Here is a 144,179-nt window from a genome sequence, read left to right on the forward strand (position 1 = left end):
AACCCACTTTGAAGAAGGCTGATCTGTGTAATAATAGGAAATTGGATACTGCAATAGGATGTTGCAGAGATGATGGGAGTATGACTTCCCAGGCTAGATCTTAAAAGATATTGCGATTTCTGCATGTTTTTCCTTGAATCACTAGCTTTGGGAGAAGCCAGCTGTCATGTTGTAAGGACACTAAAGCAACCCAGTAAAGAGGCCCATCCATGTTGTGGGAGCCGAGGCCTTCTGCCAAAACGTAGTACCAGCTCGCCAGTCATGTGAATAAGCCATCTTGGAAATGGATCCTCCAGTCCATATGCCCTCAAATGACGGCAACTTCATAAAAGACCCCGAGCCAGAACCACCCAGCTAAATCACTCCCAAATTCTTGACCCACAGAAACTGAGACAATAAATATTTATTACTCAGCCACTAAGTTTTGCGGTTATTTCTGACCTAGCAAAAGGCAACTAATATGGTAGATGTGTATTCTTTGTGATGTTTGGTCACTGAAATGGCTCTAGATTTGCAAATTATTACTTTAGAATTTGATTAGTTCCTCCAAAACATTATGCTTACCATGACCTCTGTGCTTCTTATTCTGGTGTGTATACCAGAAAACTGGTTTTTCCCTAAGGGTAAATAACTGAGAGAAGTGATTAAAAAAAAAACACAAAACTTAATGATACTCTCCCTATAAACTGTTATAATAACCAGAGAGAAAGGAAACCTCTTAATTGCTACTTTCATTTGAATTTTTGAAAAAACAAAAAACAAAAAAACCTCACTCCAGGACAAATCTTCAGTTTCTTTTTGTTTTAAATAAATGCTTTATTTAAGTAAAACACACATACAGAAAAGGGCACAAAACAAGTGAACATCTTTTTTTTTTTAAGATTTTATTTATTTGACAGAGACACAGCGAGAGAGGGAACACAGGCAGGGGGAGAGGGAGAAGCAGGCTTCCCGCGGAGCAGGGAGCCCGATGTAGGGCTCGATCCCAGGACCCTGGGATCATGCCCTGAGCCAAAGGCAGATGCTCAACGACTAAGCCACCCAGGTGCCCCAAAACAAGTGAACATCTTGATGACATATTGTAAAGTGAACACACCCATGTAGCCACCACCCAGACCATAGAAACTGAACACTCCCATCCCTACAGAAGTCTATCTGTTGCCCTGCCATCCCGACTCTCTTCCCCTTCCCTCACAAAACACTATCATCCTGACTTCTAAAAACATTTATTAATATTGACCTTCAGGTGCACCCAGGTGGCTCAGTCGTTAAGCGTCTGCCTTCTGCTCAGGTCATGATCCCGGCATCCTGGGATTGAGCCCCGCATCAGGCTCCCTGCTCAGCGGGAAGCCTGTTTCTCCCTCTCCCACTACCCCTGCTTGTGTTCCCTCTCTCGCTCTCTGTCAAATAAATAAAATCTTAAAAAAAAAAAAAGTTGACCTTCATATAAATCATACGGTATGGATTTTTTCATGTCTGGTTTCTTTTGCTCAGTTTATTTGCATTTTTCATTTAGGATTATAAAGATCTTGCCTAATTGCCATTAGTGTATGCTTCATCTGTTATTTTTGGATAACCTTTAAAGATAGCCACAAACTGTCAGTAAGTTCACACAAGAGAGTGAAGACACATATATTTATTTAAGAGGACAAAAAGCCTTCTAGTAACTTATTGGAATTTTGCTGAATCTGTGCCTTTTGGTTACTATAAGGCAGAGAGTGGCTGAACTTCTCAGGAATCCAGGCTCTGTCATTTTTTTAAGCTGTGAGCCTCTGGTTAAGTTGCCTCAACATCCCAATGCTGAGAGGATTAAAAGACATGTAAAGACACTCTGTACACTGTAAACAAACAAACAAACAAACTACACACATATTTCAGGTGTTGTTTTGCTATTGGGGTTCAGCTTGGCAGACTTGGATGATTAGGATGATTATTTTTGATTCTTCTGGATGATCTAGCAGAACTCACAGACTTGGATGAAAGCTCCCTCAGGTCAAGGAAGACCAGACTGGTGGGGGGTAGAAAGAAAGATGGGCCACATTGGGTGCTGAGATTTAGAAGACTAGCTACAGATGTTCTTGGTTCTTGTAGGATCCATCTGGGTGGCTTCTTGCAGGAGCTGGAATTTCCAGAATTTGGATACAGGGTTTCCAGAGTTATTCCGGAGCTAGTTTGGAGTGAGCATAGTTAATTTTGTTCAACAAGCAAGAGAGAAGCTCATCTTTCTTGTTCAGGACTAGCAGTCTTTACGGGAAAGGTGAAGAAAATGAGGGCTATCACCCAAGGGGCATTACAGTGTCCTGGGGAGGCACTTATGAGTAATTAGCAAGCAACTTGGGGTTAAACTTGATGGAGTGAGGGAGTGCTTTGAGGGTACAGAAAAAGGCAGGATCATTTCAGGCTGGGGTAACCTTTGGAGAAGGGTGGTTGGAAGGGCCTTCGGTAGGTGTGAGTGGTCAGTACCTCAGGGCTGGAGGTGACTATGTTCTCTGCACCCCCCCACGCCCAAAGGGAAGAAGATGGTTAACGCGCGCACACGCGCACGCACACACCCCTAACAACACAGGCTCCAAGGCAGCCACCAAATCCTTCTATGTCCCCCAGTGCGCCGCACAGAAAAGGAGTCCAGACTGTCCTTCAAAAAGCCAACCCTACTCCCCGGCTCCCACACCCCCTCCTTCAGCACAGGAGGGTGGCGAAGGATTTATAACCCACCTCTTTCTTCCAGTTGCCATGGAGACCAGCCCCAGTCCTTTCATTCCTTCTGGTACCGGGTACATTTCTCCAACGCAGGCGGAATGGAGGGGGCTTAGCCCCAACACGCCCGTGGCAGTGCTGGGGGACTGAGTGGTGGTAAAAAATATAGCGCGGAGGGGCTGGCGGCCTCGACGGCAGCGGCGGAACGAGGCCAAGGGACAAAGGCTAAGGTCAGCCGCAGTTCAAGCCCTTCTCTTTGCTAAAGACTGGCGGCCAGACGCTGGGAGGCACACTGCTGGGCTGGAGGAGGATGCGGGCCGGGAAAGGCCGGACGCAGCAGCGTGGCGGGACGCTGGGCCTGGGGAGCGGACCTGTCCACCTGTGCGGACGGGTGCTCCGGCCCCTCCACCCACACGTCCATTGGGCGGTGCCGCCATCACTCTCCCCTCAGCAACACCGCCTTCTCCGCGGCTAAGCCTGGATCCCCTCCCCCGCCACTCTCCGCCCCGCTCCGTCCTGGGAGCCTTTCATTGGACGGAGGCGCGGTCGATCCGCCTCGAGTGAGGGAGACGATTGGACACGAGGCCTTCGGGCCGCCCCCAGCCTATTTGGATTGGCTTGCTGCGCGTTGGCGCAACGGAAGAGGCGGCCGGCGGAGGGTGCGCTTCTGCTTGGGCTGGACTGCCGCGGAGGAGGCGACAAGCGGTCCGGCGCTGGGGGGCTGGCTCGGGCGGCAGCGGTGGCTGCTGCGGATGGGAACGGGCCGGCTCGGCGTTCCCATGGAACGCCCCGGCAGAGCGTCCGACACCTCCGCCTCGTCGGCGGGGGAGCCGGCGCCCGAAGGGCCTGATGGGCGGCGGCGGGAGCTGCTGCGGTGCCGGGCGAGCAGCGAGTCGGAGCCCCCAGGCGGGGCCTCGGCTTCGGCGGAGTGCGTCAGACGAAGCCGGCCCGGCTCCTGCAGCTGCGCCCCCTCGGTCTCCCGCCAGCGCGTCGAAAGCCTTAGGAAGAAGCGGCAGCGTAAGTGCCCGGCGGGTCGTCCTCGCGGCTCGCCCTGCCCCCATCCGGCCCGGCCGCCGTTTTTCCCGCGCGGGGACAGTGCCCCCGCACGGTGGTCCCAGGTTGGTGCATGGGCTGACAGCCGACTGGAGGCCTCGGGTCCAAGCTCGGGGGATCGGGGTTCGGCCCCCGCGTAGCCCTCGCGCGCAGTGGTCCGCGCTTTCCGGTTGTGGGAGCGGAGGGTCTTTACCCAGAACCCTTTCTCCCTCTTTTCAGCTCCTTGGGTATTCTTTGCCCACGAGTCAGTTGATTTTTTCCTCGAGGAGGCTTCTTTTGACTCTTTTCCACCGCCTCCCCTCCCCCTAAATCCTTGGAATCACCAATGTCTGTCTTCCGTGGGTTTCCAAAGAGCTGTCCAAGACGTTAAATCTGGAGATTTCGGGCTTCCTGGAAAATGGTTGACTGGCCCTTGAGTTGCTGCAGGCCTAAAACTGGATTCTGCCTTTCTTCCCGTGAGAATTCGGGTCATCTCTACCGAGATACCCTCTCTGTTTTCTTTGCATCTGTTTGGTGATACGATTGAGAACTAGCATTCTGGGCATGGAGGCTTTTTCTTTTGAGAGAATCTCGCCTTAGCAGTTGCACATGCTCTTTTCGGAGAATCGGTTTCTCCATTTTATTATCAGGCTTCTTTTTCTGCGTTGTGACCTAGTACAAATATTTACCCCCCTTTAAAGGTCTTCAGTTCAGGTTCTCTGTCTGGCAGCCATTGCTACTGTTGAAAGTATCCACTGTCTTAATACTCTAATACGAGCTTTATCATATAGTGACATTTTACATATGGTTAGATATTTTTTTCCCTTGTCGTTGCCAGATTTCTTTTTCAGGAAGTCAGCTTGTTCTAAATGCAGATAATGAGAGTAAGGGAAAGTGGCAGGATGAGTGTGAGGTCTTTATTGGATAGTCTTGACCTTAGCCCACCCACCTGGTTGCTTTATCTCTCTTTTCTGTGATTTGGATGATTAAATGTTAAATGTAGCCCTCTTTCCACTATGAAAAGTTTGGGAGTCTCAGTTATTTTGTCTTTTTCTATCTTCTTGAAAGAAATTTGAAAAACAGATTAACTGCTCTCAACTTATACCATTTCTAGAGCCAGCTGTCTGGTTTGTGTTTTATTTGAGAAGCATCTAATTTTTAAGCAGTGCACAATATTCGTTCCTTAATGGTTTTGTACTACATCGTTAGAGATGGATGTAAATTCCAGGGATTCAGCAAATAAGAACCCCAGCCATATAGCCAACCATTTTTGGCCATTGGCCATAAGGATTCTAAATATTGTATTTTGGGTGTTTGCAGGGGTCAGGCACTCTTCTTAAAATTTTTAGGCATTCTTCTGAGAGCTTTAATAACTCGTTAGTACTCCTAACTCTGAGGTAGGTGGTAGTGTTCCGTTTTACACGTGAGAAAACTGGGGCACATTTGCCTTGTGTAAAATGGCTTGGGAGTGGTGGAATAGAAATGTAAATTCAGCAAGTCCAGCTTCATACATCCCCCCCCTTTTTTTTTTAAAGATTTTATTTATTTATTTGAGAGAGAGAGAATGAGAGATAGCACGAGAGGGAAGAGGGTCAGAGGGAGAAGCAGACTCCCCGCCGAGCAGGGAGCCCGATGTGGGACTCAATCCCGGGACTCCAGGATCATGACCTGAGCCGAAGGCAGTCGCTCAACCAGCTGAGCCACCCAGGCGCCCCAGCTTCATACATCCTCTTAACCACTGTGCTTTATTGAATTGTGTATATTCGGTTAGTTTGTCTTCATTGCTCTAAGTCCAAGCATAATTTCCGTCTTTTGTGTTTAAGGCTTACTTGAGGTGAAATTTTCTAGCAACTGTGGTAGTACTTAAAAATTTTGAGCATAAAAATGACCTTGGGAGTTAAAAATGCAGATTCCTGGGGTCCAACTCTTTTCTTGAATCAGAATCTGGAGAGGGTTCTAAGAAGTTGCATTTTAAAGCTGCTCATATCATTTAGGTACAGGTGGCTCAGAGACAGCTCTGGAAAACTCTGGTTTAAACTATAATGGGGGGTAGGGGTGGTATGTAAGGTGGTTTTGAGATGTCTTTTAAGGAACGAAGACAAATATTCATGTTGTAGGGCTTATTTTTTGTTTTTATGTTTGATGCTTGTCATGGTCCCCTTTACTGCTTTCTCTGATAAATCATGAAAAGCCATCTCAGGTAATGAGACCTGCCAGAGAAATAAACAAGGTATTGTTCTTTCTTCCATTTATTTTTTCTTTTACTATCCAGGGGTGCAGCGGTTCGATGGAGAGACAGCCTGTTGATTGCTGAACCCTTCAAGAATGGCTTTAACTTTGAGAGAATTCAATGAAGACTAAATCTCTGTATTTATCTTTGGGGAAGTTGGGTATAGGGTGGTGCCACCTTTCTTTTGAGGTTAGCAAGCCTCATTCTGATGTCCTTATACTACTTGTCTAAAGGGAGGAGTCTAGTCATCATTTGAAACAAGGAGCTACTCAGTTTATTTTAGGAATTCTTATGGCCCATATAGTCCTGTTCTGCTACACATGTTCCCTAGAGCAGTGTGATTCTCAAGCCTGTTCTCATCCCAGACTTACACAGGCATTAGGGATGAGGCTAGGCATCTCTGTGTTTAAGGAAGTTCTTCAGAAGTTTTAGATTAGGTGGAGTGTATCTCACAGGACTGAGAGAAATACCAAGTAAAGATTGATTTAAATTGATGGAAACAAAGATACTAATGATGGTTATATAGTGCTTACTTGTGTTGGACATTGTGCCACATATTTTATAAACATATCACTTAAGTCTCACAACTATCCTGTATGGTAGGATTTTTTTTTAAATCCCCAGTTTCCAGATGGGGAAACAATGTCAGTGAAATTTGTCCTTTGTCCAAGGGTGAATAGCGAGTTAATAACGGAGCTGTCTTTTGATTCTAAATGTCTGACTTCAGACTCAGTGTTCTTGACTTTCCCCATTTTTGAGTGAGGGAAGGTATGTGCAGTGTAACCCAGAGCAGTGGTTCTCACATGGAATCACTCGGAAGCTTAAAAAAAAACCCTTCAGGTCAGCAGAAGGGTCTAAGAAATGCATATATTTAATTTTTAAAATTTCATTGAGGCATAGTTACATACAGCAAAATGTACAGTTTTGACAAATGTATACGGGCATGTGATAAGAGAACATGTATTTTAATCAAGGGTCCCAGAGGTACAGCAGATGTGTAGGAGGTGTGGGAACCTGGGATGACAGTGCCCTATGGGTGGGGATACGAGCTGGAGCTTTGAAGGTGACTCTCAAGCATGATGTAACACACCAGGGAAGTCCTTGGGACATGCTGCTTTTGGACTCATACCAGTCATGGAGTATCCTTAACCGCCATTGATGTAGAAAATAAAGCTTTTGTTTATAGCTTGACAATACTAGCCTGGCAAACGGATTGCTTTTCCTTGGCTTTTGGGGAGTATCAGTATTGGCAGGATGGAATTGGTGCTGGGGCCCTGGGAGACTGTCCTTTATTATGTGCAGTGTTTCATCTTCAGCTGGGGAATTAGGGAAGGCTGCCTATTCGGAGCTCAGGAAAAAAGATTTCTGTTGCTTTGTAGCCTAGTTTTGAGAGAATGGGAAAGGATGCTTTTTAACCTCTTTATCAGCTTTAAATCTAAATGAAATCAAAGTAAATATGGCCCTTCATTTTGGTTGTATAACAAATGTGAAGCATTAAGCAGGGCCTAAAAATAGTCCAGTTATGTAGCTGTGTAAAATGGTACAGTCTGTTATTTTAGGGGCTATATATGTGAATCATGCATTTAGGTAACATGATTGTTCACTGTTGGCATCCCTGCCCTCTTTTTATTTAGGGGGTACCCTAAGCAAGAAGTGATGCATGCTATTAAAAATCTTTTGCTTAAACACGTTAAAAGGAGAGAAAAGGAATACAATAGACTTGTAGGCTGTTAAGAGAGGACCTTTATCAGGCAGAAAAGAGTAGTTATTTTGAATGGTCATTTAAAAGACCAGTGATGTTTGTTGGGCTTAAATTTATAACCTAGTGAGCATTTTTCAAGTTCATATCTTTGGGGTATCTTTAACTTCAGGCACTGTTCTTTCTCAGTTTATTGTGTTGTTTCTCAGTTTATGTCAGCAAGATTGACTAGCATGTGAAAACCCCTTTTCTAAATAATGGCTTAAAGTTTGCTTTCTAAAAGTGGGAGCCATCTTTAGTTTTTAGTAGTTCACTAGATTTCATGTGTATATTTCCTGAATATAGAATTTATTATTGAGTCTGCTGGTTTGATAATATATGATATTTTGTAGGAATTAGGGAAGGATGCCTGTTAGGCAGCCTTTAACTTAGTCCCCAAGTTAAAACTATTTTAAATAAGAATAATTATTATTAAAGTACCTCTTTTAAGGTGAGGCCAAGGATTGCTGCCTAGACCAGCCTAGAGGTTTGGGTTTGTAATTCTTAACCACATGTGGTCTGGTAAAGACATAGTTCGTAATGTTGGAAAATTGAGCACACTTTTATAAACCATTTATTTCCTATTGGAAAGCATTTCAGTTGTTGAGACTCATTATGAGACAGACATGGTGCTGCAGATGGTTTTACATAAATAACCTGTGAGGGAGAGCTTGAGTTCTTTCTAGAAATGTGTCCTAAGTCAAGTATGAATTATCTAGACTGAGTACCTTGAGGCCTCAATATCAGGAAATAGGCTAAGGGTTGTAAACTGACTAAAATATTTGTGAAAATTAATGGAATAGGGGGACTCACAAATTAGAAGTGATAAATAACTGTTCTGTTGGTGAGCTATGAAGACTGATGGTATAGCAAAAGTTCGTTTTTCCATGACTTTTCCAAGCAGTACAGTGTTTTGAACAAGGATTGAAAGCTTATTCCAGTATTCGTTATATTATGGTATCTGGGGCAGTCTTGCAGTCAGTGATAGGAATCTAAACCCCTTTGGACAGGCTGAATGTTTAGAAATAAAGAATTCTATGGCCCGACAATTCTCACAGCCATTATCAGAGAATATGTGTCTAATGGACCTCCCATGCTTCTCAGTGTTTCTCAGTTCTTGGATATGTAAATGATTTGATGAGTAGTACAGAGAAGAATCCTGAAGCCATTAAAGGCTATAATAAGCATATGAACTGAGCTTTGCTTAAGACTCCTTATTTTTCTTTATTGTTGATCTTCCTGATTATTTTTTATTTTTATTGATGTGAGACAGAGAGAGCATGAGCAGGGGAGAGAGGCAGAGGGAGAGGGAGAAGCAGACTCCCTGCTGAACAGGGAGCCAGAAGCAGGGCTCGATCCCAGGACCCGAGATCATGACCCGAGCCGAAGGACGTCCAACCATCTGAGCCACCCAGGTGCCCCCTTCCTGATTATTTAAAGTATGATTTTTATTAAACTGCTTTTTAATTTTATTTTCATGTTAACTAAAGAATGTGTGTTTTGTGCTCTAAGGTTTGTATAGATACTTGTGGAAAGAGGCTTGTTGAAGGTTTTAGGAAGTCTGGATTTGAGTCCCACCTCTGCCTTTTCTTGACTGGGCCCTTGGGCCCTTTTGCATTTATGTTTTCTTCTCCTTATTGTTGTTTTGTTTTTTTGAGGGGGTGGGTGAGGGGGGCAGAGGGAGAGAGAGAATCTTAAGCAGGCTCCACACCCTCTGCAGAGCTGGATGTGGGGCTCAGTCCCAGGACCCTGAGATCATGACCTGAGCCAAAATCAAGAGTTGGTCGCTTAACTTACTGAGCCACCCAGGTGCCCCTACACTTCCATTTCTTAATCTGAGAAGTGGGATGATTATAGTAGTTGCCTTATATGGTTATTGCAAGCATTAAATAAGCTTATACAGTCAAGTGCCTAATATAGTGCTTGGCTGTTAAGAGATGATCATTTAAAATATAATAGCCGTATATTAATGTTTTGGTTTTTTAATCTAAGGAAATGGGAGACAAGCTTAATTTAAAGCTTAATTTAAGGACCAATCTTCTGTTGGTCTTAGATATGTCCACATCTTCAGATTCCAGTACTGTTGATGTGATATGTTTGTTGGTGGAGTGCTGTGTGTCTGCTAAACTCGAGGTTGGTGGCGATGGTTAAAAGGTAGGAAAATAGGAATCAAATCTCCTTGCTTTCATCATATCCAGTGCTGTTGCGTTGTTTGCGTGCTTGAGTGAAGAAACTTTTCCTGTAGATGCCAGGGACAGACTTTTCATGACTTGTGCCAGGTTGGGTTAGGCCAGCCACTGACAATGGAACTATTGTAGGTGTAAAAAAAAGTTCAGGACTATCCCTGGGACCGGGGTGGAATGGCTTTTCTCTTTAGAATTGCATTGACACTGTTAGATTAACTTGGGCGCCCCTGTGTAGGGAACATTTTAAACATTAAAATTGTGTATTGTCCATTTGTACAAAATTGTATTACTTGCACAGTCTCTGGTTATATGCTTAAAGATTTACTTATTTGAGAGAAAGAGGCTCTAGTGAGCACTGTGACATGGGGGGCTGAAGGAGGAAGGGGCAGAGGGAGAGGGGAAGAGACAGGGAGAGAAGCAGACTCCCCGCTGAGTGGGGAGCCTGACGGGGGGCTCAGTCTCATGACCCTGAAATCATGACCTGAGCTGAAATCAAGAGTCTCTTAACTGACTGAGCCACCCAGGTGCCCCATGGCTATATCTTTGTTCTTTTCTTTTCTTTTTCTTCTCTTCCCTCCCCTCCCCTCCTCTCATAAGGAAAAGTTGCATCTTTTTATTGGATATACTTAACAGAGATTTGTCTGTTTTAATGACTTTTTCAAAGCTTGATTTTATTCATCAGCTCTACTGTGGCTTTGCTCATGATGATGATGGTTTTCTAATTTCATTTACATTTTTTATTTTTAATAATGCCCTTCTGCTTGGGGCGCTTGTGTGGTGCAGTTGGTTGAGTGTCTGACTCTTGCTTTCAGCTCGGGTCGTGATCTCAGGGTCATGAGATCAAGCCCTGCGTCTGGCTCTGTGCTCAGCGTGGAGTCTGCTTGAGATTCTCTCTCCCTTTCCCTTTGTCCCTCCCACTCATGCTTGCGCTCTCTCTCCCTCGCTCTCTCAAATAAATGAATAACTCCTTAAAAAATAATTCCCTTCTGCTTATTTTGGGTCTATTTTGTTCTTTTTGTAGTATTTCACTCTATGTGAGATTCCCTTTTATTCAGGTTTCTTTTTTTAATCCATTTGATAAACATTTAAGGCTAGAAGTTTACCTTTGGATACCACCTTGGGTATATTCTATTGATTTTGATACATACTGTTCTTATTGTCATTCATTTAAAAATTTTGTTTTGATTTCCTCTTTAATTTCAGAGTTAAAAGAAGTGGGTTTAGAAGTTCCCAGGTGGAGAGATTTACTTTGTTTGTTGGGTTGATTTATAACGTTGAAGTATTGTGGAAAGTGAATGTTCTTTGGAAGCTGAGGTCCTTTGAGCTTGTGCAGTTAATTTTTTGTATGGTTTATGGGTATTTGAAAGGAAAGTATATTTGTTTTTTGATACAAAGTTATTTATGTTTCACAGATCCACCTTATTATTTTGATAGTCAAATCCTCCGTATACCTTTATTGTGTGTTGTGTGTGTGTGTGTGTGTGTGTTTACAAATTTCTGTGTCATTCTCAAGTTATTGTGTAGATTTATGAATTTCTCTTTGTTAATATTTTTGAAGCATTTGTTAGGATCCTGTCAATTCTACTTCTTTTATGCACATGATATTTTTGTTCTCTTTTAATGCTTTTTGTTAGCTTGAATTCTATTTAGTGTGCTTGTATTGTATTTACTTTCTATTAACATTGGCTTAATACAGTGGAGTAGCATCGTTCAGGCATTCATTTTGCTTACCCAAATTCAAATAAGTCAATAAATGGTGCCAGCGATTTACCAACAAATTGGTCAGTGAATATATAATTTCAAGTGAGTATACGATGGGAGTTGTGAATCCTATTTCCTTGGTAGATTGCTGTTTGGACGGGCACATCTCATGTGAGCGTAAATGCAGTGCTGGTCTTGAAACATGAGGTTTGACTTTAACTATACCATGGTTCCTAAATGTAAGTCACCTGGTATATCAGTCTTCAGTGAGGTGCTTAAGATTTTGATGTGAGCACTTTTGACTGAATGCTGTTTTCATCTTAAAGCATGATGGGACTCTGTTGTGGGTGTTCTGCCATTTATTTACCATCAGTCTACTTGTTATCTTAAATGTATCTTTTTTTTTTTTTAAGATTTTATTTATTTATTTGAGAGAGAGAGAATGAGAGACAGAGAGCATGAGAGGGAGGAGGGTCAGAGGGAGAAGCAGACTCCCTGCAGGGAGCCCGATGTGGGACTCGATCCCGGGACTCCAGGATCTTGACCTGAGCCGAAGGCAGTCGCTTATCCAACTGAGCCACCCAGGCGCCCCTAAATGTATCTTTTTATATAAGCATATAATTGAATTTTCTCTTTAGAAGGGAAATGTGACCAGTTTGTGATTACTGATACGTTTGTGTTCATTTTTTTAAAGATTTTATTTATTTGAAGAGCGAGCATGGGGGGTGCGGCAGAAGGAGAAGCAGACTCCCGGCTGAGCTGGGAGGATGCTGAACTGGGAACCCAGTGCGGGGCCCAATCCCAGGACTCAGAGATCATGACGGAGCGGAAGGCAGATGCTTAACTGGCCCCATTCCTATCATTTTTTTTGTTTTGTACTTCCCATATTTTTTTTTGTTTTTGTTTTTGAACTGATTTTTTTTTTCCATAGTTGTTTGAAGGTCATATGTTCATTTTTTTTCTTCTGGAGTTACCTGTGAATTTTGATGAGTTTAAATTGTCACTTCATTCTTATTTAGAATTAATCAGAATCTGTATCTTCTTTCCCCCATCAAGACAGAACTGCAGTTTGCTTCACTTCCCTCTCCTTTCTCTTCCCTCTTCAACTTCCTGTGTTGAAATCATGTATTTTAGTTCCAGATTGCTGAGTTTTTGAAAGTCACATGTATTGCTGCTTCCTTTGCTTATCATTGTTTCTTAACACTCGTACCTTCTTGGATGCTTTTTAAATTATATTGGAACGCATTTACTGATTATTTCAGAGAAGGTTTTTGAGTAGTAAACATCGAGTTCTTTCATGTGTGAAAATTTCTTTTGCATTCCTCTTTGAAAGCTGATTTGGCTGGATATGTTTCAAAATCGTTTTCCTTATAACTTGGAAGCCAGTGCTCCATTGTCTTATATAGCATCTATGTCGCTGATGAAAAATCTAATTCCACCTTTGTGTGATTTATGTATCTTTGTAGGAATTCAGTTTTTTTCTTTGAAAAGTTTTTTTTTTAATGTTCAGTTAGCATATAGTACATCATTAGTTTTTGATGTAGTGTTCAACGATTCATTAGTTGTGTATAACACCCAGTGCTCATCACCACATGTGCCCTCCTTAATACCTATCACCCATTTACCCCCTCCCCCCCCTTCTGTAACCCTCACTTTGGTTCCTGGGGTCCAGAGTCTTTCATGGTTTGTCTCCCTCTCTGATTTCTTCCCATTCAGTTTTCCCTCCCTTCCGTTGTGGTCCTCCGCACTATTCCTTGTGTTCCACATATGAGTGAAACCATCTGATGATTGTCTTTCTCTGCTTGACTTATTTCACTTAGCATAATTCCCTCCAGTTCCATCCATGTCCGTGCAGCATAATTCCCTCCAGTTCCATCCATGTCCATGCAATCTTTGGAAGTCTTTAGGATTTCTTGACATTTATTAAAAAAATTTTCTTAAAAGATTTTACTGAATTGTTTTTAAAAGATTTTATTTATTTGATAGAGAGTGAAAAATACAAGTAGGGGGAGTGTGAGAGGGAGAAGCAGGCTTCCCGCGGAGCGGGGAGCCCGACGCGGGGCTCGATCCCAGGACCCTGGTATCATGACCCGAGCTGAAGGCAGATGCTTAAGGACTGAGCCACCCAGGTGCCCCTTACCTAATTGAGAGAGAGAGCAAGAGAACAAGCAGGGGAGGAGCAGGAGGAGAGGGGTAAGTAGACTCCCTGCTGAGTGGTGAGCCTGACATGGGGCTTGATCATGACCTGAGCAGAAGTCAGCCACTTAGCCAACTGAGCCATCCAGGTGCCTTGGATTTCTTGACATTTCAATAGCATGTGTCTAAGTCTGCCCTTTCTCCACTAATTGGTTCTGCTTAACACTAGTGAACCTGATGATTTATGTCTTTCCTCCCCTTTCTCCCCCAGGAAATTTCTGGGACTCAGAGAAGGTAGATATTGGACTTCCTAGTTGTGTATTTCTATGTATATATATAGAAATCTACCTTTTCTTCATACTTGAGAGGCATTTTGGGAGAATTTCTTTTGTTTTCCATTTATTTTTTCTGTGCCCATTAAATATATTGGTTGAGCTTTATTTTGGAAATAGATTTGTTCCTTTTTTTCTTTCATAAAACTCTTTATTGAGGTATAATTTACACACAAGCAACTGCACCCATTTAAAGTGTACAATTCCATGCATTTTGACAGATACATACACCCGTGAAGCTTTCCCCTCACCTCCAGCAGTCAAGATTTGGGTTACTACAGAAAGTTTTCTCCTGCGCCTGTCCAGTCTTTCCCTCCCTTCCTCCCCCAGCCAACAATATAATTCCAGTCAGATGCAGAAATGATTGCTTTGTATCTCCTAGGGTTTCTTATAAATGGAATCCTATAGTATGTAGCCTGTTGTGCAGGCTTCTTTTACTCAGCCTATTTTTGAATTTATCTGTGTTAAGTATAGAGTAGTTTGTCCCTTTCCCCCCTTTTTTGGTTTTGAAAGCTTCACCCCCCCCACTAAGAAATTAACATTGATACAATTCACAGACTTGACTTAGAGTTCACCAGTTTTATATAAACTCTTGGTGTATGCATATTTAGTTCTGTATAATTTTATCACATGTAGATTCTTGCAGTCACAACCACAGGTGGCAATCATTTCTTAATTTCTGATTTTTGCTTGTGGTAGCTTTTTTTTTTTTATGGATGAGATCTTACTTTACCTCTGAGGGTATTTATGATTATTTTTTTTTTTAAGATTTTATTTATTTATTTATTTGAGAGAGAGAGCACATGAGAAGGGGGAGGGTCAGAGGGAGAAGCAGACTCCCTGCTGAGCAGGGAGACCGATGTGGGACTTGATCCCGGGGCTCCAGGATCATGACCTGAGCTGAAGGCAGTCGCTTAACCAACTGAGCCACCCAGGTGCCCCTATGATTATTTTTAAGTCTCCTGTTTGTTCCTGCAATTCTTTCTTCAGATGTTTAGTTTCTCATTTTTGTGGTATAGATCTCCCTTTTGGTGATTCTAATTTGTAAAGTGATCATCTCTGTTTTGAGGATTGCTGTTCTGTCCGTGGATGCATTGTCTCTTTACCAGTCTCCTAGAATGGACTGTAGGTATATATGGCCAGGTGTGGGGGCTCCTCATTTCTTCTGAGTGATAGTAGCTACTTGGGTGCCATCCTGACTCTTTGGCTTAAGTGCTTGGTTTAGTGAAGACTTTGCTTCTGGTAGTGGGGGGGCCGGGGTAGGCGGGGGGGGGAGGGAAGTGGTTGGTCTGTCCAGTTGCGCCAGATGCATTCCCCACCAGATCACCCATGGCCACCAGAGCCTGCTCCTGTTTCCCCATGCAGCTACCCCTGTGTACGGCTTGATGGAGCACCTCTATGCTCCCAGTGTTCATAGCTACTCCCGGTTTTTATACAGTTCTTCTCTTGAGGGTTCTGGACAGTTACTGCCTTTGTCAACCTAGTTCTGCTGATCATATAATTTCTTGTTTCCCAGAACTGTTTTGGAAAATAATACATCAGTAAACCTCTATCTTTAGTCATTTCTGTGATCTAAGCTGGGAGGGCAAAGTCATGCATGTCTGTGCAGTCCATCTTCATCTGATCTCCCGAAGCCATTTTTTTGGAACAGATATAACTCTGAAATGTCTGTTCCATTAAAGTCCTTTGAAACCTTTTATTTTGGGGACATCAGGTTTTGAGGGACAAATTGACTACTGGAGTTTACATCTTACATGGATTGGGAATTTCCTGTACCCCTAATTTGCGTACTAAACTGGAGCTCTGAAAAGTTTCAGCATTTTTTTTCCTTTTTTTTAAAGATTTTCTTTTTTTTTTTTTTTTTTTATTTTTTTTTTTTTTTTTTTGAAAGAAAGATACACAGCGAGAGAGGGAACACAGGCAGGGGGAGTGGGAGAGGGAGAAGCAGGCTTCCCGTGGAGCAGGGAGCCTGATGTGGGGCTTGATCCCAGGGCTCTGGGATCATGACCTGAGCCGAAGGCAGGCTCTTAATGACTGAGCCACCCAGGTGCCCTTTTCTTTTTTCTTTTAAAGATTTTATTTATTTGAGAGAGTGAGGGAGAGAGAGAGAGAGAGAGTGAGAGCGTGTGCACACACAAGCTGGGGGGAAGGGCAGAGGAAGTGGGAGAAGCAGACTCCCTGCTGACCTGGGGCTCCATCCCAGCACCCTGGGATCAGGACCTGAGCTGAAGACAGATGCTTAACTGACTGAACCACCCAGGCACCCCCTCAACATTTCTTTCTTTTTTTTTTTTTTTTTAAAGATTTTATTTACTTGACAGAGAGAGAGAGTGGCAGAGGGAGAGGGAGAAGCAGGCTCCCGGTTGAGCAGGGAGCCCAATGTGGGACTCGATCCCAGGACCTTGAGATCATGACTTGGGCCAAAGGCAGATGCTTAACTGACTGAGCCACCCAGGTGCCCCTCAACATTTCTTATTTAAGCCAAGGGGAAGGATATAGATTTTCATTCTCAATCTTTCTTTTTTTTTACCCCAGAGTTGAGGTTCATGGGTAGTCACTTCGTTGTTTTTTAATATTTCATAGTATATTTTGGGCTTATCTGTTCAATAGGGTTAGGTTGGGTTGGCCCAGTATTCTGATTTTTTTTTTAATATGTGTTTCCAAATCAGAATCCTATTTCTTTATCCAAACCCCTTTTTGTATTTATAGTCCTTGGAAACCTCAAGGTATGAATAAGTTGCTCATCTAGTATATATATGTTTAGTTTTCAGAAAAAAGTTGTTCTGACTTTTTTTTTCCTTCTCCATTTAGTTTTTCCGTGGTTTGGCTTGGATATTGGTGGAACCCTGGTCAAGCTGGTTTATTTTGAACCCAAAGACATCACTGCTGAAGAAGAAGAGGAAGAGGTGGAAAGTCTTAAAAGCATTCGGAAGTACCTGACCTCCAATGTGGCTTATGGGTCCACAGGTATTCGGGACGTGCACCTGGAGTTAAAGGACCTGACTCTGTGTGGACGCAAGGGCAATCTGCACTTTATACGCTTTCCCACTCATGACATGCCTGCTTTCATTCAGATGGGCAGAGATAAAAACTTCTCGAGTCTCCACACTGTCTTTTGTGCCACTGGAGGTGGAGCGTACAAATTTGAGCAGGATTTTCTCACAGTATGTATTTTTTAGCTTATATACAATTTATGGTAATCTGATTTTTTTAAATGATTTATTTATTTGAGAGAGAGCAAGTGGGGTGTGTGAGCGTGTGTGAGGAGGGGCAGAGGGAGAGGGAGAGAGAATCTTCAGGCAGACTCCCCGCTGAGCACAAAGCCTGGCAATGGGGCTGGATCCCATGACCCATGACCCATGAGATCATGACCTGAGCAGGAACCAAGAGTCGGACGCTCAACCAACTGAGCCACCCGGGTGTCTTGGTAATCTGATTGTTAAAAATAATACCAAGAGCAAGTGGTGGAATCATTTCTGTTTCTAATAGAACTTGAATTTTCTTGAGTCTGATTAAGATTAGATAGATGTAAATGAGTGGTAGTCAGGAGTTAGCCATCTAGAGATTGTTGTGGAGTTTACTTTTTGCCCAGTTCAGATAAGTTGATGAGGATCAACCACCAGAGCATTTTGTTGTTCTTCTAGTGTTGAAAAAATAGCAAAGCTGTGATAAGCAGACTGAAGAATTATCTATGAGGAACAGGTCATTAAGTCTTGAACAGTGAGGGGCATCTGGCTGGCTCAGTTGGAAGAGCATGCAACTTCTAATCTTGGGGATGTGAGTTTGAGCACCATTTTGGGTAGAGATTACTAAAAAAAAAAAAAAAACTCTTGAACAATGAGATTGGGAAATAATTTTGGGGAGTTTGGCTGGCTCAGTTGGTGGAACATGTGACTCTTGCTCTCAGGGTTGTGAGTTCAAGCCCCATGCTGGGCATGGAGCCTACTTAAAAAAAATAATAGGGCACCTGGGTGGCTCAGTTGGTTAAGCTTCTGCCTTCGGCTCAGGTCATGATCTGGGGTCCTGGGATCGAGCCCTGAGTCGGGCTCCCTGCTCACTGGGGAGTCTGCTTCTCCCTCTTCCTGCCCCCTGCTCTTGTTCTCTCTCTCTCTCAAATAAATAAATAAATAAATCTTTTAAAAAATAATTAAGTAAAATAATTTTTGAAAATGTCATTTCATGTCATAAAATTGTTTCTCATCTCATCTACCACATAATTTCTCCTGTTCCCCTCTGTTTTCTTGGCAAGTTTACTATTTAAAAAAAACAAGGAACTCTGGTCCAAAGCAGTGGCTTTTTGGTCTCAGGGCTGGTTGGAAATGGTTAACAGCGGAGCCTCCTCTCCCCAAATGCCTTCTGATGCCTTCTGTGCTGTGTTCTTGTAATAGGAGTCTCTGAATCGTGGGGACACTGGTGGGGTGCCAGTGGGTACCTGCTTTTGTTTTCATTTAGTCAACACTCTGCAGAGTCTTGAGGCTAGGTCCTTTAAGGTGGATGTGGGGATGGGGTAGGTGGGAGAGTGGACAAGTGAGTTGGCCAAGACTGGGACCTTCAGGGGGCAGTATAGATTGAAAATACCTTCAGTGACCATGTTTTTAATGTCACTAATGAGAATGTTATTCTAGAGATTCTGCCTTTGCCTTTGTCAGTTTACCTTTTTTTTCTCCATGTGTCATTGTATGGTTTGTGACCTTAGCCTCTTTCTTTGTTTTCTGTCTCCTGACTTTGTCTTATCACTGACCATAATTGACATGATTTTTTTAAACAAGTTTCTGTATTCTTTGCTTGGATTTCTTTTGGTTGTTGGTTTTCAGTGGTTTCTCTTCCACGCATGAGTAAAGGGGAAGTGTAACTGGAGGAGAGATGATCCCCTCCTTTGCGGAAGCTTCATAGTGGACTCTGGATCATAATTGATACGTAACAGAGAAAAGCTTTCTCTGGGACCCTGTAGAGATGCCCTTTGGAACATATTTGAAAATCATTCAGGTTGTTACCAGAGGTTCAGCATTGTGTGGTAATTTAAGGGGAGGGTGCAAAGAGGATTTTAGACCTTGGGAATTGGTTCTTAGGCTGTCGGGGTTTCTCATCTGTATGCACGCACCAGTGCTGTACTTGAAAATTGTAGGAAAATGAAATGCCCGTCAAATGCTGTTTGTGCATTAGGAGTGACTAGTATTTAATAAACTACAGTGAAATATTTTTTATTTTTATTTATTTTTATTTTTTTAAAAGATTTTATTTATTTATTTGAGAGAGAGAGAGAATGAGAGATAGGAAGCACGAGAGGGAAGAGGGTCAGAGGGAGAAGCAGACTCCCCGCTGAGCAGGAAGCCCAACGCGGGACTCGATCCCGGGACTCCAGGATCATGACCCGAGCCGAAGGCAGTCGCCTAACCAACTGAGCCACCCAGGCGCCCCTACAGTGAAATATTTTTTAAAATACTGAGTTTACCCTGTTGCTTTTTTAATGCAAATCAGATTTCTGAACATACTGGGTTTGCTTGGTGCAGAACGTACATTATGAATACCTTGTGTTAGTGAAATTAGCTGTGCATTCAGTCATTCTTCATTTAGAGGTGGGGATTCATTAGGAATTAGCAGGACACTTCAGGATGACAGGAATTATAGGAAGGAAAAGGAGAGCAACGGCTTGGGCCCCCGTAGACCACCAGTGGAAAGTGATGAAAAGTTCCAAGTGGAAATGCCAGCACTTGAGATCTCATGTCAGGAAGTCAGTTTTGAATTCATGACAGCTGGGAGGGCACGAGCAGGTACAGTGAGGACAGCGATGAATCCTCTAGGAGCTTGGGTTTGGTCAGAGGAATAATTTCATAGTCTTACTTAGGGATTAATTAAGGAGTAAGATGAAGGTACCTGTTAACTTCCCTCTCTGCTGTGGATCTGAATAAATTGACAGTAAATGCAATCAAGTGAGAGTAGAATTAAAGGGGGGGAACTTGCAGGGCTAGACCTGGTTGTAAGTAGAAATCAGTGCATTAAGCGGGTCGAGGCAGTTTTCCCTTTGCACATATATGGAGGGTCTGTGCTCCTAAACGTTCACGTGGGTTAGGAGTCCAGGGAGTGAAGTGGGGGTTTCTTTCTGCCATCTCTCCAGAATCACCACTGTTAGAAGTTGACATACCTTTCTAGTTCTCTGTGCATGACTGTGTATGACACATACCATGTGCATATAAACTTGGCTTTAGAAACAGGCAGGTAGGGTCTTTATGAAATGTTACTCAAGTTGCGTTTTTGACAACACATCCTGGAGTTCTTCCCACTTCAGTTCTAAATTGAAGATCCTTGGGCGCCTGGGTGGCTCAGTCGTTAAGCGTCTGCCTTCGGCTCGGGTCATGATTGAGTCCCGCCTTGGGCTCCCTGATCGGCGGGGAGTCTGCTTCTCCCTTTCCCTCTGCCTGCCGCTCTGCCTACTGTGCTCTCTCTCTCTCTCTGTCAAATAAAATCTTTGAAAAAAAAAATAGAAGATCCTTTTCACTCTTAATTGCTGTATAATGCCCCCTAATATGAATAATAATCATTCCTTTATTATTTAAACTGAATGAAGTTGTAAGTTTTGAAACTGCTAAAATCTTCCCATCCTTCAGGGGCTGTAATCGGTTTAGATAGTGAAAAATCTTGCCTTCTACTTGGACACTTTTCAGCCCTTTGACGTCTGCTTATTAATAATAAAGTGTGGCCTGCCTTGGTACTGCTCCATAGTCTTGAAGATGGTCTTTAGGAAGGGAGACGTGAGAGTCCCTGTGGCTCCTGCCATGTGTCACCAGGTGTTTGAGACACTTGAATTTCTTGGAGTCAGCTTTCTGATTGGGCTGTGATCTCACCTGGCTCCTGACTCCCAGTCCCTGAGCGTAGACCTCTCGTTCTCTGTTTGGGTCTCAGCATAAGTCTCCGGTTGTGAAGGCGGTTTGTAGGTGGGGTGGAGTTGGGTCTGTCTTGTCACTCTGTCCCTATGTGTGTTGTGTCCAGGTCTGTTCTGTGAATCATGCATAAATAATCCACATCTGTGAGCATTTCTATGCTTTGTTGAATGGAGTGCCTTATTAAGTGGAGTTTTTATTTGTTTAGCCTGTTAAAAAGTCTGAATACATTTTTATTTCATTACAGATAGGTGACCTTCAGCTTTGCAAACTTGATGAACTAGATTGTTTAGTAAAAGGAATTTTATACATTGACTCAGTTGGATTCAATGGACGGTCACAGTGCTATTACTTTGAAAACCCTGCTGATGCTGAAAAATGTCAGAAGTTACCGTTTGATTTGAAAAATCCATACCCTCTGCTTCTGGTGAACATTGGCTCTGGGGTTAGCATTTTAGCAGTATATTCCAAAGATAATTACAAGCGGGTCACGGGTACCAGGTAGGTCTTTTATATAAAGGTTACTGCTTATTCTTGATATCCTGATGGGTTAAAAGTGAGTTTTCAGGTATTGCATATAAGTATACTTTTAAGGATCTGTTTAAATTATGTGAAAAACATTTTTTTCTGGGATTAGGCAAACAAATAGTTTCTCTTTGAAAATTCTGGTATTGTGACCTACTTTCCTTTAATCTGTATTGCTCAGGATTTCATTATCATAGTTCTGTAAAATATCTCATTGTCAGACTCATTGAGCCCCTAGTCCCTACCCTTAGATAGCGTATGATGTGCATATACCATAAAGTTAAAGCTACTAGGTAGCATCTGCAAGGCAAGATCCCAGGTTTGAAACCGGCCTAGGTTTTTTTTTTTTTTTTTAAGATTTTTTGTATTTATTTGAGAGAGAGTACGAGCGGTGGGGAGGACCAGAGGGAAGGAGAGAGACAAGCAGACTCCCAGCTGAGCAGGGAGCCCAATGTGGGGCTCAGTCTCAGGATCATGACCTGAGCCAAAGGCAGACGCTTCACCAACTGAGCCACCCAGGCGCCCCTGGCCTAGATTTTATACAGTCAGGCGTGTGTGTGCACGCATACCCACCCACCCACAGGATGGTCTGAGATCTGGAAGGTGAGGTACTGAGCAACAGACAACTGATTGGGGGAGGGCAGGCTGAAAAGGGAGGGGTGGCAGGCAAGAATGAATTTGTTGCGGTTTAAGGATTAGGGATCACTTGAGGCAGAACAAGGAGCTGGGGATTGGGATAGACCAGGTTTTTTTCACAGGTGTGAATTAAAAAATGAGATGAGTAATTTTGGGGGAGAAACACATTAATGGAGGAGTTCTCTGTGCGGTGGGGTTGCTGATGAGCCAGGGTGACCAGGAGTTTGGAGAGACAAAGGAAGGGAGGTGCTAGCGTGGCCTGGGTGTGGCCGGCAGATCCGCACCTCAGGCTCTTCACACTCAGCAGATGCTCAGACTGTACTGGGAGCGTGGGGCCGGGGGCGTGGGGGCGTGGGGGCGGGGGGGGGGGGGGGGGGGGGTGGGCCCAGGGGCGTGGGCCCTGTGTTTTGCCATTTTGCTTGTTGGCTCATGTGAATATGTATCTATCAAGGTATATATCAGGTACCTTGTTTTTTATCTTTCCACAGACTTGCCTGCCAGAGGCATCTGCATGATTAGGTTAGGGCAAGAGTGGGTTGATGTATGAATGTGGTTTTGTGTTCATAAATATTACCTTCCTGTTCTTATTTTTAAAATGTTATAATACTGTGTTGTTTGTTTTTAATCAGTCTTGGAGGAGGAACTTTTTTTGGTCTCTGCTGTCTTCTTACTGGCTGTACCACTTTTGAAGAAGCTCTTGAAATGGCATCTCGTGGAGATAGCACCAAAGTGGATAAACTAGTTCGAGACATTTATGGAGGGGACTATGAGAGGTTCGGACTGCCGGGCTGGGCTGTGGCATCAAGGTAAGGGTCTGTGTGTTCTAAGAAAAACGGGAATAAGGTATTAAGTATTGGGTGTATCTTTTTCCTTTTAAACAGCTTTTATTGAGCTATAATTTACATACTATAAAGTCACCTGTTTAAAGTGTAAAATTTAGTGGTTTTTTGTCTATTTACCAAATTGTGGAGTCATCACCATAATGTAATTTCAGTACATTTTCATTATCCCAGAAAGAAACCTTCTGTCCATTAGTTGTCATTCATTCCTCATTTCCCCTCCTTGGTCCTTGGTAAATGCTAATATATTTTCTGTCTTTATAGATTTGCCTGTTCTGGACACTTCATATAAATGGTGTCTTATAATATGAGATTTTGGTGACTGGCTTCTTTCCACTTAGCATATTTTCAAGGTTCATCCATGTGGTAGCATGAATCAGTACTTTGAATCTCCAGGTGAATTTTAGGATAACCTTGTCAGTGGCTGCAAAAAGGCAGCTGGGATTTTGATAGGGGTTGTGTTGAATTTGTAGCTCACATTGGGGAGTATTGCCATCTTAACATTATCAAGTGTTCTGACCTAAGATACGATGTCTTTCCATTTATTTAGAATTTTGCTTTTCTTTTACCTATGTTTTATGGTAGTGGTTTTCAGTGTACAGTTGTTATACTTCTTTTGTTAAATATATGTCTAACTATTTTCTCTTTGATGCTATTGTAAAGGGAATTTTTTTTTTATTTTTAAGATTTTACTCATTTGAGAAAGAGCGTGAATGAGCAGGGGTGGGGGGAGGAAGAGGGAGAAGCAGACTCCCCGCTGAACAGAGAACCTGACTCAGGGTGATCCCAGGACCCCCAGATCATGACTTGATGAGCCGAAGGCAGACTGAGCCAAAGGCAGACAGACGCTCAACTGACTGAGCCACCCAGGCACCTCGGGGATTGTTTTTTAAATTTCATTCCTGGTTTGTTTAGAAAAAGTTGTTTTCTGTGTATTATGACATGTGATTTTTTTAATCATAGAAAAAGGACCACACGTATACATGCTTGCGGACTAATTTCGGGGACTTTGTAAATGCTGTTGATGTCACATTCTGAGTTTGTGGTATTTGCACATTATTAATCACTTCCATTTCTGATTGGGTTTGTGTTCTGCTCACAGTTATTAATGTAGCAGTTCTCCTGGTCAGGTACTTTGAAGTACTTTATCTTCTAGGGAAATCTGAAACTCTTAAGGAGTTTACTCTGGGACTCCACTGTCTGCGCTTTTGCTTTGCTCTGATGGAGCAGTTTCCGACAGAATGTGCCCATTCAGCTGAGCGGAATGGCTGTGCACTTGGGATCGAATTGCCAATAGAGGTGTCTTTCTGGAACTGTCCCTGGCTGCAGAAGGAGCAATGGTGCCTTAGAGTGGATCTGATGAGATCCTACCTGGATGTGTGAAGATCTGTTATCAAAGCTAGGTTTCAGTGGAAGCTGCAGGAAAGGCATTTGCTTATTCAGAAGCTTGAGGGCTTTCTTCAGAGTTGTGTTTCTCTTTGAGCAGATGCTCTGTTATTTTGTAATAAAAAGTTTGAAGATTTGAACAATGTCACATTTGTCTTAGTAGAGTAACATTTAAGTTCTATTGGGCTGTGTTGCCTTTGGTTCAGCTGCTGGGTATTTTCTTTCCCTTCACAGCTTTGGAAACATGATGAGCAAGGAGAAGCGAGAGGCAGTCAGTAAAGAGGACCTCGCCAGAGCAACATTGATCACCATCACCAACAACATTGGCTCAATAGCAAGAATGTGTGCCCTTAATGAAGTAAGGGGACGTGGATTTCTTTTGATGCTCTGAGGAAAATACAGAACGTACTAAGGGGCCTTGCCTGGTGTACAATGTCTGTCTTGTCCGGACGGTGCCTCAGTGTAGTCGGGCGGGGTGGAGTTCTTTTCGTTGGGGAAGTTAAAGCTCTTCAAATGTAGACTCCTCTTCACTGATTGATTTTTTTTTTTTCCCTCTCAGTGAAGATAAATATTGCCACTATCTAGAAGTAAAAATACATCTTTCGGGGAGAAAGTAGGAAGGCAGGAAGGCAGTCCGAACTCCGGGTGACAGGGACTGTGGGTGGCGGTGACGGATAGCAGCTGGCCAGAGGTCCCGTGCTCCCCGCGGAGCCCTGCAGTCCCTGGGAAGGCCTCTGGAGGAAGCCGCTGAAGCTGGAGAAGGTCCGGCGGCCCAGGAGTGCCCGCCCTCCCTGCCAACGCCGAGCTGTCTTTGTGCTTTCAGCTTCTTTACAGTGCTGCCTTGTAGCATTCAGGTCAAGCAGCATTGTACAGGGCTATGAAAGCACCGAGAACCGCCTTCCCTGGGGGCCCAGAGGATGCGGCCTTACCGCCTTTACTGTGTGTCCCTACTTACACAGTTTTGTTTACAGTTATTCTGTGAAAGAGATGATGTAGGCATGTGGCTTCAAAAGGAGACTTGGAAAGGTACAAAAAGACTGTTTTGTTTTTAATTAAAAAGATACTGTATCAGCATCAAGTAATTAAAAACATTCTTCGTTCCAATGTGTTAAAGTTACTGTTTCCTTTATTGCATGTTCCTCGTCCTGTACTTACGTATTTTAAGATCTGTTAGTTGGTGTGGGTGTACATACCATGTTATATTTTTTACTTAAATACTTAAAATTTCACTGTTGTATATTTGATTTGTTTTTGTATCATAAATCACATGGAGCTGGGCATTTGGTTGCTTGGCACTGATCGCTCTGCAGGAAGGCATTTTTAAGCGTGAAGCTTTTCTTTGGTTGCATTTTATTCCTGATAAGGGACTTACTCTGGAGTGAGGTTTCTCTTCTAAAGAATATGCCCATGCTTGGGAGTTTTGATAGGTATTGCCAAGGCACTTTTCACAAGGGTCGTACTAATTCAGATCTCTGTAGCACTGAATGAGTGGATCAGTGTTACCATAATTTGGCTCATTGTTGGGGGTGGAATTTCAGTTAGTTGTTCTGCTTTTAATAGGTTTAAAATGTTCCTTTCTTTGACTACTGTTGGGGGTTGAATTTTTTCCTATTATATTTCTTGTATAATTTGCTTGTTTGTGTCACTTTCCTTCTTTGAATTTGGTCTTTTTTTTTTCTGTATAAAACTTTTACTTCAATAGCAGTTATTGTTTGTCATATTTAATACAAATGGTTTTCCTAATTTGTTTTCTGTTGTGACATTTTCTGGCATGGTTTGAAGTGGGTAGGTCCAGAGTTGTCCGGGTTCAAATTAAGTAGCCTTGGACCAACTGGATTAAATGTAAATACTTTTTTTGTTTTTTGCTCAGGAGTCAAGTTGCTGCTAAAAACCATGCACATGGTGCTCTGTTTGGGGTAGCTTTTACGAGAGAACAGAAGTTAAGATGAAAACTAATTGCCTTTTTTTGATGTGCTCAGAACATTAACCAGGTGGTATTTGTTGGAAATTTCTTGAGAATTAATACGATCGCCATGCGGCTTTTGGCATATGCTTTGGATTATTGGTCCAAGGGGCAGTTGAAAGCACTTTTTTCGGAACACGAGGTAAGCGGACTTACTTCTTGTGATAATGTTAACAAACGTAAAGGGCATGCAATTCCCACTGCGTTGGAACTTGACATAAATGTTGAAGTGGACTGCAGTTCTTATTTTTTTGTGAAAGCATGATGGGGGTTTAACTTTGATTGTAATGTCCAAGAGCTATTTCTTACCTGATTTAATGCAAGAGAAATTTTTGGTTAATTTAATTGTGAGCTTCAGCAATTTTAAAGAAATCTTGATGAACACCTGTATTTCTAAGGTTATGTTCTTTTCTGAACCATCCTTTATATTTTTCCCATTATACTTATTTTGTAAATGCATTTACTCTGGGTTCTGCTTTTTTCATTTTGATGTCAGTTTTTATGTGTTGATACAGTTCATGTGCCACTTACTTAAGATGTATGTTCTGAAAACAAACAAAAACATATTCCAAGATGAGAACCACACTGTTGTGAGAGCTAGTGCCTAGACAGGCTGGAAGTGACAGGATGGAGGAGAATCACCGAGCTGCCCACCTGATGCCCCACGTGGGGGGTGCCCTACTGTGTTACCCCAGCTGGGGGAGGAAATAGAACCAGAGCTGTAGGGGGGGGGTCTCTCTTCTGTGCCCTTGGTTGTGGGGTAGTTGGACTATTTCCAGTGTTGTTGGATTTTAAATAGTGTTATCATGAACATTTTTCAGAACTGTTTGTGCACATTTACTTTAACAATAGTATTTATAGGAATTGACAGAATACGATTTGAAGTGCTACAGAGGTGGCTTTTTCCCTTCAAGTTGCTCTTTTTCCTCTTTAAGTGGCTTAAATTCATAGTTAAAATTCAAAGTACACAAATTCCCCTTTTCAAAAAGCTTAAAATTTAGTCATCTAATATTTTAACTTTTATTAAAAAGTTTTTAATTGCATAAGTCTGCCGTGTGACCTTGTGTAGGGCTAAGGCGCACAGCGCGTCCCTCCGCTAGGCTGCCGAGGGAGCCGCGGGTGCGGCGGGTGCGGCGGGGTCCGCGCGCCTTACTGCCCCGGGGGGTGCGGGGCTGGGCTGTCGCTCTCCCGCTTCCGTGCTGCTCGCTGTAAGTTTGTGCCCTCAAAGCTTTTTTTACTTTTAATGTTATTGATAAATCGGTACCCAGTTATCATTAAGTTTCTTCTGTATCTTTCTGTGATCTTTGACCTGTTTCATTTTGCTCTACGTTAGAATGAAAAGAAACCCTCTCTCGTGTCACATCGTAGTAGAACTTCCCTCCCGCTCCGTTTCCGCCTCTGGAAAACCTTTTCCTAGGTGGGACGTGGAGAGTCGCTTCTCGGGCTGACTTTGTTTTAATCTTCACACCGTAATAGTTAGGATTTGAACACTTTCTGCGGAGTCTTGGTCGGACATCTGGCCGTCCTTCCCGCCGGCTGACTTCGGCTTCCGCCCGGACTCTCCGCGGGCCCTGCGGCCTCCGGGGCGTCGGACTCGGGCGGCGGTCGCTGCGCTCGTGGCGCTCGGCTGCCTCGGGCCCCTGCTCGCAGCCGCGGTGCGCGTGACGCCTCAGGAAGCGGCGGACGGACGGACCCCCGTCGGCCCCTCTCGGCCCGCGTTCGCGCCCTCGCCTTCGTGTGCAGTAGCCCGGAACGGCCGGCCTCCCCTTGGTGCTGGGGTCTGTCCTGGGTCCTGGGCCTTCAGGGCCGCTCGTGTAGTGGTTAGCTTCGTCTCTCCGCTTGCCGCTCGGGACGCCACGGAAAACAGCACAGCGCCAGCCGTGACCGCGAGCCGCCCGCGAGCCCGTCCTCGGCCGGGGCCGGGGTCCCTCCGCGTCGTCCCCTCCGCCGCACTCATCGTGCGGCCGCCCGTTTTTAAGGCCAGGCAACAGCGTGAGGAGAGGCTCCAGCCCCCCTCGTGTGTGGCCACTTTTCTTGGAGTGGTTTGCCTTGGGCGCCGGGCTGGACCTTCCCGGCTTATGGCAGAGACTCTTCGCAGCTTCTCAGTCCGGGCGCAGGTCTTTCAGGATCTCCCCACTTTCCTTTTTTCGGTCATGTCCCTCTTTCCGAGACTGCTTGATTCATTGTCCCTTGGAGACCCTGATGGGCTCTAGAGCGCTGGAGGATTGCCCTCGGCTCCGACTCCTGCTGGCACGCGCTCTGCCCGCGCGGGTTTGCTCTCATTTTGATATATTCAGTTCTCTTTTTTCTTTTCTTTTCTGTTTTTGGGTTTTAAGGTCTTGGTTCTTGGTTGTATTTGACTTCGACTTTACTTACTTCTGGAGATGATCCAACATTGTCTTCCTTCACCTGCTGCTTGGCCTTTTCACACCTCTGCCCTCCCTCTGGGCTCTTCGGTCCTTCCCCCCGCCCATGGTGCTTTTCCATCTGTGCCGCCCTCATCGCGTCGCCTCGGGGCACTCTTGTCCACTCTGCTGCCCGCCTCTCCCCGTGCTGCCCTCGCCGCTGCCTTGTTCCGGATTCAGGGCGTCTCTTGCTCGTGTGTCCCTTTTCTCGGGCACTGTTGCCAGATGCAAAGGAAAGACCTAAACCTCCCTGCTGCCCTCTTCCCCTTCTTCAGGCAGGTCTTGAGTCCATTCCACCCTCTTCCCGTTCTCCCTTCCATCCCCAGCCCAGTTAGGCCCTCACCCTCTCTGACCAGCCCCGAGCCCTTCCTGCCCCGTTGCACTTCACGTCCCATCCTCCCTTCATTCCTTAGTTGTCTGGCGAGGCTCCGGGCCTCCACTGCTTCTCCCCTCCTCCTTCTGCAGGAGACAGCCCCGCTATGGGCTCTTAGGGAGGTGACTGGGCCGCCGTGGGCCCCTAGCTCCTGCAGCCCTCACCGTGCGCTTTGGTCTCACACGCTGACCTGCCTGGGTGTCTTGGACATCCAGCCCTCCTCCCCAGCCTGGGAGCTCTCAGAGCTTCTCTGCTCCAGGCTGGCCTTGGGTTTAGCACAATGGGTGCTGAAGGAATGGGTGTCAGGAATTAAGGGCCCTCACTGTTGGCTTTAATGTTATTAATCATATTATGGTAATTTAAATAAGTCTAAGGAAAATTGCTCTCATTTTTGGTGTACTTTTTTTTCAGGGTTATTTTGGAGCCGTTGGAGCACTCCTTGAGCTGTTGAAGATCCCCTGATCGTTACCTGGGGAGGGGTTCCTGGAACATTCCACAGTGGGATCTGTGAACTTTTGTTTTTTAAGAGACTTATTCAATTTTATGATTGTGTACTACCCGAATCAAAGCAAGAAAGGACAAGTGTATTTTTCTAAGTCATCAAGATAAATCCTTAAAAATTCAGCCTAAACTAGTAACCAGTAAGGAAAGATACATATATAAAAAGTGGACCATGTCCATGGCAGTGAGGATCTGCGGTGTTGAAGTTGCTCTTCAGTATAGCTTTGTTAACCGCCATGTATATTTAAAATTCAGCGTCACTTACTGGAGCTACTTCAGGGGAGAGCTGTTCTGTGTTCAGCTGACTGTGGTTTTGTGTCCTGTTGAACTTGCTAGATGTAAGGCAAGCACTGTATGTTGTAATCTAATCACAATGTTGTCAATATGGCCTTGGAGATCATCATCTGTGCATTAACTGTGGTGTGCATTTAGCCTTTTGTGTGAACATACTGAAAAACATGTTTTATTTCAAGGATCTGCAAACTTGATTGGGCAGAGTAATTCTGTATTTGTAACTTTGGCAATTAAGCAACTTTTGGAAGGGCAGTTCCAGGTTACTCTACACTGCAAGTCTGGGAAGGTCTGTTTGGAAAGATGGGGCTTAGTTTACCCTGGGCAGAATTTCCGGGGGGGGTGGGGGTGGGGGCTGGGAGGTAATTTTGTCTCAAGTGAGTTAAGCTAGTAGAAAAAACACCACCTGGAAGGCTAAAAACCAGACAGAAGGGGCCTCTTGAATTGACATCTTTTCAGGGAATCGAGAATTTGGTTGTTTCGGGCTGGTAGAAAGTGAGGAATTGAAGTCCATTGATTAACTCATGGGGAGCAGGGCGGGGTATTTCTGCCTTCCCCTCCTACTTGGGGTCTTTACTTGCCACAAATTGCCAGGCAGGCTCGCTGGGTAGGACTGCATGAGAGCTGCACGTGCAGACTCAAAAGGTAGCGTGATTAGTCAGGTTTTAAGATGGAGTCTTGGTAGATTGACTTAGAACGTTTTCTTTCCGCTGTGCAGAATAATTTAAAAAACTCTTCCCCTTGGAGATAGACCAGCGTTTTGTGTATTTTTGTGTCCGCATCTCTGTTGAAGGCGATGAAGGGTCTGTATAAAATCAGCCTTTGAACCAGAAGGAAACCCCAGCCTCTTTGGCGCCTGGGCAGGGGGAGAACTGAAGAAGGTTCCCAGGGTCGCTGAGGGAGGAGGGTCGGGTCCCTCGGCACCTCTTGCCTTGGCCGCGTGGGGGCAGCAGAGGCACGTAGCAGCCGAAGGCGGCGGCCTGCGGCCCCCTCCCCCCAGGCCGTTTCCCAGGGGACGTCCCGCCCCTTCACGCAGTTGGGCGCCTGTGGCTTGTGGGTGCTGCCAGCCTGGTGCAGGCAGCAGGGCTGGAGGGACGCTGCGGGGATGGGACTGGTGGCCCCTGGGGGGCGATCGGTTTCTCTGCTGCTGCCACCCCTCGTGGCGCTTGTGACCCTCAGCCCGAGCCACCTCTAATCTTGTCCCGTAGCCCTCAGACGCGTTCCCCACGGCCTCCAGAGACAGCGTCACTACCCACTTGCTACTGCACAGTCGTGCTTCTGGAACCCCTTGTGCCCCAGGCCCTCTCCGCTTGCTCCCCCTCCAGAGACGGTAGCCTGGTCCGTCAGCCGCGAGTTCCTGAGTGGAACAGACATTTCCTGGCCTCGTCGTCAGTTGTGGCGCAGAGTTCTGGCGGCTCCTGCCCGGCCCGCTGCCACTCCTCAGAGGACGCAGGTGCACCCCGGCCCCCTAAAGGCCGGCAGCTCTGGGCGCGGATTTCTCAGGTAGCGGCCCCTCCCAGCCGCTGCCGCCTTCCCCTCTCACCGCGGAGTGTCCCTAAGGCCATCCCTGCACATTCTCCTCCCCGAGCCTGAGCCCAGTTTACGACCACTTCACTCCCTCCGGCTTGTGAGCTTGTGAGATGCGTGTAAGTAAACTCCCCTCTCCAGGCGCCACTGCCCTGTCCCGGCCATGTCCCTCCCGGTCGGCCCACCGTGAGGGGGCCCGAGGGGCGCCCCCCCCCCCCCACAGGCAGTGTCTGTCGGGGGAGGGGTGGCCCAAACCAAGATGGGCGAGGAAGGCTCTTAGGGCCGAGTGCTGGCGCGTGGTGGCTGGCGAGGGGGGCGGGAGTCCCGGTGAGGGGATCCAGGCTTGTTGGGGAGGCTTGGTTTTGGACTGTGTGATTCTGATACCAAAAAGGCAGCGGGGTATTTTAATGGGAGATTTCAGACCCGAGAGGGGTGTGTATCTAGGTGGGAATGTAGTGCGTATGCAGGTAGAGTGATTAGAACCGCTACAAGGTGGGCAGAGAAGGAAAGGCTGCAAAGTGGCCCAGTGGGGGCCGCAGAGGAGGAGTTCTCTGGCACCCGCATTCAGAGGAGGTTTAGGAAGTGGTCCAGATGGCCTTGAGGGGAGCACTTTTCCTCCAAGCTGTGGGGCCAGAGCTGAGCTGCAGGGGTCCCAGTGAGGGGTGGTGAGAAGAAATGGCAGTTGCCACAGGGTGACTTTGGACCGAGAGATGTTTTTTTCTTCTAACAAACAGAATAGTTGGTATTTCCAAGCCTGAGGTGTAGCTAGAGGGGTGGGGTGGGGCCAGTTCCCCCACCTCAACCCCCTCCCCCCAGCACTGCTGTCCGCATGGGTGAGACCACTGGTGTGTCTAGCCTCACTGTGACCTGGTGCTCCAGTCCTCACCCTTGACCCCGCACCCCACCCCACTGGAGGGCGCAGGCTGAAAGCTCGCCTTCATCACCGTCCCATGTTGACCAGCCAGCTCACTTTGATCAGAGCCACACACCTTGACTTTCCAACTCTTGCTACACAGGCTGAAGTGGGGTGTAGGTCGTGACCTCAGGCCCCTCTGAATTACAGGGTGCATACTCAACACATTATTTTCAAAACCTGTTTATTTACATCTGTTTACTTCAATTACATGCATGTTTTGTTTTGAAAACAGGAGTAATTAGCCCAAAATGCATTAAAATTTTAAAATAGCAATTAAATATACAAAAATATAGCTTACAAAAACTGCGAATGTTTAAAAATATTCTGCTGCAGAATTCTTAGTGTACAAACACGTCTATGAAACCTGAGGCTCAGCATTTCATAAACCTTTTTTTTTGAGGGAATTATACAAGATCTAGTGAATAAAACCCAGAGGGGCTAAATAAACTACAGGATTTAAACTACCCCATTCCTGGCAATGATGTCAAGAAACGCAGAGACGACAGTATCAGGAACACTCTTGGAAGACCAGGCCCTCGCCAGGAGAGACTTCCCTAATCTTGGCCCTGCCTGCTCTGGCAGGGCCTGTGAGGGAAGGGGCACATGGAAGGACAGTGCAGCTGGCCCTAGATGCAGGTCCCCCAGGCTTGTACTGGCACGGGGAGCAGAAAGGAGTTTCATCAAACTACAGACAGGTCCCTTGACACTGGTGGGGACCACATTCGAGGTCCATGTCCCTGAAGCAGGGTGGGTGTTCTCCCTGACCCTAGAGCCACAGAAGTGAGTACTAGGTTGGTAAGCCAAGGGTGCGATGCTTGGTCTAAAAGTGGAACAAAACTATTTGCATCTTGCAACAAGTTGGGCTCTAAAGGGGAACAAACTGAACGAGCCCCATTTTTCTCCTGTTTTTCTCACTCAAATGGAAGCACATTCCATGGCATATGGGATCTTTCGTTCGTCTTATCTACTAAAGAACCATTTCCAGTTTTGAACTGCAGATTTCACCAGAATTTAGACATTGTGAATTGAGACACATTCATCTCTTTTACTTAAAATTCTTAATAGCCAATGTGGAAGACATTCTAACCCAGAACAAAATACTCAAGTAACAGAAAGTGGCTTTTCACATACAATTCCTTTCAAGTTTCAGGTTAGGGGCCCAAGCTGCACTTTTAATCCAAGGGAAGAAGGCAGGACGCCAGGCAAGTTGGCAAGGACCAAGGCAGGAGTCCATGCCCCTCCCCGCAGAGCTGCCTGGAGGAAGCAACTCTATCTCCTGCAGGGGCAAAAGTGGACTTAAGACCTTTTTTTTTTTTTTCTTCAAAGAAAAGGTGACTAGTGGAGTAATTTCTATTGTCAAATGGAGAAAATTCTGTGGGAAGCATTTTCTTTTTAATGTGTGCATAAAGTGGGGCGGGAAAGGGAGCAGAGTGCATGACCTTGAATAGGACACTGAAGTGTGTATCTATGGTTAATTTGGAGGAGACTGCCCATCTACCTGCTTAGTATCATCTGAGACATCACCCCCCCCCCCCCCCCCCCCCCAAGGCTGCCTCAGGCTTCAGTTGCTGCTGCTTCTCAAACCCCTGCCTCAAAAAAACAAAGGAGCTCGCCTAAGAAATCATGGCACTTGTAGCCAGACATCACCCTGTCAGATGGGGTTTGGTGGGGGTGGGGGCAGCTTGTCCAGGCCCTGCAAAGGCTGCTGGACCTGGACCAGAGGCCTGCATTGCTGCTGTCAGCAACAGAGCAGAACCTGCTCTTGAGTGTCCTCTGTCACAGGCCAGAAAGACAGTCTGGAAACTGGTTGTACTCGCATATTATCTGAGCATCTGTGTGGTAAGGGCCACGGAGGGATTGCTGTTTCTGCTTTGTATGGAAAACTAGAATTCCAGTATGCTGCAATCAATAAAAAAATGCCTTATTCAAAAAGGAATGTGATTGCAAAGACATCCCCCAATTATGGGCTCACCTTTTACAGATACTCTGCCTTCTGGGATGGCTCTTCCCCCATGAATAGGAATGCTCCTTGGATATACTTGTATCACATAAGTTAAAAAAAAAATTATGTACACACACAAGCACACATATGCGTGCGTATTTACCTGTATATGCATAAATGGTCACTGGAAGGATCTACCTGGAACAAACTAAGAGTGGGAGTTCAAGAGCTGATAAAGTTGGTCTTGCCAGGTCAGGGATGCAAGGAAGACTTTATGGAACTACATGAAGGGATTACCTACTCAAAAACTTAAGGAGTAGCACTCAGGGAGCACAATGGGCAAAGGTACATGGTACCTGGAAGTGACTAGGGAGGATCATGAGAGGCAAAGGAAGGGACCCAGGCAAACCCAGACCCCAGGGGCAGCCCCTGTCCCTCAGGAGGCTCCTGCTGAGGTTTTGTTGCTTACCTGAACTACAGAAGAGCCCCACGTGACCTGCATAATGATGCTGCCTATAATCAGGAGCTTCCATGACCCCAGGCCTACTGCCCACCAGACTTTGGACATGGCTGGTCCACACAAGAACCAGCAAAGATGTTACAGTTCTTAGGTGGTAGATAAGGGAACCAGCTTTGAGAGGCTAAGTTGCATAAAGACACATGGCTGGTGAATGGCAAGGGGTGATTTCAAATCACTCTGAGCACTTTTTCTGTCCTGAGCTCTAGGGATGCCTCCCTGTGTTCATTTTGTAATTCTCAGCCTTTCAGAAAATTACTACAGTTGTTCAGAATAGCTTAGCAGAGCAGGAACAGGCCATGGAGGTGACAGGCTTTGAAGTGGGGCTGTGGAAAGGGGCAAATCATTCTGATGGGCCCAAGGGACTTGGCACTGGGGCAAAGGATCTGCATTTGTCAAGACGTCAAAAACAAGCTATCTGGCAATGATGGGTGGTTCCCTGTATTCTTCCCCCCAGACTTCCCATGGGCCATCTGCTCCCATCTGGCCATTTTGGTCTTGTCCTCTCCCTGCCTCGGTGGGCACAGACTAGAAGGACCTTACCTGCTAGGAATAGGCCCAACCAAATCACACTGTGGCAAAGGAAAGCAGCAGAGGACAGTATCTTATGCCTACTCTATTCAGGAATCAAGTCAGGCTGGTTTTGTTCCCTGTTCCCTGCTTCTGAAGCCAGCTGAGTTCAGCTGTACCCCTAGCAATAACTAGATAATGATGCAGCCACCCATGGAGTTCAGTTGGGGCTGAGTTATGTTCTTTTAACCTACAGCATACAAGTAACATCCAATCTTTGAGCTGCTTAAGACACATTAAGAGAAAATAAAAAACTGCCATGTCATCAGCCAGTGGCCCAAAAGCAGACAGACCAAAAACCCTATGTGTTTACAGATCAACAAAAAGTCACCAACAGAAGACAGATGTGGCCAAGGTGGCCTCACTCTAAGGTGTAAGCCTGTGCCAAGAATATTAGGGGATCCTTAACTCATTCTTTAAAAAGGTCCAGATGGAGATTGAACCTTGTCCACAGAAAGCTGTTTTACCCAGAGTTAAAGGAAGATGTGAGTGAAGCGCAGGCCACGGGCAGTCACGGCAGCACGGCAGAGAGTGCTGGAGGAGAACCCGGGCGCGGGGAGCAAGTCCATTCAGGCTGTGTCGCTGAGAGTCGCAGGAACTACTGTGTGGGGCCCTGGCCAAGCTGCAGTGAGACAGGAGCCAAGAAATGAGCTCAAGCAGAGGGACCATGTTCCCCGCCCCCCGCCCAGCCCCACCCTGGCAGAAGAGCTGCGTTTACCAAGGCCTCCGCACTCAACTGGTGTCAAGGTCACATTGGCAGTACCTCGTGCGGGTTGGAGCCCGGTGGGGGGCGCACAGCATTCTTGAGCTTTCCTCTAACGGCCGGAACTACGCACCGACCCTGTCAACCTGCGCTTCCTGCAATACAGGAAACAAACTCCTCTACCTCCCTGCACATGCAGGGACTTGTGGGTGCCTCATACTGACGCACAGGGACAGAAAAAGGCCGCAACTGATCAGTTAGAATCCTGCTTGAAGCTGTGAGCTGAAATCATTTGCGGTTTAGAGCACGAGAACTCCTCCTCTGAGGGGAAAAATTCTCTTTCCTGTTTGAACCCCACAATGACAAGGTGAGATCTGTCCCAAGGCCATTCCATGGGAAATGGTGGGTGTTGGCCGCTAATGAGGCTAGTCCAGGCTTACTTCCGACACGGTCGCTGGAAACCTTTCACTGTAAACGGGGTGCTTTGCAGCATTAAGCTCCATTGTGCTACCAACACAGAACGCAGAAACGATGAGAGGAGGAATGCACGAAAAGTTCTTTTCAAGGATGCCCAACAGGCTAAGGCTTTCATATAAAAATATCCCACACTTCCTTGCCCTGTTTAAGCAGCAGCCAGTTGGCGTGCCATGAATAGGTCACACGGAGGAAACAGCCAATTCTGACCAACTGGATTTGTAATTTTCCAAGTTGGATTCTGCCCAGCACTTTCCTAGGCTAGTGGGAATTTTCCTCCTCCTCTGGCCTCAGCCACCTGAGCCAAGGACAGGTTCCCTCTCCCGTTCTAAGATGGTAGAGGCTAGATTCCAGAAAAAATCCCTGGAGACATGCTGTGAACAGAGTAGCAAAGCTTCCTCCATCCGCTCTCCATACGATGCGGACCACATTTCCAATGAGAAACTGTCCCCCTCACCTGTGGAATGCGGCAGAGCTGTTGACAAGGAGTCCACCCTATGACAGAAGGAGGGCTGTGGAAAAGAACTTTCTATCTGACCCAAAGCCACTTCAGATAGCTAATTTGTACAGTATTCGTGAACCCAAATGGATGGAGTCATTTCTAGAAAAGTTGGACAGAAGAGCTAAAGAGCAGCATGCATTTCTCTCCTATAAAGACACTTTCAGTTACTGAAGTCTGAAGAGTGAGGCACACACCAGCGGGTGAAGAGCGCTGCAGTGGCTTCCTGACACTACTTACAATTTCAAGTGGATCCCTTGCTTCACAATTACATAATTACATAAGGATCTTATTTGAGATGCTTTAAATTGTTAAAATGTCAACGACAGGCATTTTCTCTTAAGTAGAAACAGGGTCAGAGGGAAGAGAACAGGAAAGGAGGGGGGAGAGGAAAGGGGGTCAGCATCCTCTCATCTCAGCAGGGCCAGGAGGACTGGCCATTCTCAGGAAGGAGCTCCCCTTGGGAGCTTACCAAGGCAGTGGGCTGAGACTAGCAGCTGTGCTGGAAGCACAGTGCACGTGGGGGTGTGGGCAGCACCCTCACACAGGAACAGCATGGGCTCAGAGGCCCGCCCCTGGCTCGGGCTCCTGATGGGCAGCTTGGCCGGGCCTCACTGGGGAGTCAGGGGGTAGAGAAGAGGAAATGGCTTCTGACCAGGCCTTTCCAAGTGCATCTAATGTTTTTAGATGATTTGATAAGCAAGTGTCGTGAACTTGAGGGAGAAGGGGTGGCAAGGGGCACTGCTGCTCTGTGGTAACCAAAGCCCTTGGGTTCCAAGATGACCTTATCAAAGGAACATAATGTGAAAAGCCTTGTTGGCACTGCCTCACCAATCACTGGCAACCAGTCGTGCTTCAGCTGAGGTAACGGCTGGTTTTACTTGGCTCGGGCTGCCGGGAGGGTCTGCTGCTGCAAAGGCATGCACGGTCTGCATAGAAGCTCATCTGTCCGCAGGGTGGGGGGCAGGGGTGGCTTTAAAGACCTGCCCTCAGTTCCCTTCTCTAACAGTTCTGTTTATCTTCCCTTCTGCTTGATAAAGATTCACCTTGATACGGAGATAAGTATCTGGGAGACAGAGTAATGGCATCAGCAAGAGACCCTCATGAAATTTCTTGAACATAACCGGAAGGCTCATCTGTCATCCACTCCTCTTCTCTTGGCATGGGGTAGTGGCAGCGTGCTTTGGTTGTCACAAGACCCAGAAGTCTGGGTTTCCAGCTTAGCTGGCCCGAGTTCTTCATGAGGCAAAGGAAGTGGCAGCTGGTGCCCCAGGTAGAGCAGCCAACACAGAGACCGCTTGTGTTCCTCCTGGCTCCACATGGACGTCGGATCCCGCAGCAGTTTGATCCTTGGGGGACCTATACAATGTTCTCTGCCCCAGGGAGGGGCCCCTGTGGGGGTCCACGGTCCTGCTTACTGTGCAGCTGGGCCAGCTGCAGAACTGGCATGTTGCACAGCGGACACACCTTCCGAACCTCCAGCCACTTAATAAGGCACCTGCAAAGCAAGACAACACAGGAGGAAGCAGTCAGTCGTGTGCTTGTGGAGCCTCCTGCCCACGGGCCTCATGGGTTGAACATCTCTGTCCCTCATAGCCAGGGGCCTGTGTGAACACTCCGGTCCCAAACAGCTCCACCAGCAGGCGGACCAGAGCCTCTAGTCTTCCAAAAGGTGATACTAAGAAACCACAGTCAGCATGCTATATCTTCAAATTATCCGTGACGTGTTAATGAAGTACACTGAGGACGGTGGTGGGAAGTAGGAGAAATAAAAGTTTTTAATAGAAATAAAAACACAAAATTGTCAAGAGAAGAGGAAATACTAACATGTCTGCATGGGAGATGACCTCACTCTACCATTTACATTCATACTTTATTTTTATTTAAAAATAATGATGGTTTTGGGGCGCCTGGGTGGCTCAGTTGGTTGAGCGACTGCCTTCGGCTCAGGTCATGATCCTCGAGTCCCAGGATCGAGTCCCACATCGGGCTCCCTGCTCGGCGAGGAGCCTGCTTCTCCCTCTAATCCTCCCCCCTCTCATGTGCTCGCTCTTTCTCGCTCTCTCAAATAAATAAATCTTTAAAAAAAAAATGATGGTTTTGATTAAAGTAAGTTTTTAGGAATAGAAGCTCTCATTGAAAAGTTTCGTTAAGTAGCTGTTTATAGCCTGGGCTCTAAGGATGTGTGGGCTTATCTGGCCGTCTGCCCAAAGTCCTGCCTGGTGGTCATGTTCCACCATCCTGATCCCTCCTAAGTGTCACGTGTGTACACACACACACACACGCACACACACGCACACACACCTCACCCTTAGGGTGCGTTCTGCTTTCTGCATTACAGACCAATCATAAAGCTGTCAAGCTTGTCCGGCACTGCCCCAAGCCCACAAGTTACTTGACAGGCCTCAAACTCAGGTCCCTTTAAATAATTCCACACCAATACTCACTTTCTGTGGAAGGCATGCTTACATGGACAAATGCCCAACTCATCTCGAGGCTTGAAGTCTTCTAGACACACTGCACAGAGCTGAAAGACAAATTCACAGATGAGGCAAAGTGTCTGCTAAGTACTCTCTCGTAGGCCCCAAAGTCAAGTGCAGACCCCAGCCATCTGAAGGGACTTAGAAGGTCCCATGACTGCTTAAATGAAAGAAACAGGCTGGAATGGACCAGGTCTTCTGAAGAAGAGTCTCCTGCTCTTCCTGTCACATGTCTTCAAGATGGAGGGCAGACAGGAATAGACCGCAAAAGGCAGCTTCCTATACTTCAGTGCATCAGAAGAGTCTCACTTAGGTTTATTCTCAGTAGACAGGCTGAATATAATGCAATTTTCCTGTGGTGGGTGAGGGGCTGACTTTCCCAGGGAATGTCTGTTCAGCAGCACAGCCCCTAAGGGGGACGCCTCATGCCCTGGGGCAGGCCCTGGTGGCCTTCGGTTTTTCATGATGTAGAAACTATAAACCATGGCAAAGCCTGCAGTAACATGCTTTTTTTTAGTTCCTGGGGCCCCTCGCTTTGGCACAGAATGTCCTGTCAGTGTCTTTGTCATATATAGAGTTATTCAAGAGTCACTGAAGTTAAACTTACGAAAATATACAGATGGGGCTAGGATCACTCTCTGACAGGGGGCTAGGCTCCACAGCCTGGAAAGAGGCCTTCAGAGCCAGATGCTGGGTTCCAACCACTGCTTCTTGGGCACATACTAGCGCCCAGGGACATCAAGTATCATTGCATATACCCACTTTACAGATGAGAAAACAGAGGCTCAGAGCCATAACCAACCTTGGTGAGTAGCCGGGCCTGGCTGGGGACCCAGGTCCATGGCACTGATGTGCTGCTGTACTACTTGTCTCCTGCCCAAAGGTTAAACTTCCCCCTGCTTGCTTCCCTGTCCATCTCCAGGGATCCTGGTTCAACCATCACCATTTCTTGTCCATCCCATTGACATGACCTCCCTGTTGCCTGTATCTTAACCTGTAATATGTAACCCATTCTTCTTAGGTTATGTGACAGGACACGTGGCTCTTGGTGCCCTGTGGCCAGTGCTGTGAATGTTGGTTTTCCAGCATCCTTCTCTGGGAAGCTCTCGGGCTTGTGTATACAGCAGACAGGATCCTCACAGGAGGAGGAGGAAAATGGGTAATTGTCTTAGGTTCAGCACTACTGTGGAGACAGCAGGGGAGAAGGCAGGACAGTTAGCCTTGCCTCAGACACCGACTAGCTGTGGGACCTCTGCCATCATGATGCCTCTCAAGCTCTGTTTCTTCATCTGTAAAGTGGGGACACTACCTGCCCCACTGTCATCAGTTCAGACGAGGAGCAGGGCTGAGGAGGCAGTAAGGCAGTCTACCAATACTAGTTGTTTTTATTTATGTTTACATTTCATGATGGGAACACTATTTTTAAGCCCATTTTTGACTTATGGAGGAAGGCTGAGAACAAGCTGTGGGGAAAGATGGGAAACTAGCCGTTCCAGCCATGGGGGTGGTCTTTTTGGGCCTTAGCTTCCTGTCTGTAAAGGGGGATGATGTTCCTACCTCGTAGACTATATGAACAGGCCCTTCTGCCCTTAAACACCAAGATTCCCTCCCAGCACAGGGAGGTAATGAGGGTCAGGACTGTTGGCTCTGCTTCTGGAGATTCAGTGTTGATCCTATCAAAGGACAGGAAGTTGGTCCAGCCACTCACTTTAATTTGCTTATTTTTCTAGGATCCAAGATTAGATTTGTGTAGCCTTTTCAAAAGGGAGTTATGATTAATGGTTATAATGTGCTATTATGTTCTTAAACAAATTCTAAAACCCATGGTCACCTGAAAAAAAAGAAAGATAAATTCTGACATGTTAAGTGCCAAAGGTGACCAGAAGCCAAGGGCAGTCACAAAGAGAAAAGCCTTAGATCTGACTTCTCAGAAGTTCCATGAAGGGCCAAACTAATTTTACAACTTTACAGATCATATTTTGCAAATCAGCTTTACTTTCCAGTATTTCAACAAGATTGCTTCTCCAGTGTAACTTCCCATACCTTTACCTTTTTATTTATTTAATTTTTTAAAAGATTTTATTTATTTATTTGAGAGAGAGAATGAGAGAGAGAGAGCACATGAGAGGAGGGAGGGTCAGAGGGAGAAGCAGACTCCCTGCTGAGCAGGGAGCCCCATGTGGGACTTGATCCTGGAACTCCAGGATCATGACCTGAGCCAAAGGCAGTCGCTTACTGAGCCACCCAGGCGCCCTACCTTTACCTTTTTAAAAATGGAGATGTAATTCACATAATATTCACTGCTTTAAAGTATATAATTCAGCAATTTTTAGTGTATTCACAGAATTGTGCAACCATCACCACTATCTAATTCCAGAACATTTCATTCCCTGCCCCCAAAGCCCAAACCCATAAGCAGTCACTCCTCATTCCCCCTTCTTCCCAGGCCCTGGGAACCACTAATCAACTTTCTGTCTTGATGGATTTGTCTATTCTGGTCATTTCCAGAATGAAATGGAATCAAGAAATGGTATCTTACAATATGTGGTCTTTTTTGTCTGCCTTCTTTTACTTAGCACGATGCCTTCAAAGTTCATCCATGTTTTTATTCATTTTTATGGCTAAATAGTATTATATTTTTGTTTATTTATGGCTAAATATATTATATATTTGTTTATTCATTCATATGTTGATGGCTACTTAGATTGTTTTTACCTTTTGGCTATTGTGAATAATGTTGCTCTAAACAAGTAATTGAGGGGTACCTGGGTGGCTCAGTCTGTTAAGCATCTGCCTTTGGCTCAGGTCATGATCCCAGGGTCCTGGGATGGAGTGCCACATCAGGCTCCCTGCTCAGTGGGAAGTCTGTTTCTCCCTCTGCCTGCCACTCCCCCTGCTTGTGCTCTTTCACGCTCTTGACAAATAAATAAAATCTTAAAAAAAAAAACAACAACACAGCAACAACAATAAACCGAACAAGTAATTGACTTTTCAATTCTCTGGGTATATATCTAGGAGTAATTGTTAGATCATATGGTAACTCTATATTTAACTTTTTTAAGATTTTATTGCAGAGACCGGGGGGGGGGTGGAGATAGCAAGAGAGAGCACAAGCAGTGGGGAGAGGGAGAAGCAGGCTCCCCGCTGAACAAGGAGCCTGACATGGGGCTCAATCCCAGGACCCTGGGATCACAACCAGAGCCGAAGGCAGACGCTTAACCGACTGAGCCACCCAGGTGCCCCGGTATTTAAACTTTTGTTTTCCAGAGTGGCTACATAACTTCATATTCCCACCAGCTGTGTATGAAGGGTCCAATTTTTCCATATCATCACGTTATTATTATTATCTTTTGGATTATAGCCATCCTAGATGGTATGAAGTGGTATCTCATTGTGGTTCTGATTTGCATTTTTCGACTAATAATGTTATGCTTATTGGTCTGTTGTATATCTTCTTTGGAGAAATGTCTGTTCCCTTTGCCTCCATTTTTTTAGTTGGGTTATTTTTATTATTGAGATGTAAGATTTATTTATAAATATTCTAGACAGAAATCCCTTATCAGATAGCCAACTGATTTTGACAAGGGTGCAAAAGCATTTCAGTGGCAGAGGGACAATTTTTTTCAACAAATGGTGCTGGAGTACTTGGACATCCATAGGCATCAAAAGTATTATATCACCCCTAAAGCATAAACAACCAAAGGAAAAAAAAATCAATAAATTGGACTTCATCAAACTAAAAAACTTTTGTTCTAGAAAAGACCTTGTTACGATGAAAGGACTGATATAAAATATTTACAGATCTTTTTATTTTGTAGGCTTTTTATTATTGAGTTGTAACAGTTCATTATATATTGTGGATACTAGACTCTTATCAGATATAAGATCTGCAAATATTTTCTCCCTGTGGGTGTCTTTTTTCTTTCTTGATAATGTTATTTGAAGTACAAGGGTTTTTAAATTTTGATGAAGTTCGAATTATGTTTTTTTCCCTTTGGTTGCTTGTGCTTTAGGTGTCATATCTAAGAAACTGCTTGGGTTGTTTAACCCAAAGTCACAAAAATTTATTATTTTTTTTAAAGATTTTATTTATTTGAGAGACAGAGAATGAACGAGAGGGAGCACGAAAGGGGGGAGTGTCAGAGGGAGAAGCAGTCCTGAGCAGGGAGCCTGATGTGGGACTCGATCCCAGGACTCCAGGATCAGGACCTGAGCTGAAGGTAGTCGCTTAACCAACTGAGCCACCCAGGCGCCCCCCGCCAAAATTTATATCTATGCTTATTTCTAAGAGTTGTATAATTTTAGTTGTTACATTTAGGTCTTTGGTCCATTTTTTAGTTAATTTTTGTACATGGCGTGAAGCAGGGTTCTAACTTCATTCTTTTGCATATTTTGGTTATCTAGTTATCACAGCACCATTTACTGAATCAACTATTCTTTCCCTATTGAACTGTCTTGGCACACTTATTGAAAATCAAATGGCCATAAATGTATAGGTCTGTTTCTGAACTCTCAATTCTATTCCATTGATCTGCATGTCTTTCCAACTGCTAGTATCACACTGTCTTAAATATTGAAGTTTTAAGTTCTAAAATGGGAAGGTGTGAATCCTCCAACTCTGTTCTTTTTCAATATTGTTTTTGGATATTCTGGATTCCTTGCATTTCCATGTGAATTTTAGAATCTGCTTGTCAATTTCTACCAAAAAAAAAAAAAAGACAGCTGTGATTTTGATAGGGATAGCATTGATTCTGTAAGTATTATGGGGGGATATTGCCATTCTATCAATAGTAGGTCTTTGAAACCATGAACACAGTAGGTCTTTCCACTTACATAGGTCTTCCTTAATATGCTTCAAGGATTTTTTGGGGGAAGATTTTATTTATTTGACAGAGAGAGAGCACAAGCAGGGGGAATAGCAGGCAGAGGGAGAAGCAGACTCCCTGCTGAGCAAGGAGCCTGATGTGGGACTCGATCTCAGGACCCCAGGATCATGACCTAAGCCGAAGGCAAACGCTTAACCGACTGTGCCACCTAGGCGCCCCAGATATCCTTCAAGGATATTTTGTAGTTTTCAGTGTAGAAAAGTCTGAGCTTCTGTTAAATTTATTCCTAGTTACCTTATTCTTTTTGATGCTGTTGTAAATGGAATAGTTTTCTTAATTTCATTTTTGAATTATTCATTGCCAATGCACAGAAATACAGCTGGCTTTTGTATGTTGATTTTGTATCCTGGACATCTGCTGAACTCATTTATTAGTGCTCATGATTTTTGGTGGATTCTTTAGAGTTTTCAGTTTTTATAAATTCATGTCATCTGCAAATATAGTTTTACTTCTTCCTTTCTAATCTGGATGGCTTTTATTACTTTTTCTTGCCTAAAAGCTCTGGCTAGACCCTGCAGTACAATGTTGAATAAAAGTGTAAGAGCAGGCATCCTTGTCTTATTCTGATCTTAGGGGAAAAAGCTTTCAGTCTTTCACCATTATGATGTTAGCTCTGTGTTTTTCATAGATGCCCTTTATCAAGTTGAGGAAATTCCCTTCTATTCCTAGTATGTCAAGTGTTTTTATCATGAAAGAATGTTGAATTTTGTCAAGTTCTTTTTCTGCATCTATTGAAATGATGTTTGTTTTTTTTTCCTCCCTTTATCTGTTAATAGGGTGTATTACATTGACTGACTTTCCTTTGTTGAACCAACCTTGTATTCCTGGAATAAATTCCATTTGGTTATGGCATATAATCCTTTTTATATGCTGGTAGGTTTGGTTTGCTAGTATTTTGTTGAGGACTTTTTCACCTATATTCGTAAGGGATATTGGTTTGGAGTTCTCTTTCTTTGTGATGTCTTTGTCTGGTCTTGACATTAGGACATGACAGAATGAGACAGGAAGAGTTCCTCATCACTTTTCATTTTTTGAAACCTATGATAATGTCAACCCTGCCAGAAGCGGGATAGGAATATATATTTACTTGAGTTTGCCTGTATTACATGTTAAAAGTCAGAAAAGTTAACTGATGCTATTTGTGGAAAGCAGAAGGAAGCTGGGTGAGGTACCTCCAAAGTAATTTTTTGCAGCTTGGGGAACAGCAGAAACTTCAAGTCTGTGGGAGCAGTAAGAGCATCAAGATGTGATGGCTCCAGACTCAAACAGATAGGGTCACACCCTTTTTGTATCCAAAATGTGTTTATTGGGATGGTTTCCCATTTTGATGCAGGGTGCTTTTTGTGCTGTTTCTGTCTGAAGGAACATTCTTCTGTACACCCTGCTTTTCCTCCTGTAGGTTGGCAGAGAACAGTGGAGCAGCCAACACACAAAACTACCATTTGTTCACGATTAAAGTTGGTGGTGATTTTATAGCAACCTGGGCATTTCACATCCATGGAGTAGGAAGTGGGGCTCTGCACTAGGTGCTTCTTGTGTTTCCTCTTCTCTTCTGGAGAGGGATGGGGGAGACTCTTTGTGAGGGGCATGTTGTGGGGAGATTGTCACCATGGGAAAGGCTAGGGTCACATTCTTTCTTCATGCTCAGAAGCTGGATAACATGCCCATGCCCATTCTACTCAACTTTTTAATTTTATTTTATTTGAGAGAGGGAGAGAGAGAGCAAGAGAGAGCACACACGAGTGGGGGGGTGGGCAGAGGAAGCAGGAGAAACAGACTCCTTGCCCAACAGGGAGCCCAACGAGGGCCTTGCTCCCAGGACCCTGGGATCACTGAGCTGAAGGCAGACGCTTAACGGACTGAATCACCCAGGTGCTCCTCTACTCAACTTTCTTAAATATGAATTTCTACAAATGCAAAATAAGGAATACCTTATCTAAATTTTTTAAAATGTGAGTTCCCTTGGTCTTAAGATAATTATATGAAGTAACAGACATCTCAGTAATCTTGCCACCTTGCATACTGATTCCATTTACATTACACTGAGATTATATCCATAAATAAGACATGTTTGAGGGAACAATGGCTTTATGGGAACTACAGATGTATATTGGACTAGCATTCAACTAGTGCACGATCTCTAAAATGCCCAAGAAGGCAGGCTTTGATAATTTCCAGGTGGCTGATACAGTCCATAAATTTACCTCAAATGCAAACCGGGGAAGGAGAATTATGTGGGGAACACAATGTCACACAATGAAAATGACCCACAGCTCAGGTGATTCAGCCAAAATGGTTTTCTTTTAAATAGATTCTATGATGGGCACTCATTAACATTATACCTCTCCTTGAATGGTTATGAAGCTATCACATCTTCTGCAGAGGCAGCATTTCTAGTTTAGAGGTGTCATTTAAAGTTGGAATCTCTGAGAGCTATTAAAGCAACCTAAAGATGGTTGTGCTACTCAGGAATGAGCCAACTTTCCTGTTCCAAACTGAACTACAGTGGGCAGTCTTTTCCATGGCCTTCATGTGTTTGTGTCCTTGGTCCATTACTGTACATGCCTCATTGACTTGTGACCTTCTCTCTTCTCTCCCATGGGATCAGTGTTCCTTGATCAAAGGGAGGGACTGTATTCTACCCATTCAATCTTTAGGGTCCTGTATACTGTTCCTTATACATGCTTTGGACTTTTGTTGTTGTTTTTTACTATTTTTACAATTCAAACAAACCTGGCACAAACCTAAATTGGGCTCCAAATATTTTTATACTAATTTAAAAGTAAAATTGAGGAACACGATTTATAAGAAGACTGATCAGTAGTTCTAGAAATACTGAAAAGGTTTACTCCTCCTACATAAGACAAAGACGTGGCAGAATTTGCACTGCCAAAGCCACCTCCTCCCTGGAGCAGAGGGAAGGGGATGAGCCTATGGGGAGGTGAGGAGAAGAAGGAAAAGATGTTCTTTACACAGGAGGCAACTCCAATGGGTCCAACCTTTTTATAGTCTCTTCTTGTGGAAAGCAGGGCAGAGCAGGGCCACAGCATGTCTGCTACACTACTCCTCACCCACTCCCTACTTGACTTGGGAAAACTGACCTAAAGATGGCCCTTCCTAGTCCGTGTGCAGCGAGGATCCCAGCTGCTGCTGAGATGCAGAGGGGAGCAGGGTCTCCTATCCTTCTGATGATACAGGCAATACGTGATGGAAGAGGGGATGGACCGAATTCAAATTTGGAAGCTACGCGGATGGCTCTACCACTGTATTATGGATGTGGACCCAGGGTTCTACAAGGCTATGCATATTCTGATTGGCCCATACGGCCACAGTAGGTAGAGGAGGCCTTCTCTGGTGTGGCAGGACAGAAAGAGTGCAATGTGGAAACAAAATCTGGATGATGGCTGAAAATTTCCCAAGCCTGGTGAAAGATAAACCTACATATTTATGAAGGTTGAGTAAACCACAAACAGGATAAATACAAAGAAATCCATGCTCAGATATATCATAATTAATTGCTGAAAACTAAACAAAGAAAAAAATCTTGAAAGCAGCTGGAGAAAAAGGACACATTACTGATAGAGGATCAAGGATTTGAATGACTATGAATTTCTCATTGGAAACCGTGGAGGCCAGAAGGAAGCAGCACATTTTAATGTGCTGAAAGAGGGTGCCTGGGTGGCTCAGTCAGTTAAGCGTCTGCCTTCGGCTCACGTCGTGATCCCAGAGTCCTGGGATCGAGCCCTGCACTGGGTTCCCTGCTCAGTGGGCAGTCTGCTTCTCCCTCTCTTCCCCCTCCCTGCTTGTGCTTTCTTGCTCTCTCTCTAATGAATAAAATCTTAAAAAAAAAAAAAAAAGGGCTGAAAGAAAATGTCAACCCAGAGTTCTATACCAAATAAAAATATTCTCCTTAGGAATGAAGGTGAAATAAAGACATTCTCAGATGAAGGCAAACTAGTAGAATTCACAGTCAGCAGATCTGCTCTAAAAGAATGCTAAAGGAAGATCATCAGATAGAAGGAAAATGGAATTAAGAAGGAAATTGGAATATTAGGAATGAAGAGCAACAGATATGACAAATATCTGGATAAATATTTATGACTATTCTTCCTCTCTGAATTCTTTAGAAGATACTTGACAGCTATAAGTAAAAAATATAACATTATCTGATGGGATTTTCAATGTATATAGATGTAATACGATAGCTATTGCATAAAGGGAAAATGATAAAGGGATCTATATGGTGAGAGGTTTCTACATTCCAATTGAAGTGCTAAAAAATTGATTCTAAGTATTTATTTTATAATCCACTAAAATATTATACAAAAAGATAGAGTCAAAATCATAATAGATACTAAAAATGGATTACTAGGGGTGCCTGGGTGGCTCAGTTGGTTGAGTATCTGCCTTCGGCTCAGGTCATCGTTCCGGGGTCCTGGGATTGAGCCCCACATCGGGCTCCCTGCTTGATGGGGAGTCTGCTTCTCCTTCGCCCTCTGCCCCTCCCCCCACTCATGCTCTCTCTTGTGCTCTCTTAAATGAATAAATGAAAAATCTTTAAAAAAATAAAAATTATTACTAAAATGGATTACTAAAAATGTTCAAATAACCCAAAGAAGGCAGGAATAGGGAAAAAGAATGACAAAGAGTGGGAAAAGCAGAAGACAAATAATACAATGGTAGACCTAATTCCAAACATCAATAATTGCCTCGAATGTAAATGGTCTAAACACACCAATTAAAACAAAGATTGGCAGAGTGGGTTAAAGAAAAAAAAAATCATAACCAAACCTTATGCTATTTATAAGAAAATTCACTTCAAATATATAGGTAGACTGAAATTAAAAAGATGGAAAAAGGCATGCCATGCAAACATTAATCAAAAGAAAGCTAGAGGTGCTATGTATTTTTTTTAAAAAGGAGTTAATTCTTTTTATTTATTTGAGAGAGAGAGAGAGAGAAAGAGCTCGTGAGCATGAGTAGGGGGAGGGGCAGAGGGAGAGAATCTTTAAGCAGACTCCCCATTGAGTGGGGAGCCTGATGCAGGGCTTGGTCTCACCACCCATGAGATCATGACCTGAGCTAAAACCAAGAGTCGGATGTTTAACTGACTGAGCTACCCAGGCGCCCCAGCTAGAGGTGCTATATTAATATTGGGCAAAGATTTCAAAGCAAAGAAAACTGCCAGAGATGAAGAGGGATATTATAATTTCAATAAAAGGCTCAATTCACCAAGAAGACATAATCCTAAAAATCCTAAATGTGTATTCAGCTAACAGAGCCTTATACAAATAAGTAAATAAATGAAAAGACATAATGTGTTTATAGATTAGAAGACTCAACATGGTAAAGATGTCAATTTTCCCCGGATTTATAGATTTAATGAAATACTAATCAAAATCCCACAGCAGGATTTCTTCTTTTTTGTAGCTATAGACCAGCTGATGCTACAATTTATATGGAAGAGCAAGGAATTAGACTTAACAGTTTTGGAGAAGAATAAAGTTGGAGGACCACACTGCCTGATTTTAAGACTTACAGAGCTACAGTAAGCTTTATTAGTAAAGCTACATTAAGACTGTAGTGTTGGTGAAAGTTTGAGTGTATAAATCAATGGAACAGAGTCACAAAATATGGCCATTTGATTTCTGACAAAGGAAATTTAATGGAGAAAGCTACCACTCACCAAAACTAGAGTTGGGGACACTGTGGTGAACAAATCAAAGACTAAATGCAAACAGGGAGCAGATCATAAACAATGCCAAGACTCTCGAGCTTCTCTTGAAGAAACCCAGATCTGGCAGCAACTGGCCTACATTCCCCCATGGCAACAATCAGCTAGAGCTGAGTGCTGGCACCTCCTTTAACAGGGCCTGCATGCCCCAGTGTGTTGCAGCTTCCATAGCACCCTTCTGTTTTTGACACCAAGACCTCATTAGATGCCATTTATTAACCCACTTGCATGATTGTTCTGTTGTTTCTCTTAGAGATCTCCTTCTCTATATCTGTGTCTGTATGAAAAGATGGAGAAATAAAAACAGGGAAGACTATGGGTATCGACAGAACATTTTTCTTCAAAGAAGGACAATATATTCTTGTGTTTTGATTATGTATATAGTATCTCTTTAGCTTCACTTAGTGTAAGTGTTGTTTGAGTCCTATACTGGTAGAAAAAATTAAGCAAAAATGATATAGTCACAGCTATAGAACCAACTGTCTAAGAAGCTGGGGTGGGGGAGTGGTGTCTGGGCATCTCAGCCTGCAAGGTCCCAGGAAATCTCCCTTAGGGGAGCAAAAGCCAAGCAGCTGTGTGATTGTGCAATACAAGAATCCTCAAGAACTTCTCAGCATATATCCCAGATAACACACAGCACCCTTCTGCACACTGCAGTTTGACTTTCTCATTTATAGTCCCCTCTATCAGACTGCTAACTAAGAGTAGAAATTAGTATTTTATGCTTGTGTCTCTGCAGTTTAGTTTAGTACAGTGTCTGACATGTTTTATGTATCCAATAACTCTAAAAATTATTATTATTATTTTAGAGGGGGAAGGACAGAGGGAGAGAATCTCAAGGATGCTCCACACCCAGTGTGGAGCCTGAAGTGGGGCTCAATCTCACCATCTTAATATCATGACTTGAGCTGAAATCAAGAGTTGGACACCTAACCAACTGAGCCACCCAGGTTCCCCAACTCTAAAATTATTTTAAAAGTAATATATTAACTTGTTTTCCTTCTTTAAGAACCCATTACATATAAAACTAACATCTCTTTTGACCAACTCCCCCTAATCTTTCTCTTCTCTTTCTCCATGTAACTATGTGTCCTTCTCAAACACAGTAAAACACCTTGTAGTATGCATATAAATCCATGAACAATAGGGTGTTTAGTTTAGTTTACATATGTCATATAAACATATCACTTTGTGACTTGCTTTTTTTCGATCCCACTAGAGATCTATCCCAATTGACACGTTTACTGATAGAGCTCAATCCTTAATTTTGCCAACTTTATAGTACCTCATTGTACTATATCAGGTTTCCTTCCTTCCCTCCCTCTCTTGGTGGATAATCTTCCACTCGCATGATTGTTCTGTTGGTGAAAGGATGAGTGTATAAATCAATGTATATCATGTTTTATTTATTCACTCACCACTGATGGACATTTAGCTTGTCTTTGATTTTTCACTATTGTAATTATTCACTAATAACAGTATCCATATCGAAATTCCACATGCTTACACAGGACCAAGCTATGTTACTACTGTATAATTAGGCTACAGAAATGCACACATACACACAAAAGTCGGACAAAATAGTTTCATCACCAAGAAATGCAGCTGAAAAAGACCAAATGAATTGCAAAAAATACCTGATTGCCTCTAGAAGCAAGCAATAGAGCAAGGTTAGGTTATCCTAGCTACTAGTTTCAAATAACGGGGAGAGGGGATCAGCAGCTGGTCAGATTCAGCAAAACTGGAATGGGTAGGTGCAAATGGGATATAACTCTGATACATAATGATGCAACACAATGTACTCATTCAAGATAAAGACCCATTCTAAACTAGTGGGTCAGACCAATGAGGAAGACTTCTGCTCCTGAGGAACCTGGTTAATATTGGTAACATGTGTCAGAATATAATCTTTACATTTATGGTCCTCAAAGAGACCCCAGATAGAAAAGAGATCATCCTCTATTATTTCATGTTAATTCTGGGAAAATTTAAAAATCAAACAGTAAAAAAAAAAAAATCAAACAGTAATTGATGCTTTGGATTTAAAAGGTTAGTTCTAAAATGCTGTAATATAGCAACTCTTTGATTAAAAAAATATGCAAAAAGAGCAAAGCAGTAGACATTTTCAAAGTGTCTGACAATAATATAAATCATTCTTTTCTTTTTTTCCAAAATTTTATTTACTTATTTGATAGAGAGAGAGCACAAGCAGGAAGAGTGGCAGGCAGAGGAAGAGGAAGCAGCAGGCTCCCTGCTGAGCAGGGAGCCCAATGCGGGGCTTGATCCCAGGACCCTGAGATCAGGATCTGAGCCAAAGGCAGACACTTAACTGACTGAGCCACCCAGGCACCCCTAAATCATTATTTTATTATTATTCAAATAATTTCACAAATTAACTCTCTTTGAAGAGACTAGCAATGAAGCTGCCCCACAATTATGTAAGACAGATATTATAATGTGCAGCTTTCCAAGTCCTTGTTTTACAAACCAATTCAAAAACTTGGAAAGGAAGAGAAAAGGACCCTAAAATTTAAAATTCTGAACAACTGTAGTCAGAGACGACAAAAGGAGTAAAATGAAAAAGAATTCTTATAGGCAATGTGTCTGAAGATGTACAGCAGGACACCCACACACTTTTGTATTCACATTACAAAGCATGGTAACATAATGAACACCTGGGAACTAACCACGCAACTTCATCACTAGACAATCCCAAGGAGTCAAAGTCAAACTGCATTCTTCTCTATTGTATTCTCTTGCTTCACCTCCCCAAACCCCCACCCCATGAAGTAATCACTGCCTCTTTTGTGCCATTTATATGACGGGATTCTAGGAACATTTTCAAGAATGAAATTAGTACAAATTCATCTTGAGTAGAAAAACTAATTTATATCTATCTACTCATACCAGGGATAGCACACAGCATCCCTACTGCTATGAAATCTTACATCACCACCATCTCTATTAAAAATCTTCTCAAAATTGTCATCTCATAATTGATTTTTATGTGACCACACCCTCAAATATTCTATTAAGCAGATCAAAATAAGTCTAACTTTTTTTTCACTTCTTGGAATAAAGATGGTTAAGCATACCACAGCATACTACTTCTATTAGATAATAGCTCAAGAAAAGATTAAAATACTTATAGGCAACTTACCTCATGTAAATTCAGTTCTTTAACTTTCTCTTTTAATATAACCTGTAAGACAAAAAAGTATGTTATGCCCATTTAAATTTATAATTAAAAAATTTCTCATTATACTAAAACATATTTTTCTTTTGTATATGTAGCTCACTTCTCCTCCTGTTCAATATTGGAAAAAATCTCTTTTATATTGAGACAGAACATTTTAGCCATATTTTTTTTAGCAACATTTTTTTTTAACTTGAGCAGTGACGCAATGTTCTCCTGAAAAACAATTTTAAAATCCCTTTGAGTGTAGATTAAATTTCAGGAAAAGACATAAATACATGCTCATCTGGACCAAGTGCTAACTTAGGAGGAAAACAAATGAGGTTGACTCTCATGATTCACTAAAACACAGTATTAGCTGATGGGAATTGACTATTAATGTATAAAAGATTAAAAAAATAAGGTCAAGCTTAATTTTGCAAGTTTTGCTTATTTTTATTCATCATTATCCTCAGAAAATTTTAGCTCTACCTAAAGTCATGTAAATGAACTTAAAATTCACCCAGGTGCCATCCCCAACCTGTGGTAACTGGATACCAGTTAAAAAAATGACAAGTGATAAGAGGGCAGCAGATTATTATTTAAAAAGAAAATTTCCAGGGGCGCCTGATTGGCTGTTGGTAGAGCATGTGACTCTTGATCTCGGGGTTGTGAATTCAAGCCCCATGTTGGGTGTAGTGATTACTTAAAAAATAAAAAAAAATTTTTTGGAGAATAAACAGTTTATTAGAATTATATGCCATCTTAAAGTAAAAAAATAGGTAAGTGAAATTTGGGGGAAAATCTCCCAGTTCTGAGTATCTTACATTCTTGAACCAAAAATGGTTTTCAGGGCAAATCATATTTTCAGAAATCACAACCAAAAGCTACCATCCAGCTATGCAAGGATGTACTAAATTTCCAATTCAGTATATTTTAAAAATCACTTTACTGTCTATCTTGTTACTCTTTTAACTCTATCAGTCAATTTTACTTGTTAAATGGCCATCAAGGCCAATTTTACTTTCTAGTTAGCTTACATCTTACATACAAATATCTTATAAGTTGTCAAATTTATGATAATATTGAGACAAAAGGATTCATTAATTTAGAAAACTGAAACATTCAACTCTATGAATCTCACATGAGACCTATTGGGAAGACGATGGTGTTACCTATGGACATCAGTGTGGACATCTAAGGAACTTGACAATGAGCTCAGATTTCAAAGAGACATAAAAGATGGACAAAGAGATACGTAATCCTAAAATGATGACATGGTCCTGCAGCATCAGTGTCAGCAAGGTTAAAGACCCAAATAAACTAAAGCTTACCCCACGACTCCATAAAAACAAACAAAAACAAAACAAAACCAAAACCCAAATCCCAAAACCAGAAAGCAAAAAAAACTAAGGACAATAAAAATAATTTCATACTTTGGGTCAAAAGAAAATTAAGGAACACCTAGGCCCACTGTTTGGTGTCTGTGGTAAAATGTTATCAGATGACACATGGAAGAAAAAACAAATTTTACTTGGCCATCAAGAAAAGCTAAGTTTGTTCCCTTAAAGAACAAATCGGTAAAGGAATGACAGTACAAAGAGTAGGGATTAACAGCAATGACCCAGGTATTTAGACTTCCGGTGGTGTGACGTGAGAGAGGAGGAGGAGATGAGATCACTATAATGCAACTGTTCACCTCTGAGGAATTGATATGTCTTCTAACGGAAGAAGTAACAAATTCATTTAATGGGATCTCTTAACTCTACTAGATTAACAGTAATTTTAAGGATTATTAACCATAGCATTTGCCTTTAGCAGTGTTGGCTAAAGTTCCCTGTTATATTATTATATCATCTGAACTTCAAATAATGAGAAATACTTAAAGTGAAGTTGATCTATTTTGTACTGCAAACTGGAAGTGAAATGCTAAAATGAACACAAGTAAATCCAGTCCCAGTTTAAAATACGAGTGGAAATCTAAGTTCTCATTTTTTGGTTAAAAAAAAAAATCAAGGCCAATCCGAAGTAAATTTCTTACCTGTTTATAGGCATAAAATTCTTTGTGTGCTTGATGTCTTAGCCTAAAAAGACAAATGAGCAATGTGATACTGAGGTTTCCAATATAACAATTTGATAAAGATCTTAAACAGATTTTTGATATTAATTTATATCATTTATGGTTTAAAATCCAAAATCTTTATCCTGAAAAACACCCAAATGACATATTTATTACCATGTTATGAAAAAGTAGCCAAAGAACCATAAAATGTTATGTTATCCAAATGTTAAGTTCAAGTGAAATCTCATTAAAACAAAATCTTAATACAACAAATATTTAAATGAAGCTTCAATTCTATTTATATTGGTGACAGTCCATTTGTTTTAGTATTTATCACATTTTTTCTTAATTTAAAAAATTTAAGTGTAACATCCATCTAATAATGTAAAAAAAAACCTTAAGAATACAGCTAAATGTGGGGCACTTGGGTGGCTCCGTTGGTTAAGCATCGGCTTTCGGGTCAGGTCATGATCCCAGAGTGCTGGGATGGAGCCCCGTGTCTGTCTCCCTGCTCAGTGGGGAGTCTGCTTCTCCCTCTGCCCCTCCCCCCTGCTTCCCTGTTTGTGCTCGCTCTCTCACTGGCTCTCTCTCTCGCTCTCACCTTCTCTAAGAAATTTCAAAAAAAAAATACAGCTCAATGTTAAAAAAAATAATATATGTACATACACACACATAAGTGTAACTATCACCCAGATCAAGATATAGAACATTTCCAGGACCCCTGAAATGACTCCTAACAATCAATATCTACCCCTAAGAGGTACCCACTATCCTGATTCCTATCATTATAGATTGTGCTTGTTTTGAACTTCACTTAAATGTTATCATTTGATATATGCTTTTTGTGTTGGCTTCTTTCAGCTAACAATTACTTGTGAAATTCATCCACATGGTTGCAGTAATTCTTTTTGACTGATATATAGTGTTCCACTGTATGAATATAAGACTATCCATTACACTGTTGATGAATATTTAGGTTACTTCCAGTTTGGGGCTATTATAAATAAAGCTGCTACCTAAATTCTATGTCTTTTAGTGGACATATAGACTTAATTCTGTTGAGTATATACCTAGGAGTAGAACTGCTAGTCAAAATGCTTGTACTGATTTCCATTCCTAGATATAATGCACTAGAGCTCTTGCTGTTTTACATCTTTGCCACTACTTGGTAGGATCAGTTAAAAAAAATTTAGCCAATCTGGTAGGTATTCAGTGGTATCTCATTTCAGCTTTAATTTGCATTTCCCAATTGATGTTCAGCACCCTTTTATAAGCTTATTTTCCATTTGGATAACTTCCTTTATAAAATGCCTGTTTGATGGGGCACCTGGGTGGCTCAGTCAGTTAAGCGTCTGCCTTTGCCTTGGGTCATGATCGCAGGGTCCTGGGATCGAGCCCCACATCAGGCTCCCTGTTCAGTGGGAGGCCTACTTCTCCCTCTCCCACCCGCCCTGCTTGTGTTCCCTCTCTCGATGTGTCTCTGTCAAATAAATAAAATCTTTAAAAAAAATAAGAAAAAATAAACTGCCTGTTTGAGTCTTTAAAAAATGAGTTACCTTCTTCTTACTGATTTGTAGGAGTTCTTTATATATTTCAGACGCAAGTCCTCTCTTGGGTCTATGTACTGCAATTATCTCCCACTCTATGGCTTGCATTTTCATTCTCTTGATGGTATCTTTTGATGAACAGAAGCTTTTAATTCAAATTAAGTCCAATTTATAAACTCTTCACAATAATGTCAAGTTCTTTTTGCATCCAGTTAAAGAAATCTTTGCCTACCACCCCGATCATGAAGATATTCTCGTGTGTATTGTGAAAACAATTTATCTTACCTGTCACATTTAGGTATTCATCCAAAATTACTTATGATCCATCTGAAATTAGTCTTTATATATGATGTGAGGAAGGGGTCAAGATTCTTTCTATTCACATGCAGATTTTCATTTGATTCATTTATTCAAAAGACCCTATTTTCCCTATTGCATAGCAGTGGCACATCTGTCCTAAGTTAGATCCAATATGTGGGTCTGTTTTTAGAGTTCCATTCTATTCCATTGGTCTATTTGCCTATTCCTGTATACTCACTTGAATAGTCTAAAAAATTTATGTCTGCTGGAACCTCAGAATGCAACCCTATTTGGAAATAGAGCCTTTGTAGATTTAGTTAAAATGAGGTCATATTAAATCCAATATGACTGGTTTAGAAGAAGAAGGCCAGGTGAAGACAGAAACAGATTGAAATCATGCAGGTACAAGCCAAAGAACATAAAAGATTTCTGGTAACTACCAGGAACTAGGGAAGAGGCAAGGAAGGATTCTCCCCTAGAGCCTTCAGAGGAAGCATGGACCTGCTGGGACACCTTGATTTCAAACTTCTAACCCCCAGAACTGTGAGATTAGAGTTCTGTTATTTTTAAGCTACTTGGTTTGTGGTACTTTGTTATAGCAGCCCTGGGAAATGAATGCACCTGATGTCATTACCACATTAGTTTTTTTTTTTAAGATTTTATTTATTTATTTATGAGAGAGAGAGAGAGCGAGCAGAAGGAGGGGGAGTGGCAGGCAGAGAGGGAGAAGCAGGCTCCCCACTGAGCAACGAGTCCAATGCAAGACTCGATTCCAGGACCCTGGGATCATGACCTGAGCTGACGGCAGACGTGTTATGACTGAGCCACCCAAGCAGCCCCACATTAGTTTTTCTCTTAACTTTTATTCTGAAATAATTTTTCAAAATAGCTGCAAAAAGAAAAGCTGCAAAAAATAGAGGTCACATAAATTTCCTCCCAGATTTACCAATGTTAACATCTTACACAACCATTGTACAATGATCAAAACCAGAAATTAACACTGATATTATTAATATTGTCATAATATTAAACATTGTTTGAATTTCACGTTTTTTTCATTACTGTCCTTTTCCTGTTCTATTATCCAATCCAAAATCCTACCTTGCATCTATTTATGTCTCCTTAGCCTCCTCCAATCTCTGACAATTCTTTAGTTTTCCCTTGACTTTCAAGATTTTGACACATTAACCAATGATCATTTGGTTATGGAGGTGTCTACCAGGTCTCTCCACTGTAAAAGGTACTATTTCCCTCTTTGTGACTGATCAATATCTTGGGGGAGAGATGTTGAAACTATGCAAATACCCTATTTTTTTCTCAAACTTTTGCCCACTTATTTTAGCACCCATCTTGCTTGCAACAATTACTGTAGTGGCTACATGATGGTGGTTTTGTAGTTTTCTAATTCCTTGTACATTAATTGGAATTCTTCTGTATGGAAGAGTTATCCCTTATTTATTTATCAGTATTAATTTGTGTATATTTGTTTTCGTCTATGGGTTATAATTCAGTATGATCATTATTTGTTTTGTTGCTCAAACTGATTTAGGGTTGGCCTTCAGGAGCTCCATCAGGTTGACTCCTGTGTCCTTTCAATATGCCCCCATCCTTTTCCATGCACGTCCTTGCTTATTGGCACCAAAAGGTGTTCCAGGCTCATCTTGTATTTCCTATGCCCCAGTTGTGGAATTAACCACTTCTTCAAAAGAATCTTCCTTTTATTGGAGAAGAGTATTTAGAAACCAAATTCTGGGTGCTAGGTGAATAGCACTTTAAGTACTGGGGCTTTGTAACAAGTATGGGTCTGGCAGTATTAAGTCCTCAAGCTCTGCTCTTAACTACTGTCTTGGCTATTCTTTTTTTTCTTTAAAGACACATTTATTCAGCATCATGATCAGACTATTACATTTAGCAATCAACAGCATGGGTGCAAAAAAAAAATCTATATTAAAACCCTTTGTTGGAATGCTTTCCACTTTCCACAGAACAGAAACAAAAATAACCTGTTATACAATTAGTCACAAATACAGTCCTCGAGTTTTTTGCCCATACATGAGTATTGTCTAAAACATGTCTTCTTTGTAGCAGCTCGGCCCTGCCACCACTGTGCTTGGCTGAGTTCACAAATCTGTTGTAACCTGTAGCTTCCCTGTGACTTCTCTGGCTCTCCTCTCCTGCTAAGCTTTGTTTCCTGGCAGTGATTAAAACCTTCTGCCACTGCCGTAGCTACTGCTGCTGCTGGAACCACCATAGCCACCTTGGTTTCGTGGTTTGGCAAAGTATTGGCCTCCACCACCATAGGGGCCAGAGCTTCTGCTTCCGAGATTTCCTCCTTTCATGGGTCCAAAATTTGAGGACTGATTGTTGTAATTGCCAAAATCATTATAGCTTCTGCCACCTCCAAAGCTGCTTCCATCATTACCAAATCCATTATAGCCATCCCCACTACCACCATATCCACCACCACCTCGACTGCCACCAAAGCCACCTCGACCACTGAAGTTCCCTCCACGACCAAAGCTGTCATTCCCACCAAAACCACCTCCACAATCACCACCAAAGTTTCCAGAACCACTTTGACCTCATTGGCTGGATGAAGCACTAGCCATCTCTCGCTTAGATAGGGCTTTCCTTACTTCACAGTTATGGCCGTTCACAGTATGGTATTTTTGAATGACAATCTTGTCTACAGAGTCATGGTCATCAAATGTTACAAAAGCAAAACCTCTCTTTTTGCCACTGCCTCGGTCAGTCATGATCTCCATCACTTCAATTTTCCCACACTGTTCAAAATAATCTCTTAGATGATGTTCTTCAGTGTCTTCTTTAATGCCACCAACAAAAATCTTTCCACAGCTGTTTAGGTTCTTTGGGAGACTCTGACTTAGACATGACAGTGGTGGGAGAGGAGACTTTAACGATGCTTACTTGGCAGCGTCCACGGGCAGAAAAGCCGTCTTGGCTATTCTTGATCCTCAGCACTTCCATATAAATTTTATGAGGTAGTCACTTTCCACAAAAAATCTGTTGGGATTTTAACTGAAGTTGTATATAGAATTTATAGATCAATTGTGGAAGATCTTTGCAAGACAAAGTTTCTAACCTATGAACGTAGTATATTCCTCTATTTATTAGATCTTCTTTCTTTTTACAGATCTTTCTAGGTAGGACACGTAATTTTCTGTATTTTTGATTACAACATCCTAGTAGTTGTGAAGTGGTATCTCATAGTGGTTTTATTTTGCATTTCCTTTATGACCAATGATGTTGAACTTCTTTTCATGTACTTGCTGGCCATTCATATATCCTTTTTGGGGAAATGGCTATTTATTTAAGTCCTTTGTCTATTTTAAAATTCAGTTGTCTTTTTGTCATTGAATTGTAAGATTTTTTAAAAAATATATTCTGCTTATTAAATCTTTATCAGATATATGAATTAAAGGGGCACCTGGGTGGCTTAGTTGGTTAAGTGTCTGACTTCGGCTCAGAGCATGATCCCAGGGTCCTGGGATTAAGCCCCCCATTGGGCTTCCTGCTCAGCGGGAAGCCTGCTTCTCCTTCTCCCACTCCCCCTGCTTGTGTTCCCTCTCTCGCTGTGTCTCTCTCTGTCAAATAAATAAATAAAATTAAAAAAAAAAAGCTTTTCCTAAAAGCTATAATTAGCTAAGGTGTTTATTACTCTAAGACCTAAAAATCATAACCAGCCAGCGTATCTATGAGAGATAAGAAGTGATTACATTTTGTGAGAGCTTCAGAAAAGATTCACTTTCTATGAAGAACGTAAATTCACTTGTCAGAATATTGGAAATACACACTAAATTCGTTTGAATTTGACCATCAGTGAGTGGTCACTGGAGGAAACAATTATTGCTGAAAGATATCCAATGATGGTATTTATCTTAACCATAATCACATACTGTACAAATAATAAAAATTGTTAGAAGTATAATTGCTTAATAAAACCCAGCTTTCTACCCTTTTACTCATAAAGCTCTTTGAACAATATAGTACATGAATTTTTGTAGTCTGAGTTTTGGCTTTGAATATTAGATCCTATTTAAAAACTTAAAAGAGGAAGATGCTTGCTTAAACAATTATAAGTTAGTCAACTGTGAATCTTTACTGGCCAAATCCATTACTCCTTCAAGTGAGGTGTCACTGTCTGTACATGTGCTGTAGAGCTTGTGGAATAGTTTTTTTTTTTTTTTAAGTTTTTATTTATTTGAGAGAGAGAGGGAGAGGCATGAGTGGTAGGGAGCGGCAGAAGGAGAGAGGGAGAAGCAGACTCCCCGCTGAGCAGGGAGCCCAATGCAGGACTCGATCCGAGGACCCTGGGACCATGACCCAAGCCAAAGGCAGACACACAACTGACTGAGCCACCCAGGTGCCCTGAATATTTAGAGTTTTATGTAATCAATAACCTGAACACCTGACCAAAGGAGCTTAAAATCTTGAGACCACAAGAACCTGTTTAAAGGCTCAGATCTTGTCACAGCTCTTGATCTTGAGCTCATGATCAAGAGCTCATGAGTTTGAGCCCCACACTGGGTATAGAGATTGCTTGAATAATAAATAAACAAATTTAAAAAAAGAGAAAATTTGCTAATTATCGTACTTACACAATTTTTTAACATAAGGGAAGCTGATTTATAATTGTTTAACATATTCTGAAGTAACATAGAATGAAAATTGATTACCTAATCAAGTAGCAACAGAAGAGTAAACTAAGGATGAAGACAAATATAGCAGTGCCAAAAACCACAATATATATGTTGAGAGGCAGATTCTGGAATCCAATATTAGGCATCCTGAAGTTGTAATGTGGGAAATCCGAGCTCATGGATGAACTGTGGGGGAAGAAAAGAATGGAAAAAAATTAGGTTATAAAGACTAAGAACCAAGATAGCATTATCTTTTTTTTTTTTTTAAAGATTTTATTTATTTATTTGACAGAGAGAGACACAGCGAGAGAGGGAACACAAGCAGGGGGAGTGGGAGAGGGAGAAGCAGGCTTCCCGTGGAGCAGGGAGCACTGTGGGGCTCGATCCCAGGACCCTGGGATCATGACCTGAGCCGAAGGCAGACACTTAACGACTGAGCCACCCAGGTGCCCCGACAGCATTATCTTTGTATGTATACAAGGCAACAATTTTATTAAGACTTGACCTCATTTGAAACAAATATGATAAAGAGTTAATATTCTTGCCATTCATCCATTTATCATGCCACAAATATTTACTGAGTACTTGCTATGTACCTGGCACTATTCTAGAAGCTTGAGATCCTACCTAAAAACTTTTACAAGTTACATTCATTCATAAAAAGGCATTTCACTGGGACGCGTGGGTGACTCAGTTGGTTAAGTGTCTGCTTTTGGCTCAGGTCATGATCTCAGGGTCCTGGGATTGAGTCCCACACTGGGCTATTTGCTCAGCGGGGAGCCTGCTTCTCCCTCTGTCTCCCATTCCCCCCTTCTTGTGCTCTCTCTGACAAATAAATAAATAAAATCTTAAAAAAAAGGCATTTTGCTGAAATAATGCCAGGAATCAATAAACATATAAAAAAGTTCAACCTCAAACTGCTCAGGCTCTCCGCTCAGCTGAGAGTCTGCTTTTCCCTCTCACTCTTTCCTCTGTGCGTTCTCTAATAAATAAATAAAATCTTTTAAAAAAAAGTAGCAGCATTAATAATAGTAAAATATTGGAAATAACACATCTCACAAGGAGGCAATGATTAAATAATTATGTTGAATCATGTTACAGTATTATAAGGTCATGAAAATCTGTTTCAGTGAATTTTAATATCAAGGGCAAGATAAAGGTATGTCGGAGGGGGACCTGGGTGGTTCAAGTCAGTTAAGTGCGTGGCTTTGATTTCAGCTCAGGTCATAATCTCGGGGTCATGGAACTAAGCCCTGCGTCGGGCTCCACACTTGGGGGGAAGTCTGCTGGAGATTCTCTCCCTCTCTCTCAAATAAATAAAATCTTTTTTAAAAAAGATTTTATTTATTTGTCAGAGAGAGAGAGCGCACAAGCAGGGGGAGCAGTAGGCAGAGGGGGAAGCAGGTTCCCCGCTGAGCAAGGAGCCCGATGTGGGACTTGATCCCAGGACCCTGGGATCATGACCTGAGCTGAAGGCAGATGCTTAACCAACTGAGCCACCCAGGTACCCCTAAATAAACAAATCTTAAAAAAAAAAGATATGTGAGAAAAATTAAGCAGGCTATAGATTGTATATAAAATATCCCAATTTTGGAAAAGGTTGAAAAATGTGTACATACTGGTGTATGTGTGTGTATGGCAGAAAAAAGCCTGAAAGCCAACATGTCAAAATATTAACAGTGGCTTGTGGTTCACTAGTCATTTTGATTTTCTTTTTTTTTTTTTTTAACTCCCTTTATTAGGTTAGGCCTGTTCTAAGCATTTTACTGGCTTTATTTTATCTTCACATAATACCTCTATAGGTAGGTACCCTGGTATCTCCCATTTTATAGATAAGGACACCAAAGCTTAGAGACTTTTGGTCACATAGTCATGACTGACCAAGTATGTATGGGAGCCAAGCCTTCTCCAACTCCAAAGCCAGTGCATCCATAGCCTATATGCTCTATGGTTTTTCTCTTGTGTTGTTTTTATAATCAGAAAACAGCAAATATTGTTTAAACATTAAAAAGGGGGCTATTTCTGTCAATTTGCTTGGTAATACTTACCGATCACCACACAGTTCAAATTCCATGAATGGAGGTTGCCCTCTCCATTAGATGATGAGCTTTAGTGATAAACTGGCTCATCACACCTTTTCACTAGAACTTTTCTTGTCATTTTGATTCATTACGAAAGAAAGAGCAACTACTAGGCCTGATCATCAAGACCACATATTGATAAGTGAATTATAACAATGACTACTGCCAAAATCAAAACAAAATAAAAACCTACTTTTTTATATAATATAAATTTATTTATATAATGTAAATTTAAAAAGTGTTTACAGATTTTTAATGTCTTTGTTGGTTCCCAGAAGACTATATTTATAGACACTACTGAGATACTTACTGGCTGTATCTGAAATCTAATGAGTTATTACTTTAAAAAAAATTTATTTGAGAGAGAGAGTGCACACACACACACAAACGTGGGGAGGGGCAGAAGGAGAGGGAGCAGACTCTTCACTGAGCATGGAGCTCAACGCAAGGCTCGATCCCACGACCCTGAGATCATGACCTGAGCTGAGCTGAAATCAAGAGTTAGCACTTAACCGACTGAGCCACCCAGGTGCCCCATGACTTATTTTTTAAAATTTATTTATTTTTATTTTTTTAAAAGATTTTATTAATTTATTTGACAGAGAGAGCGAGAGAGTACAAGCAGGGGGAACAGTGGAGGGAGAGGGAGAAGCAGACTCCCCGCCGAGCAAGAAGCCGGATGCGGGGCTTGATCCCAGGACCCTGGGATCATGACCTGAGCTGAAAGCAGATGCTTAACCAGGTGCCTTGACTTTTTTTTTTTAATTAATTATTTTTATTAACATATAATGTATTATTTGTTTCAGGGGTACAGGTCTGTGATTCAACAGTCTTACACAATTCACAGCACTCACCATAGCACATACCCTCCCCAATATCCATCACCCAGCCACCCCATCCCTCCCACCCTCCTCCACTCCAGCAACCTTCAGTTTGTTTCCTGAGATTGAGTCTCTTATGGTTTGTCTCCCTCTCTGGTTTCGTCTTGTTTCGTTTTTCCCTCTCTTCCCCTATGATCCTCTGCCTTGTTTCTCAAATTCCACATATCAGTGAGATCATATGATAATTGTCTTTCTCTGATTGACTTATTTCGCTTAGCATAATATCCTCTAGTTCCATCCATGTCGTTGCAAAAGGCAAGATTTTTTTTGATGGCTGCATAATATTCCATTGTATATATACATCTGCTTTATCTATTCATCTGTTGATGGACATCTAGACTCTTTCCATTCCACAAACCATTGCTGCTATAAACATTGGGGTGCATGTGCCCCTTCAGATCACTACATTTGTACCTTTGCCCCATGACTTATTACTTTTACTTATTACTTATTAATTTCCAGCTTCTAAAAACTTATACCAGGAAGTCAACAGCTGCAAAGGACAACTTCATCCCATGGAAACTCTTCTCTGAGAACTTCTAAATATAAATAATGGGTAATATTTAGTTTTGAACCTTTAGCCATTTTCTGCAAGTGCTTTTTTACTCAGATACATAATTTCCTTTTTCCTACACTCAGATCATCTTGGAAGGGAAGGAAGGAGTTAAGGAATACTTCATTGAATATATCTAGCACGCACATTAGAGAACTGTAAAAAAATTATAGCTGCACTAAACTTAACTCAATCTCCCCATCGCTGAGAGGGCCTCACTTGATGACCCTTGCTATAGTCAAGACTTAGATGGCTGTTCTTCAATCCCTTAGAAATATCCCTCACCAGACAAACTAGGCTTGGTAAAAGAATTCTCACCTTAGGAAATAAGAGATTAAACATCCATCCTGTAAGGGCTAATAGAGAGGAAGCAGGCAAACAGAAAGCGGTGTCGTAGAAAAAGGGACAGGTTTGCAGTCAGCAACTCTGGATATTGTTCCCAGGATATCACTAGCTATACGTCGGTAATTGGTCCAGCTATACCTTAATTTTCTCATTTTTCAAGTGGAACAATGCCTATTCTATGGACTTCAATGGATTCCTGGAAGGATAAAATAAGACCACAGATCCTGAAGTGTCTGAAAACTCTAAGAGGACAAAATACTAAGGTTTTAGTGCATTTGTGTGTGTGTGAGCACATTTTGGCAGGGACAAGGAGGAGGGGTGACATTAAGTAAAAGAACATAAAAGAAGCCCTGACAAAGATCAAGTCTCTGGAAAGGATTTCACCAAACTAAGTGCTCCTTTCTCAGGGAGCACTTCTGCACACGCTGCTAAGCTTTGTGTCAAGTGGCCTGCCAACCTGGTCCCCAGAGGCAGAAACGGGAAACTTATTTTGGCTAAAAGCAGCCATCAATACAGGCCAGCAGGGAGTGTGTCAGTGGTGTGAGAATGTTGCCCTGCAGGAGTCCTTGCACTGGGTGGCACCACCAACAAACTTGAGGAATTCTGAATAGGTACACAGACATGTAGAGGATTAAAGGTAGCACTGTCATTAGAGGGAAGAGACATCTACCTCAGTGCTCCTGAGACCTGGCTGCTGAGATTATTCTATGAGTTCTCCCTTCTAGGCAGGGCCTTACAACCTATTACCAGAGGAGTGGGGTTGGCGGAGGACAGCTGATGCAGAATACATTTTAGGAATTTTCTATTCTTTTGATAATTTAATTGCTTAGCTACAATTGAAATGTTGGCCCAAGAGTCTAAATAGATGGTGTATTATTCCAAGATATTAATACTAGTCTAGTGACACTTTAGTTTTATAATATTTTCATCATAATATCTTTTCAGCGTATTAACCTTTTAAAATAAGGTCATTTTTAAAAAGAGAGCCACTGGGGTGCCTGGGTGGCTCAGATGGTTAAACATCTGCCTTTGGCTCGGGTCATGGTCCTGGGGTCCTGGGATTGAGCCCCACATCGGGCTCCTGGCTCAGCAGGGAGCCCGCTTCTGCCTCTCCCACCTGCTCATGGTCTGTCTCAAATGAATAAATAAAATCTTAAAAAAATAATAAAAAGAGAGCCACGACTGGGGTGCCTGGTGACTCAGTCGGTTAAGCAGCTGACTCTTGATTTTGGCTCAGGTCATGATCTCAGGGTTGGGGAGATCAGGACCCATGTTGGGCTCTGTGCGCAGCAGGGAGTCTACTTAAGATTCTCTCCCTCTGCCTCCTCCCCACGTGCTCTTGAATAAATCTTAAAAAAAAATAAAAAGAGATCCACTATTATCATCCTAGTAATAAGCATACTTTGTTATTTAGGTATTACAAATGTAAAAATTATTTAGGAACGGCTCCTTGTGGGAGTGAAGAGGAGAAATAGAACACACAGTGTACTGCTGATCTTGGCATTTCTGATTTCATTTGCATGAAAACCTTTTCCCTTCTTATGAAATTCATAGCTCCTGATATCTCTAGTTTCAGTCTAAATTTCAAATCATCTAATCAGGTTATTTAAAAAAGAAAAGAGAGGTGTCTGGGTGGCTCAGTTGGTTAAGCATCTGCCTTTCGCTCAGTTCATGACCCCAGGTTCCTGGGATTGAGCCCTGCACTGGGCTCCTTGCTCAGCAGGGAGCCTGCTTCTCCCTGTCCCGCTCCCCTGCCAGTGTGTGTGCTCTCTGTAGAATAAATAAAATCTTAAAAAAAATAAATAAAAAATAAAAAAAGAAAAGAAAAGAAAGAGGTGGGAAGATCTGAGTATTTTATGGGCAGTGGGATTGCTCACCAATATAGAAAAGGGACAGAGTATGAGATTTGGCTGCACAGAGGTCCTGAGTTTAACACAATGCACCACAGCCAGAAAAGCTACAGCACTGTTTCTTGAAGTGTGTTTGATAGCCACATTCTTCGTAGGCCAGTTCCTGTTCCCTGGACAATACCACACCATCTTCCCAGTAATTAGCATTCTACTTTTGCTTTAAAAATGCTCAGAAAAAACGGTATGGAGGTTCCTCAAGAAGTTAAAAATAGAGCTACCCTATGACCCAGCAATTGCACTACTAGGTATTTACCCCAAAGATTCAAAGGTAGTGATCTGAAGGGGCACCTGCACCCCAATGTTCATAGCAGCAATGTCCACAATAGCCAACCTGTGGAAAGAGCTGAGATGTCCATTGACAGATGAATGGATAAAAATGATATGGTATGTATATATAATGGAATATAACTCAGCTATCAGAAAGGATGAATCCTTACCATTTATAGTGATGTGTATGGAACTGAAGGGTATTATGCTGAGCGAAATAAGTCAATCAGAGAAAGACAATTATCACATGGTTTCACTCATATGTGGAATATGAGAAACAGTGCAGAGGATCATAGGGGGAAGGGAGGGAAAACTGAATGGGAAGTCATCAGAGAGGGAGAAGAACCATGAGAGATTCTTTTTTTTTTCTTTTTTCATTTTTTAACTGTTATGTTAATCACCATACATTACATTAGTTTTTGATGTAGTGTTCCATGATTCATTGTTTGTGCATAACACCCAGTGCTCCACACAGAATGTGCCCTCCTTAATACCCATCACCAGGCTAACCCATCCCCCCACCCCCCTCCCCTCTAGAACCCTCAGTTTGTTTTTCAGAGTCCATCGTCTGAACCATGAGAGATTCTTAACTACAGGAAACAAACTGAGGGTTGCTGGAGGGGAGATGGGTGGGGGGATGGAGTAATTGGGTGATGGGCATTAAGGAGGGCACGTGATGTGATGAGCACTGGGTGTTATAGGCAACTGATGAGTTATTGAACACTACATCTGAAACTAATGATGTACTATACGTTGGCTAATTGAATTTAAATAAAAAAATGCTCAGAAAAAGAGACATCAACAATTAGATTACTGTATTTTACAATTTATGGTTCACAAACCATTAAAAAAACCCAACATACTTGTGTCTTATTACAGACATCCAAGAAAAACTTAAGAAAAATTATTTTAGGCTTTTAAAATCCTTTTTTTTTAAATGAGACATAATTTACTTATAAAAATGCACTCACATTGTGTGTACAGGTCAAAGTGTTTGGACAAATGAATACACCCATGTTACCACAACCCTAATCAAGACACAGAACATTTCCATTTACCCAGAAAGTTCCCTTGTACCCCTGTGCAGTTAATCACTACTCGCAACCACTGATCTGATTTCTATCATTACAGATTAATTTTCCTTAATCTAGAATTTCATAGTTAAATGGAATCACACTGTATGTACTCCTTTATGTTCAGCTTCTAGTCACTCAGTAGGTCCTTGAAAGACTCTTTTTTAAAAAAATATTTATTTTAGAGAATGAGCATGAGTGGGGGGAGGGGCAGAGGGAGAGGGAGAGAGAGAAGCTCTAGCAGACTCTGTGTTGAGCATGGAGCCTGACATGGGGCCCGATCTCACGACCCTGAGATCACGACTTGAGCTGAAACCAAGAGTCAGATGCTCAACTGACTGAGCTACCCAGGTGCCCCTAAAAGACTCGTAACAAATAGTTATAGAAAATACTTCACATTATATTCCCAGTTTGCTCTAATTATATTATCTATAATTATAGTCTCTTAAAGATTAACTTCATCTTTGAATATATCACTTTTATGGTTAATCCCTTGATATTTCTTTCTATACAGAATTCCTGGTTATCCTTTTAAGTTGTTTAATTGATTTCATGGAAGAAATTTTTATCATGTCCTTTATATAGGTGTTCCTTTCCATTTTTAAAGTCTTCAGTTGAGCACTTTCTTCCTACCTATTATTTTTTAAGTCTTCAGCAGAAGAAACATAAAGCTTGATTGACTCACCATGTTTTGTCCTGATCAAATTCTAAGAGAAAATAAGAACTCTGAGGTGCTCAGTAGTGAACAGTGAAGCCCCTTTTATGGTGAGGCACCTGCTGACATGGGCAAGTCTCCAGGGGCTAGGAGAACAGAAGTCCTAGCTCAGAACCTAGCCCAGGTGGGCTCCTTCATTAAGCCAGGGAGACTACAAAGGAAGTGGATATGCAGAGAATTCTTTCTTTCACTGCTGTTCTTTGATTATTTTCAACTTTTATTTCCATAGAATCATGGAAAAAAAAAAACCCTGTGCATCTATGGTCCTATACATCTGTTGGTGGGAAACAGTATGACTAATGCATACATAACACGATCAACACCTGGGACTGCTTAAACATTTTTGTTCATTTATTTTGCTGCTTTTATTTCATTCCCTATTTCAGAAGTATCTTTTCCCCTCAAGTACATCCTGAGAATTCTCATCAACTCATCCTCTGTTTTTTTATCTTTGGAGTTATTTCCCTCTTTCTTAGAACTTTATGCTTTACTTTGTTAATACTTGGTACAATTTCTCTAGAGCAGTCTTTGGATCTCTAAATACATGACTTCTGCTCTTGATACATTATTTTCACAATGCTGCTTGCATATGTTTGCAGCCTGTATACTACTATTTTTTTCATTGTAATCCTCTACATCTTTTAAGTTGATGTATTTACTCTAGGACAGAGTCCACATAGAATACAACAAGCAAGAGGCCTGACCAGGCAAGCTTCATCTCCTTCCCTGGTTAGTAGCATTTACTAGTAGAGGTTGTTGGTCACATTATGTCAAACACAGGAGTTAAGATGGTGGAGTTACAGTAGGGGGACCCTGAGCTTGCCTGGTCCCTCAAACATAGGTAGATCAAAATCAAATCATTTTGAACTAGGAAATCGATCTGAAGATTAAGAAAACAATCTGCATGATTGGAGGGAAAGAGCATGGCAGATGTGAGGTTCAGAGGTGTGAACTGGGGGAGAGAAAAGCCGCAGTGCTGTGAAGGGGAGGGAGCCCTTTTCACAGAGCAAAGTTGGGGAGAAAGAGCAGGGGAGAGAGCAGTGCATAGGGTTCGCACAATACACTGTGGTGAGGGGATCCCCTGGGTCACACTGGGAGAGATTACTCCCCTTCCTGGAGTACATTTGGAAGAGGGTACTTTGCCTCTCCAAGGACAAAAGGACTGCCGGGAGCCAATGAGTGACCATTCAACAGTACAAGACAGAGGTGCAGGCAGAGGGCAGATAACCTGGTTGCAGTTTTTCCACTGCATGTCACAATAGACTCTAGCCACCAAGTGCAGCCCTGCGACTGCTTTTCTGGGACAGAACAGTGCCCCGTGCACAGTGAGGCCCTCCTCAGGAGGAAGGGATCAGGACCATGCTTTGCCGGGTCCTTTAGGATTTGGAGTTTTTCTTTCTTCTTCTTCTTCTTTTTAATGTAGGCTCCACACCCAGTGTGGAGCCCAAGGTGGGGCTTGAACTCATGACCCTGAAATCAAGATCTGAGCCAAGATTAAGAGTCACATGCTTAAACAATTGAGCCACCCAGGTGCCCCAGATTTGGAGTTTTGAATCCCAGCCAGTCACCAGAGATAAAACAGAACTGTGGTGCTAGGCATGCTGATGGCCGGGCACAGACAGATTAAGGGCAGGGATCTGACAAAAGCCTGGGACACAGGAGAGGAGACTGCTTTTCTGTGAGGGCCTCCTGAACAGTGGGGGGCAGCAAATTCCCCTTCATTCCCCAGGAGGAAAGGGCTGGGGTGATGATGTTGTCTTCCACCACTCCCCACATCCCAGCACAGTTAAGACTTTAGAGAGAAACACAGCACCTCCAATGGAGGCTGGAGTTGATTACACCAAACCCTGTCCCCCTGCACCCCACAGGGGCATCTTTACAAGGGCAGGTCTGATTGTGAGCCAGCACAGCAGACCTCTCCCTCAGACCAACACAGGCCCCTTGCATGTAGCAATTCTACCCATCATAGAGTGCTCAAAAAGCGTTAGCCTCAGTTCTGGTGGAAATAGGACCAGGCTTTCTTTTTTTTTTTTTTAATTTTATTTTTTATATTTTTATTTTTTTTTCTTCTTTTCTTCGTTTTTTGTTTGGCATCAGGCTTATAGGTTTTTGTTCGTTTGTTGGATTGTTTGTTTCCTTTTCTTGGATCATGCTTTTTTTTTCTATTTCTTTTCTTTTTTCCTTCTTTATTATTCTTTGGAATCAGGCTTATAGTTTTTTGTTTGTTTGTTTGCTTTTTTGTTCCTTTTCCTTTTCTCTGGTTAGGGCTTTTTTCCTTTTTCAGGCTTATATTAATAAACAAATCAAAGTACATCTAGTTAAAGGTCCAAACACCCCCACCCCATCACCCCACCCCCTGGCAAGCAAGGAGGAACTCCTTGCTTTGATCTGTGGGAAAGAGCAGCCAAAACAGAACAGCAGAGGGCACTGGAAACACTTTCTGAAGTGCCAGGCCCTGAACAGTGTATGACCTCTTCTTTTTTTTTTTTTTTTTTTAAAGATTTTATTTATCTATTTGAGAGAGAGAGAACGAGAGATAGAGAGCATGAGAGGGAAGAGGGTCAGAGGGAGAAGCAGACTCCCCGCTGAGCAGGGAGCCCGATGTGGGACTCGATCCCGGGACTCCAGGATCATGACCTGAGCCGAAGGCAGTCGCTTAACCAACTGAGCCACCCAGGCGCCCCTATGACCTCTTCTTAATATGGTATTATTCTCAGGAGCAGGAAACATATCAAGCTTTCATAATACACAAAAGACAGAAACCTAGACATATGACGAGCCTAGGGAATTCTCCCCAAAAGAAAGATCAGGAAGAAATCACAGCCAGGGATTTACTCAAAACAGATATAAACAATATATCTGAACAAGAATTTAGAATAGTCATAAGAATACTAGCTAGGCTTGAAGAAGAAGGAAGACACCAGAGAAACCCCGGCTGCAGAGATAAAAGACCTAAAAAGTAGTCAGGCCGAAATGAAAAATGTTATAACTGATATGCAAAACCAACTGAATTATCACAATGAGGATGGAAGAAGCAGAGGATTGACAGATGATATAGAAAATAAAATTATGGAAAATAACAAAGTTGAAAAGAAGAGGGAAAGAAAATTATTAGATCACAAATGTAGACTTAGTTAACTCAGTGATTTTGCAAAGTGCAATAATATCTGTATCAAAGGAGTCCCAGAAGAAGAGAGGGGAAAAAGGGGCAGGTTTATTTGAAAAAATATTAGCTGAGTACTTCCTTAATCTGGGAAAGGACACAGGCATTCAAGTCCAAGAGGCATAGAGAACTCCTCTCAAAATCAACAAAAACAGGTCAACACCAAGGCATATCATAGCGAAACTTGCAAAATACAAAGTTAAAGAGAATTCTGAAAGCAGCTAGAGCAAATATCCTTACCCTATGAGGGTAGACACATAAGGTTAGCAGCAGACATGTCCACAAAAACTTGGCAAGCCAGAAAGGGGTGACATGATATATTCAACGTGCTAAATGGGAAAAATAAGCAGTCAAGAATACTTTATCCAGCAAGGCTATCATTCAGAATACAATGAGAGATCAAGAGTTTCCAAGACAAACAGAAACTAAAGGAGTTCGTGACCACTAAACCAGCCCTGCAAGAAATAGTAAGGGGGAATCTTTGAGTGGGGGGAAAAAAAGACCAAAAGCAACAAAAACTAGAAAGGTACAGAGAACATCACCAGAAACATCAACTTTACAGTAACACAATGGCACTAAAATCCTATCTTTCAATAACCACTCTGAATGTAAATGGAGTCAGTGCTCCAATCAAAAGACACAGTGTATCAGAATGGATTAAAAAACAAGACCCATCAATATGCTGTTTACAAGAGACTCAATTTAGACCCAAAGACATCTGCACATTGAAAGTGAGGGGGTGGAAAACCATCTATCATGCTAATGGATGACAAAAGAAAGCCAGAGTACCATACTTATATCAGACAAACTAGATTTTAAAACAAAGACTGTAACAAGAGATGAAGAAGGGCACTATATCATAATCAAGGGGTTGATCTAACAAATATATATATTTGGGTGCTCCTATGTTGGCGGCATAAATATTTACATCAGTTGGTAACAAACATAAACTCACTGATAATACAATAATAGCAGGGGACTTTAACACTCCACTTACAGCAATGGACAGATCATCTAAGCAGAAAATCAACAAGAAACAATGGCTTTGAATGACACACTGGACCAGACAGATTTAACAGATATATTCAGAACACTTCATCTAAAGCAGCAGAATGCACATTCTTTTCGAGAGCACATGGAACATTCTCCAGAATAGATCACATACTGGGTCATAAATCAGCCCTCAACAGAACAGAAAGATCGAGATCATACCAAGCATATTTTCAGACCACACACTATCGAACCTGAAGTCAACCACAAGAAAAAATTTAGAAAGACCACAAACATATAGATGTTAAAGAACATCCTACTAAAGAATGAATGGGTTAACCAGAAAATTAAAAAAATAAATAAAAAAATACATGGAAGCAAACGAAAATGAAAACACAACAGTCCAAGTCCAAGACCTTTGGGATGCAGCAAAGGCAGTCATAAGAGGAAAGTATATAGCAATACAGGCCTTCATCAAGAAGCAAGAAAAGTGTCAAATACACAACCTAACCTTATATCTAAAGTAGCTAGAAAAGGAACAGCAAATAAAACATATGGCCAGCAGACGAAGGGAAATAATAAATATTAGAGCAGAAATAAACGATATAGAAACAAACAAACAAAAAACCAGTAAAACAGATCAGTGAAACTAGGAGCTGGTTCTGTGAAAGAATTATATGCAAACAATGAATCATGGAACACTACATCAAAAACTAATGATGTACTGTATGGTGACTAACAATAAAAAAAAGGAAAAATAATTTTAAAAAAGAATTAATAAAATTGATAACCCCCCAGCCAGACTTATCAAAAAGGAAAGAAAAAGGTCCCAAATAAATAAAATCACGAATGAAAGGAGAGATCACAACCAATACCACAGAAATACAAATAATCATAAGAGAATATTATGAGCAATTATATGCCAACAAATTGGGCAATCTGGAAGAAATGGACAAATTCCTAGAAACATACAAACTATGAAAACAAACAGGAAGAAATAGAAAATTTGAACAGACCTATAATCAGCAAAGAAATTGAGTCAGTAATCAAAAATCTCCCAACAAACAAAAGTCCAGGGTCGGTGGCTTCCCAGGAGAATTCTACCAGCCATTTAAAGAAGAGTTAATACCTATCCTTCTCAAATTATTCCAAAAAATAGAAATGGAAGGAAAACTTCCAAACTCATTCTATGAGGCCAGCATTACCTTGATTCCAAAACCAAGGACACCATCAAAAAGGAGAATTACAGGCCAATATCCCTGATGAACATGGATGCAAAAATTCTCAATAAGATACTAGCAAATCGAATCCAACAGTACATTAAAAGAATTACTCACCATGATCCAGTAGGATTTATCCCTGGGCTGCAGGAGTGGTTCAATATTCACAAATCAATCAATGTGATACACCACATTAATAAAAGAAAGGATAAGAACCATATGATTTACTCAATAGATGCAGAAAAAGCATTTGACAAATATAGCATCCATTCTTGATAAAAACCCTCAGGAAAGTAGGGATAGATGGAACATACTTAACATCATAAAGGCCATATATGAAAGACCCACAGCTAATACCATCCTCAACTGAGAAAAACTGAGAGCTTGTCCTCTACGGTCAGGAACAAGACACTCTCACCATTATTATTTAACACAGTAAACGAAAGTCTTAGCCTCAGCAATCAGACAACAGAAAGAAAGAAAAGGCATCCAAATTGGCAAGGAAGAAGTCAAACTTTCACTATTTGCAGATGACATGATACTCTATGTAGAAAACCTGAAAGGGGTGCCTGGGTTGCTCAATCGGTTAAATATCTGTCTTTGGCTCAGGTCACGAACCAGGGTCCTGGGATCAAGCCCCATGTTGGGCTCCTTGCTCAGCGGGGAGTCTGCCACTCCCTCTCCATCTGCCTCTCCCCCAGCTCATGCTCTCTCAAATAAATAAAATCTTAAAAAAAAAAAAAAAAGAAAACCCCAAAGACTCCACCAAAAATTTGCTAGAACTGATACATGAACTCAGCAAAGGCACAGGATATAAAATCAACATACAGACATCTGTTGCATGTCTATACACCAAGCATGAAGTAGCAGAAAAAGAAATCAAGGAATTAATCCCATTTACAATTGCTCCAAAACCCATAAGATACTTAGGAATAAACCCAACCAAAGAGATAAAAGATCTGTACTCTGAAAACTATAGAACACTTATGAAAGAAATCAAAGAGGAGAAAAAGAAATGGAAAAACATGCCATGCTCATGGATTGGAAGGACAAATATTGTTAAAATGTCTATACTACCCAAAGCAATCTACACATTCAATGCAATGCCTATCAAAATACCACCAGCATTTTTCACAGAGCTAGAACAAACAATCCTAAAATTTGTTTGGAACCACAAAAGACTGAATAGCCAAAGCAATCCTGAAAAAGAAAATCAAAGCTGGAGGCATCACGATTCCCGATTTCAAGCTGTATTACAAAGCTGTAGTCATCAAGATGGTTTGGTACTGGCACAAAAACTGACACACAGATCAATGGAACAGAATGGAGAACCCAGAAATGGACCCACAATTATATGGTCAACTAATCTTTGACAAAGCAGGAAAACATAGCTAATGGAAAAAAGACAGTCTCTTCAACAAATGGTGTTGGGAAAACTCGGCAGTGACATGAAGAATGAAACTGGACCACTTTCTTACACCAGACAAAAAAATAAGTTCAAAATGGAATCTGAATGTAAGACAGGAAACCATAAAAATCCTAGAGGAGAAAACAGGGAGCAACCTCTTTGACCTTGGTCCCAGCAACTTCTACTAGACACATCTCCCAAGGCAAGGGAAACAAATGCAAACATGAACTATTGAGACTTCATCAAGATAAAAATCTTCTGCATAGTGAAGGAAACAATCAACAGAACTAAAAGGCAGGCTACAGAATGGGAGAAGATATTTGCAAATGACATATCTGATAAAGGGTTAGTATCCAAAACCTATAAGGAACTCATCAAACTGAACACCCAAAAAACAAATAATCCAGTTAAGAAATGGGCAGAAGACATGAATAGACAATTTTTTTTTGAATACTTTTCCAAAGAAGACATCCAGATGGCTATGAGACACATGAAAAGATGCTCAACATCACCCATCATCAGGGAAACACAAATCAAAACCATGATGAGAAACCACCTTACACTTGTCAGAACGGCTAAAATAAACAACATAGGAAACAACAGATGTTGGTGAGGATGCAGAGAAAGGGGAACCCTCTTACATTGTTGGTGGGAATGCAAACTGGGGCAGCCACTCTGGAAAACCATATGGAGCTTCCTCAAAAAGTTAAAAATAGAACTACCCTATGACCCAGCAATTGCACTACTAGGTATTAACCCAAAGGATACCAAAATACAGATTGAAGAGGTACATGCACCCCAATGTTTATAACAGCATTATCAACAATAACCAAATTATGGAAAGAGCCCAAATGTCCAACGGCTGATGAATGGATAGAGAAGAGTGGTATATACACACAGTGGAATATTACTCAGCAATCAGAAAGAATGAAATCTTGGCATTTCCAATGACGTGGGTGGAATTGAGTGTATTATACTAAGTGAAATCAGTCAGAGAAAGACAAATATATGATTTCACTTATATGTGGAATTTAAGAAAACAGATGAACATGAGGAAGGGAAGGAAACAAGATAAAAACAGGGAGGCAAACCACAAGACTTTTTTAAAAATGATTTATTTATATTAAAGAAAGGAGGGGCAGCAGGGCAGAGGGAGAGGGAGAGAGAGAATCTTCAGCAGACTCCCCACACAGCATGGAGCCTGACACTGGGCTCAATCTCATGACCCTGAGACCAGGACCTGAGATCAAGTGTCGGACACTCAACCAACTGAACCACCCAGGCACCCCAAGAGACTTAAATACAGAAAACAGACTGAGGGTTGCTGGAGGGGAGGTTGGTGGGGGGATGGGCTAAACGCATGATGGGCATTAAGGAGGGCACTGGTTGGGATGAGCACTGGGTGTTAGATGTATGTGATGAGTCACTAAATTCTTCTCTTGAAACCAGTACTACATTATATGTTAACTAACTGGAATTTAAATTAAAAAAAGAAAAAAAAACCCACACCAAACTTTAGCCTAATTCAACAAGGAACTGTGTGCCAGGTCTGTGGTAAAGAAAGGAATAAGAAAAACGTGTTCAAAGAGATCTGACATGACAATGTTGTTCACCTCAGAATTCTGCCTAGGTTTGGAACTTTCCCAGAAAAGAGGAGAAAATTATTTTCTTCCATTTCCACTTCTATCTTCTGCATGGCCCTTTTTAAAGGTCTAGCTATGGAATAAAAGTAGGCTCTTGGGCCTGCTCTATATTAGGTCCAGGAACTCAACTACCATTTTAAAATTATGTGTATAGAGAGGGATACACTTTGGGTTTCCAAAAGCAAATTTGGGAAACACAGTTGGAACTGGGGCATGTTAACAAATTTGGAGACTTTCTAATGTCCAACTTGTTTTAAAAAGTTTTACCCTTAATTAGTTCTATTAAGAAGACAATATGATTTATCAAATCAAAACCTTTATTACCAAAGGTTGTAATTAAACAGTTAATCACGATTTTATTAATGCTTTTTTTTTAAGATTTTTTTTATTTATTAATTTTGACAGAGAGAGACACAGCAAGAGAGGGAACACAAGCACGGGTGGTGGGAGAGGGAGAAGCAGGCTCCCCGCGGAGCAGGGAGCCCGATGCGGGGCTTGATGCCAGGACCCTGGAATCATGACCTGAACCAAAGGCAGATGCTTAACGACTGAGCCACCCAGGCACCCCTTATTAATGTTTTTCATCACAACTATACTGGAAACTCCCAGGTAACAGAATCTGGTGTTTTGAACATTATGGTATCCCCAGCATCTAGGATGTGCCCAGGATATATTTATTAAATAAAGGATTAAATAATGGTATAAATAAATGAATAATGATATAGGTACATGTTCAAAAGAAAACTCTCAAAAACACATTTCAATGTGTTTTTTCTGTCTATGATGATGGCCTGCATCAGCTCTTAATGTTTTGTTTTAATATAGCTTTAGCATACCAACAATTCATACATGACAGGGCAATATTTCCATTATTACTTTTTAAAAATATTTTCAAGGCTATTTTTTATGCCATCTTTTTTCAGATAAGCAATTTAAAAAATATCCTGTTGGGAGATGAACCATAAGAGACTCTTAACTATATGAAACAAAACAAGAGTTGCTGGAGGGGAGAGGGGTAGGGGAATATGGAACTGGGTGATGGGCATTAGGGAGGGCAAATCAGCACTGGGTATTATATGCAACTGATGAATCACTAAATTCTACCTCCGAAACTAATAATATACTATATGTTAACTAAACTGAATTTATATAAAAAAATATATATCCTGTTGGGAAGTTGACTGAAATTATATTTATAGCTTACTTTAGGGAGCTTTTCATTTATTCTAGTTTTATTTTATGCCTCTCAGATTTGTATAGCTTTATTCATACAAGCTTTATACTTTCCTTTAGTTTATTCCCAGTTATTATATGTATTTTTGCTGTTATTATGAATGGGATCTCTCCTTCCATTATATTTTCTAAGCTAGTTATTCCTGGCAGAGAGAAAAGCTACTGCTTTTTGTATATTTATTTTGGAGCCTAACATGGAAACATTTTTTTAGGGTAGGTGTGACCAACTGCCTGCATAAAAATAAATCTTAATGAAGCACTCACTGCTCTGAGCAGTGAGCACTCCAAGAACAACTAGTTGCAAAACATACACTAAGGCAAATGAACATAGTGACTTTCAAATGGGTTTTTTACTTATATATTACCTAAAATAATTATTAAAAATAAGTATCACCAAACATAACTTTGTTTTTGACTAGCCGATCTCTAGCTCATCTTTCTGACAACAAAATAGCAAACTCACAAGTTGGCTCTCAAGACCCTGCCCAAATGGGACAGTGACCAGTCTGTGCTTTAGAAGATGCAATCTTTTTGTTTTCTAACATAACGAAAGGTGGTCTCAGGAACGAATTATCAATACAAGAAAACCAAGAAACATCCCTGTCTTACTTAGCTAGAGCATAGGAAACAATTGCAGAAGAGATTATTCTCTCAGACCTGTGACTGAATTCAGCTGATGAGCCACACTAGGCAACCAGGACCTGGCCCTACTGCAATAACCTGAGCCTGAGAAAATTAGATGGCAGGTTCCATGTCTTTATTAATCGTCAGGGGCAGATGTGGAGCCTCTGCAGCTCAGTCCATAGCTCTACCATGTCAGAGGCCAACAAAACCACAACACATCCATTAGAAGTTGGATTTGGTGTATTTCACTACTAAAGAATATAGGAATTTGCTTGAATATGCCTATCTTTGGAAGGATGTCTAAGAAATTGATAATATGAGCTGTTTTTGGTGAGAGGATGAAGAATCTGGGGAAGCCAGTCTTTTCATTACATATAGAATCCTTTTGCATCTTTTGATTTTTTTTAAAGTAAAAAAATCAGTGATGTATTTGACCAACATCTGTCTATACATAAAAGCTGGTAAAGCCAATGGTAGTAAAGGATTTAAAGGGAGAAAGTGTCAGTGGAAGTCCATCTGTATAGAAGCACAGATTATATGTGTAAAATTAAGCATACATTTCCTGCCATATCCAGAGCTCATCAGTGAATGTCCATCATTTAGGTCCTCCAGAAAGTATCTCGATACCAGGGAAGAATACTTCAAGTTTAGCAGAAAAACACTTCTTAAAACCAGTTACATTCTTTTATTCTAAATCTATTCTAATTCAGCAAAGTTATACAGTTGTTTTAATTGTTTTCCCCATGTGACTTAAAGACTACAAAAATTTTACTCATTCCTAACATTCAAGTTCACCTGAAAATTCTATTTCTCATGATAAATCTGTAAATTAGCAGTCTTCTGCACTTTGGTCAGCAAGATTTTCCTAGGCTCTGCTTATCCTTGAGTACAGGTAAGGTTACATTTCCATATGTATAGAGGCCCAGACCCCAGAATGCAAAACCTCAGGTGGAGATCCTGCACTGAGATGCTTTGTGCCTGAGTACCTAAGCTGCCCCTCCTGGATGGTACCACCACCTCACTTCCTTCAAAGTGCTCAGTCTCCACCACTTTCAGAAGTTTCCTCTGCATTCCCAGTCTTTTATAATCTTCTCTGGTACTTGGCTATTAGAAATTCTAAGATATCAGGGCTCAAAAATCCTTTATCTTCAAAAGGCAGAAACTAGGCAAGATAATTGGCTGATATTCTGTAAATATTTCTCTAAATGCATCTTATGTTATTTGAGTACAAAGTCTAAGGTCATTCTTATCTTTTATTCTCCAGAGGACAGTTCTTTTCAGTGTTAAGTAACTGGTAAGTAGGTATGTGAGTACACTGTTCTTAAGTGTCAAATAATAAGTACATGCCAAACTCTCAATCTGTAGACAAAGCTCTGTTTTTCTCCATAATAACTTCAATTTTTCCTTTACTGCAGTTTCTTCCTATTTGCAATACCCCCCTCTCCTGCTATTATTCAGAGAGTTGCAGGAACAAAAAACTAGGTATATAGGATTTATTACAACCTATTTGTCTATTCCATCTGTATTTTAATCTGGATCTTTCCATTTAGCCTCAATTTTATTGACCACACCACTATTCTAGTGACATTTTTTCCCTTAAGGAATATTTGTAAATTGCTTTATACTTTTATCACTGTGCTTCCAGGCGTTTTTTTTTTTTTAATTCTAACTAGTTCTTTTTAATAAATCTGTGTCTTTTATCCTTTTCAGCCCTATGATTGACAATTCCATTCCTTCTGCATTTTAGTGTTTTTTTTTTTTCCTATTTTTCTATTACCATTGTTTCCTCTGGGTTTGTACACAGTTTTTCTCTTTGTAGGTATTGCCCAAGTTCTAAAATCAAGGCTGTGGTGCTATCTTTGCTTACCACAACTGAAATCTGTCTTCTTAAACATTTTATATTTCAGATGTTTGTTATTTTGGTGGGTCTCTTTTTACTCTGCCATATTCCCAGTACTTATTCTGTGTTGGCTCCATGAAGACATTTTCTCCATTTTTGTGTAATGATAAAGTCTCTATTTTCAGTTTAAATCATTCCATCAGATTTTTAAAAAATGATTTTTATTTATTTGAGAGAGAGTGAGAGCACCTGTGCGCAAGTGGGGCAGGGGCAGTGGGAGAGAGAGAGAGAGGGAGAAGCAGACTCCCCGCTGAGTAGGGAGCCCACCACAGGACTCGATCCCACGACTCCAAGATCATGACCTGAGCCAAAGGCAGACACTTAACCAACTGAGACACCCAGGCACCCCATTCCATTTAAAAAATCCGTAAGATTTTTATGAGACTTTGATGACGGTGAGGTATTCAAATTTGATGTATTCCTCTCTGACCTCTATCGCAAGCACAACCATACATGCATTATAATTTCACAAATAATCTGCTTATCAGCACTTAATGACCAACTTCTATTTAATTCACAGTCTTGTGATTAAGGATGGAACTCTTAAGAGTATGGATTGTAGGAAAAAGAGCAGAGTAATGCTGAGATAGAAGGAGTATAAAATGAGAAACAAGTTATAAGGAAGGAAAATACTCTCAGGTTGAACTTCACATCCTAATTACAAAGGCAGTGAAAAGAAATTAGATGCAATGAGAAGTTCTCATTCCCAACATAAAACAAACCCTAGGTGTAATACAATACCTGCTTACTTTTAGAAATAAGCGGATTTTTTCTTCCCCAAGAAAACAACATGTTTTTTCTCACAACAAAATAATTCAAAATGCAATAGGAAAGCAATGCCTATGTCACTCAAAACCACACTCTAATTACCTGGGGATATTTAATTTTCAACATCTCTCAAGTATGATGAAAGGGCCAGTGAGCCTCTTTCTTTAGAGTCAGATCTTATTCTACATTAATGGCTCATCATCTCCTGGGTTCCTGTATAGGTGGGCATAATAGACATCTGCAAAACACAAAACAAATATAATTCTTAAAAATTTGGTGTTTCCAGTTGCCAGAGAAAATATATTATTGTTGGGGTAATGGTAATGGTAATCTACTTATTTACTAGAGTTAATACAAAGATGGATCTTGAAAAGAAAAATCTTCTGTATGAACTTTTTTGAAAAAATTTTTGATTTTGTAATGGATATATTATTTGAGAAATGGTTATATCTTTTCTTTTCCTTCAAGAAAACCAGCCTACTTATAAAGAAGGAATTAAAATTATTATTTGCAGGTGATAATAAAATAAAAAAGAATACTTACTAATAATTATTTCTATTAATATGAGAGATACAAAAGAAGGTGTAAATAATTGAAAATATATATCTGCTTCTTGGTTGTGGAAACTCAATATAGTAAGATGTCAATTTTCTTTATCTTATTTTATTTTTTTAAAGATTTTATTTATTTATTTAACAGAGAGAGAGAGAGAGAGCACAAGCAGGGGGAGTGGCAGGCAGAGGCGGAGGGAGAAGCAGGCTCCCCACAGAGAAGGGGGAGCCCGATGTGGGACTCGATCCCAGGACTCTGGGATCATGACCTGAGCCAAAGGCAGTCGTTTAACCAACTGAGCCACTCAGGCGCCCAATTTTCTTTAAATCTATCAATTTAATGCAGACAAAATAAAAAATATTGACAGAATTTGGCTTTTTCTGGAGGGCAGAGGGTGGTTAGAGAAGCTAATTCTAGTTTAGTAGGAAAACTGAAAATGAGAGAACAGCCAGACATACTCCAAAAAAGAAAAACTTGTGTTTCTACCACATGAAGTGACAGATTAACAGGACAGAACAGAGATATGGTATTTAGTCAGAGCTGCTGTTTGCCAAATATCTTCAGCTTTCTATCTTTTGGGCACATGTATGACTGTACTGATGGTGTGAGTCTCTCCAGGGCCCTCTTTCCTTTAGCCAGGACAACTAGAAATGTTCAAGATGACAGCAACCCTGTTAGCCTAAGTTTTTGAGTGAAAGTCATGGCAGAGAGCCTTCAGCAACCCTTGATGGCCATGTAACAAAAGGAAAATTTCTTGTTCTAAACCACTAAGATTTTGAGGTTATTTGTTACTATGGTATAACCTAGCCTACCCTAGTAGATACAAGAAAGCTGAAGAGCAGTCCAAATTCATATAGGAATCTATATATCATAAAGTTGATATTATCCAGTAGTTGATATTACCCATTAGCAAGCACTCTCACACTTTGGCTCAGTCATTAAGCGTCTGCCTTCGGCTCAGGTCATGATCCCAGGGTCTTGGGATCGAGCCCCGCATCGGGCTCCCTGCTCAGTGGGAAGCCTGCTTCTCCCTCTCCCACTCCCCCTGCTTGTGTTCCCTCTCTCGCTGTGTGTCTCTCTCTGTCAAATAAATAAATAAAGTCTTAAAAAAAAAAGAAATTGTCAATTAGTAAAACTGTCAGCCTCCATGAAAACAACTTAGTAAAATTATACATGGATTTACCCATTGACCCAGCAATTCCACATTCAGTAATTTAACTTCCTTTTTTTTAATAAAGATTTTATTTATTTGAGAAAGAGAGAGAGCACACATGCCCACACACATGTGTGGGGGGAGGGGCAGAGGGAGAGGGACTAGCAGACTCTCTGCTTAGTGGGGAGCCCAACACAGGGCTCCCTCCCAGGACCCCAAGATCATGACCCGAGCTGGTCAGACACTTAGTGACTGAGCCACCCAGGCACCCTAGTAATTTAACTTTCCAAATGTGCTTACATATATTCAAACACATATATATGTACCAGGCTCTTCTTTGCAGCCCTGCTTGTAATAGCAAAAGGCAGGAAGCAACCTAAATATGTAATTGGTTATAGTTTATCACCATAGGCTAATTTTGCAGTTGTTAAAAAAAATGGTGTAAATAAGATACCTACAAATAAACCTAAATGAAGAGGTGAAAGACTTGTACTCTGAAAACTATAAAACACTGATGAAAATAATTGAAGATGACATAAAGAAGTGGAAAGACATTCCATGCTCATGGATTGGGAGAAAAAATATTGTTAAAATGTCTATACTACCCAAAGCAATCTACACATTTATTGCAATCCCTATCAATATACCAACAGCATTTTTCATAGAACTAGAACAAACAATCCTAAAATTTGTATGGCACCATGAAAGACCCTGAATAGCCAAAGCAACCCTGAAAAAGAATAGCAAAGCTAGAGACATCACAATTCCAGACTTCAAGTTATAGTACAAAACTACAGTAATAAAAATAGTATATTACAAAGCTATAGTAATCAAAACTGGCACAGAAATAGACATATAGATCAATGTAACAGAATGAAAAACCCAGAAATAAAGCCACAATTATATGGTCAATTAATCTTTGGTGGGGAAGGGTCCAAGCTGGCAGAGGAGTAGGAGACCTTAGTTTTGTCTAGACCCAGGAATTTAGCTAGATAGCTACCAAATCATTCTGAACACCTGCGAACTCAAATGAAGATCTAAGAAAAGAATAGCTGCAACTCTACAAATAGAAAAGTGACCACTTTCTGCAAGGTAGGAGGTATGGAGAAGTGAATCCAAGGTGATATATGGGAAGATAGACTCCATGGGGACGGAGCCTCCTAAAGCTGGCTACTAGAAAGTAATACAGCAGCAGAGGGCAAAATCAGAACTTTTAGAAGTCTGCTCTGGTGAGGGACATCAGGACTGAAAGGCGCTGAGGTGGCTAAGCGGAAGCCAGCTGCAATCAGAGTCCAGGAGTGGGCTCTCAGCTCAGGGATGCCATAAATCCTGAACCTAGCATAGTCGGGTGACCACTCCCCGAGCAGTGGCCCAGCAAGCGGCAGAACCAGCAAGACCCCTTTCCGCCCCTGGGAGGAGCAGCACAGGAGCGAGCCGCAGGAGTCTGCAGGGTCTGGAGACTCAAATGGGGTCATGGGCCTGAGACAGAAACGCTTAGTCATGGGCTGGGTGAGCAGAGAGTGCAGTTGGAAACCAGGGAGATAGGAGTGATTGACTGTTTTTCTCTGAGGGTGCACTGAGGAGTGGGGTCCCAAGCTTTTGGCTCTAGGGCCAGACATTGGGAGGCCATTTTCATTCTCATCCTCTAAAACTGTGTGGAAAGCCTTCAGGGAACAAAAGCCAGATAGAGCAAACCAGAGCAGATTACTTAGCCTGGCTCCCTGGCAAGGGCGGTGCAATTCTGCCTGGGCCAAAGACACTTGAGAATCAATGCAACAGGCCCCTCCCCCAGAAGATCAGGCTGGGTGATGGACACTGGGGAGGGTATGTGTTGTGGTGAGCGCTGTGTATTGTGTAAGACTGATGAATCACAGACCTATACCCCTGAAACAACTAATATATTATATGTTAATAATAAAAACCCACAAATAAATTTAATCTAAAGAAGAAAAAAAAAAAAAAATCAGCAAAAACATCCAGCCAAGACCAAGTTTACTGATCAATAAGAACTGCAAAATTCCAGCACTAGGGGAATACAGCACATAGAATTCATGGCTTTTTTCCCATGATTCTTTAGTCTTTCAATTTTAATTTTTAAAATTTTTTCTCTTTCCTCTTTCTTTTCTTTTTTTTTTTAAAAGATTTTATTTATTTTTGACAGAGAGAGAGAGAGAGAGCGAGAGCACAGGGGAAGCAGCAGGCAGAGGGAGAGGGAGAAGCAGCCTCCCTGCTCAGCAGGGAGCCCAATGTGGGGCTCAATCCCAGGACCCTGGGATCATGACCCGAGCCAAAGGCAGACACTTAACCATCTGAGCCACCCAGGCGCCCCCCTCTTTCCTTTTTCAACCAATTTCTTATTTTGTCAACTCTTCTTTTAAATCTTTTCTAATTTTCATTTTTACAGTTACATTCTATCCCTTCATTGTATTTAATTTTGTATATATGTAAGTTTTTCTTTCTTTACAATTTTGGGATGCAATTTCTTCTAACAGACCAAAATACACCTGAAATCTAGTGTATGGCTCTGTTCTAGTCACCTGTTTAATCATATTCTTTTTCTTCTTCCTTTTTTTGTTTTGTTAAAGTCTTTTTTAATTTTCATCTTCACAGTTACATTCTATTCTTTCAATGCATTTAGTTTTATTTTTGTATACACATAACTTTTTCCTTCTTTATAATTTTGAGATGTAATTTCTTCTAACAAAACGACCAAAATGTACTTCGGATATAGTGTATTGCTCTGTTCTGTTCACCTGTCTGTTTATATCCCTTTCTTTTTTGTTTTCTTTTCTCTTTTGTTTTTTCTTGTGTTTTAATTTTCATTTTTACAGTTACATTCTATCCTTTCACTGTATTTATTTTATTTTTGTACATATGTAAGTTTTTCTTTCTTTACAATTTTGGGATCTAGTTTTTTCAAACAAACAGACCAACACACACACATGATCCAGCGTATGGCTCTATTTGTTCACCTGTCTAATTATATTCTCTTTTCTTTTTGTTTTTTTTTTAATTTAAAATTTATTTATTTATTTATTTGGTTTCAGGTCTCTTCTGACTTTAGTTTAGTGTATATTTCTCTGGAGTCATTGTTGCCATCTTAGTATTTTGTTCTCTCATTCATCTATTCTTCTCTGGACAGAATGACAAAATGGAAAAACTCACCTCAAAAAAGAGAACAAGAGGCAGTACTGACTGCCAGGGACCTAATCAGTATGGACATAAATAAGATGTCAGAACTAGAGTTCAGAATAAAGATTATAAAAATACTAGCTGGGCTTGAAAAAAGCATAGAAGACACTAAAGAATCCCTTTCTGGAGAAATAAAGGAACTAAAATCTAACCAAGTCAAAACCAAAAAGGCTATTAATGAGATGAAATAAAAAAAAATGGAGGCCCTAACTGCTAGGATAAATGAGGCAGAAGAATTAGTGATATAGAAGACAAAATGATGGGGAATAAAGAAGCTGAGGAAAAGAGAGAGAAACAACTACTGGATCTTGAGGGGAGAATTCAAGAGATAAGTGATATCGTAAAGCGAAAGAATATTAGAACTGGGATCCCAGAAGAAGAGGAAAGAGAGAGAAGGGCATTAGGTATACTGGAGCAAATTATAGCAGAGAACTTCTCTAACTGGGGAAGGAAACAGGCATCCAAGTCCAGGAGGCACAGGGAACTCCCCTCAAAATCAATAAAAAATAGGCCAACACCCCAAAATATAACAGTGAAACCTGCAAATCTCAGAGACAAAGAGAAAATCCTGAAAGTAGCTCAGGACCAGAGGTCCATAACCTACAAGGGTAGAAACATTAGACTGGCAGCAGACCTACCCACAGAGACCTGGCAGGCCAGAAAGGACTGGCATAATATATTCAATGTGCTAAATGGGAAAAATAAGCAGCCAAGAATACTTTATCCATCAAGGCTGTCATTCAAAATAGGAGTGAAAAAAGCTGCCTTGACAAACAAAAACTAAAAGAATTTGTGATCACCAAACCAGCTCTACAAGAAATATTAAAAGGGATCATTTAAGCAAAGAGAGAGCCCAAAAGTAACACAGACCAGAAAGGAACAGAGACAATATACAGAAACAGTGACTTTACAGGTAATACAATGACACTAAATTCATATCTTTCAATAGTTACCCTAAATGTAAATGTAAATGTAAATGTAAATGGGCTAAATGCCCCGATCAAAAGACACAGGGTATCAGACTGGATAAAAAAAAAAGACCCACTGATATGCTGTCTGCAAGAGACTCATTTTAGATTCAAAGACACCTCCAGATTTAAAGTGAAGGGATGGAAAACCATTTATCATGCTAATGGACATCAAAAGAAAGCTGGGGTGGCAATCTTTATTTCAGACAAATTAGATTTTAAACCAAAGACTGTAATAAGAGATGAAGAAGGACACTACCATAATTAGCGGGTCTATCCAACAAGATCTAACAATTGTAAATATTTATGCCCCTAACATGGGAGCAGCCAATTATATAAGCTGATTCATAACAAAATTAAAGAAACCCATCGACAGTAGTACAGTAATATTAGGGGACTTTAACACCCCACTCATTGCAATGGACAGATCATCTAAGCTGAAGATCAAGAAGGAAACAAGGGCTTTGTATGACACGCCGGACCAGATGGACTTCACAGATATAAGCAGAACATTCCATCCTAAAGCAACAGAATACACATTCTTCTCAAGTGCCCATGGAACATTCTCCAGAATAGATCATATACTGGGTCACAAATCAGGTCTTAACCAGTACCAAAAGACTGGGATCTTTCCCTGCATATTTTCAGACCACAATGCTTTGAAACTGGAACTCAATCACAAGAGGAAAGAACTCAAATACATGCAGGCTAAAGGCCATCCTATCAAAGAATGAATGCATCAGCCAGGAAATTAAAGAAGAATTTAAAAAATTCATGGAAACAAATGAAAATGAAAACACAATTGTTCAAAACCTTTGGGATGCAACAAAGGTTGTCCTAAGAGGGAATTATAAAGCAATAGAAGCCCTTCTCAAGAAACAAGAAAGGTCTCAAATACACAACCTAACCTTAACTCCTAAAGGAGCTGAAGAAAGAATAGCAAATAAAGCCTAAACCCAGCAGAATAAGAGAAATAATAAAGATTAGAGCAGAAATCAATGAAACAGAAACCAAAAGAACAGTAGAACAGATCAACAAAACTAGAGCTGATTCTTTGAAACAATAAGACTGATAAACCCCTGGCCAGACTTATCAAAAAGAGAAAGGACCCAAGTAAATAAAATCATGAATGAAAGAGGAGAGATCACAACCAACATTGAAGAAATACAAAGAATTATAAGAACATATTATGAGCAACTATATGCCAACAAATTAGGCAATCTGGAAGAAATGGATGCATTCCTAGAGATGCATAAACTATCAAAACTGAAACAGGAAGAAATAGAAAACCTGAACAGACCCATAACCGGCAAGGAAATTGAAGCAGTAATCAAAAATCTCCCAACAAAGAGCCCAGGGCTGGATGGCTTCCCAGGGAAATTCTACCAAATATTTAAATAAGAATTAATATCTATTCTTCTGAAGCTGTTTCAAAAGACAGAAATGGAAGGAAAACTTCCAAGTTCTTTCTATGAGGCCAGCATTACCTTGATCCCCAAACCAGGCAAAGACCCCACCAAAAAGGAGAATTACAGGCCAATATCCCTGATGAACATGGATGCAAAAGTTCTCACCAAAATACGAGCCAGTAGGATCCAACAGTACATTAAAACGATTATTCACCATGACCAAGTGGGATTTATTCCTGGGCTGCAAGGGTGGTTCAACATCTGCAAATCAATCAATGTGATACACTACATAAATAAAAGAAAGGACGAGAACCCTATGATCCTCTCAATAGATGCAGAAAAAGCATTTGGCAAAGTACAGCACCCTTTCTTGATTAAAACTCTTCACAGTGTAGGGATACAGGGAACATACCTCAATATCATGAAGGCCATATAAGAAAAGCCCACAGTGAATATCATTCTCAATGGGGAAAAATTGAGAGCATTTCCCCTAAGGTCAGGAACACGGCAGGGATTATCCACTATCACCACTGCTGTTCAACATAGTACTAGAAGTCCTAGCCTCAGCAATCAGACAACAAAAAGAAATAAAAAGCATCTGAATCAGCAAAGAAGTCAAACTCTCACTCTTTGCAGATGACATGATACTCTATGTGGAAAACCCAAAAGACTCCACCCCAAAATTGCTAGAACTCATACAGGAATTCAGCAAAGTGGTGGGATATAAAAATTAATGCACAGAAATCAGTTGTATTTCTATACATTAACAATGAAACAGAAGAAAGAGAAATTAAGGAGTCAACCCCATTTACAATTGCCCCCAAAACCGTAAGATACCTAAGAATAAACCTAATCAAAGAGGCAAAGGATCTGTACTCAGAAAACTATCGAACACTCATGAAAGAAATTGAGGAAGACACAAAGAATGGAAAAATGTTCCATGCTCAGAGATTAGAAGAACAGTGTTAAAAGGTCTATGCCACCTATAGCAATCTACACATTCAGTGCAATCCCTATCAAAATACCATCAACTTTTTTCACAGAGCAGGAACAAATAATCCTAAAATTTGTTGGAACAAGAAGAGACCCCGGACAGCCAAAGGAAAGTTGAAAAAGAAAACCAAAGCTGGTGGCATCACAATTCTGGACGTCAAGTTCTATTACAAAGCTGTCATCATCAAGACAGTACAGTACTGGCACAAAAGACACATAGATCAGTGGAACAGAACAGAGAACCCAGAAATGGACCCTCAACTCTATGGTCAACTCATCTTCAACAAAGCAGGAAAGAATGTCCAATGGAAAAAAAGACATCTCTTCAACAAATGGGGTTGGGAAAATTGGACAGCCACATGCAGAAGAATGAAACTGGACCATTTCCTTACACCATACACAAAAATAGACTCAAAATGGATGAAAGACCTAATGTGAGATAGGAACCCATCAAAATCCTAGAGAAGAACACTGGCAGCAACCTCTTTGACCTCAACTGCAGCAACTTCTTGCTAGACACATCTCCAAAGGCAAGGAAAACAAAGGCAAAAATGAACTAGTAGGGCTTCATCAAGATAAAAAGCTTTTGCACAGCAAAGGAAACAGTCGACGAAACCAAAAGACAACCGACAGAATGGGAGAAAATATTTGCAAATGACATATCACATAAAGGGCTAGTATCCAAAATCTATAAAGAACTTATCAAACTCAACACCCAAAGAATAATCCAATCAAGAAATGGGCAGAAGACATGAACAGACATTTCTGCAAAGAAGACATCCAAATGGCCAACAGACGCATGAAAAAGGGCTCAACATCGCTCGGCATCAGGGAAATACAAATCAAAACCACAATGAGATACCACCTCACACCAGTCAGAATGGCTAAAATTAACAAGTCAGGAAATGACAGATGTTGGTGAGGATGTGGAGAAAGGGGAACCCTCTTACACTGTTGGTGGGAATGCAAGCTGGTGTAGCCACTCTGGAAAACAGTATGGAGGTTCCTCAAAAAGTTGAACATAGAGCTACCCTACAACCCAGCAATTGCACTACTGGGTATTTACCCCAAAGATACAAATGTAGTGATCCGAAGGGCACCTGCACCCCAATATTTATAGCAGCAATGTCCACAATAGCCAAAGTATGGAAAGAGCCCAGATGTCCATCAACAGATGAATGGATAAAGAAGAGGTGGTATATATATATAATAAATATAAATATTTGTTATATATATAATAAAATGGAATATTATGCAGCCATCAAAAAATTGAAATCTTGCCATTTACAACAACATGGATGGAACCAGAGGATATTATGCTAAGTGAAATAAGTCAATCAGAGAAAGACAATTATCATATGATCTCACTGATATGTGGAATTTAAGAAACAAAACAGAGGATCATAGGGGAAGAGAGGAAAAAAATAAAACAAGATGAAACCAGAGAGGGAGACAAACTGTAAGAGACTCTTAATCATAGCAAACTGAGGGTTGCTAGAGGGGAGGGAAATGGGGGGATGGGGTAACTGGGTGATAGACATTAAGGAAGGCACATGATGTAATGAGCACTAGGTATTATATAAGACTAATGAATCACTGACCTCTACCTCTGAAACCAATACATTATATATTAACTGAATTTAAATTAAGAAAATTTAAAAATAGAAATTAATTTGTCATTATTTACAGGCAACGTTATTGTGTATGTAGAAAATCCAAAAGATTCTACAAAAAACTATTAAAACCAATAACTGACTTTAAAAAAATTAATCTTTGGCAAAGCAGGAAAGAATATCCAGTGGGAAAAAGTCTCTTCAACAAATGGTGTTGGGAAAACTAGACAGCAACATGTAAAAAAAAAAAAAAAAAAAAAAAAAAAAGAACAGGACCAATTTCTTATACTATACACAAAAATAAATTCAAAATGGATTAAAGACCTAAATGTAAGGCATGAAACCATAAAAATCCTAGAAGTGAACACAGGCAGTAACTTCTCTGACATCAGCCATAGCAACTTTTTTCTAGATATGTCTCCTGAGGCAAGGAAAACAAAAGCAAAAATAAACTACTGGGACTACATCAAAATAAAAAGCTTCTGCACAGTGAAGGAAACAATCAACAAAACTAAAAGGCAACCTATGGAATGGGAGAAGGTATTTGCAAATGACATATCCAATAAAGGGTTGTAATCCAAAATATATAAAGAACTTATAAAACTCAACACCCAAAAAACAAATAATCCAATTAAAAAATAGGCAGAAGACATGAACAGATATTTCTCTAAAGAAGACATACCAATGGCCAATAGACACATGAGAAGATGCTCACCATCACTTATCATTAGGGAAATACAAATCAAAACTACAATGAGATATACCCCACACCTGTCAGAATGGCTAACAACAACACAGGAAACAACAGGTTGGGGAGGATATGGAGGAAAAGGAACCCCATTACACTGCTGGTGGGAATGCAAACTGGGGCAGCCACTCTGGAAAGCCATATGGAGGTTCCTCAGAAAGTTAAAAATAGAACTACCCTACAATCCAGCAATCACACTACTAGGTATTCACCCAAAGAATACAAAAACACTAACTCAAAGGGAGACATGCACCCCTATGTATATTGCAGCATTATTTACAATAGCCAAAGTATGGAAGCAGTCCAAATGTCCACTGATTGATAAATGGATAAGAAAATGTATAAATAGTGCGTCTGGGTGGCTCAGTTGGTTAAGCGACTGCCTTCGGCTCAGGTCATGATCCTGGAGTCCCGGGATCGAGTCCCGCATCGGGCTCCCTGCTCGGCAGGGAGTCTGCTTCTCCCTCTGACGCTCCCCCCTCTCATGTGCTCTCTAAAATAAATAAAATCTTAAAAAAAAGATGTATAAATATACAGTGGAATATTAGCCATAAAAAGAATGAAATCTTGCCATTTACAACAACATGGATGGAGCTAAGAATATAATGCTAAGCAAAATAAGTCAGTCAGAAAAAGACAAATACCATATGATTTCATTCATATGTGCAATTTAAGAAACAAATGAACAAAAGGGGGAAAAAAGAGACAAACCAAGAAACAGACTCTGAACTATAGAGAACAAACTGATGAGTACCAGAGGAGAGGTGGGTGGGGGCATGGGTGAAATAAGTGATGCGGATTAAAGAGTGCACTTGCCATGATGAGCACCGGGTGATTAAAAAAATTTTTAAGAATATTGTAGGTTGTGATCTGGCATAGTTTCATGATAATATTACTAAGTTAACAAAATAAAAACAAGGTACAAAAATGTGTACATGGCACATTACCATAAATGTAAAAAGATTAAGAGAGAAGCTAGCTTTGTATATATGTCAAACACGTCTCTGGAAGGATATTCCTAAAAACAAAACAAAACAAAACAAAACAAAAAAACTGGTACCAATGACTGTCTCTGACAGGGCTGGAAGAAGACTGACTTTTCACTGAATACTTGTTTAAAATACCTTTTCTCTTTTATAATATGTGCACATATTACTTATTAAAGAGAATAGAAATTTAATTGTAAATGGAGATAGAAAAAGGTTCCCTGTGTTGTTTGTAAAGATTTGTTAAGTATTTTTCAAATTTGATTATTATTTAAAAGACTTGGTCGAAAACCTTGGCCTTTTCTGGATAGATCTGGTGAGGGAAATTTTCCACAAGGTTTATTAGATATTTCCATAAATACCCTATAGCTATCCACCTTAAATCAATATTTGCTTAATTATGTAATGATGATCTTAACTCCTCCTTTACAATTAAATAGAAGTTATTTCTTCTCTGAGTTGTTTAATATTTCTAGAACAATGTTAAAAATACAATGGATATTGTCTTACTTGTAATCTTATGAGATTGCTGTTTCATCAGTAAATAGGATGTGCAGGGGGGCCTGGGTGGCTCAATCGTTAAGCGTCTGCCTTCGGCTCAGGTCATGATCCTAGGGTCCTGGGATCGAGCCTCACATCGGGCTCCCTGCTAAGTGGGGAGCCTGCTTCTCCCTCTGCCACTCCCCCTGCTTGTGTTTCCTCTCTCACTGTGTCTCTCTCTGTCAAATAAAGTCTTAAAAAAAAAAAAAAGTAATAGGATGTGCATAGCATGAGACACAGACACACACACATATACACACCATATATTAAGGAGGTCTCCATCTATTCCTAATAAATTACTTTTTATTGAATTGGAAAATGCATTCCTTGAGGATTTTACTACTTCATTTTACCAGCTCAGTAACAATTAATCTTTTTAATATTTCTCTTATTCAAAGGTAAGCACTTGAGGACTACTGATGAGCAGCTCTGACTTCACTAGATCTTCTATTTCTTTGATCCTTTGGTCTTGGCTTTAGATTGGGATTTTTTGAAAAAGAACCTGATTGATCCATGTGAGGCTGCTTTAGTGAAGCAGCTAAATCAGTTGACAGACACAGCAAGAAGAAGAATTAACATATGATTGAAGCCACACAGCAGCCCTTCACCAGGCTCTGAATCAGAACATTTAACCATCTGAAATATGGACTTTGAATCAACTTCACATCCCTCAGATGTAAAATTAAAAAAAATAAAATTTCACCACAGACAGTTGGCAGCATTATTTAAATATTTTGACTGAGCTCCTTTTTTTCAATTTGTTATAGAATAACTTTTGGAAACAAACTACACAAATTACACGATTATAAATATCATATAATTGGTAGGGTCTTGAAAACAGCTCCAAAGATTCCACTGATGGCTTTTGCTGTAAATGTCAGGAAAACAAATTTGGAGCTTTCGTATTTGAAATTCTCTTCTGTTATGACTTCTAAAGCAATAGGGCTAGACATTTGCTTAAATATGTAAAAATAATGTGCATGTAAAATCTCTACATTAAATAGACCATATATATAACATTTAGCTTACTGCTTTGTGTTTCTTGGCCATATTGGTTCAAGTTCAAACTGATTGTTAATGACAAAAGATTCAAAATATTCTAAGCACAATTATAAATATATCACCTATGGATTTTGATTGCACTCAATGCTGCAATACAATTAATCTAGGAAAAAAATCACCTCAAAATCGCTGAAACAGGAGAATCTTTTTTCTTCAAACAATTCTTTAGGATATGAACCAAAATTAGAGTTTATGACTAGCATTCACATGCATAAATTTCATTTAATCCTTAAAATCACTGTGGGGTGCGTATCATACTCTGTATTCAGATGATGGAGTTGAGAAAGGTCCAGTTAGCTGCCCATCTGAAACCAGAGTGGTGGAAGAGGGACTGAAACCCACATCTGAATCTAAATCTTTTACTCTTCCCATGAGATCCTACTGTCTTCCATGGACCTTACTAAGCTTGTATCCGACTGTTAGTGTCTGAATGGATACACAAATGAAATGATTTCTATGATTAGTTCTGTGGGCAGTGAGTATGCTGATGAATCCTGGGTTGCTGTCATTGCCTTAGAGAGACTCAAGAAAGGCAAACACCAATACCCAACAATTTGAAACTATTAAAATATATATTTAAACTTCTAATTTTAAAACTATTTTAGTTTTACAGAAAAGTTGCACAAGTTACCATAAACCCTTCACTTAGCTTCCCCTAATGTTAAAATCTTACACAACCATGGTATAAGGACAGGAAATCAATACTGGTAGAATACTATTAACTAAACTGCAGACTTCATTCAAATTTCACTAGTTTTTCTACTGATGTTCTTTTTCTTTTCTAGGATCCAATCCAAGATCTCGCATCACATTTGGTTATGTCTCTTTAGTCCTCGCCAATCTGTGACAAAGAACTGTGTCTTTTAAATTAAAATTAATCAAAGTTTATTTTATTCTGAAAATGTCATGGCATTTCTGGAAACAGCACCGAATACTGAAAACCTGCCTTGGGAATTCCCGGGTATATGCAATAACCAAGAAAACATCCTGAAATAAAGAGCCAGAGTGGCCCTAAAGACAGAAAAAGAGCCATTCTTTAAATAAAGGGGAATGTTGGTTGTCACAATCTGGAGAAATCAGTTGTATTTAAGACATCTGTCCACAGAAAATATGGCACCAATCAGTTATAACTCCCTGGAAAAACACAAGAGTACCAGACAGAAATCAATACAACTCTGTTTAATGGAGCAGTCATGAAAGATTAATTTGTTTTTAAATTAAAGGAGTTTGTTCAGTCTATAGATAAGGTAACTTAATAATTACATTCAAGTATACAAAAGGTTATTAAAAGGCACTACATTTCCTTTACATATGGACCCCCTTTTGTAAACTGTAGCATAAAAGTAGCTGACCTGTGGGTGACTCTAATTCAAAACCTGAACCATAAAGGAAGTGCACAGTCTCTAGACCCTATCCAAGTTACTTTGGGAGAAGTGGCAAGAAGGTCCTCTATAAACCTTTACAGGTTACCTCCTATTCTTAAGAGTTGTGGGTTGAGCACATTAATTCCAGAAATTTGTTGGTGAATTCTCAACTACCAGAAAAGGTAATGGTTTTTCAGAATTCTTACCTGAGCTAAGAATCCCTGAAAAGGAAAGATTATGAGGCATAAATTATATGTACTAAAACCTAAACAAGGAAGTTAAATAAGCCACAAGTACTTCTAGAGTGGTAAAACAAGAACTAGCTAACAAAACAAAAAGATTCTTTTGATTGAAGATTCTGTTATTGTACAGCCTTAAAAATGAGAGAAAACAATATATTTGTGGTTTAGAAATTCATCAGTCAGGAAATGAGGGTAAATCAGAGGGCTCACCACAGTTAAGTGAGCTCTATGGAAGATGCTACAGCAGAGGCATTAAGTGCAGAGTCAACCTTAGCTACTCCCCTCACTAGGACTGCAGGCAAGTCTCAATTTCCTCATGTGGTAAGTTACATCTGTCTCCAGAGGGTGTATCTGGTATACACTGAACATTCATCAACATTATCAAGGTCTTTTCTAGTACTTTGGTGCGAGGTTAGCATTGAGTTGGTGTCTGAATTTTCTTGAGTCAGGGATAATTTGAACCTAGGCCACATTTTCCTGGGCCACTCTGTTCCAATCCAAATCTTCAAGCCTGGGCCATGAGTGGACTGCCTTTTGAAGTGACTTGGAATAGGGAATTCTGGGAAACAGGAATTAGTTTAACTACATTTCTTCAACAACAGTTTCTAGATGGCTAATCTGTATAAATCAAAAGCTTATCAGTTTTTAGATCTTAATTTTGTAGGAGAATTCTACAGCCATAAAACAGCATCTAAGATGCTCACAACTAACTCAGCAAACCTCAAATAGTTATGAAACCAGCAAAGTATTCAGACTGCTTGGTACTTTGACACTGGTAATAATTACCTTAAGTTTCTAGATAGTATAGTCCTATGCATGGCCTCAAAGTCTCTCCTTTGTCTACTGGGATCACTTTGTTCTTTTAAGAAAGATATGGGAAGACTTCATCCTTAAGATGATTTTAGGAAGACTATGGAACAGCTGAGATAATGACACAGATGAAACATGTTATTTCAATATTCTGGGGGTGAGTCTGTTTCTCCTGATTTTGTATTTTCAAAAATTCTGAAAAGGTCACAGTCATTACAGAACAGTGAATAATTCTCTCTAAATGGGTTTTTAAGAGTCAAGACTTGCAATATCATTAGCCCTGGAAGTTCTTTCCTATATAAAAACATTTTATAAGACCACTACTAATCTTCATCATGTGAAATCATCATGTGAAACACTATTATTTTGATTTTGTAGACGGATATAGTAAAGACTATTTATAAGTGTGTAATTTTTCCCCCCTTCAAGATCAGGAATAAGAGATGGGTGGCTCACGTCATATGAAGCCTTACAGGGCATATGTTCCCAGTAAAGTCACTGTACATCTAGGGTTGGGTCTATTCTCTGTTTGATCAGTTTTCTCGGGGGCTACTGGGCTCAGTGAGAAAAATTCTACCAACTAAACTCATAAGAGGCTAGCTCATAAATCATAATATCAACTCATGAGTTCAAACCAGGAAATATATCTAGCAGTTCTCTGTTGGAAGATCCAGTGCATTAACCCAGTTACAGAAAAGATAATCACAGATTCTTGAGATGTTCCCATTACATTGTCAGCTCTTCACCTGTAAAATGATATTTCCATTTTAAGAACCAGTATCACCTAGAGAAATATAAAATGCTCCTTCTTTGGTGGAAAAGATATAGTGACAAATGCTCCTTAGTTTTCCCTTTTATCATTAACCAGATTGTAGTAGACTCCCCACCTCCTAATATCTTTCTTCCCTTTCTTCCATTGTAGGTAGAATTTTTAGTGGGGCGCTTGGCTATATTTCCCAGCTTTCCTTGTAGCTACACATGGCCACATGTCTCATGGATTCACATGGGAATATCTGGAAATCATGCTTAACAGGGCACTGAAGGTATCTTCTACTTTCTGCTTCATCCCTTTCTCCATCCTGCTTCCCATAATGTCGATAATCTTGCTCAATATGGTTTACACCCAAGAGGGAGGGTAGAGTACCAAAAAGGAAAAAGGGACAATTGGTAAGAGGTCCCCGATGCCGTGAAGTTCCATACCAGACTTATGCCAGACTTATGGACATAAGGGAGAAATAAAATTTAATGTTGTTTTAAGCCACTTGTTGTTTTGGGTCTTCTGCCACTCATAGCTGAACCCATTTATCTAATATAAAGGTGTTCTAGGTAAGTATTATTTTCAATTATTTTGTATTAACAGACCATTTGGAATAACAGACCACAGCTTCTAATTCTAGTAGAGAAAAATATGATTTTTGCTAAGACATATCATTAGCCTTCTGTCATGACAACACATTAGATAACTAATTAGAACACAGGAAATCTGACATTACAATGCTAACTTCTTGATATAATGTAGGAAGTAGTCTAGGACCATCAGTAGTATATTTACCAATTACCTTCACAGAACCACAGAGTTAAAGACCATCAGCATTAATTATCATAGCCCAATTGCTCCACTTTATAGAGGAAGAACCTGAGACACAGAGAAGTTGGGTTTTTCAAAGTCAAAAGGCTGCCCCCCCACCCCACTTTAATTACATCACAAATTTGGGGGGAATACGCTCTGAAGATTTTATTTCTGTGCATCCTGTTTCCAACATTTATACTACTATATATAATCATTGGTTATCCCCAAATAAAATACCTAAGCTTTAGCTCAAGCTCACATAAAATAAAAAAAGGAGTATGTAACCACAAACATTAGCATGTAACATATAGCATGTCACCACATTTAATGTGAGTTATGCAGAATATTCAGCAGGAAAATTAGTTACAAGAGGAAAATAACAAATAAAAAGGACAGTAGTGAAATAGTTTTAGTTACATTAGGCCCATACAGTTACATTTTATTATCCATACTGAATGATGTACCAAAAATTATGACATTGTCCATATACACAAATGGAGCTAAAAAGAATGCTGAGACATGCATCTTCTCCACATTCAGTGTTAGAATACTATTCTTTGGTTTGAAGCTACAGTAACTATTTATAGGGCTTTTCTCATCATTTGTGACTGACAACCAGTCCTGGGATACCAGTTAACTTTATTTTTTAAAAAAATAATTTCATCTCTTCTTCCCATGGGATAGGTCAGTGTGCCTCTAGGAACCTTACTATCTCTGTTATAAAAGAGAACATTGACCGTGAAAATGTTATCCTAGGTAAAACGAAGCCAATCACAAAGGACCACATATTGTCTGATTCTTTTTATATGAAAGCCCAGAATAGGCAAATCTAGAGACAAAGAAAGAGTAGATTAGTGATTGTTTAGGGTGGAGAATGGGGGTGGGTGGGGGGCAGTGGCAGGATTGAGGAGTGATGGCTAGGATCCAGGGTTTCTTTTTGGGATAATGATAGTGAAAATATTCTAAAAGTGATAATCTGGTAATGGATGCCTAACTCTGAATATACCAAAAGCCACTGCATTACACACTCTGAATATATAGGCTATAAATGATGTCTCAAAAAAGCTGTTTAAAAAAGGGGTTGGGGGTGGAAAGCGGACTTAAGACAACCATCAGAAATGATGTATCCAGAATCTTCTAAGAAGTTAAAAAAGTATGTAGAGCAGTTAACTAGTAACAATTTTTTTTATATATCATCCCACCACCAGTGGAATGGAACCTCTAACTAGCCACAGCTCAGTAGCCAGGTTACAATGCAGCATAACTGGTTCAATCCATATGAAAAGGAGAGAACTGAGATGTAGCAAAGATTGTTCTTGTGTTCACTCTTTCCACGTCCCATCCCTTGACTAACAACAAAAATCATTAGGAGAGCACTTTATTAAAGAAGATAGACTATACTCACAATATCTCTGAAGTAATTCAATTATAAATTCAATAACTCTGAAGCATTCCATTATAATTACCTCCATCTGAGGCTAAGAGAGGTAGTGATTCACCAAAGCCACAGAGTTAACAAATAGTAGGGCAGAACTTAAATACCACATGCCTTTTTTGCCTTTATGAAAATAAACTTGTAACTGTGCAAAAAATATATGCTTAGGTTCTTAAGAGTTGGAAAGTTATTCTGAATAAAATCTAAACGCAGGTCCCACTGATTTCACTGCATTTGTGGTTAGTTATCTTAGCCTACAGAAAGTACTGAAATTCCTTATGAGGAGCCAGTTTTCATTCCCTTTATAGGAACTTTTAAGTCAGATCATATTTGATGTCAGAAAAAGAATATTAGAATGACAAACTCAGATCTAATAAATTCAGAACTGAACTATACCTTAACTTCACTAAATGTACTGGAGTTATTCAACAAGAGTTTCTTACCACAAGATGTGAGATTTCTATAAATTCAGACTGAACAATACCTGGTACTTAAAAGATACTCAATAAGCATTTATTGACCTGAATAAAGGTAAGATGGTAAATCCAAGCAGCATACTGGATGAAACAATTGAAATACTCCTAAAAAGACAAAAGCCATCCTTGTGTCTGGCAGAAGATAGAAAGGCGAACGTATAAGCTTTGTGGCCTCCAAAGAACAGAGTTTCAACCCCACTAATCCCAGTGCTCCACCACTTTCCAGCCTACATAGCACTTAACAAAAACGGGAACAGGACAAAGGCTGCATGGTGGGGTCCAGGCCCAGGGGCTTCTGGTTGCATTAAATGAGGGTGAGGAGGCAATTGTGGAAACACAATTTCCTAGAGGGCTCTTAAAAAAAAAAAAAGTACTATCTTCATCCAAATAGTGAAATCAACTGTACTACTTAGCAAGTAGAACTTAAAGAAAGTAGGTGTTCCACAAGCATCTATCTGTTCTACAGGTAGGAAAATGTAATGGATTTTTCTTGTTTTTGTTTTTTTTGGTGTTGAAACCTGGGGAAAATGTAATTTTCAATACTAAAACCATCCGAGACGTGATGAGGAGTAATTAGCTTTGATGATTAGCTCAACTAAAAATAAGTATACTGATCTTATCTATGGTCTTTTGAGGTATTCCTTTATAATAGCATTCTCTATCTTTCAGAAAAGACTCACAGTATTATTATTTAAAAATAAACGGCATAATCATAGCAAGAGTTTGCCTATGAGAAATCATACTAGCACATACTTTTAATGGCCTTCTCCAATAACATTAGAGGCTCTCTAGAGATGATCACTAAACTAAGAACACTGGCCTATTTTCATTTTTTAAAAAGATTTTATTTATTTATTTGAGAGAGCAAGCGAGAGCACACAAAAGGGATTCAGAATTCTGAAAGTGGGAGGGGGGAGCTGCAGAGGAAGAGGGAAAAGCAGACTCCCCGCTGACCCCGGAGCCCTAAGCAGGGCTCCACGTGGGGCTCGATAGCCAGGCTGGATCCCAGGACTCTGAGATCATCACCTAAGCCAAAGTCAGACACTTAACCAATTGAGCCACCCAGGCATCCCTTTAATTTTTATTTGATATCAAGGTTACTTTCCCCACAACAAACAAATTAGAAGCTGAATGAAAACAATGTGGCTTAAGGTAAAATGTAGCAGGACAAACAAGTAAGGCTTTTTTCAGCATGACTTTATTCAGTAGTTTTACTGTAAAGAACATGAAGACATGAAGTTAAACAAGAGTATTATGAGAAATGGTGATCAAATGACTCCCATAAAGTACAATTTAAATAAAAAGAATGATATTCAGTGAAGAATTCCCCATCTTTAAAGATATTTAAGCATTAATTCTATGATATACAACTTTGATTTCTTTAGTCTACACCCAGTTTCATGAAAACACTGACAATATTTTAGGGACACATACACAAAATGCTCAGCCTAAGAAGAATGAATGGATCAGACATTCAGGGGCTGGCCAAATTGACTCTAGAAATCCCCTGATTTTTCAATCCTAATCTAATACTCTTTCCTCTCCACTGCTTGATTCTAGTCTATAACAGGCTTTCACCTATACACCTTTCACTTTCAGAGCAACTGGAGTCCACATTATCAATTATAAAAGAAAAGCATTCATTCACATTTTGCTATAGTACTCTGAATTTCATTTTAAAATTCATTAAAACAAAAGATTAACTCAATTATTTTTTTTAAGATTTTATTTATTTATTTGACAGAGAGAGAGACACAGCGAGAGAGGGAACACAAGCAGGGGGAGTGGGAGAGGGAGAAGCAGGCTTCCTGCTGAGCAGAGAGCCCGATGCGGGGCTTGATCCTAGAACCCTGGGATCACGACCCGAGCCGAAGGCAGACGATTAACAACTGAGCCACCCAGGTGCCCCTAATTCAATTCTTTTTATTCTGATTCAAACTCATTATCTTTTATCAAGAACACAATATTATAGGGCGCCTGGGTGGCTCAGTTGATTAAGCGACTGCCTTTGGCTCAAGTCATGATCCTGGAGTCACGGGATCGAGTCCCACATTGGGCTCCCTGCTCAGCGGGGAGTCTGCTTCTCCCTCTGACCCTCCCCCCTCTCATGCTCTCTCTCTCATTCTCTCTCTCAAATAAATAAATAAAATCTTTAAAAAAAAAAGAACACAATATTATAAAAGTACTTGACAGTCTCTCATACAAAGCGTATTTCAGGGTAAACCCAGATAGCCCTACTTAATGAGGTAGTCTTCTTTATAGAATTCCTGTTAACAAATGTGGAAGAGATAACAGAATAAGAAAATCACCATTCTACCACAATGGATGAAATATCTAATACTGACATGACCATCAGTGGCGTCTTTCAGCATTACTACAAGTGGGGTTGCCAGATACAGCAGGCCTCTGGTGATGTAGTATTAGTGACCTCCTAAACATTCTTGCCAAAACACTGAGGTCTGATTTTAGTCAAGCCTCTAGAGGTCACTTCCATTTGTAGGAAATACAGGGAAGAGATCAACAAACTGACACCATGATAAAACAGACAAATCCCAAATGTGAGATATTCCACAGGACAAATGACGCAGTTCCTACAACTAGTCCATGACACACCAAAAAAGGTGAGGAGAGAGGGTGGGAAGAGGAACTGCTCTAGATCAAATTAGACATGAGAGACAAAATGATCAAATATGGTCCAGGGATTCTGAATCCTGGTGTGAACAAGATATTGCTAAAAAAGATATTCTTGAGACAATCAGGCAAACCGGAATTGGGTCTATCTATTAGATGACACCAGGGAGTAAATGTTAATTTTATGTGCGAGAATGGCATTTTGGTTCTATAATACAACATCTTTACTTTTTTTTAGAGATGCATTTAGAAATATGTCAGGATACATATACTGAAATGCTGGAGATTTGCTTTAAAATACTTCAGCAAATGAAAGTGAAAGAAAAAAGGATAAATAAAACAGATGTGGCAAAACCTTGATAATAGTTGAACATCTGAGTGATGGGCATATGGAGGCATGTTGTACTATTTGTCTACTTTTGAGTGTATATACAATTTTGTATAATAAAAAATGAAAAAGAATAACCTCACTAGCAGAGAAGCCTTAACAGTACAGGTAAACCTATTAAGTAATACTAATCTCAGGGAGAAAATAAATGGATCAATAAAAAAAAAATCAACGGCAGTTGATTATTTAGAAATTGAGTTATACGGAAAAGCATTGATTTTCTCCTTCTATCATATGGTCAGTGCTATAAGACTGAATGTTTGTATCTCCCAACCCCCAATTCATATATTGAAACCTAATCCCCAATGTAATGGTATCTGGAGGTGATTACCTTATGACAATGAAGCCCTCATGAATGGGATTAGTGCCCTCATAAAAGAAGCCCAGAGGGGCGCCTGGGTGGCTCAGATGGTTAAGCGTCTGCCTTCGGCTCAGGTCATGATCCCAGGGTCCTGGGATGGAGCCCCACATCAGGCTCCTGGCTCAGTGAGGAGCCTGCTTCTCCCTCTCCCTCTCTCCCTGCTCATGCTTTCTCTCTCTCTCTGTATCTCTGTGTCTCAAATGAATAAATAAAATCTTTAAAAAAATAAAAGCAGCCCAGATAGCTCCCTTGTCCTTATCCACCACATGATGACACAGCAAAAAGACACAATGAAAAGTACAATTTATGCACTAGGAAGTGGGTTCTCATTAGACACCAGATTTGCTGGTGCCTTGATCTTAAACTTTCCAGTATTCAAGACTGTGAGAAATTTCTGTTGTTATTATAAGACACTCAGGCTAGGGTATTTTGTTATAGCAGACTGAATGGACAAAGACATTCAAACAGCTCTGTAATATACTGTTTTATTCCTGAAGTAGGTTATTCCACTGAAAACCCACAGCAGAAAACAAGCAGTTTTACAGAATACGTTAAAAAAAAAAAAAAAAAACTTTTAAGAACGCAGCTGTTGGTTTCCTCTCCTCAGAACTGTGTCATGCTTTTATATAATTCTGGAGTTCTAAATGGTAGTGAATTGAAATAGAGAAAATTGAGACACAGAAAACAGAAGTCACAGCTGCATTTTGAACTATTATGAATTTTTCTTTTTGTGTAATCATTTGATTACTTTCCTAAGAACCCTGGACCTACTTTACATCCCTCCTGAAATAGTATTTTAACTTTTAGTATGCAACACTCATAACATATTCCACAGAAGAGTGCTTATTAAGGCTCTTTGGAGTTCCATTTTATCTTCCAAGCAAAGTAAACTAAATGGAAAATCAATAATCTTCCAGAAACATCTTCAAAGCATAAAACATTTCATTTCTAATAGAGCAGTGGTTCTTAACCTTTTCTTAGGGTTATGAATTCCTCTGAAATCTTTTTATAGAAAGAAAAATGTAGATTTTTTTCCCCAAAGGTTTTATCATAGCTCAGAAGGCCCCTGTTAGAAACCTTTTGTAATACAGTGTTCTCATGGATAAGCAAGTCTAAACAAAGTACAAATTCATCAACTCAACACTAAACACCTCCCATGAATTGGCTACCCATTTGCCACTATTTCTCTAAGCACCACACTTTACTCAAATGCATTAGTTATGGTTCTCTGAATATGACTTGCTCTCTTTGTTCTGGGTATTTCCATTATCTGCACATTCCAGGCCATCCCAACCATCTACCTAGTCTTGGTGATCTGTCATAAGCAATACAACCCCCATGAAATCTTCCTTGATTCCCTAAACCTTCCTCTGAACTTGTCTTCTATCCTATACTTCCAATACCTTTCCCCATTTTGTATCATGGTCTATACCAAATGCTTGTCTAATCTGGGATTCTGCGTGATATAGCAGTGGAAATGAAAATTATTACCAAAGAAGTTCTTACTCCCTATAGTGGGCTAAATGGTGGCCCCCCCAAAGTTATGTCCACATTTTTACCTGAGGAACCTGTAAATATGACCGTATTGGGAAAAGGGGTCTTTGCAGATGTAATCAATAATCCGGAGATGAGATAATTTTGGATTATCCGAGTGGACCCAAACTCCAATGACAGGTCCTTACGAGAGAAAGGAGAGAAGGCCACGTGAAGAGAGAAGCAGAGGTAAGAATTATAGAACCACAAACCAAACAATGTGTGGAACCACCAAAAGCTGGAAGAAGCAAGGAAGGATTCTCTCCTAGAGTCTTTGGAGGGAATGCAGTAGCCTTGCTGACGCTTTGATTTCAGACTTCTGGCCTCCAGAATTGTGAGAGAATAAATTTCTATTGTCGCAGGCCATCAATTTTATTGTAATTTGTTATGACAACACTAGCAAACTATATAGCCCTTTCTAGTCATTTTTACTTACTTCATTTTTTTGTTTATTGCAGTTCTGCCATGGTTAATTTTTTTTTTAAGATTTTATTTATTTGAGAGAGAGAGAGACTGCAAGAGAGGGAACACAAGCAGGGGGAGTGGGAGAGGGAGAAGCAGGCTTCCTGCTGAGCAGGGAGCCCAATGCGGGGCTTGATCCCAGGGACCCTGGGATCATGACCTGAGCTGAAAGCAGACACTTAACAACTGAGCCACCCAGGCGCCCCTGCAATGGTTAATTATTTCAAGAGCATCAGAAGAGATTAAAAAAACGTAGAGGCTCCCCAAATCCCTCCTTATTCTGCTATTTTCTGCAACAGTCTCTTAATTTCCTTTATCAGTAGTCTTCTGAAAGTGCCAGTGCAGGAAAGCATTTGAATAGGAAAGAACTATATTCCTGTGAAAGCTGACATCACCAACCATGACATGTGGTGAGTTGGAGGATGAAAGCCTGGGTTCTAAAACCAGCTCCTGACCTTGTGAATCTGAACAGGTTACTTCTTTGACCTTTTATCATCCATAAACAATTCTTTGAGGGTTGCTGTAAGAAGTAAATAGGCAATGAATGTAAAGCTACTGGCATAAAAGATATTTAGTAAAGGTTAGTTAATGTGAAGGATGATTTTCTGGGTATAATATTGTCCCTGGGTTTTGATATACTGTTCTAGGATTTAAAAAAAAATCACTCTCACTCCCACAATTCATTCTGGCCTGTTTTCAGGAAAAATAAGTTTAAGTAAAAACTTTAAGTATAGCCAAGCAGGAGATTTCTAGCATATTTCTGAAGAAGTTTTGCAATTTCTTTTGTGCTAAAGGAAAAGAATGAAAGCCTACACCTTTGATTTCCCTTCCCACCCATTTCCTATAAACTACATTAGCTCATACTTTGGTTTCATTATCTGCCAAACTTTTTCTTTCAGTTCAGGATGAAGAGCCTATTTGGATAGGACACCTAAATTCTATTTGAAGTTTATACCACTGAGCATAATTTTTCATGCTCAGAGTTGGGGAGAACAAAAAAGAGATACAAGAAGTTCATAATTTTTTGGTTTGCCTAGATGAACCTAACAAACATAGATAATATAGCACCTTTCAATCTCCAAATTAAAAAAAAATTTTTGAGGGTAACATAAAGCATACTGACAGACTGTGGCAAAATTATTAATTTTCAGAATTCTTAAATAAGCACTGTCATCAAATGAATTGAATGCTCACACTTGTAGTGCCATATTTGCACTTTTGTTCTCAGTTAAATTTTATGGAAGAACTGTATCTGATATAAACACCTGTCTAGTGGGGAAACAAATAACAAACAAAATGAGACACAGATTCTAAGGCAACACACATAATTAACCTTCCACAGAAGCCTATGGTTTATATAGAAGCAAGCTTTATGACAAGATGAAAATTTACTAATCTGAATGACTAAAACTTTAGAAGATGACAATGAAAAGAACAGGCAGACCTCACTTTAAGAAAAGTCAACAAAAAAAAGGAACTTGGAAAGCAGGTAAAATGGAAGTTATTTATAATATAAAAACATTCACTACAGTTACTTTGGTAGTAAGCAACTCTAGTATACCTAACTGCACTGAATGCATAAAAATTCAACTTGCATTTCACTTTTTCAGAGCAAATTTACAACTTAAGGTGAGGTTCACTTGTAATGGTATCTAAAAAAGTGGCTTTCCTTCCTTGCCACTCAGGCTTGTTCCAACTCTCTGGAGTACCATGGAGACACAGAGCAACTCTCTGGTGTCAGACCGTTCTCAGGGCAGATGGAGGGCCCAGGCTGGTTTTCCCAGGAATGGCCAACCCAAAGTAAGGCCACTGGCCAGCAACTCCCGGGCCAGCTGGCATGGAACTAAGTGTCTGGTTCCTACCTCCAGAGCAGAGGAAACTCAGCCAGCTGGCTTTCGATGGGCTGCACTAGTTGGAGTGCTCACAATTCCTTTCAAACCATCTGGCATTCTTTTTGAACCCTCAATTTACCCAGCACTATACTCTGATGTCTGAAATGCTCAGATATTGGAGGAATCCCCACTGCCTACCTAGATAAGAAAAGAAAGAGGCAGAATAACTGTTAAGTCAATTACTTCAAGAAATAATTTCTAAAGTTAAGAGTTGCTCTCATTTTACCTTGTGTATTATCTACCTTAAAATCTAAACTGTTCCCATGATTACTAAGCAAACTTTCAAAATAAACATCAGGCCAAATAAGAAGGAAATAGGCTAAACAGACAATTTAACATGTAGAAAAGTTGTAAGTCTTGTAGGACATGACCCTCACTACTCTGAACTTCTACAGAGCCTGTCTGTATCCTTCATGTGGCCCTAAAAGTAGACTTTGTATTGCTACATATACTTATCCTCCCAGCTAACTAGTAAGTGAAAAGAAGAGTGTCTTCCAGCTGCTTTTTTTTCCCCTTACAGCTAATTTTAAAAAAAGACCTGTTAATAATGTATTGAGTGTTTTAAAAGTTCCATTTCTAGAAATAAGAAAACTTAATCTGGAATAACATGAAGAAAGGACCTCTCCTCCAGGCAAGCCAAATAAAGAACAGGACTTGGCTTGACATAAAAATATTTTATTAAGTGGTCAAAATGACTTATCAAGTGACCAAACTGTTGGGAAGTGCTATAGGGTGCTCAACTGTCAGGACTCCTGGGTAGCTCAGTTGGTTAAGCAACGGACTCTTGATTTTGGCTCAGGTCATCTCAGGGTTGTGAGATAGAGCCCTGCGTTGGGCATGGAGCCTGCTTGGGATTCTCTTTCTTCCTCTCCCTCTGCCCCTCCCCCTCCCTCTCCAAAAAAGGGGAGTTCATCTGCCAATTGTAGATCATTTTACTAATCTATCACTAATCTGTCAATTGTAGATAATTTTACTAATCTATGACTAATCTATTACTGATATGGGAATAGAGAGGCAAGTAATCAGAAAACAAAAACAAAAACAAAAACAGCTGAGTTGCATTTATAGCCAGTTTACCTTATGAGATAGAAGTGCTCTGAGCAAAAATATTAGATCAAACATTAGAAACTAGAGAAGGCTATACAAATAATAACTGTAATTACAGTTTTCATTGTGTTTACCCCCATGCCAAGTACTGATTTTAGCATTTTACATATTATTTCATATGATACACACAACAAACATATGAGGTGGGTACTATTATTTCCATCTTGCAGATAAAGAAACAGAGTCATCAGGAAACCTGTCCAAAGTCACATGGCTAAATTGCAAGAGCTAGAATTCAACTCCAAGCAGTCTCACTCCAAGAATCTGGGTGCACAACTGCCAGTGTTAAGTTATACTTATGAAAGAATGAAATGTAGGGAAAAATCCAATCATCAAAATAGTTCTTTGTAATTTTTTCAACTCTAAGTGTAGCAAAAGGTGGTAATTAGGGGCACCTGGGTGGCTCAGTCAGTTAAGGCCCCCGACTTGATTTTGGCTCAAGTCACAAGCTCAGGGGCCTGGGATTGAGCACCTCGGGTTCCATGCTCAGCAGGGCGTCTGCTTGAGATTCTTTCCTGTTGCCCCTCCCTCCATTCATGCTTGCTCATGCTCTCTCTAAAATAAAGAAATAAATCTTTTTTAAAAAGTGGTAATTAACAAACACTGATTTTCTTGTCAGAAATTTTTAAAAAGCAAGAGCTATTCTACCAGGTTAAAAATGTCAGTTTTGCCCTTTTTTGCCAGTTGCCATTCTAAGGGACAAAGTGGTAAACAGGGCAGATGGAAGTCTTTGCCTTCTTGGAGCTGAGGTTCTAGTCAGGGTAAGAGACAAAAAAAAAAAAATCAGTTAACAGAATTTCAGAGTGATACATTTCACAGAGGAGGTAGGAAGTAAATGTATATTTCTCTTTTGAGACATTTAACTATGAAGGTAAATGAAAGGGATGGATGGGAGGTCAGGGGGAAGTTGTTTTTAGTTTTGTTCTAATTTTAAAAATTATTTTTAAAGATGGGCAACATCGGAGCATGTTTGTATGTTGACATGGATGGTGCCTTGGAGGGTTGCTGATGATGCAAAAGAGACAAATTCAGGAGTAAGTCCTTGAGTAGGTATGAGGGGGAATATGGAAGGGAGGGAAGCTGGCCTCTCATAGGAAGAAAACATAAAACATGAGCCCTAAGAAAGGTGGATTTCTAGATTTGGTGAGTGGAAGTTGAGTGGTATCTGTCTTATAACTTCTAAACCTCAATGAAATATGAAGCCTGCTTATCTGCATGGGGGAAGGGTAGGCTGCTCATGAGTTTAAAGAGTGGGAAGAAATTATTAAATAGTTATAGGCAAAAATATTAGGAATCTGATCGCTTTCCTGGGCAGTGCTGAGAGTCCACTTCAGATTTCTGGTCATGAATCTGAAGTTCTCTAATATTCAACCACTTATCTGCACTCATGGAAAAACCAGATGAGAGACAAAATAGCTATAAATAGAAAAAAATTCCTGGCTAAAAAATAAAATAAAAAAATATGTATCCAAGAGCATATGTGTATCCATGTCACAGTCACTAACAATGTCCAATCAAGCTGTGGTCTACATAGCTCCATTTGTCTCTACCTTCTCACCACAGAAATTCTTGTAAATAATATATTTGTCATAGTTAGTCATGACATACTTAATCATAAAGCTTAAAGATTATTTCTTTTTGGTCATGAATGCTTTTGCTACTTCCTAAGGTAGTTTTTTTTTTTTTTAAAAGAGATTTTATTTATTTATTTGACAGAGAGAGTGAGAGAGCACAAGCAGAGGGTGTAGCAGAGGGAGAGGGAGAAGCAGGCTCCCTGCTGAGCAGGGAGCCCGATGTGGGCTCCATCCCCAGGATGCTGGGATCATGACCTGAGAGGAAGGCAGATGCTTAACCAACTGAGCCACCCAGGTGCCCCCTAAGGTAGATTTTTTAAAATGCACCTGATAGTCTTGTACGTTTCAGAGGTTATTGCCATTTCATTGCTTGAAGAAACTTTCTCTGTGGTAACTGAGATTCTAAGACAGAAGATCCTAAAATCTTCCAGAGTGGGAGAAAAATAGGAATGGGGATTAGACTTGGATTGGACTTCTTAATAGCAACACCAGAAGCTAATAGAACAATGCCTTCAAAAGAGGGACACTAATTTTCAATCTAGAATATTCAGCTAAACCACTATTCGATTCACGTGTGGGGGTTAAATGAAGACATTTCCATATATGCAACTTCTGAATTCAGGAAGAATTTCAGTTTGTATGTGCCCTATCTCTGGAAGGTACAATAGAATAAGGAAGACATAGGATCCAAGAAATAAAGGATCCAACACAGGAGGAAGGCAAAAAGAATTCCCAGGATATGACAAAGGGAAGTCCTAGATGACAGGAAGGAAAAAGAAATGAAACAGATTACCTGAAAATATTGAAAGATTATCAGTTCTGTCAGATATTGAGGATGAGTCAGTGACTCGTACAAAGAAAACAAAGCAAATGAAAAACAAACAAAAGAGGCAATTATTTAATTTAGAGAAACAAAAGTATAAGATAGAAAATGTAATACTAGTATGCTATATGGCTCATCTGTGAATAACAGGTACACTGTCACAGTCATATAAATACTGAATACTGACTTGACTGGGAACTGTACTTATGTAGGACAACCAAGTCCTCAACATCCAAAATAGAAGTCCACAGATGATGTCCAAAGATGGAAAATCAATAAATAAGTTTAAACATTAAGAATGAAGTAAATATAAAGGTAAATACCAGAAAGAACTTCTAAGAGTTGAAAGCATTTCAACGTTCTGAAACTGATTTTTTACTACTCAGTCTAAAAAATGGCAATTTCATATAATACATTATAACATTACTTTATTACTGATTTTATTTTGTAAAAGATTTTATTTATTTTTGCGAGCATGCAGGGCGGGGGCGGGGGGGGGGGAGAGTGAGCACGCAAGCGCACGCACAACGCGCAGAGGGAGAAGCCGACTCCCTCCTGAGCAGGGAGCTCAATGCTGGACTCCATCCCAGGACCCTGGGATCATGACCTGAGCCAAAGGCAAATGCTCAACTGACTGAGCCACCCAGGTGCCCTATTACTGATTTTAGAATAAGCTGCCATTTGAAACAAAACAATTATTGATAGAAAGTGCTGAACAGAAAAAAAGCTCTACTTTCTGTTATCAGACATTGTTGGGGGAATAATATACCGCAGTTTGGGGTAACAAAGTGTTACTATACATGCTATCACCATCACTGACATAACAGTATTAGTATTACTAATATAAAGGCTATCTCTACTCCTAAAACGGCATTTAACATAATTTAATCTATTTTCATGATACAGAAATTACTTCAGAATTTTTCTTCAAACATCATACTACAGAAATGCTAAACGATGGGTTGGTAAAGAATTTGATTAACAGAATGCCGAATAAAAAGGCCAGGATGTTTTTAAGATCCTTTCTTGATACAAACAATAGCTAAGTCACTCTTGCAAAATAAAGTTCCACAATACTGTGTGGTACTATGCAAGCCTGTTTCAGTGATAATTCCGGTTATACTACTCTGTTTATCTAAGACTTCCCCTTATGATTTGTTTTAAGGGAATTCCTAAAAAAAATCTCATGCAGGCAGTTATAAATTATTGGGGTTGCTTCAATATTAAGTGACACTAGTTTATGAAGTTAATGAAGCCCTTGTTTTTAAGTTAACTTATTTTGAGTTAAGTTCATTGATACTAAAATTTTATTTAAATTCTTCATCATAAAACCAAAAGTTCTCCAAATTGAAAAGTCAACCTTTACTAATTTTACTTTTACAAAAAAAGAATTTGACCATGCTAACGTAAGTTAAGACTTTTACCAAGAATAATATATTCCTATCCAACCAATGGAAAATTTCCCCTTCAAATTAAAAGCAAATGTTTTCAATAGAGGGAATATTCATAAACAGATGCTGTGGAAGACTGCTTAGTTTGGATTTCATTTTGCACTAAAAACTACCAGGAATTAAAATACAGATGATTAAAAAATAATCTTAAAGAGAATCTTAAAACTGAACCAATTCGATTATTCATATCACCCAATAAGATCCTCTTAATTTTTTTACCACCACTATTCTCAATCAAAAGAGCACAGTAAACATCTATTTTGAAATGTGTTTCTTATATACAAGTTTAGCTAATTTCCTATCACTGCAAAATTATATGGGTAAAAAAGAAACTGAAAATGCAACCGACAATATTCTAAAACTTACAAAATCTGGTATAAAAAGAGAAAAAGGTCCAAATGAAAGACCAAAGAATAACTGTACTATTACAAATGCCTCCTTTTAATTGGTATGCATCAGCTGTAACTCTTCATAACTACCAGGACAACAAAGTCAGGCAGTCCAACCCATGGAACCAAAGTCTGTGGGAACCTGCAGAGCTTCCTTCTCTCTCTGGGGACGAGGACAAGGATAAAAGGTGTTCTGTTTTCCAGTAGTCCTGTAAGAGGAGCCATTGAGCTGGGCCACACAACCAGACAACAGAGCACAGGAAAATTCAGATCAAAGCAAGGACGCATGCCAGGGTAATATGCAATAAAACCCCTTGCCAAAGCACTCAGAAGAAAAAAGCAAGGAGGTGGAGAGAACCTGCTGGACCACCTTCTTAACCCAGGGAGGCAGGGAGAAACAAAATCTGCTTCTACTGAGGAGCTGAGAAGACAGTGTCCTACATATGTTGGAGTCTTTCTGTAGACGTGTATATGAGTAAATAGACATATTACCAACGAACTAAACCCAGAACGCAGTGTCCTGTCTGTTCTGGAGTATTCCCATACACATAATATAGGGGTATATTACCATTACCTAAACCCAAAAAGCAAAGTGTTCTAGGTATACAGATATACGAGAATGTTACCTTTCAATGAACATATAAAAATATTCATTTTCAATTAACAAAACGCACTGGTTTTACAGTAAGAAACATAAAATATTGTTTGAAAGAATATCAGAGACAAAACTGGGTGAAGTTCTGATGAATTAATATCTTTTTTCTTATACCCTTTTTAATCTCTGATTCTCTCATTTCATAGGGGATACAGAGGACGGACGGACGGACCGACGGACGGACGGACGCACGCACACAAAATTAGGTCTCCGGAAACAAAGGAGGGTCCTTAATTACCCGGCCTGTGAAAGCACACACGCCCCCCACCCACAGATAGGGGCCACCACCTGACTTTAATTAACGAGGAAGATGAGGCGAGAGGTCTCACCCTAGCCCACAGCCATGCACACAGTGACAAACGGGCACGAGACAAACGCCACAAAGAAAGGGGAGGGGCAGGTGGGGACCAGGAAAAACACTGCCACGCCGCACCCCCCAAGGCGCGTTCCCATCGCCAGCGCGGAGGCAGCCGTCCTCGCCATCCCCGTCCTCGCCTCCCCCGCCCGGGGACCGACGCCGGACACGGGCTAGCGGGGCGTGCGGGGCGCCGCGACCCTTCCCTCTGTGACCTCCCGGTGACAGACAGCCTCGCGCCGCCCTTTGTGCGGGACTCAGCCTCCGGCCCCGGTGGACCCCCCCCGCTCCGCGTCCCTCCTGGCCTGGGCCGCTGTCCCACCCTTCCCCGTCCCCGCCGAAACGCCCGGGAGTGTGAATGGGGGAGGCTGGCGCGGGCCCGCGGTCTCCTCAGCATCCCGAATCCCGAGCCGCCCGGTCCCCTCAGCCCCGGCCCGGGGGCGACGGTCCCCGACGCCCTGCTCTCGCTTCCTCACTTACTCGGGCGCGCCGGCTGCGGCGGCGGGTATGCGGGACCGTCAGCGCGAGGCGGCAGGAGGGAGGCTGCAGGCGGCGAGCGTCCGTCGGGACCGAGCGCGGCTGAGGTGGCGGCGGCCGACTGCGCGCTGCGGCCCCCGACGAGGGGCGGGCCCGGCGGGGGAGGGGCGGGCGCCGCGCCTCTCATTCATGCAGCGGGGGCGGGGTGAGGGACCCGGATGCCCGGGCAGCTCCCTCCCACCTCGCTGAGGGCGCCTTGGCTTCAGAGTATGCAGTGCGCAGGCGCGGCGCTCGGTGGCCTGTCCTGGTTCCGCCCCGCCCCCTGAGGGGGGCACTTCCACGGGCGGGGCTGCAGCTGGTAGACTGACTCCCTCATCTGTTTAGTATTTTTGCATGTTCTATAAACATTTTTTAAGGTGAAAGCTTGGGACGCCACCTCCTTCTTAGCGTCCAGCCTCCCAATCTCCGAGGGCACAGGAATGCCCATTAGTTAGATGGAAAGACAGTACACACCGCCCCTTTCCTCCATTTGTCTCTCCTGCAGCCCGTCCTCTCCGCTGAATGCTGGGACCATAGTGGTAGATGAGACCCAGAATCTGCCCAGATAGTGGAGAGAAGCGTGTGCAAGAAAGAATGCATTACATTGTTTATTTGCATTGACCTGGTCCCCTCAGCCACCAGCTCTCAATTCCACAGGGCAGGCAAGAAATTGACCATGGTTTTGAAGAGGGCCCAGACCTTTCTGTAAAATCAAGGCCAGGGGTGTTGCAGCTCCAAGGATCTGTGGAGGCCCCTCGTCTTTGGTAGACGGTGTATTCTGTGGAGACACCCTCCTTTCTTAGCCCTTTGGCTCTGCGACTCCTGGGCCACAGAAATCTCTGGGGATGCTGGGAGCCTTAGGAGGCGTCACAGCCTTCCCCTCTGAGGTTCCTCAGCTGAGTGTGAGGGTACAGCTCAGTCCCCATGTTCCCTTCTGAGGTTCTCCTTCCCTTTCTTATCTTTCAGCCTTCCCTCACATAAACCATAAGCAACTCAGTGGCTTAACTTTGGGAAGCAAATTCATCATGGAAAGTGCCTATAGACAAATTCCTTCTGCTTTGCAAGCCATAAGCTTCCAAGGCAAGGGGGAAGTAAAGACAAAAACATCAGTGAGCATCTCAAGAAGTTACCCAGCAGTTACAGTCCCCCAAGATGAGAGATGGTTGGAGGCATGTGCCCTGTAGAGTGTGACAAAAGGAAGGATGGGGGAGACCCATCCTTCCTTTAAAGCTGCCTATCAACACCTACCCCTTGCCCTTCAAGCCAAGAACCTCAGGGGCCCTTTCCTTCTCTCACTTCCCTTCTAGCTCTCAAAGGGAGTTGTCACCAGAAGGACCTTCCCAACTCTGGTTTGCTGATACCTGTCACTCTGTCTAAACCAGGCCTCCTCATCTCTCTCCTGGCCTATTGATTCCCATGCGAATCAATTCTCAGGATATGCAGATTTGCCCATCTCACTGTCTTTTTCTAAAGTGACCCACTTGACCTTTACTTTCCAGTCATTTCCAGAGCAACACCACAATGTTTCACCCTCAGTGCCTGTGTTCTTGATGTTTTCTTTACTAGGAAAGCAAAACTTATCTAGGAACACTCAAGAGTCACTTTTTTATGAAGTCTTCCTTCCTTTCTCCACCTTGTTGACAGACTTTCTTTTGGAGTCCTCCTGGGTCCTGTACCTAAGTCCCTGTGAGCCCCAGGCATACTTAGGATTCATACCCATTTGTTGGTATTTTACTCCCCTGCCAGAATGTGAGCCCTTCAACAATGGGAACAATGTCTCCTCAAGACCTAGCAGGTGACTGGCAAAACAATTAGGAAGGAATGGTTGTTGGGAGAGGTGATATTCCCTGGTAGGCCAGGGAGGTTCCACAGGGGTGAGAAAAGCTGAACTCTTTTCTTTCTCCTCCCTTCTTGTGGCTTCCTTTAACCTCTGTGTGTTTAGGAAACCTGTTTTATTTGTTTGTTTAAAAAGCTTGGCTAGAAATTCTCTAGTCCAAGCTGCTTGTAGGGTAGAGGGTGGAGTGGCTTTAGCTTCATGTCTTTTGTCCTTGTGAAACTCAGGAGCGAGAGAGAGAGAGAGAGAGAGAGAGTAGTAGATTGTTCCTTGTTCCTCTTGGGAGAGAAGTCAGATCTTTTGGTCTCCTGGTGTCTCCAGCTGGAGTTCACAAGCTGATCCATGATCCTATCTGTCTAGTGATACAGAAGGTTCTACTTCCCTCTTAGTATACCCAACTGCCCCCACCAAGGGAAAATGCATGTGCGGGTGGAGTGTGGGTACATTTAGAGAGATCTGGGCAGTTCAGGTGAGCACCCCCAAACAGCAGACATCCAGGACTTGAAGTAGTGGCTTTCTCAGCTAACATGGGCTCTTGTTCCTTGATGGAGGAGTGGGAAAGGCTTCACTGTTTAGGGCCTCAGAGGATGTCGCTCTCTCTCTCTCTCTTTCCTCTCCCCTCAGCCCTCTCTCATCCTCTCCCTACATTATACTTCTTTTAAAGCATTTGCCTTACTCTAACCCATTACTCAGAAAACCACCCTTACCTGCATGGCAGAAGTCTTTCAAGCCTCCTCTACCCTCTGGAAAGTAAATGGCATCTAATTTTAAATCAAACGCTAGTGACCCATTTTGGAACAGCAACTTTCTGGATGGTAACTGTAGTGGGAGCAAGGGCTGCTTTTAGTCATCTTGGATCTGGTGCTCAATATGAGTTTGTTGAATGACTGTATGGCCAATAAAGGCAAAATCAGTGTTTTTAAGAGAAGCTAGAAATCCAAGGTTGTCCTCAGCCCAACCCCTCTGCCCATCCTCTCCTCCTGGTGAGAACTATCCATCTGTTAAGTGGTGGGCACTATCCCAGAAAAACATTCCTCATATTGGCCAATGATTTGACTGCTTAGTTTTCTAGACCTCTGGATGACCCTTTCAAGGGTCGACCAGTCAATGCTTTGACCCTTTGGACTGGGTCAGCAGAGGAGTCTCACCATTTCTGTGAGAACCTGAGGTGTGTTCCTGTGTTCTCTGAGCCCCTTCATTTGAGAATTCCAGTCTTCTCCTGGGCCTCCTCCTACAAGAACCCTCCCGATAGCCCATGTGGACCTCTAGATGGGGTGTGACCCTGCCCACAGAGGCCTGACTTGCTCCTTGATGCAGGATGTGTGTATACAATTGTGAAACAGTGCAAATGTGGGAGGAAGTGTAGGTTTCTACGTGCATGGTGGCTTTGGGTAAGACTATGTCCACCCTCAGAAACAGAAGGCAGGGATTCTGTCCTCAGCCACCAGCAATCCATGCTGCCTTTCTGGCGCCCACAGGCCCAATCGCCCAAACAGAACTCAGAGCCCTGAAAATATAAATGTGCTCAGGATCCCATGGGAGAGTTAGCTGAGACCAGCTGCAGATGGAGAGAATGGAGGCACAACTTCCCAGGGGTGGTGCAGCCTGCTCAGACTAACCATCGCATTGGAGTACACCTGTCTTAGTGTGGATTCTCCCAAAAAGAGGCCCAAGACAAGGGCTGGAATGCAGGTAATAGCAGAAACAGGAGTGAAGAAATGGGAAACCAAGATAGAGAAGGGAGAAAAGCCAATCCGAAGGGGTGTTGATGAGCCAGTTACTGCTATGGGCTCCTCAGAGAAACCTGGTGGAACAGTCTCAACACTGCCCTCCCAAATGATGAGGAGGCTGGGGTATTTACGTTATGACTTCCATCTCCCTGTTGCTTCTAAATGACCATCAGGGAACTTTCAAGTTGTGGCTGTGCAGCAAGGCAAGCTACCTAGCTCAGCTCCTCCTCCCTCTACCACTACCACCACCATTAGAAACCCCCACCCTCACCCCCACAATTCCTGCCCCTCTTGAGTTCTCTCACCCAATTGTGTCACTACCTTTTCTCTTTGTTCTTAGGTCTGAGCTTGTAAGAGGAAGTGAAGTGGGGTGATATCTTTGCCCACAAACCGTTCTAAGAAAAAGGAACTATAGTGGTTCTTCCCCCATTTGAACATATCCAATCTATCCAAATGCTCTTCGCCATCATCACCTTGTCCCAAAGCAAGGCACAGGAAAGAGAGAGAGAGAGAGAGGAAGAAAGCAGGCAGACTTTCTGGAATGACTTCTGGCATCCCGGAGTCATAGAAGCAGAGCTAGAAGGAATGAACCCTCTCCTTAGAAAGATGAGCCCCCTGTTTTGTTTCTCCTTTTGCTTCTCCTGCTATTGCAGCACCTCCTCTAAGCAGGCTTCCCCGGTTTATCTTGGCTTTACGCCCTTCTAACCCACATGATTGTAATTGGGACTCAGTCCTTCATGCCCTCTGAAGGCTCTGAGGCAGGCAAAGACCATGACTGGGGGAAGAGCCTTGAACTCTGTAGTGGAGTGTGTCCTCCACCGTGAGACACAGCTTCCATCACAGGCCTCTGGCTCCCTTACCTAGAGTTCTCACTCGCCTGTCTGTCATCCAAAGGAGTGTACCAGGAGAAGAATGCTGGGAGGCAATGTGTTTCTAATACCACCAGAGGCTTCTTCCCTCCCTCGCCCTCCCCGGTTAAAATGGTGGAATGAACCCACACATCTACTTTTGCTCCTTCCTGAAACCCACTAAAACTATTCTAAAGGGATTGTTTTTTTCATTATTTATTTATTTTTAAAGATTTTATTTATTTATTTGACAGAGAGAGACACAGCAAGAGAGGGAACACAAGCAGGGGGAGTGGGAGAGGGAGAAGCAGGCTCCCCGCTGAGCAGGGAGCCCGATGTGGGGCTCAATGCGGGGCTCAATGGGGGGCTCGATGGGGGGCTCGATCCCAGAACCCTGGGATCATGACCCGAGCTGAAGGCAGAAGCTTAATGACTGAGCCACCCAGGCGCCCCAAGGGATTGTGTTTTTAAAAAGACACAAACTCACAAGGACAGAGAGGATAGAAAGGGAGACAATGGCAAAAAGAATTTTGTAAGCTGGAAAACGGATGAGTGGAGATTGACTTAGCAGACTCAAGAAAGCGAAAAACCCAGGAAAAGCTAAGAACAGCCTTATTTTCATGGCAAAATCCTAAAAACAAGACAAAACAAAAACTCCAAAAAACAAACAAACAAACAAAAGGAATTGGCAGTCCTGGATAACCTCTGGAGCTGAGCAAGCCACAATCAGGAGAACTGGGTGAAACGTGATTGGGAAGCAGTTAAAGTCTCCCTTCTATCACCCTCCATGCTGCAGAGCCCCATCTCCCAACAAGCACATGGCTGGAGATGTAGCTTCTAGAAGAGGGTAAAACAGAAGGTCTCTTGATTTGGTGCACCGGGGATGGCTGTGAGCCAAGGTTTCTTATGAAGAACAGGGGCGTTAAGTGAATATTTACTCACTGCACATAGATCCTCAGCTTTCTTCTCTGCTCACTTATCAAATCCCTTACAGCCACACTCCACCCCTCGTCTCTGGAATTCTGACCAGCCCCAAAGGAAAGAACTAAGGATTCTGACATTAGAATTCCCAATAAATGACAATCCATGTCTCCCTACAGTGAATCTCCGAGTTGACAAGTCTGAATCCCACGCTTTCAATAAGCTTTTCAGGCCTTTAGTCTTTTTTTTTTTTTTTAAAGATTTTATTTATTTATTTGACAGAAAAAGAGTGAGAGAGGGAACACAGCAGGGGGAGTGGGAGAGGGAGAAGCAGGCTTCCCGCTGAGCCAGGAGCCTGATGCGGGGCTCCACCCCAGGACCCTGGGATCATGACCCGAGCCAAAGGCAGACGTGCTTAACGACTTAGCCACCCAGGTGCCCCCAGGCCTTTAGTCTTAATCAAGAGCAGACAGCCAAAGATCATGCCTTAGGTTCCCTGGAAACAGATGCTGAAATGAAGACTCAGGTGCACATGATTTATTGAGGGTGGACTCTCGGGAGAAGCCTTCCCCATGCCTCATGTATCACCTCCTCCAGAAGTAGCTGGGGAAGGAGCTGAGCAAGGGTGTGGTCTTGGCTGGAGTCTAGCCTCAGTCTGATCCCACAGGGAACCCTGGAGTGTGAATTGCACCACAGGATTGATTTCACCTGGAAGCAAGAGGGCTGTTTCGTGCCCACACATTAATCAATCATTGATTGTGGCTGCCAGAGAGGAGGCGGTAATCTCCCAGGCAAGGCAGCTCCTGACTGCGGTCAATTCTCTAGAGAAAGGGGCAGCTCTGATCCATTAATAGCCAACACCCGCAGCAGCTGGGGTATGGGTAAGACCTCCCTCCCCCAGTAACTTCTGCTACAGGTTACCAGATATCTGAGGAAAACTGCTAACAGCAAGAGAAGGAGGAAATAATAACAAAAACAAATAAACAAGCAAACTAATAACCAAAATAAACATAAAAATAAGCCACTTGGAAGAAACCTGGACTTATTCTGGGGACAAAGAAGATTCCACAAGCTTGAATAAAGAAAAAAGAGGCATATACCAAGTCTCAAGAATCAGAATGGCTTCAGACTTCTCTTCACTGGAACTGTCCCAGAAACAATGAAAGGTAGAATACTAGAGTAATATCCTTATAATTCTAAAGGAAATCTGTTTCCAATCTATAATTCTATATCCAGCCAACCCATCAATCAAAAACTAAGTAGAATAAAGACTTTCAGATATACATAATCTCATGCGTCCTTTACTTGGAAGTAACTAAAGGATGTGTCCTACCAAAATGAGGGAGTAAACCAAAGAGAATGACACAGAATACAGCAAGAAGGAGATCCAACACAGTGGAGGAGGTATGGGAATCCCTGTGAGGCTGAATATAGTGTGAACCCAGGAGGATTGGAACTGAGAGACTCAAGACACAGATATGTTAAGGATTCTAATTACCAAGATGACCACTGACATTGTACCAATTTATAGCCAGTTTTTCTTCGAGGTACAAACTTTTGAGGTAAATTGGCTAAATTACAGAGACCCCACTTATTGATGGAAAAAGCTCTCACCTAATACTGTTGAGACTTGGTATTCAGCCCTGGTTTTATCTTGAAGTAGCTGTGCTGGGAAAGTCTCTTTCCCTTCCTGGACTTCTAGATCATGCTCTGTCAATGTTGAGAATGGGCATGTGTCTTGAATGGACAAGAATTCCATGTGTCTTTAAGGCTATTTGTGCCTCTGTGAAATGTATTCTTCATGATATACAGTTCTATGAGTTTTGAAAAATGCATAGTTATGTAACCACCTCTGCAGTCATCACCCTAAAAAAAAATGCTCTCATGCTAACTCCTTTGCAGTCAACCCATCTCTCCTCCCCTTAACTCCTGGAAACCACCCATCTATTCTCCATACTTACCTTTCCTATAATATGTACATGGAATCATACAGTATAAAGCATTTTGAGTCTGGCTTTTTTCATTAAACACAATGCATTTCGTTTGATACACTAGCCAGCAAAAAATTACCACTAATGTTGTTTCCAGTTCTCCCCCAAAGCAGCTTCTGAGGCAAGAATTCAAATGCAAGTAGTTGATGTGGGAGGTGATCCCAGGAAGTGCTAGTTAAGGGAACGAAGAAGTGAGACAGGGAAGGGAAGGAAGCCAATATAGGGTGTGTTTTTATCAAGTAGGATATCACTGTGGGCAAAAAGCTCCACCCTTTGGGGACTCTGGGGTCCACTGCAGAACCCCCACCTCAGAGCTGTCCAGCCTAATGGTTGAAGAAGCTGGAATATTTATCCACCAACTTCCTGTTCACCATTGGTTGAGGGTTGCCTCTGGGGGCCTTAAGTCTCTAGCACTCCTGCTTGCCTGGTGTGGGGACCAAACATGTTCCTGCCACCAGGACAAAAAAAAAAAAAAGCCCTCAGGCAGAAAGTTACAGGACAGAAAGCAGCTTTTGGTGTGCAGCAGTGAGTGCCAAGAGAGACGTGTGAGGCATTGACAACTTTGGCTACACCCTGCCCCTCCAAGTGAGAGGATGAAACCCTCATATACCACAAAAGAGCTGCAGAGAGGAGCCTTGGGGGAATCTGTGGTTAGGGCCTGAGAAGACAGCCAGGACAATAAACCCAGGGTCCCACTGGAAGAATTCTAAGGATGGGGACTTGTTACCTTGAGAGTAGGAGGGGACCTCTGAGAGGTAAGCCTACCCTACCTGAGAACTGATGGGGGCCACCCCAAAACAAGACTACATCCCCACTGCTGAATCCCACCCTTGTACCACCTTCCCCTTCCTCCATTAGAATCAGTCCCCTCGTGTGAACAGTAGAGCTTTTTCTCTACATAGTTGGTAAAACACACTTGTATTACTTACTTAGAACCCTCGGTTTTCTTAGCAAATTATTGGTTTAATGGATGGGGCTCTCAGCAGAAAAATGTGGATGTGCAAGAAATACCTTTCAATTTTCACAACCTAAACTGAACTCAGTTTCTTTCTTTCTTTTTTTTTTTTTTAAGATTTTTATTTATTTGCCAAAGAGTGAGAGAGAGCACAAGCAGGGGGAGCAGCAGAGAGAGGGAGAAGAGGGCTCCTGCTGAGCAGACAGCCCGATGCGGGACTTGATTCCAGGACCCTGGGATCGTGACCTGAGCCAAAGGCAGATGCTTCACTGACTGAGCCACCCAGGCATCCCCTGAACTCAGTTTCTATTGTGAGCTTCATTCTGTGTTGCTGTCACCTTAATCTCAGTCAGTTGCTGCCTGTTTCCAGGAGACTTTCAGAAATCCAAAGCTTTGGCAGGTGGCATCTGGTCTGTATCATCACTGTCCACACCAGCAATACACGAGATGCGCTCTTTTGACTTTGTCTTTGGTGGTCATTTCAAGCAAGTCCTTGCTGGCTCCACCTTCATCCTTGACTGCTTGAGTCCTTGGGGGCTGCTGTCTCTCAGCCAATTCCTGTGCCCTTCTTGATCTGTGGGGTATTCTAAAGTTCTGTGATGGGCCAAGGGGACTTGGTGGATTATCCAGGACTCTCCAGATTTTCTAGGCTATTCACAGATGTACACAACTCATTCTGTTATTTCTACACTTTCCTGACTCTTGGGAGCCCTGGCTGTATCTAATGTAATGCATGTACACAGTCATCTCTTTGGGGAGGTCTTACTGATGCCCTGAGCTCTACCCTGGGTTCTCTCTGCACTTGGATTTTCCAAACTGATTTGGGTTTCACTGAGGAAAAAAAAAAGGCAAGATGTAGAGCTTCCTTTCTCAGATATCTACCATCATGTAATTCTCCTTACCATCCAGTTTGGGGATTTATTCTAATGTAGGTGTGGGTACGTACTTTCTTTCAAATCAAATGCATTTTCTCAAACATGTTATACGGTTTGCATATACATTCCTCTAGGTTTCTAGTGGGCTGTCTTTTAAATTAACTTTTTATTTTTAGATAATTGTAGATTCACATGAAATTGTGAATAATAATACAGAAATATCCTTGTACCCCTCATTCAGTCTCCTCCAATGGCAACATCTTATATAACTATAGCACAATAGCAGAGCCAGGAAATTGACATTGATACAATATACCAATCTTACTCAGTTTTCTCCAGTTCTGCAGACAGGTGTGTGTATCTATTTCATTTTATGAAATTTATCACAAATGTAGATCCATGTAATCACCACCATAGTCGAGATACAGAACAGTTTAACCACCACAAGTATCCCTTGTGCGGCCCTTTTAAATCATACCCATATTCTTGCCACCCCACTCCACCCCATGCTGTCCCTAAATCCCGGCATCTACTAATAAATTCTCCATCTACATAATTTTGTTATCTCAAGAACGTTATATAAATGAAATTATACAGTGTGTAGGCTTTGGGGATTGGTTTTATTTACACATCATAATTTCCTGGAGATTCATCCAAATTGTATCAGTAGTTCATTCCTTTTTATTGCTGAGCAGTATTCCATAGTTTATTTAACCATTCACCCATTGAAAGATATCTTGATTGTTTCTAACTTGGGCTATTACAAATAGTCAAGACAATACAATAGGGATGAACATTCATGTATAGGTTTTTGTATGAGCATAATTTCTCTGGGATAAATGCCCAGGAATGCCATTGCTGAGTCATATGGAAATGTGTTTAATTTTATAAGAAACTACCACATTGTTTTCTAGAGTGGCTGTACCATTTGATACTCCCACCAGCAATGTATAAGTGATCCAAATCCTCTGCATTCTCACCAGCATTTAGTGGGTCACAGCTTTTTATTCTAGCTATTCTGATAGGTGTATAATAATATTTCATTGTGGCTAATGAGATGTTGAACACATTTCCCCAGTGGCTAATGATGTCAAACATTTTTTTTTTCATGTGCTTACTAACTATCTGTAGAACCTCTTGGGTAAAATGCTTGGCCAATCTTTTGCTCATTTTCTAAAATGCATGTTTTTGAATTTTTTTTTTCATTTCCCCAGTGGCTAATGATGTTGAACACATTTTCCCAGTGGCTAATGATGTCATTTTTTTTTTCATGTGCTTATTAACCATCTGTAGAACCTCTTTGGTAAAATGCTTGGTCAATCTTTTGCTCATTTTCTAACTGGGTTATTTGTGGGTTTTTTTTTTTATTATTATGTTATGTCAATCACCATACATTACATCATTAGTTTTTTGATATTTTGTGGGGTTTTTGTTTGTTGTTTTTTACTGTTGACTTTTCAGAGTTCTTTATATATTCTAGGTACTAGTCTTTTATTGGATATGTGATTTTAAAATATTTTCTCCCAGTCTGTGGCTTTTATTTTCATCCTCTTAAAGGTCCTTCACAGAGCAAAAGTTTTTAATTCTGATGAAGTCCAATTTATCAAATATTCCTTTTTTGGATTGTGCTTTTCATGTTGTTATGAACTCTTTAAAAGTTTTTAAAATTTTTTTTAAAAAGATTGTATTTATTTATTTGAGAGAGAGAAAGAGAAAGAGAGTGCTTGAGAAGGGGGGAGGGGCAGAGGGAGAAGCAGACTCCCCGCTGAGCAGGGAGCCTGATGCAGGACTGGATTCCAGGACACTGGGATCATGACCTGAGCTGAAGGCAGACACTTAACCACCTGAGCCACCCAGGTGCCCCAGGTTATGAACTCTTTACCTGGCCTTAGATCCTAAAGATTTTCTCCTAAGTTTTTTTCTATAATTTTACATTTTACATTTAAGTCCTTGATTCATTTTGAGTTAATTTTTGTATAAGGTGTGATAGTTACATTGAAGGGTTTTGTTGTTGTTATTGTTTGCCTTTGGACGTCGAATGTTCCCGCACCATTTGTTGAAAAGACTATCCTTCCTCTGTTGAATTGCTTTTGTACCTTCGTAAAAAATCAGCTGGGCTGATTTTTTTTTATTTTTGATTTATGGGTTCTCTATTCTGTTCCCTTGATTTATATGTCTATCCTTATGCCAATACCACAAAATCTTGATTACTGTAGCTATATAATAACTCTCTAAATTGGGTAGACTGATTCCTCTTTATTTTTCTTCCTTTACGTACTTGTTTTATCAATTCTAAGGCCTATGCCTTTCCATATAAATTTTATTTTATATTTGCCTAGGTTCACTGAGATATAATTGACCTATAACATTGTGTAAGTTAAGGTGTAAACATAGTGATTTCGCATATGTATGTATTGCAAAATGATTACCACAGGAAGATTAGTTAACACGGCCGTACACGGCCGTAACCTCACATAGTTATAATACTTTTTGTAAAGGTTTTTAAAATTTATTTTAGAGAGAGAGAGTGCATGTAGCAGCAGGGGCAGGGGAGGGGCAGGGAGAGGGAGAGGGAGAGAAAATCTTGAGCAGATTCTGTGCTGATCTCAAGCCTGACATGGGGCTCCATCTCATGACCCTGAGGTCATGACCTGAGTAGAAACCAAGAGTTGGGAGCTTAACTGACTGAGCCACTCAGGTGCCCCTATAATATTTTGTATGTGTAGTGAGAACTTTTAAAATCCACTGCCTTCGAAGCTTCTGAATATACACTCCAGTGTTGTTAACGACAGTGGTACATTAGGCCCCCAGAACTTACTCAACCCATCACTCTCACTTTCTCCTTCTCCTTCTCACCCTCCCCTTCGTTTTCTTTTTCTGGCCTTTGTCTGGTTTTGGTATCAAAATAACATTGGGGGGCGCCTGGGTGGCTCGGTTGGTTGGGCGACTGCCTTCGGCTCGGGTCGTGATCCTGGAGTCCCGGGATCGAGTCCCGCGTCGGGCTCCCTGCTCGGCGGGGAGTCTGCTTCTCCCTCTGACCTTCTTCCCTCTCGTGCTCTCTCTCTCTCATTCTCTCTCTCAAATAAATAAATAAAATCTTTAAAAACAAAACAAAACAAAACAAAACAAAAACAAAATAACATTGGCCTCATAAAACAAGTTGGAAAATGTTCCCGCTTCTGTTTTCTGGAAGAGATTGTGTAAATTGGTGTTAATTCTTCTTTAAATGTTTGTTAGAATTCCCGTAGGGATCTGGAGATTTCTTTTGCAGGAGTTTTTAGATTATAGATTCAACTTATTTAATGGTTATAGGATTACTCAGATTATCTACTTCATCTTGGTTGAAATTTGGTAGTTAGGTAGGTTGAAATTGGTCTATTTCTTTTAAACTGTTGAATTCATGAGCATAAATCTTTTTTTTTAAAGATTTTATTTATTTATTTGAGAGAGAGAGAGAATGAGAGAGAAAGCACATGAGAGGGGGGAGGGTCAGAGGGAGAAGCAGACTCCCCGCCGAGCAGGGAGCCCGATGCGGGACTCGATCCCGGGACTCCAGGATCATGACCTGAGACGAAGGCAGTCGCCTAACCGACTGAGCCACCCAGGCGCCCGAGCATAAATATTTTACTAGCATTCCCCTCATCCTCTTAATGGATTTAGGAATGAAGTGATATCCTGTTTTGTTCCTGATATTGGTTTTACTTGTCTTCTCTCTTTTTATCTTCATCAGTTTTGCTTAAGTTTATAAACTTTATTAGATTTTTCAAAGAACTAGCTTCTTGTTTCAATAATTTTCTCTATTGTTTTCAGTTTCATTGATTTTTGCTCTTTTTTATTTCATTTATTCAGCCTGATTTCAGTTTATTTTGCTGTCCTTTTTTTCTCATTTCTCAAGGTAGGTGCTTAGATAATTGATCTGAAGCTTTTTCTCTTTTCTAATATGAGCCTTTAGTGCTTTAAATGATCCATTCAGCACTGCTTTAGTTGCATCCCACAAATTTTGATACATTGTATTTTCATTTTAATTTAGTTCCACTTTTAAAACAATGTCTCTTGAGACTCTTTGACCCATGAATTATTTAGATGTGTGTTTAGCTTCTAAATTTTGGAGGTTTTCAGGTTGTCCTCCCATTATTGATTTTTTTTTTACTTTGATCCCATTATGGTCAGAGATCCTACTTTGTACGTATGTTTTCAATTATTTTAAATTAGTTGAGGTTTGTTTTATGGTCCGGATATGGTTTATCTTGGTGAATAGCCTATGAATTCTTGAAAAGAATGTGTGTTCTGTTATTGCTGGGTGCGGGATTCCTAAGATGCCAATGATATCCTGCTAGTTAGTAGTGTTGAGTTTTTCTCTATCTTTAGTGATTTTCTAATAGTTTTATCACTTGCTGAGAATGGATTGAAATCTCCACTTGGCATTGTGGATTTGTCTATTTCTTCCTGCAAAACTATCAGCTTTTACATTGTATATTTTGAGGCTCTTTTTAGCATGTACACATTTAGGATCCTTGTGCTTTCTTAGTGGATAGATCTTTTTATTTTTATGTAATGTTGTTCTTTGTCTCTAGCAAGAAAAAGTATTATCCCTATTTACAGATGAGGAAACTGAAGTGCAGAAGAATTTAAAACTAGGTCTAAAAATGCAGGAAATAAAAAATCCCCACAAGGCAAACTCTATAGTCATAACAGTTGCAGGCAAGATCCACTGATGGTTGTGAAAATTAGTAGGTGAAAATTTGATAAGAAACAAAATCTTGAAGTATTTCCTCAGCATAGCTATTAATTATAAAGGGAAAAGATTGAAGTGGAGAAACCCTGCAGACACCACTATAACCAGGGGATAAAGGTTAAGATCTCTAGTAATAGCCATATTGACATTACATACCCTTGACATGATGAGCTAGGAAGGGCACAGTATTGCTTCTTGCTTCAATCTAATTGTGACAAACCCAAAGTGAAAGACGGTCTACAGCATCCCACATAGGCGCCTGGATTAGAAACCAGAGCTCCTACTCTTTCCACTTTAGCAAGAGAGATGTGGAAGCCAAGGATATGGGGGTGCCTCCTTTCTGAGGGTGGATGCACTGCTGGCTGGATGGTTACCCACCTCACTGCTTGGGACTCAGTAGTTTAGTGTGTTCTGTGGCTAAAATCCACATCTCTTTGCTGGAGCACTTTCTTCAAAGCATGAAAGTGGTTCCGTGTGTGCCACCCAGAGATTAAAACACTCCCCCACCACCCCTGTATAGCCCTCAACCAGAGGCTGATGGGAGCAGGTGCATAAGCACTCCAGCTCCCTTTCCCTTCTGGGGTTGGGGGGAGGTAACACTGGGGCATGTTCTCCACTGGCTCCCAGAATTCCTCCATGGTATTGAACTCTAGTTGCCTGTACTGGTAACTTGTTGATAAGGTACCTTTACTGGCTGCCTTCCCCTCCCTATCTCACTTCCCCACTCCCCTACCAATGTTTCCTAGCATCACCTCTCAAACTACTTGCATCCGATTCTTGCTTCTGGAGGAACCTAAATGAAGGCATCTGCTGATGGATACCATTACAACTCAGGCACATACAGACTGTAGCCAGCAAAGGCATCATGCAGCGGCAGCACTGAACAAGGCTACTGTGAACAGCTACTCAGGCAGTGCACTATACAACTACTCGGAGTTGTACAAATTGGTGCCTGTTTTAGTTTCCTAGTGCTGTGTAACAAAGTATCTTAAAATGACGCACCTTTGTTATGTTGCAGTTCGGGAGGTTGGAAGACCAAAACGGGTTCGCTGAACTAAAATCAAGATTTGTGTTCCCTCTGGAGACTCTATCTAGGAACGAATCTGTTTCCTTGCCTTTTTCAACTTCTCGAGGCTTCCTGCATTCCTTGACTTGTGGCCCCCCTCCTCTGTCTTCAAAGTCAGCAGTGTAATAGCTGAAACTTTCTTTTTCTTTCTCTCCTCTGTTTCTTTTTTCTTTTTTTTTTTTTAAAGATTTTATTTATTTATTTATTTGAGAGAGAGAATGAGAGAGAGAGAGAGAGCATGAGGGGGGGAGGGTCAGAGGGAGAACCGGACTCCCTGCCGAGCAGGGATCCTGATGTGGGACTCCATCCTGGGACTCCAGGATCATGACCTGAACCGAAGGCAGTCGCTTAACCAACTGAGCCACCCAGGTGTCCCTCTTTTCTCTTTTTAAAAGATTATTTATTTTGAGGGAGAAAGAGCGAGCGAGCATGAGGGTGGGGGCAGAGAGAGAGAGGGAGAGGGTGGTTGAGAATCTCAAGCAGACTCCATGCTGAGCACGGAGCCTGATGTGGGCTGGATCTCATGACCCTGAGATCGTGACCTGTCGGATGCTCAGCCGACTAAGCCACCCAGGTGCCCCTCTCCTCTCTTTCTGTAATCACATCTCTGACTCTCCTGTCTCCCTCTTTCCTTTATAAGGACGCTTGTGATTACACTGGGCCAACCTGGATAATCCAGGATAATCTCCCCATCTCAAGATCCTTGATTTAATCACACCACAAAGACTCTTATGCCATAGAAGGTAACACATTCACAGGTTCTGAGGATTAGGACAGGAGTATCTTTGAGGGCCATTATTCTGCCTACCATAGCGTCCATGGTCAAGGGTCTAGAATAAAGGGGCTGTGAGTTGGCAATACCTCCTCAGAGGAAGTCAGCACTGTGAGGGGGCAAGGTGGCAAAGGAGGCTATTACATGAAATGGAGAAATACAAAGAAGACACTTCGGTGGCTTTATGTACAGTATATACTTATGGTGCATGTGCACATGGGACCTGGATGGAATAAGAGGAATGGTAAGTATGAGACAGGTCGGGTGGGTCTACTTCTGAGGAAGTGGCCCTGTCTTCGGTAAGACTGCAGAGAGCCAGGGTGAGGGTGGAGCCCATGGATTTTACAGAGAGAAGTTTTTTTTTTTTTTTAAGATTTTATTTATTTATTTGACAGAGAGACAGTGAGAGCAGGAACACAAGCAGGGGGAGTGGGAGAGGGAGAAGCAGGCTTCCCGCCGAGCAGGGAGCCCGATGTGGGGCCCGATCCCAGGATTCCGGGATCATGACCTGAGCCGAAGGCAGACGCTTAACGACTGAGCCACCCAGGCGCCCCCAGAGAGGAGTTTTAAAGTCTGCCAAGAATGTGCACATGAGTAAAAACAGAGGAAGGGAGTGTGGTCTGGAGCGCCAGGCTGAGCAGAGGGTGGGCGGAACCTTATTGCAGAGAGCGAGGAGGCAGGGCTCTGGGACCAGGGAGGGGAAAAAGAAAGAGAAACTAGGTTTGTTATGGGAAATAGGACTGTGGTTTCATATTTGGAAGTGCCTGTGTATGATGAGTGTAAGTGTAGAATCTGGTGACTGGTTGGGGAAGAATGGTAAATTTGCAACTTCTATAAAGCATTTTGTCCCCTATTAAAAGTCCTCTGTGCATATCAAATGAATTCATCTGTGAATTCATGTAACAAACCCTGAACTGCTGCCAGGTACCTGGCAATGGGGCATCCAGGGAATCAGGGTGAAAGAGAGAGACAAGGGTATGGAGGAGGGAGTGGGGAGCAGGTGAGAGAGGTCAAATAGGGGATGAGGGGCGGTTTTCAGGATCCTTGTCACCTGTGGAGGGAGGCTTGTCCAGTGCCCACCCTCCGTCCCTCCTGATGTGGGAAGCAGCTTTGAGGCATATGTCCCCCACTTCCTTCTTCCTTGGAGCCTTTCCCTTTTTTCTTCCTCCTCCTCTCTTCTTGTCTTCCTTTGTCCTAGAGCTTGGGAGGGACAGTGACCGTGGCTTCCTTCTCTTGCTTCCATTTTTAATTCCTACTCTTTGGACCCAATTCAAAAAACAAAAAATGAATAGAGGCTTACTCTGGGCCTGGAATATACAAGATGAGAGACTCCCATGGCCAAGGGCAATGCTCCAGCAAGGAAGCATCTGGGAGTCATTAGCAGCAACATGCACAGCAGCTGGGCCAGGGGTGTACCAGCCAGCAAAGGGGATTTGTGTGAGGCACCAACAGCATCCACAAAAATGAGGATGTGGAGTAGCAGATGATCTCACACCGTGCTCAAGGGAGTGCAAATTGGTATAGGACTTTGGAGAGCCGTTTGGCAACGTAGAGTAGAAGATTCACATGCCCTATGACCGAGCAATTCCACTCTCAGCCACATACCCTAGAGAAATGTTTGCATATGTAGGAGAAAATGAATACAAGAATGTTTGTTGCTGCATAGTCTGAAATAGCAAAAATTGGAAATAAATAAAACGTTCATCTCATATGAAATTGGATACATTCACACAATGGAATGTTACAGGTAAAATGAACAAGAGTTACGAGTATCATCTGAGTGAAAAAAGGATGCTACATAACAATTTGCATAACATTGCATTTTATAGTTTAAAAACATGCAAAATAATATAGGGTAATATTTGTGTGTGTGTATCTGTGTAAATGTTCTCAGGAATCCTAATACTCAATGTGAGAGTCAATATAGAGTAGCAGGACTTTGCAGCCTGATTGCTTGGATTTGCATTCTAGTTCCATCTCTTACTAGTTATGTAACTCGGAAAGGTTAATTAACCTCTACAGGCTTTACTTTCCTTATATGTAAGATGGGAAATGACAATTATGTTAGTCCGCAATTGCCGCACTGATGTTGTGTAACAAACAACCCCAAAGCTCAGTGGCTTACGACCATAAGCATTTGTTTTTTATTCATGTCTATGAGTTGTCTGTGGTTTTATTTTTTTAAGATTTTATTTATTTATTTGACAGAGAGAGACATAGCGAGAGAGGGAACACAAGCAGGGGAGTGGGAGAGGGAGAAGCAGGCTTCCCGCGGAGCAGGGAGCCCGATGCGGGGCTTGATCCCAGGACCCCGCGATCATGACCTGAGCCGAAGGCAGACGCTTAACAACTGAGCCACCCAGGCCCCCCGAGTTTTCTGTGGTTCTGCTGGGCTTGTCTCCAGACTATGGGTTGGGTTAAGGTCTGTTCCACGTGTCTATATCAGCAACTATCCAGGGTGTGTTCTTTTGACGGCAAAGGTCACGAGTGTAAGAGAGGGAAGCGGAAACACATGATGCCTTCCTAAATCTTTGGCTCGGAACAGCATGTTGTTTCCATCCACATTCCTTTGGCCAAAGCAAGTCACCAGAATGAAATTAGTGGAGTAGAGGAAGCGTGCCCCACTCACAGAGAACCAGAGCAAGGACAGGGGGAGAAGTAACTATGACGAAACAATAGCACAATAGTGCCTACTTCCTGGGGGTTATTCGGAAAGTTAAACAAGTGAATGTATGTACAGGGTTTAGGGCAGAGCCTGGTGTATAGTAGGTGCTATATTCTTATTAATCAGGAGACTGATGAACTCTGGGAGAAAAGGGTCTTTAACTCTGTTGAATTCCACCCCCCCTTTTTTTGTGAGATCATAAACAAAAAGAGAATGAGGAAAAATATCTGTTTTCAGGAGATGGCTTTTGAGCTGGGTGGGAATTGGCTAGTCCCAGAGGGCAGTGTTGGATAGGGGCAGACATTCCCACTGATGGGCATGTAACATCTGGGGAGGTGATGAAGTTGTAGTGAGAGGAAGGGGGTGGGGGGAGGAGAGCTGCCTGGGAGCACTGGGGTCTGGACAAAAGGAGGAGGAAGGGGAGGATGGGAGACTTGGTTATAGACTCCGAGAGACAGGGGCTGTGTGGTCTTGCTCATCCCAGAGTCCCGGCATCGTGCCTGGCACGTGCCAAACACTCCAAGGTGCATGGAGAGGGAAGGAAGAAGCCGTGAAGGAGACAGAGGTCAGAGAGAATCAGAGAAAAATGAGGAGCCCTGTCCCTGAACGCTGGAGGAAGAGATGGTTGAGGGGGATGGGCGGCTCACATTGGCCACTGTCCCGCCCTGGACCTGGCCTTGCTGCCTGGGTCTGGTGTTCCTGGAGAGAGAAGACAGAGTTTTGTTGCATTTGGTAGGCTTTGTCTCGGCCCCAGCTTCTGAGCAGCAGGAGCTGAAAGGTCCCATTCCCTTCTGTCTCTCTGTCCACCTCTGTATTCTGCCACCCCCTTCTCCCCCTTTTCCCTTCTGCTTCCCTCAACCACCCCCAGCATGTCTCCTCTTCAGCCTCCTGCCCCCTTGTGGACCCCACGGCAAAGAGGCCCAGACTGGAAGGAGGCCTGGGGCAGTTGAGGCTCTCTGGGACTGGGAGCAGAGTGGAAGGTGGAATGGAGCCCCTTTTTGTTGTTCCCTTTAGCCTGAAAAACTCCACTGAGCCTTCATAAAGGGCAGGCAGCCAAAGGCCTCAGGAGAAGGTAGACTCATTTCCTTATAAATGATGTGGTTATGAGGGCGGGAGTTTCACATGTGGCTTTTTGCATAATCAAGTTATCAGGTAGTTAGCCCATTAGAGGGCTCATAAAGTCTCCAGCCGCTCTGACTCATGGCACGAAACATCTATGAGATGAGCCAGCAGGGATGGAGCTCCGACGATGAGCCTGCCTAGATGGTGTCAGGTGGGGATACTCTCTGGGGCTCACGTTACAGAAAACCTAGGCTTTAGAATCAGTCTGAATTCAAGTCTTAGCCTCACCTTTTGCCAGCTGTGTGACCTTGGGCAGGTAACGAACCCTCCCTGAGCCTTTATTTCCACATTAGGACAATGGTGGTTTTGAGGTAGAAAATTGGCCTGGGCAAGTGCAGCTGGTTGCTCTGACAGATCCCTAAGGAGGGCAGTACCTGGGTGTGGCCACCAATTTCTGGAATCTAATCCTCAGATTTCCCTCAGAAATTTAGAGGTTGGCACTTTGGCAACTAGACTCACTGTATCAGGGTCCTGGGGCCACCGTAACAAAGTGCTACAAACTGGGCAGCTTGAAACAACAGAAATTTATTGTCTCACAGTGCTGGAAGCTAGAAGTCCGAAATCAAGAGGCCAGCAAGGTCATGCTCCAAGGCTCTAGGTTGTCCTCCTGTTGGGCGGGGGGGGGGGGGGGGGGACCCCGGGCTCGCCATTTTTCCCTTGTCCAAGGGGCTAACTTTTCTGTGGAGGCCAGGGGCAGGGCACCATGATGCATTTGTCAGTCCTGATGATATATGGAAGGGTCGGGAGCCCTCACTGCAGGAAGAAAGGAAGGAACACTGGAGAGCCCAAGTTAATTAAGGAGGATATTTGGGCATTCTCACGTTCTCTCTTGTTCCCTTGAGAAGGCCTGAGTGCTCGGCATCCTGCTGAGAACACCAGCAGTGAGTGGGAGCGGTGTACTCTGGCAAGTGCTGCCCCTTCTTTCTCCCTCTCTTTCTTCCCATCTCTTTCTCCCTCTTCTGGGGATTCACCCTCTGCTCATGTCTCTACCACCTTAGGCTAGGGAAGGACGGGGTGCAGAGAATCCGGAGGCAGGGCTGGTGGGGACTGGTGGGAGGTGCCTCAGGACCAGAGTGCCTACCTGAAGGGGCTGCTTGGGGAGCTGGCTCAGTGGATGCCAGGCAGGTTGGGAGAGTGGGGCTCTGTCTTGATTCCCAAGAGTTAAGCCTCAGAACAAGTGGGGATTCGGAGTGGTCATAAGCTACCTACAAGCACGGTTAGATGGTATATAGGGTCATGCCCTTGGACAATGCTGTTGAGCCCTGAGCTGCCCACTTCCTATTCTCCTTTCTATGTGTAGTAGTCCAGGTTCTCCAGAGAAATAGACTAATTGAATATGCATAGAGAGAGGGAATGGAACAGGGGGAGTGGAAGGGGGAAGGCATCGGTTCATGTGATTATGGAGGCTGATAAGGCCAAAATCTGAAGGGTGGGCCACTGGGCTGGAGATCCAGGGAAGAGATGATGTTATAGTGCCAGTCCAAAGGCCATCTGCTGGCAGAATTTCCTCTTGTTCAGGGAAGGCCAGACCTTTTCTCTATTCAGGCCTCCAACTGATTGGATGAGGCCCACCCACATTATGGAAGGGAATCTGCTTTACTCGAAGCCCACTGATTTGAATGTTCATATCATCTAAAAGCACCCTCACAGAAATATCCAGAATAATGTTTGGCCAAATATCTGGATGCCCCATGGTAAGCCAAGTTGACACATAAAATTAACCTCGTTACTAAAATGACTTCACCAAGCAATAGGAATGGTAGCTTTTAGTCACTGAGGACTTACCTTGTATCGGGGGCCCAGCGCTTACTTCCCAACACGTACTTCAGTTGAATCTTGCCCAGTGTTACAGCCAATGTTGATGACCCACTTGGATCTCTTACCCGCCCCCCCACCCGCCAATGACCCCTCCCGCAGCTGTTGCCAGGGGCGTGGCTGAAAGCTTACATCTGAGGGGTGCCTGGGTGGTTTAGTCATTAAGCGTCTGCCTTCGGCTCAGGTCATGATCCCAGGGTCCTGGGATGGAGCCCAGCATCGGGCTCCCTGCTCGGCGGGAAGCCTGCTTCTCCCTCTCCCACTCCCCCTGCTTGTGTTCCCTCTCTCGCTCTGTCTCTCTCTGTCAAATAAATAAATAAAATCTTAAAAAAAAAGCTTACATCTGAGACCCTCTCTGGAGGATGGCCTGTGGGTGATGGGATTGCTTTTTTCAAGAACTTTCTGGGAACTTACACCCTCCTCTCCCATTGCCACTGCCCCCATCCTCCAGGGATGGACAATGACTGATTGATACAGAGGTAGAAAAGCTGGCCTGCTTACCTCAAGGGGAGACAGCGCTGGACCATTTACTCTCCAGAGGTCCCTATGGAATCAGGCAGAGGTTAGACACCAGCTGAGACCCCGTTCTTGCTGATATCTTCTCCTCTTACCTTGTCCTGCTTCCCTCCCTCCCCCCCTTTCTCCTGAGATCATTTCCTCAGTAAATCATGTGCCCAAGAATCCCCATCTCAGGTTCTGATTCTAGAGAGTGGGATCTAAGACACCTGTTAATGAGGAATTTACAGCCAGGTGTAGTTGACTTCAAAGTTGGTCCACTGAACCCCTGCATTGTCCATAGCTAGGGGTGGTAAGCTGACAGGTGTGAATGCATCCTTGAGGGACCCTGGTCTCAGCTGAGAAGAGGAGAAGAGTCCTAGCCTTTAGGAAGGTCTTGGTAACTTTGTCACACTCCCTTCCTTGCTTTCTTGTCCCTTGCTCCTGTCTTATTCCACGAAGCATGGCACCAGCAACAAGCTGCCCAATTAGGTACCTCCGCAAGGGCACGGAGGGGGGAAAGTTGAAGGCTAGGCTTGCAAGCGAAGAGACCATGGGTCCATAAGTCTCATGCCTAAGGCTTCTCAGAGCAGGGAGTCACAGCTTTCAAAAGTGGGAGACCAGATGTGCAGTAATAGGAATGTACTGGAAGTCCTGAGCTGCAACTTGGGAGAGGGTGTGAGCCAGACCCGGGTGGGCAGGCTGCCTGGTCAGCAGGCTCCGGGCCTAGGCTGTGTTCCGAGGCCCCGTTCACAGCCCCCTGCCTGTGGGAGTGCTGAGTCACCACCCTGGGAAGGTCTCGACTGGATTTTTCCATAACTTAGAGGTTTGGAAGTGCTCCAGTCATGCCTGCTCTAGTTAGAATGTTGCCTTCAGATTTCCCAGGAGACTTCCAGCCCTCTCTGAGAGTCAGCTGCTCAAGGATAGCATATAAGTGAGAACAAGTCATTTCGGGTGGAGATGAGAGAGTCTGGACCCAAGAAGGTGGAGCCCGAGCCTGGCAGAGAAATTACCGAGGGTGCCTGTAGAGTTGGGGAAGGGCTCCTTGATGGGCCCCAAAGAGCCTTCTCCTCCACCTGGCTGGAGAAGACAACAAAGGATGGGGCGCCCATTGTCTGAAGGCTTCTCTCTCTTTTTTCTTTTTTTAGAGAGAGAGGGAGCATGCATGCTCACGGAGAGTGGGGGAGGGACAGAGGGAGAGGGAGAGAAAGAATCCCAAGCAGACTCCTCACTGATCACACAGCCCAATTCGGGGCTTGATCTCACCACCCTGAGATCATAACCTGAGGCGAAATCGAGTCGGATGCTTCACCACTTAACTGACTGAGCCACCCAGACGCCCCTGGACGGAAGGGTTCTCTTCATGAAAAGAGACATTTTTGGTCTGTTCTCTTTGGTTAAAGACCTTTATTACTGTCTCCTCTATGAAAGAATATAGTGTGGGGGGTTTGGTGGTCAGGTAGACCTGAATTAAAAGCTCTGTTCTAGCCTTATAAATTCTGTGTTGCTGGGAGTGTCCCTTAATGTTTCAGAGTCTGTTTCCTCATCCAGTAAATGGGCGGCCATGGTCAGCAGACAGGCTTGCTGTCTGGGATGGGGCAAGTCAGAGGAAGAAAGTAGACCATCACGAGGCAGAGATAGCCTCAGTGGACTAAGAATGCAAGGGAAAAATTTATCCAACTTTACCGTGAAGGAGATAATTTGCTTCCAGAGCCAGGGTGGTAGACGTAAGGCTACCCGCTCACCCAATCCAGTGCTCAAGGCAGACATCACTAGGTATATCTGTGAACTGTAACCCTGGAGAGAGCCTCCAGGTAGCTTCTCATGTTTGATCAGAGGTGGCACTTGAGATAGAACCTATGTGTCATCCTCGCCCTAGGGTAGATAGCTTGATAGCCGTCACGTAGGAGTCCCTATGTGAGTATGTAAGAAGGAATTTAAAGGAGAGAAAATTTGTCTTTAAGGTATTTTCTAGCTGGAATGCCTGGGGATGGAGGTGGTTCTGAATGAGTAACCCAAAGGGTCTATTATTTTCAGGCAGCTTGAATTATGGGGTAGAGGTCAGGCTTGGTGTGGACCTCCCAGATGACCACTAGCTTGGCAGGACTCGTCTCATCAAAGATGGACTTTTAGGCTGCGCCACCCTCAGCAGCAGACCCTGAGACAAGGATCGTCCAAGTAGTACAAGAATGCCCATAGCTTATTTGCAAAATGATCCCAGGACCACCCACAGGAGATTCAGGAAGTGAGACGGCGGGGTGGGGGGGTGGGTGGGTGAAGGAAGCCAGTGCAAGGTGGATTTTGAAGTAGGTTGTCATTGTAGGTGATTAGAGCTGAATCCTGCTGAGGGAAGGCTGGAAGACAGTGCAGAGGACACATCTGTGTTATGGCATCTGAGGGGCGAGGGAGCTGGGGTGTTTATATATGCCAACTCCCACCAGTCATTAGTTGAAGGCTCCTGGGGTGGCATGTTAACTCCCTGGTTACAGATGGACAGGATGGGGTCAAGCAATCAGAGAAAGCTCTCAGGCAAAACAAAAACCAAAAAACAAAAACCACAGGTACTGGCAGCCAGAGGTGGTAAGAGTGAAAAGCAGTTATCTGCTATTCATGTGGTCTTCAGATCCTGAGGAGCTTGAGCAAGTCTGTGCATTGAAAATCAGATCAGCCTAACCTTTTCCAGCATGTAGTTCTCTTTAAAATGCCAGCCTCACCCTGCCCCACTCTGCTCCACCCCTAGGGGCATAGAATGCAATGTCCTTGGACTGAATGACCAGAACCCCAATGATTAAAATAGTAAATATTTATTTTACGTTTACCATGGACCAGGTGCTCTGGTAATTGCTTTATAAGAACGCTCTCATTTAATTTTCATGACAACCCTGTGAAACAGGTGCTATCACTTTTTTATTTTATTTTATTTTATTTTATTTTTTAGAGAGGGAATGGGGAGGGGCAGAAGGAGAGGAAAAGAGAAAATCCCAAGCAGGCTCCACACCCAGTGCAGAGCCCAATGTGGAGCCCAGTGCGGGGCTCGATCTCACAACCCTGATATCATGACCTGAGCCAAAATCAAGAGTTGGACACTTAACCGACTGAGCCACCCAGCTGCCCCCAACAGAAGTTCAGACAGGTTAAGTAGCTTGCCTAAGTCACACAGACTGAATGGTTGTGTTCCTCCAAAATTCACATGTTGAAATCCTACCCCCCTATTCGTATCTCACCTAAGTGGCACTACCCCATGACAGCCCATGCTGTCCTCTCCGCCTGCCCAAACTCCTACCTACCCACCCAGGCTGCGCTCCACCTCACCATTTCCCAAAGCCTCGTCCAGTTCCTGAGCCTGCACTAGACTTGCACAGGCTGTGAGACTGGGGGCTTGGGCCAAAGTGAGCTAGATCTCGGGTGGGGAGCAGAGGGAGCCCAAACAGTGTTCTTAGTAGTCTCTTCCAGAATCCAACACCCAAATAATGAGCTCAAGGGAGAAGATGCCAGACTTGATGCTCATTTTAGTGTACCCGATGCCCATAGCACCCTAGGGTCTTCTGTGTCTCCTATTTGGTGCCTATGACACCCCACAGCATCGGCTGTGGGGCACTGGGGACATGTGCAAATGAACAAAGCCCTACCCTCGTGGAGCTGACATGCTGATGACAGACAGACAGACAGACAGACAACAAACATGTCAGTCAGTAAACAGACTGTGTCAGATGGTGGTAAGTGCTCTAGAGAAAAACAGAGCTGGTAAAGTTGATAAGGCTGAAGTTAAGTAAAGCAGGGTGTTATGTGGACGCTAGAGGAAGAGCTTTGCACTCAGGGGAACGGCCAGGGCAAAAGACCAGAGGCAGGAGCATCCTTAGTGTATTAAAAGACCATGCACGTTGTGACTGAAGAGGAGAAAGGGAAGGGGGAGTGAGAGGAGAGAAGTAGCAGGGGGAGATCACGTAGGGCTTTGCAGATATTAGGACTGTGGCTTTTGTTTAGAGTGGGGTGGGGGCCATGGGAGGGTTTCAGGCAAAGGCGGAACATGGTCTTGCTTAGCCTCTGCAGGGTTACTCTGCGGTGAGAATCACCCAGGCTTGGGGGGTCCGGGTGGGAGAGAGAAACAAGGAGGAAGCAGAGGAGAGGGTTTCTGTAGAGAGCCCGGTGACAGGTGATGGTGGTCCAGACCGGTGGTAACCTTGGAGGAGATAAGTAGTCAGGTGTTTCGAAGGCACGTATGATGGGATTGCTCATGGCTTGGTTGAAGGATATATGATTCTTTTTTTTCTTTTAAGGTTTATTTATTTATTTATATGAGAGAGAGAGAGAGAGAGAGAGAGGAAACTCAAGTGAGCGGGAGGAGGGGCAGAGGGAGAGAGAGAGAGAGAATTCTCAAGCAGACTCCCCACTGAGCAAGGAGCTTTACTCAGGACTCCATGCCAGGACCCTGAGATCATGACCTGAGCCAAAAATCAAGAGTCAGATGCTTAACCGACTGAGCCACCCAGGCTCCCCTGTATGATTCTTTTTATATGAAGTTCAAGAACAGGTTAAACTAAGCTAAAATCACAACAGTCATTTCCCCTGGGGAGGATGTTGGGATTGACCAGGAGGGGCACCGCACCTTTCTGAGGTGATGGAAATGTTCTAAATATTTTGATCTGGGCAGTAGTTTCACAATATATAAACAGGTTTTTAAAATGTATTGAGTGGAATCCTTAAGGTGTATGCATTTTCCTGTGTGTAAATTAAACTTCAATTAAAAAAAATGACACAATGAAAAGCAAATGACCTTTGAAGTGGGGGTCTATTTGGAATACCCAGCTCCTTATAACGGATCCTAAAAGGATGGAGTGGTGTGGGAATACTTATCACCTTCTTTCGTTTGCACAATATCGAACCCCCCCTTACACTTGGGGCACCCAACACTGTGGACTTGCTTTCTCCAGCAACGAAGAGTGCAGGTCCAGAACCGCGCTCAGCCTCTCTGGAAGGCTTCCCAGAGTGCTGTGTCTGAGATGAGACCACAGAAAGCAGAGAGCGCCGAGAACATGGCCACGGTCAAAGGTGCCAGGAGCGGCAGGGCCCGGCCGCATTCTTCCAGTGGTCAGTCCTCTGATCAATCCCATAAGTCACCCCGTAATCTTCTAATAAATCCCTCTTCTGCTTAGGCCACTCAGAGCCATTTTTGTGGTTTGAGACCAAGCGCCCCGCCTGGTAAATGCCGTGTGGAAAGAGCCCAGGGCTGAGTCAGAGAGACCTGGATGGTGTCCTAAGTCGCTCTGGTTCATCAGGTCCTGCCACACTGGTGGTCAGACAGCTAGAGGGAGCTTATCCCATGACCAGCCCAATGTATGAAGGAAAGCCAGAGGGCAGGGAGAACCCCCTGCAAGGGTGGGGAGGGCTGCTGAGGGCAGCTGCAGGGCAGGCCGGCCCAGCCAGGGAGTCCAGGTTCAGCTCTGTAGGTGCGGACTGTGGCCTACCAGTCTTGCTGGACTTAGGGGCCTGACCCAACCCACCCTTATAATCTAGACTGAACACTAGGCAGGAGCAGCTTTCAAGGAAGGAGGGGCCCACCTCCCTGCCTGCGGAATGTCTCCGGGGGCGAAACAGAGCCTGGGCCTCAGCGAGAGAAGGAGACCAGACCCAAGACGTGAAATGTGCCTTGGAGCTGACAGGAGCATGTGTGTGTGCACGCACACTAGCTTCCTCACACACCAGCCTCCTCACACACCAGCCTCCTCACACACTAGCCTCCTCAAAGAGGGGTCTCCCTGCTTAGTTCCTCAAAGTGGAATGCAGGAGAAATGCAGGTCCACTGTTCTGTTTACAGCCACGGCAGACATTGCTAATTCAGCACCAAATTCAGCATAACCATTCGCGGAGCTGGGATGTCGGCAGGTGGTTGCTAGAGAAAGACCTGTGTGGCTTGGAGCCCCGCACAGGAAGGCGCTGGAGGCCTGGGAGACGGCAATGTGCATGTGCATTCGAGCCCTGTGGTCCCTGCTACCTCCAAGCCGGGGAGCTTGTCAGGTCCTCTGACATTTCTGGGACCTGGTGCCCCAAACCGAGGCCCAGTATGTGGAAGCGTTTTGTAAACTCTTCTGGGCTGTTGACTTCTGAGTGGTTTTATGGCTTGGTTTTGTTTTTTTCATTTGAGGGACATTAGCCACTTGGGGATGGTGGCCATGAGGGACCTAGGGAGGACCTAGGAAGGGACATGAGGGGAGAAGATGAGGACTTGGGGTTCTGTTTGAGGGGAAGGGCTGCCTTGGAGGTGGGAGGAGTAGAAGGATCCAGAAAGAGAGAGGACTTGGCCTTCTAGAGCCTCCCCAGCTTGGGGAGGGGAAGGCTTGGGGCAGCCGTAGTGCAGGGCATTCATTCACTCATGGCAGCTCCGCGGTCCCTCAGATGTTGGGCTCAGAGAGTCGGAGTCAGGGGGGGCGAGTGGTGTGGGAGAAGTTAGTCTCCCTGCCTAGCCTTCCAATGGCCGATTCCTGGGTGGTC

At 42.1% G+C, this 144,179-nt stretch overlaps 3 protein-coding genes across 5 annotated transcripts; 1 reads left to right on the forward strand and 2 right to left on the reverse strand.

Moving 5' to 3' along the window:
• Positions 1-3,353: 3,353 nt before the first annotated feature.
• Positions 3,354-30,041, forward strand: PANK2 (pantothenate kinase 2). Of its 2 annotated transcripts, XM_025876334.2 has the most exons (7): positions 3,354-3,714; positions 16,864-17,216; positions 21,178-21,431; positions 22,721-22,897; positions 24,551-24,674; positions 26,296-26,421; positions 29,469-30,041. In XM_025876334.2, the coding sequence occupies exons 1-7, from the start codon at positions 3,450-3,452 to the stop codon at positions 29,517-29,519; spliced, it is 1,350 nt and encodes a 449-aa protein (XP_025732119.2). In that variant the 5' UTR covers positions 3,354-3,449; the 3' UTR covers positions 29,520-30,041. The 2 variants fall into 2 exon arrangements, with proteins under 2 accessions (XP_025732119.2, XP_073734441.1); XM_073878340.1 differs by lacking the exon at positions 29,469-30,041 and having other exon boundaries at positions 3,356-3,714; positions 26,187-26,322.
• A 2,415-nt stretch (positions 30,042-32,456) lies between these two features.
• On the reverse strand, positions 32,457-115,988 carry RNF24 (ring finger protein 24). Of its 2 annotated transcripts, XM_025876336.2 has the most exons (7): positions 115,831-115,983; positions 82,719-82,854; positions 61,879-62,028; positions 55,314-55,356; positions 53,258-53,299; positions 39,445-39,524; positions 32,457-38,495 (listed from the first exon to the last, which is right to left on the reverse strand). In XM_025876336.2, exons 3-7 carry the CDS (start codon positions 62,019-62,021, stop codon positions 38,357-38,359), a joined length of 447 nt encoding a protein of 148 aa, XP_025732121.1. In that variant the 5' UTR covers positions 62,022-62,028; positions 82,719-82,854; positions 115,831-115,983; the 3' UTR covers positions 32,457-38,356. The 2 variants fall into 2 exon arrangements, with proteins under 2 accessions (XP_025732121.1, XP_025732120.1); XM_025876335.2 differs by lacking the exon at positions 82,719-82,854 and having other exon boundaries at positions 115,831-115,988.
• Positions 39,531-49,982, reverse strand: LOC112827270 (small ribosomal subunit protein eS27-like). The gene has a single exon (XM_073878342.1). The coding sequence runs from the start codon at positions 45,950-45,952 to the stop codon at positions 45,473-45,475; it is 480 nt and encodes a 159-aa protein (XP_073734443.1). The 5' UTR covers positions 45,953-49,982; the 3' UTR covers positions 39,531-45,472.
• Positions 115,989-144,179: the final 28,191 nt, after the last annotated feature.

The sequence above is a fragment of the Callorhinus ursinus genome, unplaced genomic scaffold (genome assembly GCF_003265705.2).
Source record: "Callorhinus ursinus isolate GAN/ISIS: 27379988/994484 unplaced genomic scaffold, GSC_fseal_2.0 scaffold29, whole genome shotgun sequence".
Taxonomy (NCBI): Eukaryota; Metazoa; Chordata; class Mammalia; order Carnivora; family Otariidae; genus Callorhinus; species Callorhinus ursinus.

What these genes read in the sequence shown, in the direction of transcription:
- PANK2 (XM_025876334.2), top strand. Translation starts at nt 3,450, where the DNA reads ATGGGAACGGGCCGGCTCGGCGTTCCCATGGAACGCCCCGGCAGAGCG. An exon ending in GGCTGGGCTGTGGCATCAAG is followed by an intron (nt 22,898 to 24,550) that starts GTAAGGGTCTGT and finishes TTCCCTTCACAG; the next exon opens with CTTTGGAAACATGATGAGCA. An exon ending in GAATGTGTGCCCTTAATGAA is followed by an intron (nt 24,675 to 26,295) that starts GTAAGGGGACGT and finishes TGATGTGCTCAG; the next exon opens with AACATTAACCAGGTGGTATT.
- LOC112827270 (XM_073878342.1), bottom strand. Translation starts at nt 45,952, where the DNA reads ATGCCCCTCACAAAGAGTCTCCCCCATCCCTCTCCAGAAGAGAAGAGG.
- RNF24 (XM_025876335.2), bottom strand. Translation starts at nt 62,021, where the DNA reads ATGAGCTCGGATTTCCCACATTACAACTTCAGGATGCCTAATATTGGA. An exon ending in TTCTGTTGCTACTTGATTAG is followed by an intron (nt 55,357 to 61,878) that starts GTAATCAATTTT and finishes TTGTCTTTTTAG; the next exon opens with GCTAAGACATCAAGCACACA. An exon ending in AATTTTATGCCTATAAACAG is followed by an intron (nt 53,300 to 55,313) that starts GTAAGAAATTTA and finishes TTTGTCTTACAG; the next exon opens with GTTATATTAAAAGAGAAAGT.